Source organism: Podarcis melisellensis (genome assembly GCF_964234715.1).
Source record: "Podarcis melisellensis genome assembly, chromosome: 14".
Taxonomy (NCBI): Eukaryota; Metazoa; Chordata; class Lepidosauria; order Squamata; family Lacertidae; genus Podarcis; species Podarcis melisellensis.
The window spans coordinates 47,278,461-47,413,066 of NC_138546.1; the positions used below are offsets into that span (position 1 = coordinate 47,278,461).

The following is a 134,606-nucleotide window of genomic DNA, read 5'->3' on the forward strand; positions in this document are numbered from 1 at the left end:
AATGACCGAATCTCACCGAAGGCCCCCTGAGAATGGCTAGGCCTTCCTCTGCCCGTGAGATTGTTAACCCCAAGGACTGAATCTCATTCACTTCCATTGATGGGGTTCATATACTGCACCTCAACATTCATCAGACGCCTGGCTACTTTAAAATCTCACCATGCAGCTTCCCCTCATTGCACCATGAGTGTTTGTGTGTAGAGATATAGAGATATAAAGATAGAGTTTTCCCAGTAGTGATGTATGGAAGTGAGAGCAGCACCATAAAGAAGGCTGATCGCCGAAGAATTGATGCTTTTGAATTATGGTGTTGGAGGAGACTCTTGAGAGTCCCATGGACTGCAAAAAGATCAAACTGATCCATTCTGAAGGAAATCAGCCCTGAGTGCTCACTGGAAGGACAGATCCTGAAGCTGAGGCTCCAATACTTTGGCCACCTCATGAGAAGAGAAGACTCCCTGGAAGAGACCCTGATATTGGGAAAGATGGAGGGCACAAGGAGAAGGGGACGACAGAGGACGAGATGGTTGGACAGTGCTCTTGAAGCTACCAGCATGAGTTTGACCAAACTGCGAGAGGCAGTGGAAGACAGGAGTGCCTGGCATGCTCTGGTCCATGGGGTCATGAAGAGTCAGACACGACTAAATGATTAAACAACAACAACAACAACAAGAGGTATAGAGAAGCAAAGTGTGTGTCTTTTCCACAGCCACACACCATTTTACTGTTTCATTCATGCGTTGGACAAAGCAGACTCTTGCCCATAAAGGCTCCTTCTAGGACAATGACTCTGCTAACTTTCCAGGTGTCACAATGCATTTTGTTGGCTCTCCTTGAGAGAGACTTTAGGGGAAGAACCATCGTAGCTGCTCCATTGTTAGAGCACCTCCTTTGCAAGCAGAAGCTCCAAGTTCAATCTACAACAACATCCGCAGGTAGGGCTGGGAGAGTTACCTTCCCTGAAACTCCATAGCAACTGCTGCCCATAGTAGTTGACAGTCTTGAGCCAGGTAGACTAAGGGTCTCACTCAGCTTCCTATTATCCTATGTGATACTGCTGTGCTTTTGGAACACGCAACGTTATCTTCTTTTTAAGTGACGTATCTTTAATTCCCACTGATACTAGAGAGTATGAGAAGGAGGCCGTGCAGTATTTGAATCATAGAGCAAAGTCAGTGCCATAGAGGTAGAAATCCAGCTGTTCTTCCTCAGACCTTGCCACTTGAGACCAGCTCAGAGTCCTCTGTGGCAGCTCGCTTGCTTCGTGGCAGGGCCAGGGACTCAAGGCCCCAGGTGTGGGTCTCCCAAAGCAGGTGCATAACAACGCTGAGCCCTGGACCAGCTGGCAGCCCCCCTCCTTCTTTCTCTTCCTGCAATGTTGCCAGAGGCAAAACAAGGAGGCCATGGCCTAAGGGGAGCATCTAAACCAGGGGTCAGCAAACTTTTTCAGCAGGGGTCTGTCCACTGTCCCTCAGACCTTGTGGGAGGCCAGACTATATTTTGAAGAAGAAAGAAAGGAACAAATTCCTATGCTCCACAAACAAACCAGAGATGCATTTTAAATAAAGGGACACATTCTACTCATGTAAAAACACGCTGGTTCCCAGACCATCCGTGGGCTGGATTTAGAAGGCGATTGGGCTGGATCCAGCCCCTGGGCCTTAGTTTGCCAACCCATGGTCTATCCCATGGGCATGTGGTGCTGGCTTGGACACACTCTGCCCTCATGGTCATCGTGTAAAGAGCTGCTGGGAAGAGGGAGTCCTTTAACACCTTCACCTGGGAAAGATGGTACAGGAAGTCTGCTGTTAAAATGGCAGAATGACACGCAGCACCCCACTCTTGGAGACAGAATACTAGGTGATGGGAAAGGCTGAAACTCAGGGACAGAGCATCTACTTTGCGCTCAGATGATCCCCAGTTCAGTCCCTAACAACATAGCCTGGAAAAGATTCCCATTGCCAGTCAGTGCAGACAATATGGAGTGACATGGTCTGTCTTGGCATAAGGCCTTTCTGTGTCCCTGAAGCCGGGGCCACATCCAGCCAGCCGCAGGATGGAGCAGGCACAGTCAAACCAGCAGGCTTTGCTGGCACACGCACAGTTTCTGGAGTCTGCCTCGCCTGCTTTGTGGGGTGCAGCAAGGCTGTGTGGAGCCTGCCAAAAGTTCCTTGCACAGCTGCTGGCTGGAGGAAGTTCCCTCAGCCCCACTGGGCTCTGCAGCTGTGGAGCCGCCCCTCCCCCCCCCCCCCGTTGAAGGGGAAGGTTCCTCTTTGCTTGTGGCTGCAGGAAGCTGGTTCCAAGGTGCTTTTTCTGGGCTCCTCTCGGCTCCCCCCTTCAAGAAGAGCCTTGGGTGCTGATTGTGTAGCTGCCAAGTTCCAGCTGTCTGCTAAAGCAGGCTGGTGCTTTTAAGGAGCCTTGTGACCCAAAGATTCTTCTGCCTGCATTGCTACAGGGAGAGCAAACAGGTGCAGAATCTGGTGCCGAATCCTTTGGCAAGGAAGCAGGCGGAGACTCCCAGGCAATGGAGGGGGTGGAAGCTAAGTCAACACTTTGCCAAAAACTGATGGAGGAGGAGGAGGAGGAGGAGGAGGAGGAGGAGGAGGAGGAGAGAAGAAGAAGAAGAAGAAGAAGAAGAAGAAGAAGAAGAAGAAGAAGAAGAAGAAGAAGAAGAAGAAGAAGAAGAAGAAGAAGAAGAAGAAGAAGAAGAAGAAGAAAGGGGAGGGGAGAGTGCAAAAAAGTTGCCTTCAGAAGAACTCCTGCAATCTCCTCATCCCAGATTTGGTTCTTTACAGCTTTAAATCGGGAGCAGCCTCCACAACAAGGCACAACCTGCTGCTTGTTGAGATGAAGGGCAACCTTGCACATCACTCACTAGACTGCTCTGAGACTTTTTGGAGCTTGAGGTGGAAAACCCAAAGGATGCCCCCCTCTTCCTTCAAACTAACATTGGGGCGCTCTCCACCGAGATTTCTCAGGAGAACTTCCAAGCAGATCGTCCCATTCCACCCCCTCCCCATGGCTGAGATGCTATGGCTCTACCCCCGCCCCCCGGATCTCATGGCAGGGGGCACCTCTGTTTCCATGTGTTGGTGTTTGCCAAAGAGAAGACTCACATTGGGGAATGTGTGTTGCCTTTCCTACCATGGGGTTGTGTCCACTGCTACTCCTGCTCAGAGGAGCCCCATATAAACGAGTGAACTCAAGTTAGTCATGTTCATTAACTTCAATCAGTCTATCCTTAGCAGGACTTTTGCCACATTCCAGAGCAAGGCCAATATTTCACACAGGGCATTCAAAGTCAACATTTGCTGTCATGTCACTGTATATACAAATCCTGCCTCAAATGCCACCTCCTCCATCAAGCCCCCACTCCTTTGCCTTTTACGTGTCACCCCAAACTGAACAGGAAAGCCAATAAGCAAGTCCAACCGCATTCGTTCATGTTCCCTCCATCCCTCACTCTGTACCTCTCACATTTCTCCCCACCAGATTTCTGTTGTTAAGATCTCTCGAGTGACTGGTTTTTGGTACCCTTAAGGGAGGTATTGCATAAGACACAACAGGCAAATCTGATTGGCTTGGGGGAAGGCACAACACATCAGAAGAGCCTCTCAACGTGCTTGTGTGGTTCATTTCTATTATTATTATTTCACAACCTTCTGCATCGCCTGCTTGCAATAAAACATCAAAGTGGTTCAGAATGTCTGCCTCTCCTTCTCCCATTATGGGACCCAAGGCAGCATGCAGGTGCTTCACAGGAGGTCTTCCATCCAGGTAGCTGCTCATCTTCAGAAAGGAGGTGGCCCCCTGTTCCTTCAGAACCTCTCTTGGGATATGGGTTGTGTCTTCCAGGCTAGTTTTCTCCCCAAGGCCCTAAAACAGGAGCAGGGGGTGGGATTTGGTCAGTTGGGTGAGCAAAACCATTCTCTCCCCTGCCCCTACTTGTCCAAGTTTGAGAGGTGAGCAGGGCTGCTCAATGGCCAATCACTGGTGACCTGTTTTTGCCCCCAGGGTTTGATTTCCAACTGTGAAGGCAAATGTGCACCCACATGGCACCACATGGCACCAGCCCATCACTGGGTCTTGTGCTGAGCCAGGAGTAGGTGCTCCACAAGCTCTGGTGACCAGCTGGTGGTCAGGTGGTAGAGCAGGCGAGTGTGATTTGAGAAAAATGGTCTGGTGGCCCTAATGAAGCTCCCCCACCCCTCACCTTAGGAGCCAACTCCAGGGGGCCATGGGTGCTTGGGCACCCACAAAGTCATTGAGAAAATCTGGCAGGTGGCAGTAGGGCTGCCTCCAAGAGAGAAGCAGTTCAGCTCCGCCCTCCACAGCCAGCCAGTGAGGCTCCCTTTTGGTGGGGGGCTTGCATGGGAAGGTAGGGTCTCTGCCTCCAAGTCCACACCCCTCCCCATGGGAAAGGGTGCCTTGCTGGCTGCGGAGAGGAAGAGGGAGAGGAGCTGCAGTTGGCCACCGCAACACGGATGTGCAATGTCACATGCACACGCCTGAACGTAGCACCTGTGACGTCAAACACACTACGTGCAGCCGTGTGCATGTGATGTTGCATGTCCGCATTGTGGCGGTGGGCACCCACAATCCTGAGGGCGAGATGGCACCGCTGCCCTTCATTCTACAATCTCTTTGGCCTTCCTTTCCTGCCTCCTCCGCCCAGAGAAGTTTCTATGCTGAATATCTGGGGAAGGGGAGGGAGATGGAAGCAGGGAGGGGGCAGAGAGTCAAGGTGGGTTGCATGTGCCCTCTGTTGGAATTCAAGCCTAGGTTCCTTTCAGCAGGCGATGGGGTGAAGCGGTCGCACCAAAGGCTTCATAGGGAGGAAGGGAGATGGGTGATGATTTGGGAGGCAGTTCCTGGCACAAGGCAGTTAAATCCTAGAACCCATTTACTGCTGCTGCTGTGAAATTGTTTTCTTTATAAAAAGAATGTCAACACATAATTAGTCTAAACAGAAAGAAATATTGTGCTCCCCTGCAAAAATAAAGAAAGTGTGGTGAGGGGAAGCTTGGGCATGGATAATAATGACTACGGGCAGTTTGTAAAATCAAATAAGCTCAGTGGAAGTGTTTGTGTGTCCTTCAAAGTTTTCTCATTCTTGGTGTGGGCTAGCAGGAAAGTGGACCTTGGCTGCAAGAGCTTTCTTCCCCTTGGCGGTGCTGGGGAAGTGGGCTGGATTACAGGAGTGACAGCTTCGTGTCTTTTGATGCGAGGCATTCGGTACCAAGCAAGCTCGGGACTGTATATACCTCCAACCTTTTAGGATGTCAGCAAAGATCTATATTCATGTGCCAGAAGACTAAATGGTCCTGGAGGGGAAAGGCCAATCGGCCTACAATTCAAAATGTCCCCCCACTTCTCTAAAACAAACTGAAAAGAATGCCAAGGAGACGTTTTCAAAGCAGGGAAGTGTGCTAATTGTTTTAAATCCCCTGGCTTAAAACAAAGGTTTAAAGAGAGAGAGAGAGAGAGAGAGAGAGAGAGAGAGAGAGAGAGAGAGAGAGAGAGAGAGAAGGAGCTAACATTTATGCAGCTGTGTTTATATAATTGCCTGAAGATTTTAAGGTGCCTTATGGAATTTATTTCCACCCTTCTTGTGGTTTCGGGACAACCCTTGGAATGGAAGGCTTGTTTTATGCAGGAGTTGGCAATATTGATGGTTTAGAGGAAGAAAAGCAAAACGGTTTTCAAAACAGCGTGGCCTCTCCAGTGCTTCTGTGGATGCTGATATTTACTCGCCAGATGAAATATGTCATGTCTCTTGATAGCATTGACTCTGTGGGGCTGAAGATCAGTGATAGAACCCACACTTTAAAGGCATACAGAAGCTCCCAGGTGAAACTCTCAGGGTCTCTGGTGGGGCCCAAGACTGCCAGATGGACCAGTGCTCTGGCTCTGTAGAGGGCAGTCTATAGTGAGGCCACAGATTGGTGGGACGTCCTATTTCACCAAGCACAGCCATCTCTTTGAAGGGCTGTCTCTCCCAGACCTAAAAGTAAAGAACCCAAAGAAGCAGGGCCAGCCCCAGACCTTGGGGGGCCCCAGGGGTGTGCGTGTCGTGGTCCAGTGCAAGCACAACCCAATGTGGAAGATTCTAGCTTTCTGATAATATCAGATTTCTAGTTTTGAGAAAGGCAAAGTGCTAGTCCACATGGCTGCACTACTGCGCTTAAATATGTGGGCCACACCAGCAAAATCTCTGAAGCCAAAAGGGCTGCAAGGCGGAGATATGATTTCTGGATGTCAGAGGCGGAAGGCGGCTTCTGAATGCCTTCTCCTAGTCCCTCTCATGTCTTGCACCAAAGTAAAATACAGTCACACCTTGGTTCTTGAATGGAATCCGATCCAGAAGTCTGTTTCCGAAAATGTTCAAAAACCAAGGTGCGACCTCTGATCGGCTGCAGGAGCTTCCTGCACTCAACTGGAAGCTGTGGAAGCCCTGTTGGACATTCAGCTTCCAAAAAAAGTTCGCAAACCGGAACACTTACTTCTGGGTTTGCGGTGTTTGGGAGCCAAAACGTTTGAGTCGCAAGGCGTTTGAGAACCAAGGTATGCAGAACACAAGTGATCTTATGAAGGACATGAGTGTTGCAGGTTGCAGAGTGCAGGTTCTTTGGGCCTGGAGTACACACCTCCAGTATTTGGCCAGGGCTCTTTGCTGTCATCATTAGACAGCAAGGGAGACAATGCCCAGAGCTTGTTGGCACCTGGTGGGGAGTTTGCTTTCCCTGTCCCAAGCGGCCCGTCATGTGCAGCCACTGGCAGCTGCTCTGTCTGTCAGCAAGGCGAAATGGAGGCTTCTTCCTACACTGCAGGGACCGTGTGGGCAGGCTCAAGGAGACAACGCCTCCCTTCCCCTGGAACACAGCCCAGGCTGGCTGGTAATGGCTGAACGAGGGGATGCCATGGGCAGAGCCAAGAAAGCCCTTCTGTCAAAAGGGCTCTTGTGGCAGAGCCCACCACCAGCCTGGCTATCCATGGCGTGCAGGGGTGCAATTCAGATGCATGTTGGACAACACAGTGGAGAGCACAAGTAGTTGTCAAGGTTAGTGCTGCTCTGAAGGTGCCCTACACTTTGTTTAACATTGTCCATCAATTAATGTGAACATCAGTCCATCAGAAAATTAAAGGATTCGTAGAAGGATAAGACTTTTTTTTAAAAAAATTAATATCTAAATTATATATAAATTTATTAGAGTGGGAAACCAATAGACATTGGACATAACATGGAAATTTCAGAATGGGAAAAGCAATGGGATGAAACTATGAACTTTTCGGCTTGTTATTTGATAAAGGAAAACATGCAGAAGATGCTCTATAGGTGGTACTTTATGCCCCGTAAACTTGTCAAAATGTATAAGAGAGGGTCCAAATTGTGCCGGAAGTGTTCGGAGGTGGAGGGATCTTTTATATACATGTGGTGGTTCTGTAAATATGCCAAAGATTATTGGGAGATGGTCTATAATGAGTTAAAAAAATATTTTCAAGTTTATACCCCCCCCCCCAAAAAACCTGAAGCCTTCTTATTGGCTATAAGTGGTGATGAGATACCAAAGAAGATACACAACTTTTTTTCTTTATACAACAGCAGCAGTTATACAACAGAAAGCAACCTTTCCCGCCCCGACCTGGCCCCAGTGATCCATGCGACGGTCATCTCCAGGCTTGACTACTGTAATTCGCTCTACGCTGCCCTTGAAGCTGTCCCAGAAACTCCAGCGGGTGCAGAATGCTGCAGCGAGGCTCCTCACGGGGTCTCTGCCATGGGAGCAGATTCACCCAGTGCTCCCGGTGGAGTACAGGGTCAGATTTAAGGTGCTGGTTTTGACTTTTAAAGCCCTTCACGGCCTAGGACCCTCCTACCTACGGGACCGCCTCTCCCGGTATGCCCCACGGAGAGCCTCAAGGTCCATAAATAGCAACACCCTAGTGGTCCCGGGCCCTAAGGAAGTTAGATTGGCTTCAACCAGAGCCAGGGCCTTTTCAGCACTGGCCCCGGCCTGGTGGAACGCTCTGCCTCATGAGACCAGGGACCTGCAGGATCTGATTTCTTTCCGCAGGGCCTGTAAGACAGAGTTGTTCCGCCTGGCCTTTGGCTTGGAGCCAATTTGATTCCCTCCCTCCCTCCCTTTCTTTCTTTTTTCCTTTCCTTCTCTTCCTGCGATGAGGCTACATTTTAATATTTTAATGTTTCAATATTTTAATGTTGTATTTTTAATTTTGTTTTTAAGTTGTAATCATTTAACTTGTTTTTATTATTGCTTGTAAGCCGCTCTGAGCCTGGCACTTGGCTGGGGAGGGCGGGGTATAAATAAAAATTATTATTATTATTATTATTATTATTATTATTATTATTATTATTAAAATAGTGTATGGTAGAAACTGGAAAGAAAGAGGGATCCTACCCCCGCTCCTGCCCCCCCCCCCCGCTGATCCCTGGTGCTCCTGACAGAAGGGCTGCTGATCAGGTGGCCTTGTATGGGCTTGTCCCCTTGCAAAAGGGGCCTCCAGTCGCCTGCCTTCTGCCTCCGAGACCCCTGGCTTAACACTTCCCATTTTCACCATCACTCTCCTGCCTGAGCTGGTCCTTTAGAACCTGGCATATATGGAAAGTAAGAATAACACCCTACCAAGTGTCCCTTGTCAAAATCAAAGCAGTCCACACCTGATGTTGCTTGCAGTGATTACAGATGTGTGATCTCAGCAGATGCAAATTATTTTAAGAAACAATATGAGCGTGTGAGCAAACAGAAAGGAAATGCAGAAGAGGCAAGGGGGGAGGGGGGGGAGAGAAAGGGCTTCATGTCTCCAGAACCAAAGGGGCCACATCAGAAAGGGGAGAAATTCTAGATGAGAGGACTCTGACACTGGAGGAAGCCGTAATCATTGGGCGGGGGCACTTTCTTCACTCGTGGTGTGAACCCAACTCTGCAAGGGGTGCTGGAAACGTACGTGGCAGCAAGTTAAATGCTGGATCAATGGCACATGTTGAAAGTCAGGGAGGGATGCCACTTCACCTATTTGAAAGTGCAGTTGTTTCTGAAAAAGGAAGCAAATAATAATAATAAATTTTTATTTATACCCCAACCTCCCCAGCCAGAGCTGGGCTCAGAGTGGCTAACACCAATAAAATTACAATAAAAGATGGGGGGGCAGGGAAACCAGTTTATTAAAATACAGGTTAAAATACAATTTAAAATGCAGCCTCATTTTAAAAGTAGCCCAAAAGTCAAAACCATAAGGAGAGGGAAACATAAGGGTCAGACTGAGTCCAAACCAAAGGCCAGGCGGAACAGCTCCGTTTTGCAAGCCCTGCGGAAAGATGTTGAGTCCCGCAGGGCCCTAGTCTCCTGTGATAGAGCGTTCCACCAAGTTGGGGCCAGTACTGAAAAGGCCCTGGCCTTAGTGGAGACCAACCTAACCACCTTGCGACTTGGGACCTCCAAAGTGTTGTTATTTGTGGACCTCAAGATCCTCCGTGGGGCATACCAGGAGAGGCGGTCCCGTAGGTACGAGGGTCCTAGGCCATGAATGTGTGTTCTGTTTTCATGCTGCAGCTAACAACAAAAATAGGGGGGGGGGTAAGGAACATTCAGAAACATTTTAAGGAACTGCTCCGGGGGCTCTGAGAAGAGGGAATGAAGGCAATCTGGAGTGTAAGCTGGGAGGCAGCAGTCACCACAGTGGATTCTGCTGTGCACTGAAAGCCCGCGGAAACTGTAGAAAAGAGGGCACTGATTTGCATAACATTTGCATATGGCAAATTTGCAAAAATTGCATTTATACCTATACAATGCACCTTACCATAGTGGGGAAGACACCAGGAGACCTATGTGCCACCTGCTCATCCTGCCACCCAGATGGGCAGCTTCAAGCGTTCTCCTCCTCTGCGCCCTCTGAAACCCAGCGTGGACTGTGCAGCCTCTAAGTCAGTGTTTCCCAACCTTTTTTGGGCAAAGGCACACTTGTTTCATGAAAAAAATCTCGAGGCACACCACCATTAGAAAATGTTTAAAAAATTAATTGTGTGCCTATATTGACTATATATAAAGTAACTCTCTTTAATAGGCATCAAATAAACACAAAGAAAGTATTTTATAATTACTTTATTATGAAATAGGACGCACCTACTTTTTTGGGGGGGGAAATAAAGGAAACATTTTTTTCCTTTATTTCCCCCCCAAAACCAGGTCGGGGAACAGAGGGATGGCGGTGCTGCGCCTCCCCGCTGTCCCCCGAGCTTGTGGGGCTGGCCCATGTCTGCCTGGCGTGAGGGGCGCTCTGCTTCAGGGCGCCCCGCGCGTCGGGCGGCAGGCTACAGTCCGCAGCATGGGGAACCCTCTGTTTCAGGGCGCCCCACGCGCCCCCGGGTGCGCAAGGCTGGCCAACACCAGCGCGGAGCACGGGGCGTCCTCCAAAGGGCGCCCCGTGCTCCGCGCTGCCAGCTGCCGCCCGCAAGCCTTGCGCTCTCGGGGGGAGATCCCCCGGGTGCGCAAGGCTTGCCGACACCAGTGCGGAGCACGGGGCGTCCTCCAAAGGGCGCCCCGTGCTCCGTGCTGCCTGCTTCTGCCCGCAAGCCTTGCGCTCTGGGGGGAGATCCCCCGGGTGCGCAAGGCTTGCCGACACCAGCGCGGAGCACGGGGCGTCCTCCGAAGGGTGCCCCGTGCTCCGCGCTGCCAGCTGCTGCCCGCAAGCCTTGCGCTCCTGGGGGGAGATCCCCCGGGTGCGCAAGGCTGGCCAACACCAGCGCGGAGCACGGGGCGGCCTCCGAAGGGCGCCCCGTGCTGCCGGCTGCCGCCCGCAAGCCTTGCGCTCCCGCCGCCCGACTCGCCCGCCTCCCTCCCACGGCACACCAGGCAAAGTCTCGCGGCACACTAGTGTGCCGCGGAACACCGGTTGGGAAACACTGCTCTAAGTCAGGGTTTCCCAAACTTGGGTCTTCAGCTGTTCTGGACTACAATTCCCATAATCCCTGGCCACTTGTCCTGCTAGTTAGGGTTGATGGGAGTTGCAGTGCAAAAACAGCTGGAGTTTGAGAAACCCTGCTCTAAGTAGAGGACTATCCTCTGACAGCTTTTCAGAAGAGAGGACTGTCCTCTGTCAAGTAGAGCTCATGGCCACCCTGTTTCCTGCTCTCGAACATGACATGTGCTTAACCGCCCCCTCCAAGATTTCCCAAGTCCTGTCATGATTTGGGCTACTGGAATTTTCTGAGGAGTATTAGAGTGGTACCTCGGGTTAAGAACTTAAATCATTCTGGAGGTTCGTTCTTAACCTGAAACTGTTCTTAACCTGAGGTACCACTTTAGCTAATGGGGCCTCTGTTCTCATCCTGAAGCAAAGTTCTTAACCCGAGGTACTATTTCTGGGTTAGTGGAGTCTGTAACCTGAAGCGTCTGTAAACTGAGGTACCACTGTATTATTTTTCTTTTTTGAACCACCTCAGAAAGAGACATGGAACAGCCGCATCCCAGTCAGTGGTACTGAAAGGGGCTTTTGGGAAATGGGATTCATTCAAATCTACCCGCCTGAATTCCAATAAAATGAGTGTAAGGAATTCCCTGACCCCAGTGCTCCACTCCTACACTGCACTTTGAATTCCTCATAAGGCCTGGATCTAGAAAATGCAAGTTCAATCTGTCATGAGCAAGTGAATACTCACCACTGTGCAAATTAATTTGCGACCATTTGGCAGGATCTTTTCTAGGCCAATACAGATGTCTTGGGCTTGAGCTTTTCTTGCACTGAATATCTGGGATCCACAAGATACCCTTTTTTGTTTAATTTCTGCCTTGTCTATTTTTAATAAGAAGGTGAAAAGGGACTGCAGTGAAACAAAAGGCTTGTCCACACTTTCACTTGACCCATATGTTGATTGTCTTGTGTGTTGACTAATTCCTCTGGGTCTGAGAGCTTTTCTTGTTCCACCACTGTGCCTTGTGAAAATTCGATTTTACCTGGAGTATCAGAGTTTATCAAACACACAGAAAATCTGAAGAGAGATTTTGCTTTACCAAGCTTCAGCTCAGTGAGTAAGAATGCCACAGGCATGATAAATGAGCTGGCAATCAGGACATACCTTGGAATGATGATGGTGAAACAACAGGTTTAGTCCGGAGAGCAGAAAAATATGAGAGAGAAAGACTCCGGCTGTGATTTTGCCTTTGAAAATTCCTGCCCCTATTCAAATATTTGAATGGCTGTTACATACATGATGGAGCAAATGGGTTTTCTGTTGCTCCAGAGGGCAAGAGGACCCAAACCAGTGGGTTCAAATGACAAGAAAAAGGATTTAGACTCATGGAAGAACTTACTGAAGGGATGAGCTGTTACACTGTGGAGAAGACTGGCTTGGAAGTGGTTAACTCTCCTTCATTGGAGGTTTTTAAGCAGATGCTGGACGGCCCACCTATCAGGGAGGTGGCAGCAGTGGATTTCTCCCATCAGCACGGGGTTGGGCCAGAGGACCTTGGAGGCCCCTTCCAAGTGTCCAACTGTCCACCCATTATCTCAACACCTCTTTATTTAACCCTACAGTGAGTCTGTGATAGAGATTAGGCTGAGCACTGCCATCACTGTGTCTTAAGAAAGAGGAAGCCTCCTAGTTCTTCATTCAGATGGAGAACAAAGCTGCATTGGTCTTCTGGAGGTCAAAGAGGCTCATGGAGCAGGACCATTCTGCCTTCCACAGGTGTACCATCATTGTGAACCCTCAAAGGGCACATGAAATGGACACACACAGAGAGAAGCATAAAGCTCTCCATACTTTCAGCAAATTTTCGGTCTTCTTATGGTCTTTGGCCATGGAGCCACAGCGGTAGTCCATGTGTCCTAACTGAATCTATTTTCTTCCCCATTCCTGCCTACATACCTCTCTACATCCCATGAGGGTACCACGTTGCTGTAGCCATGCCAGTCTGAGAGTGTTGAGTACCTGCGTGGAAGACTTCCTGGAAACCCCTTTCACATTTCCATGTTGATTCTTCTTTACACCTCATAAAAAGGTAAAGAGACCCCTGACCATTAGGTCCAGTTGTGGCCGACTCTGGGGTTGCGGCGCTCATCTGGCTTTATTGGCCGAGGGAGCCGGTGTCCAGCTTCTGGGTCATGTGGCCAGCATGACTAAGCCGCTTCTGGCAAACCAGAGCAGCGCACGGAAACGCCGTTTACCTTCCTGCCGGAGCAGTACCTATTTATCTACTTGCACTTTGACGTGCTTTCAAACTGCTAGGTTGGCAGGAGCTGGGACTGAACAACGGGAACTCACCCCGTCGCAGGGATTCGAACCGCCAATATTCTGATCAGCAAGTCCTAGGTTCTGTGGTTTGACCCACAGCGCCTAATAGCCACCACCATGGAAGGCTTTGAAAGGCAATGAGATCTGTAAGTGGAGAAAAAGGTGGCTGTGAGTGGCTACTGGCCGCAATAGCCATGAACCACCTCCATAGTCAGAGGTGGTGTGCTTCTGATTACAGGTTGCAGGGAATAACTGCAAATGAAATTTTAAGAAGCATTATTATCTGTCGGGAGCATTTAAGGATAGGGTTAAAAGGTAAAGGTAAAGGTACCCCTGCCCGTAAGGGCCAGTCTTGACAGACTCTGGGGTTGTGCGCCCATCTCACTTAAGAGGCCAGGGGCCAGCGCTGTCCGGAGACACTTCCGGGTCACGTGGCCAGCGTGACAAAACTGCATCTGGCGAGCCAGAGCCGCACACGGAAACGCCGTTTACCTTCCCGCTGGTAAGCGGTCCCTATTTATCTACTTGCACCCGGAGGTGCTTTCGAACTGCTAGGTTGGCAGGCGCTGGGACCGGGCAGCGGGAGCGCACCCCGCCGCAGGGATTCGAACCGCCGACCTTTCGATCGGCAAGTCCTAGGCACTGAGGCTTTAACCCACAGCGCCACCTGCGTCCCAAGGATAGGGTTAAGTCAGTGCTATTTTTCTAGGGGGGAAAAAGGTGCTGGAACACCTCCCATGCTCTCTTAGAATGGCAATGTTGCCCAACTGAGAGATGCTGGAACTGAGTTCCTGTGAGTTCTCCCTGAAAAAAGCCCTGGTTAGGGTTTTTATAGAGGCTGAGATAAGAGGTCAAGTGTGAGCATGTCTCTCCCCTCCAAAAATACTCTTAGCCCCTTCCCTTGGTGTACAGCACCATTTCCTTAACAGCTTGTGCAGACACATCAGAGCTGGCCCCACATCCCTGAGCTTGCTCCATCATCTCTTCCCCAATATTTTATGTATTGCTACTGGTGCGGGCTGCAAACCCCAGAAGTATGAAACCTGGAGGAAGGGGAGGAAGACTCAAAGAACTGCAAGCAGGACACTGATGTGCCAGATACTGATGAAGTGTTGACATCAATATCTCCGGTAGCTTGTATGCAAAAGGTGCGGTTAACTGACAATCCAGATTTCCTTGGCCCAAAACGTAAAGACTAGCCAGTTGGCAAAGGCAGACCCTATCAAGTCCTGCCAAACCTCATTTCTGGAGCCTGAGCTCTTTATTGTACTCCCAGGTGCCAAACGCAGAATGGGGTGGAATACACAGAATGCAAGTTGTATTGTGGCAGTGGTGAGGAATTACTATAAATCAAGAAACACAGGTATGTTTAATGGGGAGGGGGTGGATAAGGGGAAGAGGAGGAAGACTCACCAGCTGTTTGGTTACTCATCCCTCTTGTTATTTAACTCTGTCTCTACCCAAAGGAATACTTGCAGTTGTCCCGTCAACAATCTCTAAACAAAGCAGCAAGCCCAGCTCCCAAACGAGGAATCCAGCTGCTGAGATGTTTCGTTTCCCAATGAATATTTTCTAATCCCGACACCTGTAAGCCATTTTGCTGGGATTTACAATTGAACAAGAAGGATGAGGGTCCAGAGGGCTGCGTTCTCGGTGTTTTGATTGTAAATGATGGAAGAAGAAAAAACTTTGTTATCGGATGTTGTAGTTATTTGAAGTTTGGTGCCCTCTAACCCAAGAGGGGCGAGGAATCATTTATCACTTCACAGTAAAAGCTGCAGCGGGGGGGGGGGGTGTGTGTGTGTCGAGGGGGCGGTTATAGAAGGGACTGCCGAAGCCTCTGATGCCAGCAATCTCCTCCTGTCACTTCTCCTGTTTTCTAGAATAAACAAGCTCCGGATTAACAAATGAGAAAGGAAACCCGTTCAGGGCTACACATAACCAGGGACGGTTCTGTGTGAAAACTCTGTATTCCCAGGCCAGCTTTATACTGAACAGACAGAGCTGGCAGTGCTAACACACAGCAAGGAAGGGGGTCTGTCCCAGAGAGAGGAGGGGGCAGCAGGATGCCATTTTTACGTGAAGACCCCACCCCTAGCAGCCTCAGGTTACAAAGATATGAAAGTAAAGCATATAATATCACACAGAGAAACAAGATCACAATCTGTACTTTAAAAATAAACAAACAGAAGGACCCGTATTTCAAGTCTTCCACAAATGTACAAAACCAAGCACTTTTTAAAAAAAGACTCCCCTGGGCTACTTCCACACAAGGGTCTCTTTGCTGCTAGTGAGAGCTTAAAAGGACTCCTGACAGTTAAGTCCAGTCATGAACAACTCTGGGGTTGTGGCGCTCATCTTGCTTTACTGGCCGAGAGAGCAGGCATTTGTCCGCTCCGCAGATAGTTTTTCCAGGGCATGTGGCCAGCATGACTAAGCCACTTCTGGTACAACGGAACACCGACACCAGAGCAGTGCACGGAAATGCCGTTTACCTTCCTGCCAGAGCAGTACCTATTTATCTATTTGCACTGGTGTGCTTTTGAACTGCTAGGTTGGCAGGAGCTGGGACCGAGCAACGGGAGCTCACCCCGTTGCGGGGATTTGAACCGCTGACCTTTTGATCAGCAAGCCCAAAGGCTCAGTGGTTTAGACCACAGCGCCATCCACATTCTTCCATAACCAGCTTTTCTACAACCAGTGGAATTTTTCACACAGCACATAATATAGCTCTAATATAACACGGCCAATGCTCTTTTCTGTGGCCAGGCTCCTTCTTTAATAGTTACTCACAAATAAGTCATATTCTGCAAAGCTCCTTTCCCATATTAATTAAAAGCAAGTTGTGCAGGTTTTTGTTCTTCCTGTTTGGTGTGACTAGTGATTAATGAAGAATTGTCACTTAATTTTCTGTTATTTTGTCAGCTTCTGTTCCTTGTGTGTTAAACGATAATTTTACACACAGACCTCCCTGGGGGAAAAGAAGCTAACTAAACAATTCTTCAGTCACGTTGAGCAGAAAGCAATGAAATGGACTGAATCTGCAAACAGGAAGCCTCTGATTTGGACCCAGAATTCCTTAAAAGCCTCAATAAGAATTTGCATGACTGCAGTGGAAAGGCTGGTACTTCAGTTGTGTTTAAAAATCACCAGAAATCAGGTCTAGAAAAAAGCAAACAAGGTCCACAGAGAAGAAATTGGAATGCCACGATCTGACAGCAACATTGTGTGGAGTCCCTTAATTAATTTCCACCCTGTCTTTTGATCCAAAACGATCTTGAAGGTGGCTTACCTAAAGTGCAATACAAAGAAACAACTGCTCAAAACCATCCAGCTAAAACGCTCCAAACCCAGTAATCCCAGGCTAGTTGATTCTCCCAAATTGGGGCAGCAATACATATTTGGAAATGGGAATGTTTTTGCCAATCTCCCAGCAACCAGACAGGCTTAGCTTCTTTTGACTAGGGCAGCATTGCTTTGCCTTATGTGAGGGCAATGAGATCTCTGCTGACAGGGGCAGAATAGTTTTAATAGTCTTATTAAAATGGCAGTTGCATCACTTTCATCACCTTTCTGTCTGGGATGCCTCTTCTAAGATTTTAACTGGCCAGACTACTGTGCTCTTTCTTACTGATCAGATAGGAGCCTTCCTAGAGAAGTTGGGCACGTTGATTTTGCAGCTGCAATGTTCAGTTACTTCACCCGGTTAAAATGTTGTCTCCTCCTCCTCCTCCTCCTCCTCCTCCTCCTCCTCCTCCTCCTTCAAAGAGATTAGTTTATTTATTTGCAGTTTAGTGCAGAGTCAATGCAGTAATCAAGCAATTAATCCTCTCACAATCATTTTCAAAGAACGTTTTGATCAGGCGGTTGCCTTACTGCTTTCTAAGGGGAGAAATTTTAAGCATGTAGTTAACTCTCCTATCAAAACCAGGATCAGGAATTCATCCATAGATCATGAAAGGGTTTAGTTTAGGATGGATTCTGATGAGCTGAAGAGATAGGTTAATATGAGTTACTTGCTTCTCTTTGATATTTCTGAAGTGCCTGATTTTGCTAGAGAGACTGTGCAAATGAAGAACAAAACCAAGCCTCTGCCAACAGCTTACAATCTTCCTGTTCATTTTGACAGTAAGTTGCCCTGGGAGCTTTTGGGGCAGCAATACATTTCCAGTGCAACCCTATACATCTCTACTCAACATGGGACGTAATTCTGAGTGGGCATGTGCAAGATTGCAATGTTCTACTTTCATGAGGGACATGGAGCTGAGCCGTCTTCTAGGGATCAAATGGTTAAAGCCCCTGCTGTGCTTTGGACACCAAAATAGGGACCCCTCAGGCCACTTTGACGTTGAGGGCCCAGGATCCTGCCTTGAATGGTGCCAAACTCAACACTCTGTGGGCATCAGGCAAACAGCCATGTTCATACCAAAACCTTCCCCTCAGTGGTGCCTAATGAGGGATTGATATCTGGTGTCTCTTTTAACAACTTCTGGTGGGTTTCTTTTGAACTCTGCCTCCACTTTTCAGGGCAGGCATGTACAGGAGGCTGTGAATTGCCCCCTCCCCCCAGTTACCCCTTCACAACATTTGCACCTTGTTAAGACAGCAAATGGCCTTGACTGTAATCCAGAGACGGTTTTTCTTCCCACACTGGCAGCTATCAGATGGTTATGGAAGAAGGTGTGAGGCCTCCATCCATCTCCACCGTGTGAAAATGAGTGACTTGTCTCTTGAGGATTCCATTTTGACACAGGAACACAGGCGACACAGATGCCTGGGAGGCGTCAAACATGGGTGGAAAATATGTGGCTGCTGGTGCCTCTGACCAAATTGGGAACAACAAACCACTTTTGACAGGCTGGTGGGGGAGGAGGACAAGGTGATCTTCTGGAGCAGAAGTCTTCAACTTCTTCAGGCCTGTGTCTCACCTTTAACCCATGCACTTGGGGGACCAATTCTTGACTTTTTTTAAAACCCTAGATGTCTGTATAGTGATAGCACTGTTGCTGAACTCACCTTAGATCAAGCCATGACCTGTTGGTGCATCCCAAACCTCCCACTGAAAGCAAATGTCATAGATGGTTAAGCCTTTGAAGTGGAAGATCAGGGTTTGGGGGGTGAACTTGGAACAGGCCCTGACAGGAGGGAGGACTAGGCCCTCTTGTAAACCAAGGACCCCACTTTGGCCTTCTGAGGATACCTTTTGCTAAACGTCTCCTGGGACTGACTCCATCTGCAGCAGGGTCTCTGGAACTTACCTCTCAGGCGCCTTGCCACCCCATGGCCAGAGACTTGTTCACCCTGCGACCCCTTTGCAAAAGCAGCACAAGTGGCCCAGACTCACTGCCCAGGAGAAGGGGGAGCGGAATCTGTCCTGACCCAAAGAAAAAAAGATCGACCACACATCCCCCACCCCGCTCAGCCCCAAGCCTTGGCAATCAGCAATAATTTCATAGGAATACACCAAAAGACTTGCCGCATTCCTCTGTGTCTCTCACACTTCACTATTCACGAAAGGTCACGGTGCAGCTTCATTGCCAAGAATGTCTTTATCACATTTGCTGCTAAAATGTTTTTAAAGCAGTTTTTTAAATGGTTCAGTTCTTTAGGCTTTAATGCTCAGATTTTGGCCCCAGAAACTTATTTGTGCTTTCCAGGTAAGGAGTCTAGGACTATCTGCCTTTTGCTTCGTACAGTGACAGTTCCTTAAGTTGCTCACAAGCAAACGGTGTGTTAAAAAATGTTAAGGGGGGGGGGCCTTAGCAGAGGCCTGATGAGCTTCTCTTCAACATGTCAAGCCCACCATCTTCCAGCATCAGTCATGTGTAACCTGGTGCCCTCCAGAGGTTTTGGACTACCATTCCCCCTAGCCCCAGCCAGCAAAGTCATATGCTCTGGGAATGATGGGCATTGTAGTCCAACTGAAGCAACAGGAGGGCACCAGGCTGAAAAAGGCACTTTGGCTCAGCCTTGGCCTTTTCTTTCTCTCCTTCCTGGAGCCCATTTCTGTTATGTACTGAAGTTCTCACCCTGGACCAGCAGGGGGATACTGTAGATAGTTATGCAAATGAAGGATCGAAAGTGATGTTCAGTGATTGGATAGTTTTAGAAAGTTGTTACAGTAACGTGGTACTGGAGCTCTTTATAAGCAGGCTGACTGAGCCCTTCAGTTCAGTTCTGTCCTGGCCAGTGAATAAACAAGAGCTATTTGAAGAATCTCTGTGTCGTCTGATATGTTCACCCACAACTTAACAATTTCCACCAGGGACTTTTCAGACAGGGTTTCCTCCTCCTGCCCCTGTGGCTTGTGGGAGGATTTCCCCATCCAAACTGGCTGTGAGCATTTCCCCTTGAAAAGGCTTGTTCTTTCATTGCTCAGAATTCTAATGAGCAATCCATGACCTCTTAGTATCTCAGCCAATCAGGAAAGAGGGAAGGAGTCGGCCTCTGAATGATCTGCCTGCCACAACAGGCTGCCTTATTCTGAGCCAGCCCATTGGTCCATTCAGCTCAGCCCCCACCAGACAGGCCAGCGATCAGGGGTGATGGGAGTTGTAGTCCAACAACATCTGGAGGCTCACAGGCCCTCTGCCCATCTCTGGTCTACTTTGACTGGATTGAGACAGGTGTCTTTCAAGTGTCCTTCGAGCTCTGTTACCTGAGATTGTTTTAAATGGAGATTTGGGGAATGTTTTCTAGGTGCTGGCAGAAGCACCCCCCCAGGCTCTCCTACAGAGCAAAGGCCTGCGGAGCTGCCACTTAGAGGAAGCCGTTGCTGCTGGGTCCACATGAGTGCATTAATGCAAACGTTGGCTAATTTCCCTGTGCTTGCACCTGTGGCCCTTCACCCGCGCATGAGTATTTACAGGGCTATGTCTCAAAGTGCGTCTTTGTTATGTACTGAGTTGAATAGGATTCAGAATGCAGCAGTCTGATTGGTCCTAGAACAATAGGATCCAAAATGCAGCAGTCTGATTGGTCCTAGAACAATGCAGCAGTATGATTGGTCTGCAGGAGCCACCCAATCCAGCTCCAGATGGAAGTGAATCCACAACCTGATTTTCCTACAGGAGAATTCCGGAATTAGCCAATCACGTGCAGCCCATGGTGTAAATAATGTATATAAAGCAGATGCTTTGGGAAAACTTCCATTCCTCCTCACCACTATGAGCTGAATAAAGAGCATGAAATCCACTCTCGACTCTGAGTATATTTCAGTCTTCATGTAAGAGGGCACAAACTGGCTTTTGGGCAACAGGGTGCAGAGGTCTGTCCTGTCCTGGGCTTCTCTCTCTTTTTAAAATGAATATAATTTTCCTCACCACGAACTCCTCCAAGTCCAAGACAGCAACAGAGGAAAGGAGAAAGAGCTAATCTGGTGCAGCTGGGGATTTTGCCCCCTGACAGTCTTTAAAAAATATTATTGCACTCTTTCACTCCCCTCACATCTGCACAGCATCTCCTTGGCTTCACCCACCTCCAGCCCTCCTCCCCCTCACAGCCGACAGCTGCTGCTAACAGGGGGCGGCGTGCCCTGGAGTCAGCAACAGCCTGCACCAACACACTGCACGGCACCCCCTCCCCAAGATCACACCCACTTCTTCCATCTCACGGTCATCCTGGGAGGCTGCTCCCTCTCTCTCCCTGCACAGACTCCGCTGAGCTGTGCAGAAGGACTGGAAATCACCCATCTCCAACTTGCTTCCCAATTTGCGCCCAAAATGTCTGAAGTGAAAAGGGAGAAGCGGGCGGCTTCCAGGTGGGCAGGTTTTTTGCAGTGTCCACATGACAACATGGGTATCAAAAGGCCAACCTCTTTCCTCACCTCCTATGCAATCTGGAATTTCCCCTTCTGAGGAAAATCACATTTACAAAAACCAAAATTCTTGCCAACCCTGGCAGCATGTCCCCTTAATAAAATTAGCTCATCACGGCAGAGCCTTCTTCCTGCAAGAGACAACCCCCTGCTCCGGAAGAGCTGCTGCCTGTTGGCCTTCTAGGTGGACAATAATCTGACCAAATATACAGCAGCATGAAATGTCCATTGAGTCTTCTTTCCTCACTCATTTTTCATCACCTTCCCATGTCTGGGGACTCGCCTAAGATATTTGCTTACCTTAAGGAGCTGCAGCACTTAGGACTAACACAGCCTTTGTGAACCTGCTGCCCTCCAGAAGTCATTGGACTACAACTCCCATCAGCCCCGCCATGATACAGCCTTGCTGTCTCAGGTTGATGGGAGTTGTAGTCCAATGTCTTCTGGAGGGCAGCAGGTTGGCGAAGACTTAGCCAAGAGGTGTGCTCTGGTTTCCTGTGGAGGATGATGAGATGTTTCTATCACTGCTGGTGCCTCTAAAATTACCATCCTGTCTTGTGCAGCCTGCCTTGTCCTCTTTGCTCCTCTTGCTGTCTGGAGGCCAAGGGAAGCACCATCCCTTTTGCCCTGTCCACCTTGACTTGGGCGTTGCCTCTTTGTAAAAATCCATTCGCCCCTCTCCTCCAATTTGCCGCAGGCTGCCCTGGCAGCGATTTCCCCACCTGCTGTAGGCCCATGTGCAGCCCGTGGCTCTCATCACCTGCATTTATGTGACCAAGAAACATCTGGAAAGCATCCGGAGTGCAAGAGGGGCAGAGTTGGTCCCCCATCCAGGCCCGGAATCCGATTTCACAACCGTCTGATGAGAGTGACGTGCAAGGAAACAGGCTCCACGTCCCCTTCACAATCAAGGGAAGGCTTGACGTTCGTAAAACACAATAGACTGTGTTGTCACTTGACTTGTCCTTGCCCCGGGGCTGTCCATGATGGGAGCTCACCAGAAAGGCGAGGAGGAGGAGGCATCATGAAACCCACCTCAGGGCAGGGGGGGTGGAAACAACCAGACCAAAATGACGGCCATCCTTTCCTCCATAAGTAGAAGAGGAGTTTGGATTTTATATCCCGCTTTATCACTACCCAAAGGAGTCTCAAAGCAGCTAACAATCTCCTTTTCCCTTCCACCCCCACAACAAACACTCTGTGAGGTGAGTGGGGCTGAGAGACTTCAGAGAAGTGTGACTAGTCCAAGGTCACCCAGCAGCTGCATGTGGAGGAGCGGGGACGCGAACCCGGTTCACCAGATTACGAGTCCACCGCTCTTAACCACTACACCACACTGGTTTCTCTCTTCCCAGTCCTCATGCTGGGTGGTGCAGGACAGGTGCTTCCTCTTAATGCTTTGCCTAATGGTACTGTTGGCCCTAGATAAAATCTTCAACCCAGTTTATTCTTTTCTTTTTTGGCATCCTTGATCATCTGCTTGCCTTTCTTTGGTTAACATGTGCATTGCAAATCAGAGCATGGCAGCTTGACACTTTCATTTGAACCCATAATGCTCTTGGCACAGTGTTGCTGTAGGACTTGCCAATCAGAAGGTCAGTGGTTCAAATCCCCGTGACGGGATGAGCTCCCGTTGCTCGGTCCCAGCTCCTGCCAACCTAGCAGTTCGAAAGCACATCAAAGTGCAAGTAGATAAACAGTGTTTCCGTGCGCTGCTCTGGTTCTCCAGAAGTGGCTTAGTCATGCTGGCCACATGACCCGGAAGCTGTCTGTGGACAAGCGCCGGCTCCTCTGCCTATAGAGCAAGATGAGCGCTGCAACCCCAGAGTCGTCCACGACTGGACCTAATGGTCAGGGGTACCTTTACCTTTATTTTATTTTATTTTTTTAAATAATTTTTATTCATTTTTGAAACACATAATAAAAAACAAACACAACACACAACAAAAACATACAAAACATTAAACATATATAATTTCATAACCTAAATTTCATACACCTTCTTTCCTCCGACTTCCCCATACCTCCCTTTCGCTGCATCCTTATTCTGCAATTCTTTAGCAACCCTTTAGTCAATTTGCCTATTAGTTCCCTTTCATTAAATTTCCTTAAACTTATTAGTTACAGCTGTAATTCTCTACTTCTTACCCCTTGACATCTTAACACTCCTCAATTTTACAACAGTTTTTAAGATATATTTTGAATTTCTTCCAGTCCTCTTCCACTGTCTCTTTCCCCTGGTCTCGGATTCTGCCAGTCATCTCTGCCAGTCCCATGAAGTCTGTCACCTTTGTCTGCCATTCTTCCAGAGTAGGTAGTTCTTGCATCTTCCAATACTTTGCCAGAAGAATTCTTGCTGCTGTAGTAGCATACATAAAAAATGTCCTATCCTTCTTTGGCACCAATTGGCCAACCATGCCCAGGAGAAAAGCCTCAGGTTTCTTAGGAAAAGTCCACTTAAGGACCTTCTTAATTTCATTATAGATCATTTCCCAAAAGGCTTTAATCTTTGGGCAGGTCCACCAAAGGTGATAAAAGGTACCTTCAGTCTCATTACATTTCCAGCATTTATTATTGGGCAAATGGTAAATTTTTGCAAGTTTGACTGGGGTCATGAGGGGTACCTTTACCTTTAAGCAGAGGGATGTTGCATGGGAATTAAAATGGCAGCTTCCACACCCAGATGCTTGACATGGGGAGTAGGGCAGGTGTCAACTCAGCGGGGTCCCTGTTGTGGCCCTGCCAGCCATTCAAAGGTGCTGTGTGCCAAAGTTGGGCCTGGATGGCAGCCCATTGAGGGACTTTCAGGAACCATTTACTTTTGCCATCACTCTATGGCAGCAGAAACTGCTGGCAGGACCTGGCTGGAGAGTCATCAGTTGTATGGGCTGGTTCCACAGCAACACTTCTTATCTGTCGGCAGCGGATGTCCAGCAACAGCATCTCTGACTGATTTTTCTTCTGTATCTTCTTGGATGTCTAGTGGGCAGGCAAGGCTGGGCATCCCAAAAAGTGACTGGCAGAATGCACCCTCAGCCAAAAAGACAGAGGTAATTGTCAGGAAAAGACCCTGATGTTGGGAAAGATGGAGGGCACAAGGAGAAGGGGACGACAGAGGACAAGATGGTTGGACAGTGTTCTCGAAGCTACTAAAATGAGTTTGATCAAGCTGCAGGAGACAGTGGAAGACAGGAGTGCCTGGTGTGCTTTGGTCAAGGGGGTCACGAAGAGTTGGACACGACTAAACAACTAAACAACAAATTGTCAGGAGGAGAGTAGTGGGCACTGAATCTGCATCAGAGCTCCGAACTGGGAGCACGGCAAGAGGACGGGCTGGAGCCACACACATGGCACAAGCTTCCTGCCTCTTTATGAGGGCGCTTTGGAAATGCGAGAGGCCTTCCTGTTTCCAAAAGACAGAGTTGCGACGCAAAGGCTTGCAGGCCCCGCAGCTCAGTTGCAGCAGTGTTCACACCATTTTATCAGCCAAGCATGGCTGAGGGAGCAGGTGGCGCCATTTCCTCCCGCAATCTGCTTCTCTGCTTTCCCATTCAGGGACATACTGGGATCCCTTTATATCTTTCCTTTCCCTCTCCTACTTCTGTGGCTGTTTCAAAGCAGCCCCCCCCCCCCATGAGGAGACCCACTGAAGGCTGATAGCCAGAAGTTATTTGTCGCATGCTGGGCGTTGTTACAGCACTGCCATGAGGCAGCCACAACCGCGAATTATGCAGATTCGAGGAGGATATCGGACTATCATTGGAGATTAACTAGGACAGCCTTCCCCAACATGGCGCCCTCCAGATGTTCTGGGTTACAACTCCCATCAGTGACACCCGGCACAGCCATATGATGTTGGGGCTGATGGGGGGCACCTGGTTGGTGAAGGCTGATATACAAGGGGAAACTGGTACAGGCCCCTGGAAGGCACTACCATGTTGGGCAAATGCTAGTTAAAAAAGCAGTATGAATGAACAAGGGGGCTTGTTCGCTGTTGCCGCTGTTGCCGCTGCTGCTGCTGCTGCTACAGTACACCCATAGCAGGGCTAGCAGTTTCCAGGGGTGGGGAAGATTTTGGTAGAACATTAGGAAAAATTTATTGATAGTAAGCACTGTTCAGCAACCAATGGCACCAATTCCTGAAGCCCTTCCTCTCTGACTGCCTGAATTAAAAAAAAAAACTAGGCTTGATTCACTCGCTAGCCAAAAGAGCCCCCAGCAGTGTTTAAAACTGAAATATATGCAGCATTTTCAAAATGTGGGAGATATAGGTTTCTAGACTTTTAAATATCCCAGTATTAACCGCTCACAATGTGCTCCCCCACCTTTACCCTTCTCCTAGTAAATAGCCCACAAATTTAAGTAAGTTTAAATGCTTTACTTACAGTAATCAGAGGTCTCACTCATGTATTGCCCAATGCTACGGCAAAAACAACACAGGTAAAAACTTATTCAGTACAAAATATAAAAGTATCTTCAAGCATGGAGTCTGGGCATGGAGTTGATCTGGACATGCACCTGGTCGGTTACATGGTTCAAAAAGGAGGGAGGGAGGGAGGGAGAGAGAGAGAGAGAGAGAGAGAGAGAGAGAGAGAGAGAGAGAGAGAGAGAGAGAGAGAGAGAGAGGAACAGGAAACAAGCCTTACTTCCTCCCTACATTTGCCCTGTGGAGCAGCTTGGCAGGTTCCTCTCAGGGCCTGCCTACCCATGAGGCAAGGTGAGACAACTGCCTCAGGCAGCAGGATCCACAGGCGCAGCAGATCCTGATGTAGATATTCGCCCCCCTTCCTGATGTAGGTTTTCATTCACCCCCTCTTCTGTAGTGGGGACAGAGCACAATTTTGTGGTTCACCTCAGGTGCTAAAATGCCAAGAGCCAGCCCTGTTTCCACTCAAATCTACATGTCCGCATGTGCAGTTCGGGGATCCCATATGGGCCACCCCCCCATATGCACCAGCATTTCTTCCCCAGCATCACCTCTTCCTTCCCCACAACATCAGCATCTCTTGGGGGGAGCATTTGGTGACGTGCCTTTTGATTCATTCCTTTTTGGGGAATTATGCTGAAATAACTCATGGGAGGATGTTTGGATATTCCATTGTTTTTCAATATGGCGCCCTGCCCATATCTGCGTGGAGGTTTTTCAGCAGGATCTTAACACTTCCGAACAGATGTATTTTTAGGGGGAGGGAGCGCTGACTTGGAGAAAAATAATAATAATATGGAGAGGGCTGACTGTTTTTATTGCAGCTGTCAAACGTGTCAACATGGAGATTGAAGAAGATAATCTTTGCGACCCCAGAACACTCAGAGGCAAGAATGTTACCCATCAGCCTTTAGTGAATTCTGTATTATCTGCTCAAAGCAAAATGTATGTTTTTATGAATTGGGCCGCAGGGATGTGGAGTGGGAAGAGATTAGGGCCAGGGGGGGCTAGGAATATGGGGACTGGGGTGAACGGGGTAGCATGCTGCCTGGAGCCCACCTCTCCCCCTTTATTTCTTGCTGGCATCCATTTGTCTCAAGAGACAATGAAGTGTGCCTCCAGGAATGAAGTCAATCTGCTGCATTAGCAGCACTGAAGTAACCTCCCCGGGGCGCAAACCTGGGCAGTGTGTATGGAGGTCCTGGGCAAGAACCTCCTTGGCCTCACCGATGTGGCCCAAAGGAAAGCAGAGCAATGTGTTTGGCACCAGATTGACTGTAGGAGTTGCCAGAAGTAGGTGTATTAGGGAATCCACTTGGATTTATGTACGGTTTGCTCCTTAGACTTTTCTTCTCCTGAAGATATCTTACATGGCAGCAGAGGTTTCAGATCAGAGTTTTCCTTCTCTTTGATGGGCTACCTTGCCAGGTGGATGTGTCCCATCTGCCCCTCACCTCCCTCTACACGCAGCAGTTCTCAACCTGTGGGTCCCCAGATGTTGTTGGACTACAAATCCCATCATCCCTGAGCTAGCTAGGGGTGATGGGAGTTGTAGTTCAACAACATCTGGGGACCCACAGGTTGAGAAAGGCTGCTCTACAGCACATGCAGAAACCTTCTTCTTGACCACTGAACCCACTCTTGGTCTCATTCGCTCAATCCATCAGAGCCCATCTTCACATGCAGAGGAGGTCCCTAACGCACCAAGGGTTTGAGACCCATCAGCCGCTGTTGCCTGCTGACAGCTTCCAGGAGCCACGGGTGAGAACTGAGTGCAGGGGGGGGGACACCAAAGGTGAACAAGCTACCCCAGAAGGAGCATAACGTGTCCCCCTTTCATTATTCAGGTAGGTAGCTGTGTTGGTCTGACACAGTCGAAATAAATAAAAATTTTGTCCAGTAGCATCTTAGAGACCAACTAAGTAAGTTCTGAGTATAAGCTTTTGTGTGCATGCACAGTTATTGTCTCCTGAGTGGTATCTGAAGAAGTGTGCATGCCCAGAACATACTTACCATAGTTGGTCTCCAAGGTGCTACTGGACAATTGTTTTATATATTTCCCCTTTCATTGGTTAACAATAATAGCCAGTCATAGCTTACTGGAGAACACAAGCATGAAACAGATACAGTACTGCCAAGAAAACTTCTTTGGGAAGAAACAATCAAGTTTCTTGTAGCACCTTAAAGGCTGAGAAATGAATTCTAGCAGAAGCAACTGATGATGATGATATCACCAACTACGTGAGATACTTAAACTTGATAAAAGAAATGGCTTTGCAACGGAACCCTCCAGACTGGAAAAAGAACAGATCAACTCCAAAGGGAAAACTCTCTCTAAAATGTACCAACTCCTCCTTGATTGGGAAGTCAAGGAGGAGGAGGTAAAATCAGTAATGGTTAAATGGGCTCAAGACTTTGGTTACAACATTGCCATGGATGCCTGGGAAAAACTATGGAAGGTAGATATGAAGTTCACCGCATGTTATGCTTTGAAAGAAAATTTTATGCAGATACAATTCTGCTGGTACCTAATGCCATTAAAACTATCTAAAACGTATTAAAAATACCTCTAGTAAATGTTGGAGATATGGGGTAGCAGAATGTTCAGTGCTACATATGTGGTGGAACTGTAAGAAAACAAAGGAATTTTGGGAGGTAATCTATAACAAGCTTTCAAAGATGTTTAAGATTTCCTTTGTAAAAAAACCTGGAAGCTTTCCTCCTGGGGATACTAGGTACAGACATACCTAAAAAACCGAGTGAAATATTCTTGTACATTACAGTAGCTGCAAGAATATTAATCGCTACAAATTGGAAAGGGGAAAAAATCCCAACTAAACTGAAGTGGCAAAGTAAATTATTGGAATACGCCGAGTTGGCCAAAATGACAGGGAAACTGAGAGGTCATAGTGAAAAAACATTTATTAAAGAATGGGACATGTACAAAAAAGACCTTAAGGAACATTGTAATAATATGATGTCCATGGCAGGCCTTGAATGACTTCTGTGATATCGTGGATGTTTATAGGAGAATAAGTCATTAATGAAAATTAATTAAGGAAATGGATAGTGCGTTAGATGAAATAAGTGGTAGATGCATGATGGGGTGACGGGAAGTTGTTATAAATGCAAGAAGAATTTGCTGTGATTTGATGTATCATTTACTACTGTTTTTTCTTTCGGGATGAATTTCTGTTCACTGTTTCTTTTAATTTCAATAAAGCTTTAAGAAAAATAAAAAAACAAACAACTGATGCATGCAGTGTTATCCTGAGATGCTGTTTATGTGTGGTTTGGGAGAGGGGAATACAAATAGTCAGCGCAGGAGGACATGAAATTCTGAAAATTGCAGATGGTGATAGTCTTTGGCTCCACAATTGTGGGGCCACCACCGAAAAGGCCCCATTGCAGGCAGACACAACTGCAGAAGGACTGGAATCCCAAGCAGGCTCACTAGGGTGAAATGTCCTTGCCGTACTCCAAACTGATGCACTGAGGCAGCCTTCCCCAACCTGGTGCCCTTCAAGTGTGTTGGATTACAGCTCCTGTCTGTCCTAGCTGGCACTGCTGCTAGGAGTGGCAGTTACAGTCACAGGAACACAGGAAGCTGCCTTCTGTGGAGTCAGATCATTGATCCAATTAGCTCAGTATATTGTCTACACTGACTGGCAGCAGCACTCCAGGGCAGGGCTGCCAGCTTGAATAAAATATTGAGGGGGGGAGAGGTAAGCCCCACCCTGCATAATCAATCACATGACACGGTGCACACAGACCATTTGAATGGCAATGCCCCTCAACTTTGGGGGGGCCTGGCCCCCTCAAATATTTTATGTGGGGAAACGAAGCTCCCTCGACCCCTAGGAGTTGGCTGCTATGGTCCAGGAGACTCTCTCAACTATATATGGAGATGCCAGGGAATGAGACTGGAGTCTTCTCCATGAAAAACAGGTGCTCTGCTACCACAGAGCTATGGCCCTTCCGCTGAAGGAGGCCGTTTTGCGTTGTGGGCTGTCAGATGTTCACACACCAACGCAACATTCAAAGTAAACAAACCATGCTGCTCTCCTTGGCAGACCAAATTCCTGCACAACCCTAGATGCTGATTCTAGACCAGATCCAGCCTATGTTGGACATGCTTTCTACTATATTATTATTATGTTTTATCATCAATGTTTTGTAATGTGTTTCTAATGTTGTACACCACCCTGAGGTCTTTTGATAAAGGGTGGTATGTAAATTGAAGCAGAGACATGACCTTGCCAACAAAGGTCCATATAGTAAAAGCTATGGTTTTCCCAGTAGTGATGTATGGAAGTGAAAGCTGAACCCTAAAGAAGGCTGATCACCGAAGAATTAATGCTTTTGAATTATGGTGCTGGAGGAGACTCTGGAGAGTCCCATGGACTGCAAGAAGATCAAACCTCTCCATTCTGAAGGAAATCAGCCCTGAGTGCTCACTGGAAGGACTGATCGTGAAGCTGAGGCTCCAATACTTTGGCCACCTCATGAGATGAGAAGACTCCCTGGAAAAGACCCTAATGTTGGGAAAGATGGAGGGCACAAGGAGAAGGGGATGACAGAAGACGAGATGGTTGGATAGTGTTCTCGAAGCTACCAGCATGAGTTTGACCAAACTGCGGGAGGCAGTGGGAGACAGAAGTGCCTTGCGTGCTCTGGTCCAGGGGGGTCATGAAGAGTCGGACACGACTAAACGACTAAACAACAACAAATAAATTGAAGCAGCAACAACAATGCTGCTTTCTGTTTAGGATGCCACAAGTGTCCTAGCTAAGGAAGTCCCTCTGTTGACATCTGCAGGGAGTGTTTAGAGGGAAAAGCAGGTTGCATGCGTGCACACACAAGAATAGCCTTCCAGTCACAAATCACAGATTTTACCATTGTAACTGAATTAATAACAGCAAACTCTGAAGGTCCTGAAGAGGGAATTTGGGAGGGGGGACGGCTCTAACAATATTTACTCCTCCTCCCAAGTAAAGTAAGGCTGCTTGGGTTGCAGCCCTTCTGCCTTCCTCCTCAGCCCCCCAGCGAGTTTCTTCCTCCACGCAGGCGAGGCACTTCCCTGCTTGACCCCTAGAGGGCTTTGTGGGATGCGTTCCTCGAGGTCTCCAGCCATGGTTGGGCTGAGTATTGACGATGGCCAGGAGTGAGCTTCGCCTGCGTCTTTGCAAAATTGAGAGCACAGAGGCTCTTCCAGGCAACCTGCTTAACCATCCTGATTATCCCCCTCCAAAAAAAAAAAAAAGTTCCACGGAGTTATATGACATTGGCTGACTTTTCAGTAAGACCACTTTTATTTTCTTTTTTAAATACAATTAATAAAAACTTTAACATGAAGAATCCATGGAATAAAGTTTGGTCTAGTGTTGTTTGTAGATCAATATATTTACCCAGCAATTTAAAAACACGTCCTATTTTGTGTTGATCGATTATAATAATATAATAATTTATTATTTGTACCCAGCCACTCTGGGCGGCTTCCGTAGAAACAAAAATTACACTAAAATATCACACATTAAAAACTTCCCTGAACAGGGCTGCCTTAAGATGTTTTCGGAATGTCAGGTACTGTAGTTGTTTATCGCTTTGACATCTGATGGGTGGGCGTTCCACAGGGCGGGCGCCACTACCGAGAAGGCCCTCTGCCAATTAATCATAGAATTGTAAAGTTCGAAGTCATCTGGTTCATGTAGGAATCTTAACTAGATCATACATGACAAATGGACATCCAACATCTGCTTAACACCCCCCAAGGAAGGAGAGCCCACCAACTCTTGTGGGAGTCTGTTCCACTGTCAAACAGCTCTTGCTCTCAGAACGTTATTTTTTTATGTTCTGCTTTCTTGTAATTTCAAGCCATTGGTTTGACTCCTATCCTCCAGAGCAGGAGAAAACAAGCTTGCTCCATCCTTTAGCTATTTGAATATGGCCAGCCTAACGGTCAGGAGTCCCTTTACCTTTTTATCCTATCTCCTCTCAGTTGCCTCTATACTTTTTCTTTTTGAGTTATGATTTGAACTCAACTCTAGAGGCCAGCTATTTCCCTCTTACTGGCAAATTTCCCTCCTACTGGGGTCCATAGGAAGGGAAAGAGAGTAATGTTACCAGGAAATTAGAGGGGGGGCAGGTGAGAGACAAAATTCAAAAGGAGAAAAACAGAGAAAAAGCTGCCCCTCCTAGGAATGCAAGCAAGTCCATTTAGTCCAGTGGCCAGCAAGATGCCCCAAACAAGAAACCAACAAGCTGGATAATGATGATGATAATAATAAATTATTTTTATTTATATCCCACCCTTCCCAGTTCAAAAACCGGGCTCAGGGCAGCTAGCAACAAATTTAAAACACTTTAAAACACTTAATTATAAAAGCAGCATAAAATACAGTATAAAAACATGAGTAACAATAACATTCAAAAATCAGATAGATAATCCCCAGGGCTAGCTGGCTGAATTGGTCCTACTTGGGCCAACGAGGAGGCCAGGGGAGAATTCTGCAAGAGTAATCTGCAACTGGTATCCAGAGGTAAACTGCCTTCAAAAGTGGAAGCAAAACAGAGCCGCTGTGGCTGGGAGCTGATCGCTCTTCCTGCATGAATTTATCTCATCGTCTTCTAAAGCCGTTCAAGCTGGCAGCTGCCACTGCCTCCTCTAGGAGCAAGTCCCACTTTTTAACAGCCCAGCTTAGAGTGTGGCAAGGCCTGAGTTTGACTCCCACTCAAGCCACGAAACTTACCTTGGGCCAGTTGCTATCCCTTCACCCAGCCTACCTCACAGGGGTATTGTGAGGATAAAATGGGTGATGAAGTATCAGTGCAAAATAGAATTCATAAAATGCTAGTGTTACATGGTGACCGTGGGCAATGGCAGTTCCATGGGGGAAGAGAAGAAGGGCACACACATTTACCTGAAGAGTAAGTCCCATTGATTGTAATGGGGCTTTGGCCTAGGTAACATCCGCAGGATTGTGCTGTTAGGGTTAGGGCTTTTTTATTTTTATTTCTAAAGATGCTTTGTGCAAACCATCCTTGTTGTGACAGATGTCTGCATTGCGTTTGTACACACTTGTGAACTGCACTTGTTTGCCCAGCACCTATCCATGTTCCAGCCGCGGTTTTGCTGGGATTAACCTGCCTGCCATGTGTGGCTCCAACACCAGCCTCCCATGTGAGGCTCTGAGAGCCTGGCGTGTTGGCCGTCTTAGTTGTTTCTAAATCTCTGACGGGGGAAGGACAAGCGAGCAAGCGAGAGTCAGCACACTCCCAACCGTTTGGCCAAAGGTGACCTGAATCCTGGCCTCCTCCCAGTGAGGCTTGGAGCCTGGATCCTACCACACCTTGGCTCTCTCGCCTTCTCTGTTTCCTCCTTAAGGGTTTTCCTGTTGAAAGTTGATTTACCTATATAAATCAAATGGCAATATTTACTGCAAAATACATGACTGGGAGGGAAAAAGAATATTATTTCCTAGAGGTGCTTTCTAATCGCTCTTCATCTTGGGAAGAAACACATTAACATGGTGATATGCCTCTTTCTTCTATTGCACAATTTAATTTCTTTTTTTAAAAAAAATATACATCCTGCCAAGGGGTGAGGGGAATTCTCCTCCAACACCTGCTCTTCAGCGTTACTCTCTCACGTTGACACTAAGCTCCAGGGCGGGGATTTGCACCACCACTCAAATGCTTAATTAGTTGTCTATGAACTTTTGCCTTAATTAGTTGTCATCACAAAGTTCAGGCTTCTCAGACCTTGCACTGCAACATGAACCAGGGATTCAAGTTTGTGAGTTTACAGGTAACCAGAGTCAACATTTTGGACTGTATCCAACGAAGGGCTGAAAGTGCTTGTGCTCCTGCAATGTACAGTGGCGTAGCGTGGGGGGTGCAGGGTGGGCTGGCCACACCGGGCGCAAACATCTGGGGGTTAGGGTTAGGGGGCGCAAATCTACGGGTTAGGGGGCGCAAATCCACGGGTTAGGGGGTGCAAATTACTTGCCTTGCCCCGGGTGCTGACAACCCACACCACGCCACTGGCAATGTAGGCAACCCAATTTTTCAGATTCCCAACAACCCTGCTTCAAGCTTTCTGCAAATATTCTGTGCTGTACTAGATTGTCTCCCAAATCTCAGGGTCAGATTTTGGGAGGGTCCATGGAGCAAGAGAACCAGTGAAAATTGGATGCTGTGACTTGTGCAAGAGTAAAATCTTTCCACTAGTGCAGTTGTTCTTGGTCAAAGCTTTAAAGCAACACAACATTTACAAACTGTTCAGAGTCCCACCAAAATTATAAAAATAATAATGGTGGCTTTTCTGAGCACCTGCCTATCCAAAGCAGCTGACAATCAAGAACTACGATAGATGGAAAGACCTACTACAGTCATACCTCTTGTTACGTTCGGTTCAGGTTACGTCTTTTCAGGTTGTGCCCCGTGGCGACCTGCAAGTACCAGAAAGGGTTACTTCTGGGTTTCGCTGCTCGCACATGCGCAAACGCACAAAATGACATCACACGCATGCACAGAAGTGGCGAATCGCGACCCGCGCGTGTGCAGATGCGGGTTGCTTCCCTTTCAGGTTGCGAACGGGACTCCGGAATGGATCCCGTTCGCAACCAGAGGTACCACTGTAATGCAAAAAAAGTGCAAAACTTTAAACTACAGAAAACAGGAACACCGACTGCACCTTAAAAAAAAAAGCCAGAAACACAACAGCAAATCCATAATTCTCCCACCAGCAAACTAATAGACATCCTACCTAGAAGATCAATAGAAAAAGAGAGGGGTCTTCTACAGGGCCTTCCAAAAAGCCAGCAGTGTAAAAATTTGATGCCAGTCCAGTGGAAAGGAATTCCATACATGGGGGGGCCATCATAGAGATTTTTTGCAATGCCGTCATAAAGGAGGACAGATTACAGATTGGAAACTGGGAATGACAAAGAGGTGGGGGAGGGGGGCTATGGCTAGCTAGGGAGTTCATGGCAGAGGTTATAGCTGGACTGGAGACTCCTTGGTTCATGGAGCAGCCCAAGAACCCCTCTGGAATGTTTGAGAACAAACCAGTCCTGATGCGGAGACGCATGTGATGTCAAGACCTTGTGTGGTCCTTCAGCCGAGTTCAGACACACAGCTCTGTTATCATGGGGAAGGCGAAGCGGCCCCCTGGAGGGGTGTATTTTGGGTGCCATTGAAGGTTGCAGAGAGGGAGAGGGAGCTGGACCACTCTGAGCGACAAAGAGCGCGATCTGGCGGGATGGTCTGCTGCACATCCTCCTGGTGGAAATGAGGCTTGTGCAGGAGAACCTCCCTGTGGCTTATGTCCAACATGAAGCTGTGAAGGCTGGGCAGATGCATTTCACTGTTCCATCTCAGGCATCAAAATGTTTTAGGCCAGCCCTGCCCACCTGGTCTGTGCCCGTTTTGCCGAGGGACACGGCGCAGTGTGCTGTGTGGGGCTGTTTCCGTCCGGTGTGAATGTTATTCCTGCTGGACTCAGCTTGAATCCCCACGCCACTCTTTTAACTTCTCGCTCTCCCATGCAAGGTAGTCAAGAAGATTTATGGCACTGCCTTCCATGAGAGATATTTTTTTCCTTAAAAGAGGCATTTCCCTGCAATGCACATCTATTCATCTTCTAGCTATAACTGGCCGCCTCTTGATAACCATTGCTTAACCCATGAGGGGAGTCTCCAGGGATGGATTTGTGTCTGTCGAATTAGACCAAATGTTTCAATAAAGCTCATGTAGACTTTATGCGTGCAACATGCTATAAAATAAAACCCAAGAAGACCCGTCCAAAGAGGAGGACATCAGAAGAGCCCAGCAACCTCCCCCTCCTTCTCACAATGGCCACCCGATGCCCCCAGGAAGCCAACAAGCAGCAGGGCATCCAGGAGGCTTCTCCTGCTGTTGCCCCCCAGAAAATAGTATTCAGGGGTACACAGCCTCTGGACATGGAGGTTCCATGTAGCCATCATGGCTAATAGGCTTTGATAGACCCATCTGTTGTGGATTTATCACTCCTCCACAACATAAGATTCACGCCAGTTAACAGCAGTCGGGGGGGGGGGAGGTGGTAAGGGATAAGGGCAGGGAGTAAATGTGACCTGGGACATAATATAGCTGATGATCGCTTTGTTTTGCATCAGTTCAATACTTAAAGGAAGACCATTTATTCTGGACTGAGTAGGAAGACAATCTGCTTTGATCCAGAGTGGTGAACGTGTGGCTCTCCAGATGTTTCTGAGCTCCACCTCTCTTCATCCCACATCGCTGGCCTTCCTGGCTGGGGCTGATGAGAGTTTGAATCCAATGACACCTACAGCGCACTGGGTTTGCCAGCCCTAATTTGAATGGCTTGATCTCAACCGATTCAAACTTTATTTGATAGGGCAAGGGTGGATCTTAATTGGCTAGGATGAGCATTGAGGATGTACTTCTGCTTGGATCCATCCTCTTCGTCATTTGATGACCAGGGCAGCTTGCTTAAGAGAAACAGGATCAGGCCCAAGCAGCCCAGTATCACCATTCAGACAGAGGTCAGTCAGCTGCCTGGTGGAAAAGCAAGAGCCTTTCTGACTACTGCTGTTGCTGACCCCAGCAACTGAAACTTAGAGGTAGACTGCGGCTGAGCATAGCAGCTCCATTCAGCCTCCCCTTCTGTCACAGAGTGACAGCTTTTGCTAATTAATCTGTAAGTCATTTTACAATTTCAGCATCTCCAAAAAGGTGCTGCCTTGACACTTCCGTAATGCGCAAATGTACTTAACGGGGAGGAAATGATTCACCCGCTGAAATGTTTAACCAGGCTTAATAAAAATGGGAGGTCCCGTGTTATCAAACACAAGCTTAAAAAAGAAGGAGGGGATTCTGGCATCTCTTGTGACACTCGCCCCGCCCCCGATGTGGCCTTCCAGGACAGCCTTCCCCAACTTGGCGCCCTTCAGATGTTGTTGGTCTACAACTCCCAAGTTCCCTGGCCATGGACCCTGCTGCCTTCTGCAAGGAATGAGTCTGACAGTCTCCACATTGCATCTATCCACCCCTGTTCTAGAGAGCAGCAAGCAACCTCTGCCCTCTCCACCTCCCCCCCCCCAAAACAACACTTTAAAATCCTGTGTTGTTTTGAAGTCGGGGTGGGGTGCGCACGCCCTTCCTGTTGACGGGTGCTTCTGCCTCAGGAACACGGCCTGCTCTCCAAGAAACTCTCCCATGGCCAGCCAAGGCCGCCAGAGGGGCGTCCGCCTGTCCGATGGGAGGGATCCAGCAGCCGAGCCCTTGCACAATGTGCTGCTGCCAAGTGAGATCACACACAGGCCATTAGCACATCAAATGCCGCAGGGCTGGCAGGGGAGCCTGGGAAAGGCTGGCCCGGAGCGGCATGGGTCCCCCGTCCTGGGTCGGGATCGGCTTACAGTTTTCGCTGGGCGATTGGACAGAGTCAAAGCTCTGCAAGTTTGCAGTCAAGCCTTTGAAGCGGATAATGTTTGGATAACGTTTCCTTTGGCCATTTATCTATGTTGCCGTCGCTGAGCAGGAACTGCAAGCCATGTCTAAGCCAGACAGCCTTTCAAAGGTATCGAGGTGCTCCAAGGAAATATCTCCAAGCCTGGGCTCAACCTGGATCCAATCCTGCATGCACTGTGCTGCACTGAGGGGAGAGGAATGGTCTTCTCGGCTTCTCTTTGGTGACCAGCGCTTGCTGGACTAAGGGGGCTTGTCACAACTCAAACATGGTGGCCTGGCAAGAATCCAGGGCCGGCTCTACCATTCTACCAAGGAGACAGTTGCTTCAGGCTGCAGGTGCTGGGGCTGGCCCTGAGGGCAGAGGAGGTGTGCTGCAGGAGGAGGGTGGAATCTGGATTCCGCTGCCACTCCCGTTGTATGTGGTGGAACAAGGGGGCTCCATTTTGTCCTTGGCCTCAAGCAGCAAAATACTGGTGGGTGCAGCCCTGCAAGAAACAGGGCAGTGTGGTGGATTCCCCCTCTGCTACTTCCATATTTGATCATTTGTTCTTGGGCTGGTGGGGGGTGTGGCACATACGTCCTAGTGAAAGTGCAGTAAAAAGGTAAAGGGACCCCTGACCATTAGGTCCAGTCGTGACAGACTCTGGGGTTGCGGCGCTCATCTCGCTTTATTGGCCGAGGGAGCCGGCGTACAGCTTCCGGGTCATGTGGCCAGCATGACTAAACCACTTCTGGCGAACCAGAGCAGTACACGGCAACACCGTTTACCTTCCCGCCGGAGCGGTACCTATTTATCTACTTGCACTTTGACGTGCTTTCAAACTGCTAGGTTGGCAGGAGCTGGGACTGAGCAACGGGAGCTCACCTTGTCGTGGGGATTCGAACCGCCAACCTTCTGATCGGCAAGTCCTAGGCTCTGGGGTTTGTACTCCTTAGCCTAGTGGGAGATGCTTCCTTCTGAGCAGGGGTGCTCTGAGCAGGTTTAGGCTCTGGACCTCATGGTCCTCTTCCAATGGCTTGCTTCCAAATGTGGCATATCAGCCCTGCTGCGCTTGGGGACCCTCCTGCTCCTGAATGGGGCCCTGGACCTCTTCTCCAAAGAGCAGTCCTGAAAGTGGAACCACTCATGGGGTAGCTGTGCTGATGACCTCTAGAATCTAGGTCCTCTAAGATTCTAGTGTGAGGGAGATCTGTGTCTACCAGATCTTGCTGGATTCCCAACACCCACCCTCTCTGACTGCTGGGGCTGCTGGCAGTTGGAGTCCAGCAACAACATGCAGGGGGAGGGGAGGGGAGGTCCCCCACTTTGCTTTCAAGCCACTGTCAAGTCAGCGAACCAAAAGGTGCCTTTGCCTGCCACAAAGGACCAAGAGGCAGCTGGGACAACACTATTGATGGAGGGGGCATAGGCCTGCCAGACCCAGAGAGGCCTCTTCTACACCTTGGGCTGATTTCATGCAGGTGACAAAGGGGGAGGGGGAGAGAGACAAAGGCCTCCCCCACTGCATCTGGTCCCCAGCAGATTACCCATGGGGAAATGCGTCCTCCCGGGTGCAGGGCTGGATTAGGTTCAATGAGGCCCTTAGGTCCTGAAGGTAATGAGGACCCTTATATGTCCAGCTGTCCTTTGTCAACAACAAATTGTCACTGTTTTTTGGTGTTGAATATATGCTATAAGGTAATTTATGGACCTAATAGGTATCTAAAGCCATTTGATAATAAATAATAGTAATAGTAAATTTTATTTATACCTCGCTCTCCCCGGCCAGAGCTGGGCTCAGGGCAGCTAACACCAATAAAATCACAGTTAAAACATAATAGGGGGGAAGGGGGGGGAGGAAAAGAAAAGGAAAATTTAAAATACAGGTTAAAATGCAATTTAAAATACAGCCTCATTTTAAAGTAGCTGATAACAAAATATGTATTTTATCAAAGTAATTGTTGGACTGAAATACAATTAAGATGAAATATATTAATGGTGATTTTTTGGGGGGAGGGGAGGGCAAGCGAGTGGGGTCCTAAGCTATTAATTGTTTAGCTTATACGTAAATCCGGCACTGCCCAGCGCTCCCTTGCCACTTCAGCCTGCTCCTTCCAACCTCAGATGCCAGGGATGGGGGGAAAGTGATGCCATCTGCAGGCACAGCAGGTTTTCCGCTGCCAAGCGGTGCCCCTCTCCCCAACACAGCAACAATAAGACAAAAGCAGCACTGGGAGTGGAGGGGGGCACAGACCCTTTAATTCTCAACCCAAGCAAGCCTGCCAGACACCCTTTTCCTTGAAAGCCCACAAGGTGCTCCCAGGGATGCTGGCAGTAGCAGGGACAGCTGCTTTCGGTGCTGACACTGCACAGCAAGGGTGGCGTCAAGGCGCCCACGGACAAGAACCTCCCTGGACCTCTTCCTCCCCATGGCCCCCTGCTCTGCTAGTTTGTCCATCTGTGCCTCCCTCACTCAGCCAACAGTGGGGTAGGAGGAGAAGCCAGAGAAGCAGCTGCCCTGGCCTCACCTGCTTGCCCAGTTGGATTTCTGCCTGGCAAGCGATCAGCTGGCAGCCATGAGGGAGTGTGTGCGGCAGGGAGGAAGGAGGCCCATAGAGAGGGTCTTGTTCCGAACAAAACCAGGAGCTGTCACTCCCTTGTCGAGGAAAGTTCTCCCCATTGTGGAGGGTCCTGCGGTGTCTCTCTTTGTTACTGACCGGCACAAGATTTTTGTATTAAGAGATATACAGTGGTACCTCGGGTTAAGTACTTAATTCGTTCCGGAGGTCTGTTCATAACCTGAAATTGTTCGTAACCTGAAGCACCACTTTAGCTAATGGGGCCTCCTACTGCCACCGCACCTCCGGAGCACGATTTCTTTTCTCATCCTGAAGCAAAGTTCTTAACCTGAAGCACTATTTCTGGCTTAGCGGAGTCTGTAACCTGAAGCGTCCGTAACCCGAGGTACCACTGTACTATAAAATGTTATGTAGGGAGATATTTCTAAGATATAAGGTAAGGAATAGGAATAGAGTTATAAGCACATGTTTTGAAATGCAAAGCTATGCAAACACTGTTATTGAAAACAAACACTATAAGAACTTGGTAATAGTCAGCATTTCCTATTATAAGCAATATTAGTTTATTTGAACCATGTCTCATAGCTGGCCAATCTATCAAGTCTGTGATAAAACCAGCCAGAGATCAGAGTGTCTCTTGGGCGGCAGCTGAAAGCCCAGAGTTGGAGGAGGTCTCCTGAGGTATTGAGAGCCCACAGCTCAGAACCCAGGAAGGCCAACAGGAACCCGGGTGGCGTTGTGAGACGCCTTTAACAAGCAAAAGGTAATTGGCAATTTGAAATAAAGGACCCTCTTGCTCCTAACTGGTGGGGTTGGGCAGGAGGAGGGATGGCAGGTCCAGAGGATCCAGACCTGTCTGCTGGGCCCCTCTCTGTCGCCACTTCTCCTTCCAAGAGGGAGAGGCTGTCCTCTCTGCCACCAGCGCTGCTCTTGTTTTGAAACAGGCTGGCCAGTGACCAGCTATGATAAAATGTGGGTGGGATGGGGTTTAAAAACACACACAGCACATCTTGAACGCTCTCTCATGGGTGTTTGGCTCTCTCAGCTGCCTTCCTAGGTGGGACGCCAACAAATGGCCAGGGCTTTGTGTTCAAAGTGTCCGCTTTGGGAAGACTAATCACGCCTCAGGCTTCGCAACGTGCCTTTCAAACGCTCCAGGGGCCTTGGCTGCCCTCTCACCCCCCATATGAGAAGAGCAATCCCTGTAGACTGGTGTCCAACTCCCCCCCCAAAAAACCCCACCCCATCACCCCCTTTTATTTCAGCCAATCAAAGAAAAACTTCAGCCACAACACCACCACCCTCCGTCAACTTGGTGGCCTCCCAATCAACAGAGGAGGGCAGGTAAGACCAGAATGCTTTTCAGTCATAAGAACATGAGCCTTTCAGTCGGATTAGCCCCAAGGGGACCCATCTAGTCCAAAGTCCCGTTCCTGCAATGCCCTACCAGATGCCTGTCATTATAGGAAGTCTGCAAGCAGGACCGCTCTCCTCACTCCTGATACCTAGAAGCTGATGTGCAGAGGCCCACTGCCATGGATTCTGGAGTTAGCACATACAGCGATCGTAATTAGCCTTCTCCTCCCTGAATGTGCCCAAGAGATACAAGACATGGACAGCAGCCCAGTAAGTTGCGGAGATGAAATTCCACAGTCAGAGGCAGAACGAAGGTGGTGTGTCGAGGAGAGTGGGCAGGATTGTTTGTGTCAGGTGCTTCACTTTATGAAGCCCTTCCTAGCAATGGAAATGGGGGAGAATTGCATTCTCCCAACTACAAATAAGGGGTAGGAATAGGCAAGAGCCACATAAGGGGACTGCACCCTCGAGGGGAGACTCAAATAAACACTCCCCACCACTTTTTTTTCTTTTGCTTTGCTGTTTCTCCGGGAAAACCCGAAATTTACTGCTAAATCAGAGCAGATGGCTGTTCGGGGTTTTTTCCAGAGATTGCTGTTTGTTCTGATTCAGTGGTAAATAGCGGGGTTTTTGCTGGGAAAAACAAAACAAAAAAGCTGTTAGACATGGATCTGGAAATGTGGAGCAAAGATGGATGAGCCCTATGCCACATCTGTGACATTGTGGCCTTAGAAGCTGATCGGCCGGCTGTCGGCTTGGAAAACCAAGCCCAGGACTTGAAGTCCATGGCCACTTTTCTGGGAAGCAGCTGCCAGTTGATTTTAAGGAGTCCTTCCGGCAAGCACGCTTAGAATCTGTGGCTCAAAAGAGCTGGCGGGTGTCTCTTCTGCAAGCGATCTGGGTGTTAACTTCATCGTATCTGTGTGACTCATCTAGAGAGGAAATAAAAATCATCACTTCTTAAAACTTTATCCAGGACTCCCTCCAAGAAGCAAGAGTTTGCCTGAGCACCCTGCAGAGGCCGATGATTTCAGACTTTCGCTGATAGCTAAACTTTATGGCCACAGTGGGTGAGGATGAACTTTGCCTCTGACCTGGATCCACAATTCAGAGTTTTCTTTTTAAAAAGAAAGAAATGCAGCTGAAATAATATTCAAGGGGGGGGGGAATCAGACTTGCTTCTCCCACTCTCTATTCATTTTGCAAAGGAAAATAAAGCTACTGGGGCGAAGGCCTTGCCTCTGTGCAGAGCAGAGTCCCACCAATGAGAGGGGATGGCCGAGTTTCACCTCGGAAGCCCTTTAAGGGAAACTTAATAGTAAAGACTTCAATAACCTGTTTTCATTTGTCGGCTCTAATCATACACAGGATTAAAACTGATAACAGGAAACTTCGAAGACTGTAGGGGGTTGCCCTTGAGCAGCGCATGATGTATCTGGCAAATGAAAAGACAAATTTCACTGACTCATGTGCGTTGAGGATGGTGGGAAAAATGGCAACATCAGTTGTTACCTGAATTTATTTGAAATAACACACAAACAATAGACAAGACACATATAATACAGAGGAGTACAGAGTATAAATGCTTATTGCTAGCACGACTTTCTTCCAAAGGCATGTAACAGAAAAAGAAATGGAAATTATCCCTTCACAATGAATATTGGAGATAATAAGAAAACTAATTTCTTAAAGCATATTTCTTTCAAGAAAGAAAACAAAACTCTGACATAACCCTACAATAGGAGTATATGACATTCATGTTGCACAGCTCTGGTATAGCTTGCAATTGCATCTCCACGTTCGGAAAAGAACAGCTTGAATTATGCATCTAGCAAAAAATATATATCTATATTTGGAGACAAACAAGGATGGCATAAATATCAAACATGGGGGGCAAGATGCAGAGAGTGCTGGGCTGGAAGGGAGGGGAGAGGGGAGCTGGAGAGAGCCTGAAGGGGGTGGCAGAGAGGGAGACAGAGAGCCCCACCATTCCAGGGGGAAGTTCTCCTGGGCAAGCCCATCTGACACGAGTGTGCATTGCGCAAGAGCACATTTGTGCAACTCATACTTGTGCCACTGGAGCTTGTGCAGGGGAACTTTCTGGCAGAGGGTGCTCCATGTGATGTAGTGGGAAGAGGAGCCTTATGCATTAAATCAATCAGGTTCTAGGCAGCTTTGGGCCAGCCAATGAAGTACTTTGCTTGATCTGGATCCTTGTGTGGAGCAAGAGGCTGCCTTGGTCTGCTTTTCCGCCAAGCTCTCACCCCTTCTCACGACAACTTTCCAATGGCTAGGTTCCTTATTAACTAACTCTCAACCCTTCAGCTTAGGAGGGATGAACCTTTTCAGTGTCCAGAGTTTCTGTCTGAGTTTTTGACACAGAGTGATTCATTTTGGGAGATCCATTTTTTGTAAAGATGCTGTAGCAAACATGGACAGCTGAGTACACACAGCTGTCTTTCAAAAGTCCAGAAAAAAACCTCAGTCGACCAGTCAAAAATGCATCTTCTGCACTGGTGTTTCAACCGCCTCTGAATACCACCCTTGGGGACGTTCTGTGCTTTGGCCCAATTCCTGGTAAATTGTGTCCAAAAACTGCTGATATTTCTGTCTCATGATTGGCCACTATATTTCACATTTGTTCTATGTCTCATCCAGGCATGATTTTGTCAGATGTGGGATGTTCCCACGGGGATAACATGCAAACGAATGTCTTTGAATTTGTTTTCTCCTTTATAAAGAACACGAGGCCTCCATCTTTCATCTGGAACAAAGGACTCCTGCCTTTGAAATCACCCCTGGCTGAATGAGGGTGTAAATCAGGAGACACCATTCCATGGGCTTTAGGTCTTTCCCTGGTGCCCATGAAGTCTCTGAATTCCCCACTTTCTGGAAAGGGTGGTTAACTTCTTCTCCATTGAAAAGTACATAGAGGTGAAGGAGGAAGATGGAAGAGTGACACTCTTTCTCACTTCTTGTTTCAGCTCTATGTGCTTTTCAAGGTTCACATTAACTCAGCTAGACCAGAAGGGGTGACAATCACATCACTCACTGAAAAATCCAGATGTGCCCAGAGTTCTAAATAGTTTTGCATCCGCTAGTGTAAATTAGAGCTACGTGTTTAAACCACACAATGAACCGGGATCCACCTTGATGTATCAGTAGAGTGCTGGGTTTGAATTAGAGAAAACTGCATCCAAATCTCCATTACACCATAGAGCTTACTGAGTGACCTTGGGCAACTCACTGTTTCTCACCCTAACCTACCTCACAGGGTTATTGTGAGGTTCACACAGAGAGGGGAAACAAAATAAAATAATTCCTTTCAGTAGCACTTTGGAGACCAACTAAGTTTGTTATTGGTATGAGCTTTCGTGTGCATGCACACTTCTTCAGATATGCTGAAACAGAAGTCACCAGACCCTTATATATTGTGAGAGAGTGGGGAGGGGTATTACTCAGAAGGGTGGTGGGAATGGGTGATTGGCTGATAGGTGTGGTAAACCTGTTGACGACTGTTAACGACTGCAATTGGTCTTACAGGAAAAAGCAAAGGGTGAGATGGCTAAAAATAGCTTTATCATGTATAATGAGTTACAAATCCAATGTCTCTATTCAGACCAGGTCTCTCCATGGTTTTAAGTTTGGTGATAAGTTGCAGTTCAGCAACAGAGAGGGGAGTGAGTTAATGAGTGGAGCCAACATTGCTGTCTGCCTCTTGGTTTAGCCCTTGTTCTGCAGTTGGCAGCCAGAAGCACAAACAGATGAACTGAGTGGAACCATTAGAAAAAGTGGTAAAGTGATGATGTTGTGGGCCTCTGTATGTGGATCCGGCCTCCTTGAGGGAAACCACGCTGTTGCAGCGCCCACACCCTTGGCTGGTGCCATTGATGCTCACCTGGCAGCATCACCCAGCAGTCCCCTTCTGCATGCATTTATATCCTTATGCAACAGGAGCAATGATGGTTTTGGGGAATAAAAAACAAGTAGATTTCTCATTCAAGTAGCACTGAGAGGCTGTGGCTGCAAAGGTGGTGACAATCAAAACAGGGGCAGACTTCAGTCATCTTTCGTAATAGGGCACCCTGTGGGAGGCCAAAATTTGGCACTCCCAAATGGATCTTCTCAATTTTGTGCCCCCTTGGCCCTAAATCTATTGCTTCTCAAAGGCCGGCCACAAACTGCTGAATACCATTATGGAAGGAGCAGCAGCAGAGCATGTCCTTCCTTCACAAGAGGAAGGCTGGCAAGTGTACTTGGAATTAGTATGGTTAAGAGTAGCCATGACAAAACTAGGGATTGCCTTCTCCTTACTCAGCTTTTCTTTTGGGCAAGTTGGTCTTTAATAATAATAATAAAAAATAAAAAATAAAAAAATTGTAATTTCTCAAGTCAGACCACTGTTCTGCAGAACCACAGCCAAAGGATCATTTTTATTTTTATTTTTTGCAAGGCTTCAGTCAAGAGTGAAAGTCACAGAAAGCCCAGGTCACTTGCCACTGTTCCACCTTCCTATGTGAAATGAGGACCTGCCTGCAAAGAAGCCAGAAAAAGGCAGACAAACTGCAGAGGGAGGTTCCTCCTTGCTCCAGGGGCCAAATCAGCAACAGCCATTTTGGATGCAATGGGGCTCCTTTCCCCACACATTAACATATCATATGGTGTGATGTGACCATGTTTGTCTCCCAGCTGCTGCCACTGATTTGGGGGTGCCAAGCAAAGCATGATGAAGAGGGGCAAAAATGATGCAGAACATGGCTGGCAGCAGCCCCTTGTCATTAAAGCCATTCAGCGCTGCTCTGAATGGAGGGAGTTGCGAGGTTGCAGTTAACCTGCCAATTTGAACATCAAAAGCTCAAATTCTGCTCAGGATTTGGAACTGCCCCCCAGGGATGCAATGGGCTCATTCCCATTTGCCCACAGCTCCATTTGTGCAGATTGTGCCATGGGGTTCCAGGCATGCTCTTCCTCCTCACGTTCGCTGCCCGTCATCAGCTGCAACACTGATGGTAGAAACCCAGCTTGCAGCTGAAGAGGGTCAAGTTCCAGGAATCTGCTCCCTCATAACTCCACCTGGGAGCAGGTGGCTGAAGTGGCCCCTTTCCTCTCACCCAGCTCCTGCCTTTCTGTCTAGAAGAGCATGTGTCAACCCAACCAGCCTTTTTTTTGGGGGGGGGGAAGGTGGTGGTTATACTGCAAGTCCGCATTACGTCAAATCCAAAAGGGAAATGAAGACACACCTGCAGCTACAGAGAGAATCCAAAACTCCATCATCGTTTTCTCTGTTGGAGCACTGTGTTTTTGCAAGTTTCCCTGAAATGAGGAGGAATACAAACTCACTTCAGGAGAAAAGGATTATGCTTTCAAGAACGTACATTACAATCGCCAGTTAAGTTGCCCACCTCCAGCCTTGAGGCTTATATTTCTGGTAAGTGGCTGCTTGCTGAGTTTTGGGTCCCCCAATGAATCCAGTTGCAGCGCCAACGTCATACAAGAATGGAGCAAATCAAGGACATGATAGTTGGGAAGGTCAGTTTAAAAAAGGTTTTCTTTTCAGGAACACGATAGCGTGTGTTTACTTGCAATTTGTATAATGGGAACATTTCTGAATGTTTTCTAACTGTACTATATTAAACGAGTGGTTTGTGGCCAACAGTGGGGTGAAAACCCATCCAGCTTAATGGCAAGCCTGGTTGCAATGCTATTTAAAAAAGAAATCTGTGTCGTTGTTTTTTTAAAAATTCCTGAGTGCTAGTCCCCATAAAAGGAATACAGAGGGTCACTTGATGTACTGCAGTGATCAGCACATTGTCTTCTTATGAGTTCTTCTGAGGAACCTTTATCGTCACAGTCTTCACTTCGGAATATTCTCGCAGTCCACACTCTCCCCTAGAAAACAAATTAAATGCGCAAGATTTGTGACTAAACACTATTCCTCTCTACAAGTACCACACAGAGATGCTTATCAGAGTCTGGGTGATGCACCAACAAACAGGGATGGCCAGCCCTCCCACACGATAAGGTAAGGAGGCAGATCCTGGGTGTCACTAAAGGAGGGAGAGTAAAAGACAAGAGATTTGACCTGAGAAATCCCTGTGTGTGATCCCCGTTGAAATGAACGGGAGAGGCAAGTGTAGAGCATCATAAGCCTCCATTCACTTCAGTGGTGCTTGTAGAGGAGAATATCCCTCTGCTCAACAAAGGCAATGCAGACCCAGTGCCCTCCATCCCCTGCTCTCCCCCACCCCTATTCCCCTCTAGGGGTACTGGCAGTGGTTTCCTCGGAGGAAGAATATAGGCAGTTCATTAAGCTTTTGCTTGGGGAGAAAAAGAACTGCCTCCACCACTGCTACAACCCTATTTCCACGGGACTATAATAAAGTGGTTCAAGGTCAAACACTGAACATAACAATCTCCCTGCCCCCCATATACTTTTGCCAAATTGAGGGCCATTTTGGTTGAGCTCTATCAGGCATTAAAATGCCCAGGGTCAGGTGCTGAAAGGTCAATGTGGATCCAGACTAAGGGCTTGTTTGCATGACTGCTTCCTGCACATCCACTCCCACAGCATCACCTGGAGAGCCACCATTTTCCCCTTTCTGATGGAGGCACCCCTAGGACAGGAATGAGCCCCAAAGCCCACATTGGAAGTGTTGCTTACATCTCTCTCCCATTGCCAGACATTTTGAATCCTCCAAAAGGACTCTGGGCATTTAAGGCGTTGTAACAATTTATCCTGTCAGAGGAAGAAAGAAAACACCTTGATGACAAAGTCTCCATGTTATCCCTCACCCCAGAAACAGACACCCCATTTCCCAGAGCAGGCACCCCCTGCCCCCAGCCCTCCTCCCTCCTCCTCACCAGACAGTTCCTGCTTGCATTGCGGAGGAAACGGTCAAGGCCTTGTTGATGTCATTGGTGAAGACGGCAGCAACCAGTCCAAAGTCTGAATTGTTGGCTCTTTCAATAACTTCATCCATGGTTTTAAACCGCAGGATTTCTTGAACAGGCCCAAAGATCTGCAACAGAAATGGAGTGGGCATTTGGGGTAAATTAAAATGGCAGGCAGTCATTGTGGACGGGAGTCAAGTATGGATCTTGTTCAGATACGTTCAGAAATGTTTGGCTCTTGTTCAGAAAAATTTGGATCTTGTTTAGAAATGGCACCACACCACCACCCACTGAGATGCCTTCCTGGGAATCCAGCAAAGAGAATGGTAAGCTGGCACAGCTGGGTCAAGCAAACAAAGGGTGCTTCTGAGCTGTTGGGTCTCTTGACCAGTGCTCATCCTGGCTGACCGCTGGTGCCCTGCCAGGGGGAAACTTCAGTAGCCCCTGTGAATAGGGTTTTATCCTGGCAAAATCCTACAAGGTCTTTGACCTGTGGGGGAAAGAGGATGAGAGGAACCAATACCTCTTCCTTGGCAATGCGCATATCATCCGTTACATTGGAGAAGACAGTGGGTTCAATGAAGAATCCCTTCCTTCCCATTCCTTTGCCTCCACATTCCAGCCTTGCGCCTTCAGCAATGCCACTCTGAATCAGTTCCAGGATCTTATTGTATTGTTTCTTATCAATCTTTAAAAAGAAAAAGAAGGAGAAGGAAGGAAAGAGAAGATGAGCATAAGCAGGGCCCTGCAGAAACTGGGAGCACCCAATACAAGACCATCTTTTCCAGCGTCCTTTTTTCAACAAGATGCGCCTGGAATCACAGGATCATTGGCTGTGGACATAGATTGATCTGCAAAGCACAAACCGTCTTTATCAATTCCTCCTCTTCATTTCTTTGCCGTGACTGCCTGGCACCTGGAGATCTGCTCTCTTGGAAAACTACACACTAAAGTTTACATGCATTGCATAGCTGTTATAGTGTTTTTGCCTGATCTCTTCCTCCCTCCCTCTAGTTTCTAGAGTAGTTTAACAATCAATCCCTCTTCACAAGGAACTCTGGGAATTGTAGCTCTTCAATGGGAACAAGGGCCTCTTAAGAACTCTCAGCACCCTTAACAAATGACAGCTTCCAGAATTCTTTGGGTGAAGCCATGAGTGTTTAAAGTGGGATCGTAGCCCTTTAAATGTATGGTGCTAATGTGGCCAGTGGTTTTCTAGGACTTGGAATGCACCGTAGAAATGCATTTAGTATCTGGGCCCTGGATACCTCCCCTTTACCTGTGGTCCTTGTTCTGTGGTGGGGTCAAAAGGACTCCCCACCACCCTCCTCTTGGCACGCTCAACGCTCCTTCGAACAAACTCCTCGTAGATGGGCTCCTCCACGTAGATCCGGGAGCCGGCGGTGCAGCACTGGCCTTGGTTGAAAAAGACCCCTTGATGTGCCTGCTCCACTGCGTAATCCACTGCGAAAGCAAAAGAGCCACATGCTGAGGGACCGTTCCCCACATCTGTGGCTCCTGAGCCCACGTCACACACATCACTCCAAATAATGCTGCTCAACTTCAAAGCAACAGAACAAAACTCCATTGCTGGGGTGGTGGGCAGACGTTTGAAAAGATCAAAACATCCACACACATGTTATTTGTGTATGCTGCCGTTACTGCAGATGATTCATTCTGTTTTACGTAGGGATTCCTGTAAGAGCAGGGCAGAGATCAAAAAGGTTCTGAGGGCCGTAAGAAAGAACCCACGGCGCTCTGCAGGAGGTCCTGGATGTTAGTTACGACAACAACGGATTAATTAATATTTTGGCCTGCGTAATTCAGACTGTGTCAGATCATAAAACCGCTGGCAGACAACTCAGAACTCAGCCTGTTGTTGAAATGAAAACCCAGTAACTGAGAACCGGCAGCTTTTATCCAAATATCATAAGAATGTAAAGACAGTCTGCTGGATCATTCCAGAGGTCCATCTTTTCCAGCATCCTCTTCTCACAGTGGCCAAACTGATGCCTAGAGGAAGGACCTGTGAGCACAACAGCAGCACTCTCCCCATTTCTGATTCCCAGCATCTAGCACTTAGAAGCATTACTGCCCCTGACTGGGGAGGTAGAGCACAGATAAACACTGGGCGGGGGGAGTATTATTTTTGTTTGTTACTATCTGATCTAATTTTGTATTTTAATATTGTAAACTACCGTGTGATCCAAGGATTTAATCTAATAAAGTTAATAACCCAGCCAGATGGGCGGGGTAAAGGTAAAGGTAAAGGGACCCCTGACCATTAGGTCCAGTCGTTGCCAACTCTGGGGTTGCGGCGCTCATCTCGCTTTATTGGCCGAGGGAGCCGGCGTGCAGCTTCCGGGTCATGTGGCCAGCATGACTAAGCCGCTTCTGGCAAACCAGAGCAGCGCACAGGAACGCCGTTTACCTTCCCGCTGGAGCGGTACCTATTTACGTACTTGCACTTTGACGTGCTTTCGAACTGCTAGGTGGGCAGGAGCAGGGACCGAGCAACAGAAGCTCACCCTGTTGCGGGGATTCAAACCGCCAACCTTCTGATAGGCAAGTCCTAGGCTCTGTGGTTTAACCCACAGCACCACCCGTGTCCTTGATGGGCGGGGTATAAATAATAAAACTACTACTATTATTCTTATTCTTATTCTTATTATTAAAAATAAAGTTAATAAACAAACAAAATAGCCATCATAGCTAGTTGCTATTGATAGCCATCTTCTCCCCAAATTCTAATCCGCCCTTAAAGCCATCCGGGTTGATGGCTATCCTTCTCTCTTGTAGGAATGAGTTCCACAGTTTAACTATGCGCTGTGTGAAGAACTGTTTATCTGTCCTGGATTTCCCAGTATTCAGCTTAGTTGGATGTCCTCAAGTGCCGTCATTATGAGAGAGGGAGAAAATCTTTCCTCTGGACTCTTTATTTGTGCCGCTGCAGTGCTTGAGATCTGAACCCCCTCCATGCAGACTGAAGGTGTGGATATGTGAATAAATCATATTTCTTAAAGCTATGGCAGTCTTCTATTTTCCAAAGGAGCATAGATCTTGGGTGAATGCCTGGAACCCCCTGCAGTCTCACTACCACTCAGCAAAGAGTGGCGATGGTGCCCAACTTTTACAACAATATATACACTTTTTGGGGGGGGGGTGTTCCCTGATATAATGCATTTTTTAAAGTAGTATACACTTTCCCTGACATATACATTTCTGTACATCTTAATTGGTTGGAGGACTGCATCACAAAACTCAGAGAAGTGTTGATTTTGAAGGACATCAGTGTTTTGGTTTGTGAGCTGTTTCAGAAAGTGAGAGTTATTTACATTACATTATTTTACATTATTTGCATCAAAATGTGAACCTTACAAAATCCCTCCCTCGTCCTTACTTACAGTCGGCATCTGCAAAGATAATATTGGGGCTCTTCCCCCCAAGTTCCAGCGTCACCCTCTTTAAGTTACTCCTCCCAGCCGCTTCTTGGATCAACTTGCCAACCTGAGAAGATGAAGGAGAAAAGGCTTGAGAGACGGGCTCAGAGCAACAGGCATCTCAAGGCACTAGTGGATGGAATGTCAGGGGCTGGCTGGAGACTGAGGAGAGGCGGGGAGCTCCAACCAGACAGTGGTGTAGCGTGGGGGGTGCAGGGGGGGCCGGCCACACCGGGCGCAACATCTGGGGGTTAGGGTTAGGTTAGGGTTAGGGGGCGCAAATCCACGGGTTAGGGGGCGCAAATAACTTGCCTTGCCCCGGGTGCTGACAACCCACGCTACGCCACTGCAGCCAGAGAACCCCCCAGGGAAGCCTCAGAACAGGAAGGCTCCAGGCCAGGGGGATGCTGGTGGGACACAGAAGAGAGGAGGGGGGAAATGGCTGAATCCTGGACAAGCAACAGTTCTGAGTGAGAGAGACGAAGAAGAGTGAAATATACTCAGAGTCGAGAGTGGATTTCATGCTCTTTATTCCGCTCATAGTGGTGAGGAGGAATAGAAGTTCCCCCAGAATGTCTGCTTTATATACATTATTTACACAAAGGGCCCCATGTGATTGGCTAATTCCGGGATTCACCTGTAGACCAATCAGGTTGCGGATTCACTTCCACCTGGAGCTGGATTGGGTGGCTCCTGTGGACCAATCAGACTGCTGCATTCTGGACCCTATTGTTCTAGGACAAATCAGACTGCTGCATTCTGAATCCAATTGTTCTAGGACCAATCAGACTGCTGCCTTGTGGATCCTATTCAACTCAGTACATAACAAAGAGGAAGAAAACACTGCAGACATAGGACAGACAGTTGGAGGTGGGGGCTGAGACTGCAACAGATTCATAGGAGCTTGGTGGTCCTACTGTATTGAGCTTCCCTCTTATCTCCAAGGTCTCGGAGACTTTTGCATGTGGCAGAACAATGGGCCCAGAGGTTTGAAGGTGCCCCTCCCTGGTGGACTGCAGGGAAAACAGCCAGATGGAGAGGAGGCTTAGGGGGAAGTGGGAGGCCCAGATTGCCAGTTCTGGCTACTGCTTCACCGGGGCCAGTCTCACCTTAGGTTTTTCTGTTTGTATTCTGTTTCCTTGAATAAAGAATCACCTTTACTGCTAGTCTCTGAGTCTCTGGGCTGACCTGCAGCTGAACCAGCCCTGACACGAGATGCAGGTGAAGATGCATAATTATGCTGACATAAGAAACAAAACATTTTGATTCCCAGAAGCAATGGGCAGATAAGAGTGGAGGCAGACATATCAACAACGGGTCTAAGGAGGGACTGAAGTCATCTTGGTCTCTTTGCTCCATACAAGTCCACAAAGATTCCCTGCCTGCCCACACAGTCTAGACACCGGTTAGTCTTTTGACTGTGCAGTCCATGCGGGGAGATGGGCGTACTGCAAGCAGTCAGAACCAGTGCTCTGTGGTCTCCAATTTTTACTCAAATGTAGGACTGTGGCTTATCCACACTTACCTTTTGCCCCACTCTTTCCAGGAATGAAAGTGCTTAAAACTGTGCTTAAAACTCTAGGTAGGAGCATTTTGTTTTGATTTGCCCATGAGTTTTCCCCACAAAAACCTGCTCTTTAGTGCTCAATCAGAGCAAATGTCAATTTGAGTTTCCGGCAGTGGGTTTTCATGAGGAAAACTCCAGAGCAAAAGAAAAGGGTGCTCAGACATTGAGCTGTTAAGTGTGGGCCATGCCTAGAAAAAAGCAGGGGAAAGTTAAGAGTGGATAAACCCTGAGACATTTTGACTCTGAGGCAGACATTTTGTATGGCAGCCAGCTGCCACACAATAATGGCAGGCAGCAAAAAGCCTCAGCAAAACTAAGCAGAGCTTGCAAGAGCCCTGTGCACCTATGCAACTTCTGCTGCATTGCACTGGAGCCTTTCTGCCTGTTATCCGCTCAGACATCCTTAATCATACACAAACCTGAGGTAACCCCAACAACCTTGGCTGTAGGCTCAGCTGGGCATATAATGGAAGTCAAGAGTGCCAGCTTGGCCCTGCGACCATGGGTGCCTGGGGCCGTGGTGGCCCTAGTGCCAAATTTTGTGGGTGCCCGGCCCCTTCATGGGGAATTTTGTGGGTGCTTGGGCACTCAAGGCCCCAGGGAGCCAGCACCTATGATGGAGGTTAATATTGTTAACAACACACACAGAAGTGGGTGGTAGCATGACAGAGCATTAATGAGCCTTTTCTAAGGGATCAGGTGGCATCTGCCAGCATATCAAAAAAGGCATTCCACTACAAGCCAATGCTCATGGATAGATGACGGACAATGCTCGTGGATAGATGACAGACCTGCTTTGTTGCTGCCCACACCCTTGAACATGTTCAGATTTTTGCCAAAAGCACACGTGCAAAATCAACAAGAGTGGACAACAGAGCTGAACATATGAAGTGCCTGCTGGGTCAAGCCATTGGCCAATCTAGTCCAGCATCCTGTTCTCACAGTGGCCAACCAGTTGCCTACAGTCAGGCCATGAGCAGGACTTGAACACAGCAGCCCTCTCCCCTCCTGTGATATGAAATGGTCATGCTTACCAACAATTGTTTCTTCTTTCCCATCATCACTTGACAATGGGAAATGTGGTAAAAATGACAGCATAAGATTGGAGCAAATGCAAAGCAGAGGCAATCTAGCCAAACAGTGCAGCTGGGAGGACAGAGAACTGACTCCATTCAGATGCTTTTGGCCTGAGACATCCTGATGGTTGGATGCAACATATCCCAAGAACACCAAATCATTGTGGGATATTTACAATGCAGTCAAACCAACAATGCATGTTTGCTGACGCTCACAGAGTTTTCCAGTAAGTTTGCTAGAGAGAGCTGTATGAGAGACACTCCCACTATGCCCAGCCAGAAGTAGGGCAAAGCCATATATAATCTCCTTACCAGGCTGGGCAATTCGTCTTTGCTTTCTGCTCTTTTGCCTCTCTTTACTTTTACTCTTTATCTCATCACCAAGTTATAAATGTGAAGAACAATCTTCCATGTCTGACCTCCAATGACCAGACTCCATCTTAAGCTAGACTTCAGCATGCCTATGTAACAGAATTACCATTTTAAGCCTGCCTGAACCAAGCTGCTGTATCTGTTACTCCTCAACAAGTATTCTGAGTGAGCAAATGCTTTTTACCTTTTACAAGACTGTTTATGTGATTGTTGTTTTAAGGGAGAGAAAAGGATAATCAATCCAGTCTGCCTTAAAGCATACTGGTTACCTAAACTAAAAGGCTAAAACTGGCCAATCTAAGCTTCCCTTTTAAGTTGCAAAAAGATGCACTCTGCTAAAACGTGAGGAAGGAAGGATAACATCTAATAAATACATCCTCTCCAAGCATCTATACACATCCCTACAATCATCACAGTGGCAAACACCAAGCAATAAATCAAAGAACTAGCAATCTATTGCCCCTTCAGTCTGCAACCTCATCCTGCCAACTGTTTCTATTTTTATTTATAAAATACCTCAGTTTCTTTCCCAGCCTTTCAAAACCACTAAACGCTCAAAGTGACACACAACAAAATCTAAACACTGTGTATCTGAAGAAGTGTGCATGCACACGAAAGCTCATACCAAGAACTAACTTAGTTGGTCTTTAAGGTGCTACTGGAAAGAATTTTTTTTGTTTTGACTATGGCAGACCAACACGGCTACCTATCTGTAACAACAAAATCTAAAACAGTCACATTTTCAGATCACAGCTAAAAACTCAATGAATGAAAAGCCGTGCAGCAAAACAATCCAGAGATGCTGCAAAGCCAACAAGAGGAAGCCCCAAACACCTTCGCAAAGCGGGAGATTTCCACCTGTCCAGGAAGGGAGTTAGATGAATAGGGAGGCCACTTTGTTTTCCCAGGGAAGGAGCTCCTCAGAGCGGCTGCCACAGTAAATTGAGGGTGGGGATCTGATATCACCTGAATTATGGGACTACGTAACAGAGCTAGCTCAGTAAAGTGCACAGATCAAAGCCTCTCTAGATATAAGCTTAATGAGCGTTGCAGTTCATCTGGGAGAATATGTGCTCTAACTCCAATGCTACTCCTCTCCTCTCTTGAATGACTACTCACTAATTATTTGATTATTCCGTATTTTTACCCTGGGCAGGGGTGAGGGAAACTTTGCAGAGAGAAAAGGCAGTTCTTTCCAGTTTTCAGTTTGGAAAGGGTTGTAAAGGGAGGTGTGTGTTGGCTTTTATGTCTTCTGCACTGCTCATTTGCTTTCTCCTTCCCATCTCTTGGCTCCCGCAATGAACTCCCCACAGACAGCCGGTGCAGCCCAGGAAGCGAATGCCAGGGGAAAGGTTTCTCCCCCATAGACAGTGGAGCCAAGACGTTTCATCAACAGGAATGTTGGCACCAGCATCTTCCACTCCTCAATCCCCACTTGGAATAGGTTGTGAGACTGGCTGGAGGGGAGGATTATTCTCTGCATAACCCGGGAGGGACCAGAACTCTGTGTGCCACAAGGACCTGCATCAATATAATCTCTGTTGGTGGCAAGGAAAAAATAGGTATACATACATTTATAGGTATAGGGACATGATTTAAAATTCGGCTGGCATGCATGCCTTTGGTATGGGAAGGTGAAAATCTATAAGAGTTTTATGAATCACATTCTTAGGAAGAATCTGTATAGAGTTTGGGAGAATCATAAAAATCTGTGGGAAAGAAAAACACCTTTATGGCTATCTCCCATCGGAGCAATTACAATTAAGAAAGTTAATGTGGATATACAGTGGTACCTCGGGTTAAGTACTTAATTCGTTCTGGAGATCCGTTCTTAACCTGAAACTGTTCTTAACCTGAGGTACCATTTTAGCTAATGGGGCCTCCCACTGCCGCTGTGCCGCTGCCGCACAATTTCTATTCTTATCCTGAAGCAAAGTTCTTAACCCAAGGTACTATTTCTGGGTTAGCGGAGTCTGTAACCTGAAGCGTCTGAAACCTGAGGTACCACTGTACAATGGGCGACTGTAACTGTAGACAATGGGAGACTGTTCCCTGTAACTGCTGGAATTTACATTGGGGAACCCAAACTGAAATCAATGGAAAACCTAAGGAACCAAGTTATTGCTTGCTTGCAATATCACCAGTTACACAATATGTTTAAATTAGATAGAAAGAATGGATTTTTGGACCAAAGTTCACAATTTGAAATGGAACTCTTGCAAAATAAGGATAAACCTTTGTCTAAAATGTATAATCTTCTATTAGAATGGGAAACAAAAGACAAGCTTGTTAAAACTTCAATAACACACTGGGCAAATGATATAGGACACAATATAGATCTCAACCTCTGGGACAAACTCTGGAAAAGTGACCTGAAATTTACAGCATGCTATTCATTGAAAGAGAACTACTTGAAAATGATTCATAGATGGTATTTAACTCTGAGTAGGTTGGCTAAGATTTATAAGACAGAATCAGATAAGTGTTGGAAGTGTAAAGAAGTAGAGGGAACGTTCTTCCACATGTGGTGGACATGTAAAAAGGTAAAAGGGTATTGGGAAATGATTTATAATGAATTGAAAAAAAATGTTCAAAATTACGTCCCTCCCCCAAAAACATACCGTAGTTCTTTTTGCTGGGGATAACCCAGAGTGAAATTCCCAGATGTCAGAAAAGGTTATTTACGTATGCAACAACTGTGGCCTATGTTTTGTTAGCCCCAAAATGGAAAGTGAGCGAGGTCACAACTAAAGAAGATTGGCAACTTAAGTCGAAAGCATATGCACAACTTGCAGATTTAACATATAGAATAAGAGAGCAAGAAGAACATACATTTAAAGAAGATTGGAAAACGCTTATTGAATATCTGGAAAATAACTGTACAGCTGAAAACACTGACAACATTAAGATAAATTCAACAGAGTAAATAATTTTTGATGGATGTAAAAGTGTAGAATTTATTTGAATGGTTATAGTAATATATGCAAGGATGTATGATATGTAAAATCAACCATAGAAAGAGAGGAAGGGAAGCCACTGGATATTTTAGAGTTTGTAAAATGTTTATTTGAAATTGTAAAACAGAAAATGTAATAAAAATTATTACAAAAAAGGAGGAAAATAGATATAAAAAGAGACTTCCTGGATGCTGGGATACAAGTTTGGGGCAAGTACTCTTTGGCAAAAGAACCCCATTAGAGATTTTAAAATCACAAATTATGCTGCAAAGTGAAGCGTGGAAATATAGGCTATTCGACATTTAAAATATGCCCTTGTGAATTCCAAAACTTCTCTTTTCTCTTAGCATAGAAAAGACCACACATTTGGTAAGTTAAAAATTGTTTACTTACAAACTCTCCAAAGGTCAGATTCATGTGCTTTTCCATACATCAATTAGTAAAATGTGGGTTAGCTACAGTGGTGAAAGTTCCTAAATTATTGGTTTAGGAACTCAGGCTTGTTAGAGCCACGTGGTCTGAGCTTGGTGCAACCAGCTCAGACCTCTTTACACACTGAGCTTCTCAGGTAGACGCATAGCTGTCAAGTGTCCCTTATTTGAAGGGACAGTCCCTTATTCCAGTGCCATGTCCCGCTGCTGTCCCTTACTGATGGATGTCCCTTAAATGTCCCTTAAATGATGTCCCTTAAATTTCAAAGGAAGCAGCTCCTCTCCCTCCCTCCCTGCCGGCCAGGGAGGAGGGAGGCTCCAACTGTGTTGCTTGGCTGTGCTGCTCACCCAATAAGAAGTCTAAGAATGACTGGGGGTGGAGCTTGCATGGCTTGTGTGTGGCTAGTTAATGCAAGCTGAGGGGTTTTTTGAATGCTGGACGCCATTTTGTTGCACGTGCTGCTGCAAACTTTGCAGTGCAAAGCCAGGTCAGGGAGCCATCTTAAGTTGAGGCTGCATAGGCCTTGTGGTGCATGTGATTCAGATTCTATTCATTTGAACCTCTGGTTACAAAGTTGGTTGGACAGTGTTCTCGAAGTGACCCAGCATGAGTTTGACCAGACTGCAGGAGGACAGGAAGACGAATGCCTGGAACAGGTGAGGCTGCAGGTCCCTTATTTTGGCTGCTGGTCCCTTATTTTCAAATCTGTAAGTTGACAGTCATGGTAGACGAGGTTTACCTTTCTCTCAAGGTGTTGGGGAGTGACCTAGTTAAGCCAAGCAGGACAGCATACTCTATAGTATTAACCCCTTAATGCATTAATTAGACTTAAAATATTGGACAAATTTGGCTTAAAATAGATATATAACCTTCAGTCCTCTATAAAAATGTGATTTTTTTAAAGCTCTGCTTGGGTCACTCACAAGGGGCAAATGTCTTGCTTTTTTTGGTGGGGGGGTAAGGAAGGGAAGTCAAAGGGGATTTTGTGTTTATGTTTTTATTTCACTTGTATATGTAAAATAGAAAATGCAAAAATAAAATTTAAAAAATGTCTTGCTTTTTTCTTTTGTCTTTTTACTAAATAATAATCCAGTTAATTTAAAGTACATTGAAAGGGTCAAATAGCTCAGATTTGTTCTCTGTGATTATTCATGTTCTGCTCTTCACTGGATGTTAATTTGTTTTAATTTGCTTTCTGGTGTGTGTGTTTTATTTTAAGCAGTCTGTTTTGGAGTTGCTTAAGGGGTTGTTTTGTGGCTGAAAGGAAGGTTAAATATCAAAACAAACATAAACTGCAAACAAGGATCTTGCAGGTATGAGAATATTCTCAGGTTTCTCTGTCAAAGCCAAACTCCCCATGCAAAGTACACACACACACACACACACACACACACACACAAACACACCGATTCTGCAGAAGTGGGGTTGTTTGCTGCAGTGGCATAGCGTGGGTTGTCAGCACCCGGGGCAAGGCAAGTAATTTGCGCCCCCTAACCCGTGGATTTTAGTAGGGGCAGAGAGCTGCGAGTGCGAGCGCCCCCCCCAGATGTTGCGCCCGGTGCGGCCGGCCTCCCCTGCACCCCCCACGCTACGCCACTGGTTTGCTGCACAAACCTAGCACCTGGCTACAGATTGGCATGGAGAAGAGTAAGCTGTGCTTGTCAGTCCTTGGCACACCCTAGAAGAACCTCCTTGGCCCAGATGAGCCAAGCCAGCAGCACACAGAGATGCACGGGTCTGGCAGGTCCTCTCAGCTCAGTCCATCTCATAGCTGCATTTCAGGGCAGGGTCAGATGTTGGTCATCTTTGATAGCATGGAGCCCTGAGTGAAGCCAAAATTTGGCATCCCCAAATGGATCTTCTCAGTGATGGATCTTCTCAATTTTGTGTCCCCTTGGCTCCATGTTCTATGTGGGGTGCACCACCCTAAAACCAGCACTGTTTCAGGGATCAGCTTTCAGGACCCCCCCAAGCTACCAGGGCTTTCAAATGGCACAGAAGGCCTGTGTGAAGAAGACCTTGCATTGCTTTATGACTGGGTCACATTCACTCCATTTTCGATTTGTGTGTCGTCTTCCCACGTTGCTGGTGACCCAAAACATTTCAGTGCCCAGAGTGACAAGTCCAAATGGCACCTCTTGCCTTCACCAGGAAAGTCCTCCGTAAATCCCAGTGGTGCTGGTACAGCAGGGCCGGCCTATCCATGAGGCAGACTGAGGCAGCCGCCTCAGAGGGCAGAATCTAAGGGGCACCTCTGTGGGCACCCCACCATCGCTGCCACCAGAGAAGCAAGGAGAAGCATCTGGAGTGACTTCTGGCTTCCGGTGAGATCTTGCCAGAACCTGGAAGCTGCATCATCCCAGTAAGGGGTGGCAAGGAGGGGTGACGCACAGTGCGCGCACATAGCAGTACCCTCCCACTTCACTTCAGGTGGCGAAACAGGACAGGCCACCTTGTTGTGTAGAATTCCTGGTGGACTCTTTGCCCTATGGCTCCATTTGGCCTGTTTCCTCTTAATGCAGAGGTAGCCAGCCTTGGTGCCATCTGGATTTTGTTGGATCACAGCTCCCATTGCCCCTGACCATTGGCCATGCTGGCTGCTGGGGCTGCTGGGAGTTGTAGTCCAGCAACATGCCAAGGGCACCTGGGGGAAAGCTGTTCTAAGCTATGAGCAGTGATACCAATGACCATTTTAATCTGAAATGTAGCATTTATTCAGCACAGAACAGAGGTGGGGAACATTTGTGGGCTCTGTGCCACTTCTGCTTTCAACAGGGCCAGTCCAATTTGCCCTGCCCCTCCACAAGTTTTGGAATCTGAGTGTTCTTCTGAGAACTTTTGAGAGAAACCAAAGAATTTCAGTAAAAATGAGCAAAATGTCTCGCAGGGTTGATCTGGAAGGTCCTTGCAGGCCTTTAGTGCAAAATCCTTTTGGATGAGAAGGGAGAGCTGACAAAACAGGGTCTGGATCCTGCAGCATCTCACTTGGGGGGGGGTCACCTGCTGAGCAAGACAGGATCAGTGGTAATACAGCTGTTAGCTGCAAACATTTGCTTGGCATGACTCAATCCTGGACTCTCCTGTAGTTTGCTTTGATGGCCTCGCCCGGTATCTTGTTGACTAATGATGAGCTCATGCTTTGTTAAACTCACAGCATAAAGAAAACACCCGAGTTGCAAGCAAATCAGGCAAGATGCTTCCTTGGGCTTTTGACTGAAGTTGTTCAACCTAAAGATCTTTGAGCCCAAAGCGCTCCCTCTCTCCCTCTCCCCCACTGATCTCCCTCTCTCATTAAACTAGGGATCTAACTTGTTTGCTTGGGTGTGTTTGTTGTATCAACCAAATCTTCATCTTTCCTCTCACTCATACAGACTTCAGTATGTTGGAACAAACATCAGATGTTTCATTATCTTCAGTTTCTGCCTGAGAGACTCTATCTGGAGACAACAATGTGGTCAGCTTGGAACAGAAGTAACCACTATGGCTGATTTTACCTGGAATGCAGCACAAAGCAAATCTGCAGCCCACTTCACACCCAAGGAAAAAGGCTTGTGAGCTTCCCTAAACATCATCCAGCGACTGACCGCTGTCTCAGGCTATTCATGCTTTGCCCCAGGCCCCTTTCAGTGTATAAGAATTGTCTAGGTGGAGGAGATCAAGGTTAGTCTAATCCAGCAGAGTCTAATCCTGATGTACGCACAAACAAGGCGTGGGAAGGAGGCCCATCCACTGGTTTTGCTCCTGGTGTCAGGTATAATCTGAGGAGCACTGCCTTGGCACATGGAAGTTCTGCTTAGCTACCGTGACTTACAGCAGCCTTTACTGCCAAATGTTTGGACTGCAACTCCCATCAGCCACAGCTATTGATAGACCAATGCTCTTCCATTAAAGTCTCCGATTTGTTTCTACAGCCATCTAGGCTAGAACAGGACCAACGCTGAAGGAGCAAAGAGAAGGAAGGAAGGATCCAGAGTTGAAAGCAATGTGATGCTGAGATGCCGGTAAAAGACTCTGCTGCTCCACATATTCCCCAGAGGACTTTGAGGCATCTGGCTATTGGGACTGGCATAGAGCCCCGCCCAGACATTTCTAAAGTTGTTCCCAGACCTGAGATTCCATTTGGTTTGTTGCCTGAGGGCTCACTGACATTACATTGCCTGTATTCTGCTTTCTCTTCATCCTTGATAACTGGATGCTCATTTAACAAGGGGCAGAGAGGTAGGAAGGCAAGTGAAGCCATACAGGGGATGAAAACACTCAAGCAGCTCCAGGAATACCACTCGCTGTTCACTTCCCAAGGCCAACGCGATAGCACCCCAAAGCTAAGTGTTTGCTCGGAAGTAGGGGAAAGAGATTTTTGGAGATGCTGATGAAGCAGTAAAGATCTCCAAGGACATGCTCTGTGGGGAGCTGGCTTCAGGCACCAGGCCCATTGGCAGGCCAACTCTGCTTTACAAAGATGTCTGCAAACATGTCATGAAGGATGGCAACATTGATCGTGCCATGTGCCATGCAGATAACCGCAGCACTTGGAGATAATCATTCTGATTGTGTATCCACAGCAGTGACCAAAGGAGGAATGACCTCTGGGAGGAGCACAGAAAGAAAAATGCCGTGGTGCATCTGCACAGGCACAACCGGAGGCCTTCATTTGCCCCAGCTGCAAAAAAACATGTCTCTCCCACATCGGTCTCTACAGCCACAGCAGGCCATACTAGCCATTTGGGCTAGTAGCCACTGAGAGCGTTATGCTCCATGGATTGGTCCAATTCCCTTTTAGAAAAAGTCCAAGTTGGTAGCCATTGTACACCTTGCAAGAGTGAATGTCATCATTTAACTCTGAGATGTGCAGAGAAGTCCCTCCTTTAGACTGTCCCGAATCTTCCACCATTCAGCTTCATGGAATGATCCCATTTCGTTCTTGCACTATGGAGAGAAGGAGAAAAACGTCCCTCTTTCTTCACACCCGTTTCTTCTACTTCTGAGGGCTCTGTGACTGATCTGAGGCCCAGCGGGGGGAAAAGCATGGAGTGTGGAGCACACATTTTGCTTTCCTTTCTCCCAAGGGCAGCATTTGGGCCTCAGCCTTGGTGCTTACAGAAACCCAGCGTTTTTGCAGAGCTGTCCCTAATGAGCCATGGCAGCATGAAACACAAGCGATGGGGGATTGTGCAGAGAAGCGATCCATGACGGGCGGGTTCGTGTAAGAAGTTGCCTGCCTGCAGGCTGGGGGGGACCGTCGCCCCACTGCATCCCCACCTGGGAGAGGTGAGCCGTGAATGGGAAAAGAGGCAGGGTGCTGGGATGGGGAGAGCACATCAAAGGCTCCACAAAGATCTGACATATGGTCCATCTCCCACCACCACCAAACAGTCATTATTCAGAAGTTGGAGGATGACCAAAAAAAGTTAACTGGCAATGGCCATGTTGTTTTACAAGCAGCAGGGCTGCAAACTCTTCTTCCTAAATGCATGTGATTGATCAGCAAAGTCTGAGATCCTTCAGGCACTTGTCTGGGAGTGAGCTGGCCTGCGTTTACCAGAAACTTCGTCCAAGTAACAGGTATAGAATTGGGTTGCACAGATTAAAGACTTCCATGGGCCTCAAGTCCCCACTTTTCTTTATGTTTCTCCCTGCAAACTCCAGTACTCAGATGGGCCCCTGCTCCTAATCCCTCCATCTTAGGTGGTGAAGCTAGCGTTCACTAAGGACGGGGCCTTCCTTGTTGTGGCACCTCCTCTATGAAACAGCTTGCAGAGCAAGTTCCTTCACAGTTTCAGGCAGTTGGCAAAGACCTGACTTTTCAAAAGGGTCTTCAGTTGTGTACTTTTTGCTATTTTTGTGTTGCTTGAATTTGTCAAAGAGGCTGGATTAGCTGCTTGTCCTGTCAATTTTAATGTATTTTTTATATCTTTTAAAAGTCAGTAGTGCATACATTTGTGTTACTCTGTTTTTATTGCTGATTGTTAGCTGTGTTCAGTCTCCTTGGAGAAACAGTAAGGAGGTTTAAAAAGAAAAAAGTAGATTTTTTAAAAAACAATTATATATACAAGAATCCCATCAGAGCACGTGGGTCTCTGTCCAACAGGTTGATCGCAATCTACCAATCTATCGTGGGGCGTCCTTGGTTGATCCTGGTCGTTTGCATGATCCTGATCACCCCCCGAAAAAAAGCTCAGCAACTTTGGTCAATCCAATCCACTGTCAGTTTTTTATAGTGGGAGTAGATTGCAGTCTCTTAGGTATTGGACATGCCTGGCTTAGACGTCAAAAAAGATGACAGGCTTGCTGCCCCCCACTCAGTGACCCTGACCTCCAGCTCTAGCCCCAACTATCATCCTGCTCTGAGGACTTGTTGTTAAACAGTGGTACACAAATACTGGAAACAAATAAATCTGTGTGCATTCATGAAAAGAACTAGTGACTGGCAATTGGTAGCCCAAGCTGCAAACCCTGTGGTTCTAAACTAAGGTCTTCAGTGGCAGAGTGCTGTTTGCCCCCACCAGGCGTTTGGGGGCTGAGATGTCTTCCCCAGCGTGGATGAAAGCCAAGCCAGAAAAGATTTCAGAAGTTTGAGGCAAGCCTTACCAGGAAGCTTGTTTATGGGCCTGAATCTGGCAAACTTCGCCAGCCTTTCTGTTGCCTGTTAATAAGACATCTTTTAACTTTCCTAAACTATCACTCTCTGCTCCCAGTTCCTGGAGGTGGTGGCATATAAATTTTGAAAGCAGGAGTAAACCCAGTCTTCAGGTTGTGCAAGAGATATTCAACGGATACAAGCAGGAGAAAACAAACCATTTCCACCTTTATGTTAACAAAGCTAGGCAGCCTTCATTAGTTCTGAGAAGCCCAATGCTCTGCAGAACAGCTGATCTTACAAGACTGGTTTGAAAGTGTTACTACATCGACTTGCTGTTACAAGAATTCCACAGAACAGGAAATAAAAAACAATATGGAACAGTTTACACTCGCGTTACATTAAAATGTTCCAGCTGTTCCCACTTTAGGTTCTTAGAGAATTGCTTTTTTTCATCTCTGTAACGCTTTTCACTTCCTATTAGTAAGGCTCTTAAAGGCAGGTATTGAGTTAGGACAAAATCCACAGCATTTTGAGTTTAAACGCCTATTAGAAATGAAAGCCCGCTGGAATGACGCTAAAAATTTATTTTGGCTACAAGAGACAATTCTGAAACCAAATCCATCTGTATTTTTCGTCCCACAATCAGGAGTGCATCCTGCATGAGAGTCTCTTTAACTGAAATGTAGGCCACATACAGCTACAAAATCTGTCAATGGAACCTGACTCTGTCTTTACCAGACTCTCCAGAATGCTCCAATATTGGTGTCAACAGGTAGTAGCCATCTGAGGGAACCTTTGCAGGGTCTATAGTGAAGGGGCACAATCCAGGGACAAGCTTATCTTCATTCTTTTTATTTTAATTTTACTTTTGTATGCTGCCTTTCCAAGGAGCACTCTTTCGAGGTGGCCGATGTATTAAAGTTCAAAACACCACAGCAACACTAAACAAAGGGAACACCTGAAATCCTCTCTAGGAAAGCACATGGCCTGCAGCCACATTTATCTGTCTCTTCAAACCAAACAAGAGTTCCATTAAAAACCACAGCAACCAAGAGAAGCTCCACCTCTGTAAAGACCCTCTTGGGCAAAGGACTCTTCTTCAGGGCCTTTGGGAAAAGTGGAGCGTGCCAGACCTCCAGAGGCTGCTGGGTAAGGACTTCTGCAAAGCCCCACTGAAATGGGCAGGCCTGTGGCACATCTCCCAGGCAGTTCAGTGAGGACTTCCTGGAGGTGATGCTCTGCCCTGGCCTTAACTGGGAAAGCGAATCTCCACCGCAGGCACCAGAATGCCTTGTTGGGTGAAGCCTCTAGAGCACCCACTTACCTCGGTGGATCCAGTGAAGGCAATCTTATCTATCCCCACGTGAGAAGCAATTGCTGCGCCGGTGGTGGGTCCAAATCCTGGCACGATATTGACCACTCCGGGTGGAAACCCAGCCTGTTGCAACAACAAGAGAGAGAAGGGGGAGGAGCAAGCTGTTTAGGATGAATGGACCACACAGAAGCCAAGCTGGGCAGCTCCCTGGATGCACCCTCTGACTCAGTGTTATTTATCTAGAAAAAGAGGTGCCAGAATTCACCATGAACACCTCCCTTGCTCTCTTACAACTGAGTTCCAGAACTGAGTTCCGGCAAGGCCTGGCTCAAAAAAAGCCTGGCTCTGACCCCGCTGCTCCGCTCACCTCCTTGATGAGGGCTCCCATGTGGAGCGCGGTCAGCGGCGTTTGCTCTGCCGGCTTGATGACGATGGTGTTGCCGCAGCAGAGAGCAGGTGCAATCTTCCACGCAAACATCAGCAGGGGGAAATTCCACTGAAGGAAAGAATGCAGCCATTATTACTAAGGCAGCCACATGGCCCAAGAAATCCTAGCTGCTCGAGTCCTCTGGAGGGCAAAAGGGTTGCCAAAGGCGGTTTTAGCTTATCAATCTACCAGTGATATTTATTTACTTATTTAGTCCATTTTAAAGAACAAGGTGGAGAACATTAGAGCAACATCAACCTGCTCCAGTGTTTGCTTTCCTCTTCCCTCCCTGGTCCTTTTTTCCTTTAGTATCATGTCTGTTAGATTGTGCTTAGAAAAACTATAAGTGCTCTGTAGGTGAGCTGTACTCATGCAGTGTTAATGTGTCGTTCCACTCCTGCAGCCTGGAATGCCTCTGGTTTGACCAGAATACAAAAGCATCATTGTCATAATCATTGTTTAAAAAATGAAAAGCAATCTTCCTAAAACTGGGCTTGCCCAACTGATGTCTTTGGATACTTTACATCTACTGTAACTATTGTGTGCTCCACATACAACATCCCACAATTAAATGTACACAGAAAAATCAAAAATCAAAGCCAAACTTCCTAAGTGAGTCTTTGCAGGTGTAGACCACGTTCCTCTAGCCTAGTACTGTGTTTCCAAAGTGGCCAACTGTGCAAGGCATGAGGGCCATAAACCCTAGGCCCACCCCACTGCCTGTGAACCGGGGCTCCCTTTAGCACTCATGACTAACAGCCACTGATCTCCTTCTCGCTCATGGCTCATGGCTCTGTGGCAAGGGGTCCATCATCACTCTTGTGACAGCAAATTCCATCTGTTGGTTCTTCTGCTCTTTTCAAACAGGCACTAAAATACACGAGGCTCTGATATTCGTCAGAACTACTACTGGGGATATTTTGGCTAACTATTTGAATGATAACTTATTTAAACACCAATGGTAGGGGGTGTCACTAGGACCCCTATTGCTGTGCAGTCCTGTACAAACATAGATTAGAAGGCTTAGCTGTGCTGATTTTAATCAGAGCTGGCACTGGGCTTCAGGACTCTGGGTTGACCTTGGCAGTTTCCGAGCAACTTGCAAACGTTTGTTTTAAAATGCTCATTAAGTCTGCGGGGTTTTGTAGCAGCAGATTACAGTTTGAATGCTTCTACAGGGACTCTCTGGTTTTAACAGTGAGAAGCCATTCCAAAGCAAGAGACGCAGTTACTAAAGGGGAGCTGGTACACTGTTGTACCCCTTTAATGGGGGACATGATGGACTTCTTGTAGGGATGCAGACCTTGGCCTGAGTAGCACCATCTCTTCAGCCAGCCCTTTGAACTCTCTGGGGCCCTGAAGCTGGTGGATATAGCAGAGATGCTCTCTGCAACATGAAGCTATACTGGATTATGCACTTTCCAGTTACAGGGAACCAGGCAGAGGCCCTTCTCGGTAGTGGCACCCGCCCTGTGGAACGCCCTCCCACCAGATGTCAAAGAGAAAAATAACTACCAAACTTTTAGAAGACATCTGAAGGCAGCCCTGTTTAGGGAAGCTTTTAATATTTAATAGGTTATTGTATTTTAGTGTTCTGTTGGAAGCCGCCCAGAGTGGCTGAAGAAACCCAGCCAGATGGGAGGGGTATAAATAAATTATTACTATTACTATTATTACTATTACTATTATTATTTCCCCACCACCCCAATCATGCAATAGATGTGATGGAAGTCTGTGGCCTTTGCGTTTCCTCTTTTCCTGCTCTGAGTCTGAAGCTTTGAATCCAATTTTCCACGGGAGACCAGCTACATCAGGAGCAGGCACATCAACCGGGGCATCAGATACAAAACTGCCCAGGGGGGAAGCTGTTCTTTCTGTCACACAATGGAAGCTACTCTGTGTTAGGGACATATGCACCTTTGCGCCTGCCCTTCCAGACCAACAATAAATCTGACAGACTAGGCGGTGGAGGTCTGGTTGGAAAGACACGCTTGCCCTACCCCTGCCTAGCAAAATGGCTGGACTGAGCCGGCTCTAGCAGTGGAAGGCTAATCCAGATGGGGGAGAAGATGTTATAGCCACCTCCTGCTGGAAGGGGGACACCAGGGGTCCTCTCTGGTGGGGGGCACACCTCAATAGCCCCTTTTGCCCAATGGAAGGGACCAGTTCTAGGGAAGTATATTCTATTGTGGAGTTTTCTGCCCTGCTTAGGGCAAGAAGGAAAAAGATAAAGAACCTGAAAAGGATCCCAGTTATGCTGCAGTTTGGAACAGGAGAGATAAAAAGATCCTGCTGGATTGAAAGGGGGCGGGGCTCCACTTCCTCCCCATTGTGCAAACATCTCAATTGGCTGACAGCCGCCTGATGCTAATGCCGTGTTTTGCTTTGCTCTCTCCAGTCCTGGGAATTCTGTGACTGGAGGCCTCACCTCCCTAATAATGCAGCTCAAAAACTCTATTAGGATGTGCAAATAAGCACTGGTAGGGCGGCTGTTAAAGATATGTCAACAATGTGCGCTCAGTTCCGCCTGCCTCCCCCCTCCCCCCATTGCCCGGTCTCCCATAATGAAAAACACGCCTTGCTGAAGCCTGGGGCTTATGGGCCTTTTCAAGGGAGCTCATTCCAGTGAAAATAAATATGAGGTGCGAGCACAGATACTCACAGGGATGATCTGTCCACACACACCGATGGGCTCATGTCTTGTAAAGGTGAAATAATCTCCGTCTGAAAGAGAGGAGCCTGGTTACTCTCAAAAGCACTTGGGCCAGGCAAGCCACACAAAAAGAAAATAAAATCCAAGGGGGAAGAGGTTGAGACAGCTTTGATGGGTGGGACTATATATTTTTTAAAGCTACCAAAGCATTGCTGGAGAACATTCAGCCTGGGAACTTTGGAAGCACCAATTCATTTGCTGTGTACTAAATGAATGGATCACAGAATCATAGAATTATGGGGTTGAGAGGGATCCAAGGGTCATTAGTCCACCTTCTGCAATGCAGGATTTACAGCTAAGGCATCTGTGAGAGATGGCCATTCAACTTCTGTTCAGAAACTTCCAAAGAAGGAGAGTCCAGCATCTTCCCAGGTAGCCTGTCCCGCTGTTGAGCAATGCTTACTGTCATTAAGTTCTTCCTTCAGCAGTGCTGCTTGGACCCCACAGTGTGGGTGCCATGAACCTTGAGGTGCCCTGCATGTGCATGTTCCAATGCCACATCGGCAACTGAGCTGGGGCCTGCAGCACAGACACACCCCAGAAGCATGTCCATGGCCACAGCAGAAGCCCAGTTGCTGCCGTGGTGCCAGAGCGCCAGAGGTTAAGGCAGCAAAGTGCAGGGGCAGCATGCGAGGGGGGGCAGAGGCAGGGCACCCACAGCAAAAGTTTTGTGAGTGCCCAGGCCCCCAGGGTCCCCTGGAGGTGGCACCAGTGTTCCTAATGTTTAGTCAGAGCCCCCTTTCTTGTAATTTGAATCCGTTGGTCCTACCCTCTGGAACAGGAGAAAACAGGCTTGCTCTGCCTGGGCTCGCAGAATATCTTCCTTTTGGGTGCTTATCATTCTGCATCAACTCCCTAGCTAAAAGGTCCACGTTCATCTGCCACCAAGTTCAAGTGTTGCAGAAGAGGCTCTGGGGAGCTTCTTCCAGGATTCACAGTCAGATTGCAGTGTATGCCAGGGTGATGCTGCTTGCTTTCCTTGTTGCCTCACCTGAACTTAGAGTGCCCCACAGAACAGACCCTATTGCCTCTCCCCTCTGCGTGGTGATGCATTTCAGCAGTGGTGAGAGGACATAAGGAGAGACTGGGACTGCCCTACCATTAGACGCTGTGAGACAGCTGCCTCAGGTGGCAGATGCTGATGGGTGTGTGTGGAGCAGACAGAGCTGTGGCTGGCACAACACCTGTCCTGCACCCTCTAAGCTAGCCTTCCCTACTTCCCTATGGTGCAGTGCAGGATACAATCCCATCTCAGTACTGAGATGCACTCCAACAGCCAGTCCAGCTGGCAGCTTCTCTACACTGATTTTTTTTTGGGGGGGGGGAAACCTCCCCAGAGCCAGAGCCCTGCCAGATCAGACGAAGGATCCATCTAGTTTTCTTTTGCCCACAGTGACTAATCAAACACTTCCACAGACAGGGCTTGAAGGCAATAGCTTGCCATAGGTAGACTTCCTCTGAATATGGAGGTTCCAGGTAGCCCTTGTGACTAATAGCTATGGGTAGCCTTATCCTCTTCCATGAATTTATCTAATTCCCTTTAACTCCTACAAGGGAACACACTGGGCAGGCTCAAGTGGATCAAAAACTGGGTCTCCCACCTCTTTACATTTTTGGCAAATGCTAACTATAATGTGAGTGGGCCCTGATCCTCATTGGTCTCCCCTGCTTCACCAACCACAGCTCCCAATGTGTACAGAGAACTCGAACATGAATTTAGCTCCAGTTTGGGCTCAGTTCCCACTGCTAAATGAAAGCTCTTTGTGGCCGGGTGCCCACAACTGATTCACTAACTTTGCAACAGCTGACAGCGGAAGCAGTTTTGTGTTAGCAAATTAGCCATAACAGCTTCCTTTCATCATATAATATATAAAACTTATGAAAGTTTAATAAGCTGTTTAATCTCACTCTGAATCCGCATGCACATATCAGGACAGCTGCCAGATTCAGCAGCATTTGCACTCTGGATAGGCAGATTCTAGAGGGACTGAAGGAAGACAAGCAGGAAAAGGGGGAATTTGGTGTCCAGGTCTGGGTCCTTGAGCCAAAGGGCACCCTCTTCCTTACTCTTAACCTGCAAAGGCTGGAGGGTGGGTGTGCTGAAACGTGGCAAACAACAATGTACAATACATATATATGCACACTTAACAACATTTTGAGAAACCCACTTCCCTCCAGTCTCCCTGAAAAGCAAAACTGGGTCAGGGATTTTCCAGGGAACCCCAAAAGAGCAGCAGGGTATAGGATCACCAGGGCTAAGTCCATCAGAAGAACCTTCTGGATCAGTGCCAAAGGGGCTGGGCAGGCACGGTGGACTCCATTTGTCTTCCGCCCCTCAGCCCACCCCCAGCAAAGGGCACGAGTGTGCACCCACCCACACAAACACACACACGAGCGGTATGGAGACGCTCCGCTGCTGTTGTGACCAGAAGCGGGAAACACATACAGAGATGCAACAGGCAACCTCCTTCTCAGTGAGCAAGTCTCTTGTCCCCATTGGGAAAAGTGAGTGATCCAATCAGACCCAATGCAACATCATCTCCACCAGCAAAGACTAGTTGGAGGGAGAGCAAGGCGCAAACAATGAATTTCATGGAGAGCTATAGCGGGCAGCCTCCTCCTCTCTCTGTTTGGGCACACAGGAGCCTTTGATTCTTTCTTTCCTTGCTGTCTTGTAGTTCCACACTAGTACCTCTCACGGCAGCATTTAGGGGTTCCTGGAGTTCCCCACCGGCTTTGGATTTGTCACTCGCCCAGTACGCCAGGAGTCCGCAGCTAAGGCTGGCAAGGGACACATCAAGATTTACTGGGGCTGGTTGCATTTTGGGGAGGCATCTGTGCAAACATCTGGTCATAATAAAGGGATGAATCCAGAAAGCATCCTGGTTTCTAAACATAGTTTTCAACTTGACTTTGATTAGAAACAAGCCCCTTCTCTAGCTCGCTGAATTTCTTCACCCTGTTCCGTTTGCTCCACAAAGCGGGGTGGGAAGAGTGGGAGAAAGACAGACCAGCACAGAGCTCCAGACTGACCAGCTGGGGATTTGCTTTTGCTCCGTGTGATGTTTCCAAGGCCCTGGAAGGAGACTAATAAAGATAGGCCCGTTATCAGTGAAGTGGGAGCAAGGAGGAGCCCGATAAGAAGCAGTAGGGACAGGAAAGAGGAGAAGGAGAGAGAGGAAAAGATTGGCTAATTAGTAAAAGGCACAGACGATGAGACAGAAAGAAAACATTCTAGCTAGACAGAGGGGGCTGGCTTTTTGTGCGTGCAATAAACCCCCGCTTGTGCAACCTGGAAGTCCTAATTCTGCAGAAACCAGGGAGATCCCTTTTAACATATCTGCTCAGATCACACATCATTATCAGGTTTTGAGCAGTGGGCACACAGAACCTATTCTGCTCAGATAATCTCATCTGGGAACTGGGCAAGCTGAAGTCTCTTCCTGGAACAGCACAAAGGCCTCCCAAATTACAAGAAACAATGATTTGGGGATTATTTTCACTTCCTTTCCTGTTCCTGAGACAACAGGAAAGATGGTCGATGTGTCAGCCAGCCACCTTCTTATTTTGCAATGTTGAGAACTGAACCCCCCCCTCCTGAAAAAAAAAGGAAACTTGGATTTTTTAAAGAAGTCAACAGAAGGGCCAGTCCTGCGAAAAAGAAAACATTCTGAAAAGGGGGGGGTCTCAGGAGCTCCTTTCGAAATGTGACTTTAAAAACAACAGGCTGAATCCAGCTCAAAAAATACATCTCTGTTGTGAGATCCCCAGTGAAATGCCTTGCATTAGACCCTGTCTGGTCTTAGCCCATGGCTGTCTCCTTCATCCTTCTCCATCCTGGCGTGTTCTGCAGCCTGCAGCATGGCAGTGCTGTCTAGGGCTGATGGGAGTTGGAGTCCAAGAACACTGAGAGGTCACCAACCTGTGGCCTTCCACATGAAGCATGGCGGTTCTGCTGCCACTGAGGCAAGGCCCATCTCCCAACACTCCTAGGGGTCCCAAGGGTACTGCTTGCAGGTGAGTGGTTCCCAGCATTAGTTAATCATGACTCTTCCACTGTATTATCAACATTGCAGATGACCTTCCACACTACCAGGAAGAGAGTATTCTGGGTTTCCTGCCCCCCAAATGCCCACATGGCTGTTTGCCATCCACATAAGTGGGTGCGATGCAGCTGGTATGGGTGTTGTTCATAGTGCAGTACACACTCACTATAAACCTTGTGGTGGGTGCAGTGCCATAGCTATAGGGGTGGGGCAGCCAGGGTTTTTGCCCCGGTGAAGACTCCAGAAGGGCGCCATTGAGGCTCCCAGTCTGTATGTGTTTGTGCACAAATGCACCTAGCGGGGGATACCAAACTGGGTCTTTGACCCAGTTGGTGAAATAAAACCTAGTTTCGCCCCTGGGTGGGTGCCATTTTATAATCTCATCTGTTTTTTTAAAAAATGATCTTTTAATTAGTGCTAGAACATTTTTCTGGCTTTGCCCCAAACCCCCATGACAGAAAGAGTTAGTGCTATAGGACTTTAAGGGCAGAGGAACCAGAGACCAAATTGCAAACATGCGCTGGATTATGGAGAAAGCTAGAGAGTTCCAGAAAGACATCTACTTCTGCTTCATTGACTATGCAAAAGCCTTTGACTGTGTCGACCACAGCAAACTATGGCAAGTTCTTAAAGAAATAGGAGTGCCTGATCACCTCATCTGTCTCCTGAGAAATCTCTATGTGGGACAAGAAGCTACAGTTAGAACTGGATATGGAACAACTGACTGGTTCAAAATTGGGAAAGGAGTACGGCAAGGCTGTATTTTGTCTCCCTGCTTATTTAACTTATATGCAGAATTCATCATGCGAAAGGCTGGGCTGGATGAATCCCAAGCCGGAATTAAGATTGCCGGAAGAAATATCAACAACCTCGGATATGCAGATGACACAACCTTGATGGCAGAAAGTTAGGAGGAATTAAAGAACCTTTTAATGAGGGTGAAAGAGGAGAGCGCAAAATATGGTCTGAAGCTCAACATCAAAAAAAGAAGATCATGGCCACTGGTCCCATCACCTCCTGGCAAATAGAAGGGGAAGAAATGGAGGCACTGAGAGATTTTACTTTCTTGGGCTCCATGATCACTGCAGATGGTGACAGCAGCCACAAAATTAAAAGACGCCTGCTTCTTGGGAGAAAAGCAGTGACAAACCTAGACAGCATCTTAAAAAACAGAGACATCACCTTGCCAACAAAGGTCCGTATAGTTAAAGCTCTGGTTTTCCCAGTAGGGATGTATGGAAGTGAGAGCTGGACCATAAAGAAGGCTGATCGCTGAAGAATTGCTGCATTTGAATTATGGTGCTGGAGGAGACTCTTGAGAGTCCCATGGACTGCCAGAAGATCAAACCTATCCATTCTGAAGGAAATCAGCCCTGAATGCTCACTGGAAGGACAGATCCTGAAGTTGAGGCCCCAGTACTTTGGCTACCTCATAAGAAGAGAAGACTCCCTGGAAAAGACCCTGATGTTGGGAAAGATGGAGGGCACAAGGAGAAGGGGACGACAGAGGATGAGATGGTTGGACGGTGTTCTCAAAGCTACCAGCATGAGTTTGACCAAACTGCGGGAGGCAGTGGAAGACAGGAGTGCCTGGCGTGCTCTGGTCCATGGGGTCAGGAAGAGTCGGACATGACTAAACAACTAAACAACAACAATCTTTCATTTTGTTTTGTTTTTAAGTAAATTTTTTGAGATAATTGAAAATATTGATTTTTTAAAAAATGGAGTCATCAGATTGTGCCCACCCCGACAAAGGCTATATTTGATGTGTGCTGAGCTGTTCCCCCCACCCTTTTAAAAAGACAGGATAGGAGAATGGTGCAAAAGGCATCTGTCAGACTTTCTGCGATCTGGGGGCTCTTCCAGAGAACCTCTTTAGTGAGCATCCACCCTGATTTGTTTTCACAAAACCTTCAGGGAGATCCTGCGAGGTCAGCATTAGTTCTTAATTTGTTTGCAAGAAGGTTGCACAATATTGCATTGAGCAATTGGGACCCCCTGCCTTCCTGGGCATTTCCTCCACTTTATTTACCACAAAGAGTTCTGATTTGGGCTGGTTGCACAAGAAGGCCCAACCCACTTTTATTGTGCAACCTAAATTTGCTAGTATACAACTGACTCCTGAGGGGGAAACAGAGCCGCCACGGAGGAAATGTAGAATGTAAAAAGAGCGAGTGAACGAGGCTTGGCAGTGCCACCTGAAATGCCCAGCATGGTGGAAGCACCCTAGCAAATGAGCCAAAAAACCAGTCCATATTGGGCAGAGCCATTTGCCTGTGGCTTTTGTCGCCCTGCAGTGGCCTCTGTTGGTTCGTTTTCCTTTCAGGCAGCCTGTCAACATTTCCACCCCATTTCCATGGTGGTTCCACCAGGTTTGGCTCAAGTCCACACATCGTGGCCTCTTAGCGTCCCTGCTCTGCCTGGGCGCCTGAGGATGAGAGGCCAAAACTGTGAGGGGAAACCCAGTTTCTAAATCAGGACCTGGGAAGGCACTAATTAATTTGATCAGACACAAACGGCCAGGTCTTCCCTCCTCACCGAAGAGTTTTCTTTTGCGCACAGGCTTCCCAAACCCCAAACTGCGACTGGACTCTGAAAGAGCTGCCCTTTTTCAACACCTTCCTGTATTCAGCATTTGCAATCACGGCGGAATTTTACAGACCTGTTTATTAGAACCTCCTTTTGGCAAATGTTTTACACAGAGGATGGAGATTAAAGTCGGAATGTGGAGAGTCACATCCCAGAGTTTCCCGCCCGCCCAACGCCTGCTATAAAACCAGCGTTTGTGATACCAGAATAACGAAGTTTGACAAAAATGGCCCACTTTGCCTAAACATTGATCTTTCCGGAGCTGGGGGCCTCCTGTCCTCGGAAACTGAGCAGGCAACGTTGAAAGTTTTACTGTTTCCATATAAACCTCGGAAAGCCCCAGCAGTGAAAATGATCCGACTTTAACATGTTGTAGAAAAGCATCAATAACATTTGTGGTTCTCATTTGGATTCTCCTTGGCATTTTTAGAGTGGGCTTTCACATGTGCTCAGTGAAATATAGTTGCAGCCGGGAGGGATTAACAGGGATGCTAAGTAAGCCACAGAATGGTCCTAACGAAAGGGATCAGCATTGCAACAGAGGGTCCCTATGCAGGGCGAGTGCGCCTTACTCCCTGGAAGCCCCTTTCAGCAGAACAGCATCAGAGCACCAAAAGCTACCTCTTAGTGAGGAAGACCATAAGTTCATCAAGCTCCCTCTTGTGCACAGAGCAGCTCTCTGAGGTTTCTGACAGGCCTATCTGGAAGGGGGGGGCAAGGCGAATAATGTGCTCTCCCACTGTCCTCCCCCCAAAAGCAAAGCATTCAAGCCAAGGTATCAGCTCCAGAACACATTAATGCTTGGCATGTGCAAACAATGGGAGAATAAGACCTAATATAAGGTCCCATGGATCAGAACACCCCTTTCTTCTCAAGTCCAGGATTTCACTTTCAAAAATTGCAAGGCTTCTGTTGAAGCATGAGACTCTTAATCTCAGGGTTGAGAGGCAACAGATTCCTGCATTATAAGGAACTGGACCCTCGTGGTCCCTTCCAACTCTACAATTTTATGATTCTCTGAATTTCTGACCCCAGGCAAAGTGCCCCACAAACTAGCCAACCCATGGAGGGTGAGTGGGCTTTTGGGAAGCAGTAAATCCCAGGTCCAACAAAGGTCCGTATAGCTAAAGCCATGGTTTTCCCAGTAGTGATGTATGGAAGTGAGAGTTGGACCATAAAGAAGGCTGATCGCCGAAGAATTGATGCTTTTGAATTATGGTGCTGGAGGAGACTCTTGAGAGTCCCATGGACTGCAAGGAGATCAAATGTATCCATTCTGAAGGAAATCAGCCCTGAGTGCTCACTGGAAGGACAGATCCTGAAGCTGAGGCTCCAATAATTTGGCCACCTCATGAGAAGAGAAGACTCCCTGGAAAAGACCCTGATGTTGGGAAAGATGGAGGGCACAAGGAGAAGGGGACGACAGAGGACCAGATGGTGGGACAGTGTTCTTGAAGCTACAGACGTGAGTCTGACCAAACTGCGGGAGGCAGTAGAAGACAGGAGTGCCTGGCGTGCTCTGGTCCAGGGGGTCACAAAGAGTCGGCCACGACTAAACGACTAAACAACAACAAATCCCAGGATCTGTCTGTTTAGATAAATACTCCCTGTTGCTCCCTCGTAGCTGATAGGGAGCAGTGAATGAGGGTGGCTACCTTTTTTCATGGGTCCTGCTCCTACACCTTCAGTCTGACTGAAAGAGAAATAGAGCAGATGAACCTTGTCCCAGCATGGAGATTCAGTTGGTGTTGGAATAGGATGAGCATCGTCCCTCTGCACAGTCACTTGTCACAAGGATGGGAGCCCTCATGTGGCCTGTTTCCCATCCTCCACCAGCCAGCAGGCAGCCAACAATACACAGTGTGGCAGCCCCAATCCATGTGGCAGCAAGTGCTTCCGAAAAGGGCACACATTTGTCAGGCAGGCGATACCTTGGGGAGACCATCTCATTGAAACCTAGCTGAAGCTACGCCCTCAGATGACAGAAGATGGTGCCAGGAGAAGGTCAGCAATAACTCACATGACTTCTGTGAACTTAACTCTTTATTCAAAGCAACAAGACAGCCCAGGAGGCCAGGCCTAGTGAGCACTGCAACTTTTCCTGGTAGAACCTGCCCCTATGAGGCAGTTGCGAGGACTGAAGATCTCTGCCTTCCCACCGCTCTCTAAATCTCCTCCACCCCAGGTTCCTTCTCAAACAAACTGAAGCTGTATCGCCTTGCCTGTCTTTCCTCTGCCCTCTTCATACCTTCTCAGGTTCTGGGGAACTGGGGGAAGAGGAGTTGGTTGCAGCAGGAGGGGGAGACGCCCTGGGTTTCTCAACAGCCTGCCTGATCTCTGCCTTTTGGCCTCTCTCCTCTTCTGCTTCCACTTCTGCTTCTGCACTTCTTTCTGCCGCAGCCTCTCCCTGCTCATTAAAGCCTGTTGCCTCTTCAGCTTCCGGCACCTCTCCCCCCCCCCCCAGTCTTCTCCCTCTGACCACTCCCCGGGCTCTGAGCCTTCTTCCGTTGGGGGTTCCCCAGCTGGTGCCTCCCACCATTCCTCTGCATCCAGCCGGCCCATCACAGTGGATGACTTGGAAGCGCAATTACTCAGACACTCTGCACATGCTCAGTGAGAATTTACTCTTATTTCATGCATTCCAAAGCTATGGCTCTGTGTGCAAATGTGGGAAGGGGTGTTAATAATCCCCTGAAGATTTTGGGGTCAGTTTGGGGGTGTCCAATTACACCCAGTACAACCATCTGGACATTGGCTTCTTCTGCACAGAGTTCCTCCTGGGTGGGTGCCGGGTTTATCTCTGCCTGCAGTGACTTTGTGCTCCTATTCCAGGCTAAGCCGTCTGCCTCCTAAAGTCTCTCCCCCTCCCGGGACAAACTTTCCCACCCACCAAGCCCCTTTTAAATCAACTAAATTAGCTGCTAGAGGAACGAAGAAAAGCCTTGTGTCATGTTTCACGCTGGCCTTTGTTGTCTTCACCTTTGTGTGCAATATTAGACTATTACTCAGCGCTGCCGCCGAGGGGAGGAAAGGCCATCTCTGCCTTTGGTGAGACAACAGAAACCCAAGAGAGCTGTAAAGTCATCCTCCCTCCTTGTCAAAAAAAGAATCACCACCATGAAACAAATTTTCCTTGGTGCAGTGCATGGAGGAAAGCAGCTGCGGTGGGCACTGAACAGGCCAAATTCTGTCAATAGCACAGAAACTCTGGAATAGGGTCCAAATGCTCTCCCGCTGGAGGGGCAGGAGCATAAGTCAGCTCCCAAGCCTCCATGGCGAAGCTTGAGCCAGCAGTGGAAGAAGGGAGGGCATAGAGACTCTACACTTGAAAGCTCCCCACACAGACTGGTTCAGATGCCTGTTGTTACTGGGGGTTCAGGGCAGCTGCATTCTCCAAGAGATGGCAAGCAAGGCGCCCTTTGCAGTTGCTTTCACCCCCACTGACCCCACTGGAAGAAAATGGAGGGGCCTGAGAGCACCAGACATTCAGAGACCCACAGTCACGTGGCAGGGGTTCTTTTGCACATTTTCGGACACAGTCTCCCTAGCAAGCAGCAATTGATGTTCAGGTTCTCTGGCTGAGTGGCAAAGCCTCCACAATGCATCTGAGCAGAGCTGCTAAAAAGAGGTGTGGGAGCCAAAGGCCATGGAATGAAAAGTGGGGGCAGGATGGGCAGTTGTTCTCTGCTCTCCCCCCCCCCAACTGTGTGTGTGGTGCAGTGGCGGACTTTGGGCTTCCAAATTTCAGTGGCACCTGGTGCAACACTAAAATTTGGCACCTGCCTTCCTCTCGCACTCTGCTCTGCATCGTTGTTGCAGTGCCCTTTGCAGCGCCAGCACCCAGTGCAGCTGAACCAGTCGCTCTACCTTCAAACGCCTCTGGAACTGGTTAGTGTCAGAATTGGACTGGGAGGGGAGGGTTCAGCCCCCTCCCTTTGGCCATGGAGAAGCTCAGTGGGTGACCTTGGACCGGTCACTGCATCTCAGCCTGACCAACCTTACAGGGTTGTTGTGGGGGAATAAATGAAGAGAGGAAGAACTGCGCACACCACTTAGATCTCCTTAGAGAAGATAAAGATGGGATGTAAATGCAATAAACAAATATTACATTCTGAGTCACACTCTTTCCCCAAACATGGAGCCATCTGGTCCACGGTCCATTTCACTCCGCATCCTGCTTCCTGCCACACCAGCCCAAATGCCCCCAGGAGGCCCAGGAGGAGAGCCTGGAGGGGGAGGCGGCAACATCCCTCTCTCAGTGGCAGATGTCACACACACGGCCTGTGAACATGAAACATCTCTCTATAGCTGCCATCCTGGCTAAGAGCTACAGAGATGCCCTCGGTCTACTCGTGACACAAATAAAACCCCAGGAGAGCCATGTCCTCGTAGGTAGGAGCTGTTGCTTCAAAGGACTTGACTTACCCACAGGAATGGTTGCTCCATGGATTTTGTCTGCCCAGCCGGCATAATAGCGCAAAGTCTTGATGACGCCTTGAAGGTCAACATAGAAAGCCTGCAGGAAGGGCTTCCCACTGTTCAGTGACTCCATGGTCTGGAGGACAAAGAAGACAAAAGAAAAGGCATGTAGAGCCAGCGATCACAACCATTTCCTATTCAGAGACAGGACAGTAGAAAAAGGCTATTATAATTTGCAACTGGTGAGTTTTCGCCTCTCTGCCTCTGAGCCAAAGGACTGGATTTTGACCCTTAAGGCCTGAGGAAGTTGGCTGGGCATACACCAGGGACTGCCTCTTTAACAGCGGTCTTTTCAGAGTGCATTCCTGACTGTACCTCTCATGTGCCTAGTCCATATGCCAAGGGAAGTCACAGGGCCCCTTTGGACAGCTGCTCCTGTCTCCGTATCTGCAGAAGCTCATCAAAGTGCCATTGTGAGCTAGGGCTGGTCCAGCTGTACAAAGGAGCTGGAGTGGTAAGATTTTTCAGGGTGTGGATGAACAGTACATAATCTGAGAGGTACACTCCCAAATCGCTCCTGGCATCTCAGCTGCTGCTTCAGCAACTTCCGAGCCACCGTGGGGTATCCTGGTGATCAAACTGGAGTGGGCAAAGAAGCCTGGAAGAAATGGGCGTAGCTGGATGGTAGTTGCCAAAGTTCAGTGCTATAATTGGGGGCACAGGATGTATCCCAGAAAGAGGCCCGTTCCCTACAGCACAGAAAGAGGGCATCTTAGGAGGAAGTTCTCCTGTACAAGTTGCACTGACATGATTGGGAGATATGCAATGCTCTTGCGTAGCTCCTGTTCATCTGCAGGTGGCAAGCTACAGGGAAACTTCCCAGAAGACCATGTGTGCTCCATAGATCCACCTTTCTCCACCATTCAAGTTGACAATACCCAGTACCCTTGAGTTGTCTGCCTCCCTTTTGCCTCTGGGCTCAAGTCAGCCAGATAAACCTGAAGTTCCTATGGACAGGGGCCAAGCTGGAAAATGAAAGCCTTGGGCTTTGCTACATTAATGAGAGCAGCTGGGAGAGAGCTTGCCAGAACCCTCTCCTAATAAGAAACATATTGAAACCGAAGGGTCAGCTTGTCCTTCTGAAACAGTGGTATCATGGTAAGTTTTGAAGAACAGGAGTACAGCATGATAACCCCCAACTAGAGCCCAAAACTCAGGCAGCAGCCTTAATCTATTTGTTGACATGCACCAAAGAGCAGCAGGAAGGAGCATCCTGCCCTGTTTTTCAGGATCAGTGTGGCTGCAACCCCAGGCATCATTTCCTGGGAGAAGCTCCATTGAACTCAGTGGTGCCTGCATCTAACTGCACAGATTCAGTTTGGAAAACACATCAAGCTTTAACCAAATATCTTCAGATGAAATGCAAACTTTAGCTTTTCGTTAAAAATGCAAAACTTTGTGCAGAGAAGACATGTGTCATTTAAACTGCTTGTGTGAAGTGGGAACCGTCTTAAAGGAAAAGAAAGATGTATCCAGCTTCCGCTTGATTATTTTCTTCGTCCTCTGACTTTCCTCTGATCTGTCACAAACAAACGTGAAAGCCTCCTTATCACCTCATGCATCTACCAGAGCATGGAAGGGTCCGCCAATTACCCTAGCACTTTGGCAGGTGATACCATCACACCTGCTCTGAAAAAGCCACACTCCTCTGTGCTCCTCGCTTTGCTTTGCCACTGCACTGTTCCCTGGAACAAGTCTCCAAGGAATCTTGCCGTGGCTGCCAAGACCCCTGCTGAGCGATGTGATATCTACGGCGTCCAGCCCGTCATCAAATAAGCCTGCTCTTCTCTAGGAAGGCTCCGAGCCCCAATGAAACAAGCCACGGGCCCTTCTTTAAGGGATATTCCCATTTTAAAAAGAAGACCTTAAAGATCCTCTTAAGGAACCCCATAAAATTTCCACCCAGATCGCTTAAATCACTTTTAAGAGGCACCATTATCTCCCCACGATAGTTCCAAGCTGGGGGAAATGTATCCGTGAAAGCAGGTATAACACACAAATGGATGTGAGCCATAAATCCCATTGATATACGGAAGGGCAATAGCCATATTTTCCCCCCTGCCTCCCATCCTGCAATTGAAGTCAGTGGCATAGTAGGCGGTGGGCTCCGCTCAATAAAGAATTTGGCTCGGGAACCGCAAATCCAGCGACAGGCAGGGAGCTGACTTGATTTGCTGGGCCCCTCCCCTTCTCCCCGTGGCGATTTTACAGCATACACTGGTGGTAAGATGATTTAAGTGTTGACAAAGCTGGAATTAAGATGTTTGCCGGCTTAGTTCAAAGCACTTGACATGTGGAAAATAACATTAAGAGTGCCACCATGTCGGGGCCGACCACATGTGCTCCTCCGCATCGTGCCTGAACTGTGCAGCTCAGCGTTCTCGCTGTGGCGTGCGGGGGGGGGGGGCGGTTTGCTTTGCACAGGCTCAGAAATTATTATTCTAGCAGGGGACTGGCAACCTCCAGCCTTCAGGCTGCGAGCAACCCACTGAGCACCCAAAGGCATCTCTCACAAAAGCCCCAGTGAAGGGGGTTGGAGAGCAGGGGTTTACATGCACAGAGAGTGCGTTTGGACCCCAGAGCCGGAAGGTTTGAAGGATCCACAGCCCAAACAGACACAGACACAGTCACAGTTGCTCCTGGCACAAGCCTCTGACACAACCTTCTCCCCAAAGAGCTAGAGTGGGAGAAGCTATACAGTCGCAAGGGGGTTTGCCCACCTGTTTCTGCAGTGCTGCCCTTGGAGACTGTATAGAAGCCTCTCCCGATGCAGAATTCAGCAGCCTGCATTCAGCAAGGGGATGCTTTGCTGAGAGACCTTCTTCTCGGGACTCCTGCCCAGTGGCAGATGCCATCTAAGAGCTGTGTCATGGGGGTTTGTTTGACATGGGAGGCTTCGAGAACTGACCCTTGCCATAAACATACATGGACCTCAATTGCCCAGATGTGGAGCAAGGGCTTTCTCATTAGGGCTTTCTGGGAAGAGAAAAGCCAGAGGGCCTTCTGGGTAGTGATGCCCACCCTGTGGAATGCCCTCCCATCAGATGTCAAGAAGGTGAGCAATTGTCTATATTTTAGGAAGGCAGTCCTGTATAGGGAAGCTTTTTAAGGTTTAATGTTTTACTATGTTTTTATATATGCTAGAAGCTACCCAGAGTGGCTGTGGCAACCCAGACAGATGGGTAGGGTACAAATATGTTGTTGTTGTTCAACCTTCAGATATTTTGGACTCCAACTCCCATCAGCTTCAGCCAGTCTGACCATATGATGCTGGGGCTGATGGGAGTTGGAGTCCAGCAACATCTGGAGGGTCCCAGGTTGACCATGGCTGAACTACCAAATCAACAAAAATCATTCTTTTTTTTAATTGGGTGGCAGCTCTAATAAAACGTTTTTAAAAGCACATCAAACAAACTTATTTGCATGTCATATTCTGATGCCCAAAGCATTTTTAACAGTACTCTCAGCGGAAAGAAAAAACAGCGCCCCGCTCCCACCAGTCCCATTGCAAAACTTACAGCCAGTAAGGTTCTGTCTCTTTCCACCAGGTCAGCCAGCTTGTCTAAAAGACGCCCCCTTTCTGAGGCATCGAGCCTCCTCCACACAGAGCCCAGAGAGAAGGCCAGGCGAGCTGCCCTCACGGCTTTGTCTGTGTCAGGCTGTCAAAGGGGGGGGGGCAGAGAGAAACCTTAGTGAGTACAAAGTACAAACACGGCACCAGAAGCAATCCTTGTTGGGAAGAAAAGATGTCGGTGGATTGATGGACTGACTGATAGGTGTCTTTGAAAAATACACAAAAGACATTTAGGATTTGTTCCCACCCATTTCACTAGTGCAGTTTATTAAATTCCTTACACACTTTTTCTCTCTCAAAAAGACTCAAGGCGTCTTTCAGTGGATGAAAATATGCACAGGTGAAAAGAAGGCATGATCTGGCGTTAAAGCAGAAAGCTGTAGTCTGAAGCGCTTGGAATGGACCAGCGTTAAGATGAGGCTGACTTCCGACGAGAGAAGAATGGCAGATGAAATTAATGGACTATGCAGAATTGGACAAAATGACAGGAAGGATTCGAAACCTATGGGACCAGAGATTTACAGAAGATTGGAAGAAGTATATGAATTATTTGAGAGCAACTGTAACCAACAAATTACGCTGGTAGGACTACAAGAAGTTTTGTAAGGAGAAATATACAAAGTGTTACAAAGTAGAAAAAGATAGAGATATTGGTTATGAGTTTGAAATGTAATAGGGAAGATAAGAAATGCATACTGAGAGATTAGACTGGAAAATTTTCAGACAGGACTGATGGAAGTCAAAAAAATGAATAAGATGTAAAAGTATGTTTAATTACTGTTGAAAATGATATCTTAAAAAACTAATAAAAATTATATTAAAAAAAAGAGATGAAGCTAACTTAGACAACCATGAACTGGAACCAGGTAACCTGGGTTGCTGCCCAAGGAGGGCCGCAAGGCCGTCTGGCTGAAGAGGGCAGATAGATGCTTCTCATGACACACTTTGGGCAGCGAGGGCAAGCCTCAGAGTGCCCCTTCCTCAGGAACAGAAGACCCTCCCAGGGGACTGTGGCTGCAGTTCCATTCCAGAGGCCAGAGAGGTTGGGGCACTGAGGTTTGGAGGTAGCCTAAGAGCCCTTCTCCATTTGCACACAGCCTGCCATTTCCCAGGTAATCGGGAGAGGGCGACCCTGATTGTGCCAGGTGGGGGTGGAGGTGCTTTGAGAAGTTACCAGATCAATGTCTCCGCTTCTTCATCACACAGGAAACTTCTTAATCCCTTGCCCATCTCCAATGGCTGGCAGTGGCTCAGATGGGCAGAGAGGGCCCTTGGGTGGGCAAAGTGCCCACTTGCCAGCTGAACTGTTGTCACATGGAGGGTGAGAAGGAATCTGTTTCTCTGCCTGAGCCAAGGGATAGGGCAGGCCAGGTGTCATGAGAAGCAGACAAATTCCGAGGATACATTACCTTCTCAGCCTCTTGCACCTCACAGATCTGCTCTCCTGTTGCAGGGTTGGACACAGGGAATACTTTCCCACTCTCTGAGTTTTGCCATTCGTTGTTGATAAAAATCTGAATGAGAAAAAAATGGATATTAAATAAAGACAAAGGTAACTTTTTAAGGCTATATGTGCTTCTTCATTTGCTTTCATCAAAGAGGGTGGGAGGCTCGCTGACATCCTTGCCCTCAGCCTTTGCCAAGGTGGTACCTGCTGGAAGTTTCGGGTTGACCAGTGTTGTAGTCCTGAACATCTGGAGGGCATCAGGTTAGCAAAGGATGCTCTTGCTGATTTAAGGATGATCTCTAGGGCAGGGCATTCTTGGTGGTGGCCCTAAATATGCAAGGTGCTCCTGAGGTACATGTGCTCAGCTACTTTGCTTCTTCTTTTCCATGGCCAAGTACTAAGTCTGGTATTCAGAAATGAGCTTCCAGGCCACAGAGGGGTTTTGTTGTTTTTTTAAACTTGCAGCTACTAATATGGTGGTACTGTTCTCATCTGTGCTGTTAAGGCGTCTTGGCACATCTTATTTTGGGGAGCGGCTCTTGTTTGTAATGAAGAGTGTGTGTGTGTGTGTGTGTGTGTGTGTGTTGCCACACACGCCATGGGCAGGATCTGCTGCAGCAAGTTTGGCCAGCTCACCAGCTCCTGCAAATTAACATGAAAGCCTGGATCCATCTGTCACTCCAAATCAACAGTCCTTTTGCAAGAGAGATAGGATTTAAAGCCTTAAGTGGATTGCCTGAAATTGAAATTGGGATTCTCGGAGCACAAAGAGAAACTGCAAAACCCCAAATTGTTAAAATCGCACAACTATCCAGAATGAAGGCAAATCCGCCCAGAGCTCAGCCATCCAAATACCCCATCTCAAAACATAAACCTTTTTGTCATGGGAATCACCCAGATAATGTGAAATCATCTCCAACTTTACTCTTCTTCAAGGAAACAAACCGTTGATTGAGATGAAAACACATTGTGTGGAATTAACGGTAGCCTTGATCCAAGATGCAGGGCTGGCTCAAAATATTTCGGTGCCGAAGGCGGAAAATCCAAATGGCACATACTCCCCTCCCCCTTGCGAACATGAAGACATCTATCTATTCTATCTATATCTATCTATCATCTATCTATCTATATCTATCTATCATCTATCTATCTATCTATCTATCTATCTATCTATCTATCTATCATCTATCTATCTATCATCTATCTATCATCTATCTCTATCTATCTATCATCTATCTATCTATCTATCTATCTATCTATCTATCTATCTCTATCTATCTATCTATCTATCTATCTATCTATCTATCATCTATCTATCTATCAATCATCTATCATCTATCTATCTATCATCTATCTATCATCTATCTATCATCTATCCATCTGGACATTTTCTGGTGCACCCCTTCTCAAAACCCATCTCTAGCTGCCATTCAGTCCATTGAGTCTGTGCAAGTTTCCCCTCTCTGCTTCTCCATTTGCTACACCACCACCACTCAAAACTCCTTGACGCCTTTTGAGTAGGGGACAGAATACCTTCCTCACGGGATTCCAGGCACCCAAAGTTCTTTACAGTATACAAGACACATCACAAAGAAGACCAGGTAGTTCAACTCTTAAAACAGATGCCTGACTTCACAGGTTATCACAAAAACAAGATCCAACCTTCAGAGATGGGAGCAACTGAGACATTCAACAGACAACAACAGCACAACACTTGGCAGCCTTCCCCAAGCTGGTGCCCTCCAGATGTTGGACTACAACCATTTCCAGCCACACAGCACCAAGGCTGATGGGGACACAGCTATGTTGGCTAGGGTTGATGGGTGTTGTAGTCCAATGGCACCTGGAAGGCAGCAGCTTGGCACAGGCTGACTCTTCCCGCCTCTTCCCACACAAGACCCATTGAAAGGGGGAGGAGCCACACTATCCTGCTTCTGGTGAGCCCAGCTGCCCGCAATGGAGGCTAGTCCTGGGAGTCCAGACCTGAGTATGGACCAGCACTGGCAAGTTGAAGACCACACAACATCCAACATTAATGGTGAGCTTCGCCCCTGAGGGTACAATTTTTCTTGCAGAACCAGCCAGTGCTCCCTGTGCCCTGATCTGGCTTTGGATTCTGGCGTGAGACCGGGGGCAGTATCCCTAGGATCCCCTGTCACTGCAGTCCCAATTTGGATTTTCTCTGCGCACACCTGTGTTTGGAAACAGCGGGACGTCCTGTTTGCTCCAATAGGAGCTACCCCAACCCATATAAATTGCAGGTGCCAGGAGAGGGCTTTGAGTTGCAATTGTGCACTCAGAAGTATGCCACATGATTAACCTTAAGGTATGTCACGGGTGACGCTGTGGGTTAAGCCACAGAGCCTAGAACTTGCCGATCAGAAAGTTGTGGTTCGAATCCCTGCGACAGGGTGAGCTCCCATTGCTCGGTCCCTGCTCCTGCCAAACTAGCAGTTTGAATGCACATCAAAGTGCAAGTAGATAAATAGGTACCACTCTGGCGGGAAGGTAAACGGCCTTTCCGTGTGCTGCTCTGGTTCGCCAGAAGCAGCTTAGTCATGCTGGCCACATGACCCAGAAGCTGTAACCCCAGAGTCAGCCACTACTGGACCTAATGGTCAGGGGTCCCTTTACCTTTACCTATGTCCAGCCATTGTTCTGCCCCCTGCTGCCATCTCTGGCTGAGGGAAGGACCTATGGAGCCATGAAATAACATTACCACCCAAGGAATCTCACCAATAGGCCAGAGTGAGTCAGGTGATATTCCTTAACTAGGGTTGCCATATTTCAAGTGAAAATCCGGACACACACGATGGGTGAATCCCATATATACCTGGGAAATTATGGACGTATGGCAGCCCTTCCTTAACCCCTTGCAGATCTGAGCAATGAAGAGATGTCAGCCTTCAGCACCACCACGGTCCAGACCTCAGCAAAGTTTGCTGCCTGAGGCAAAGAAGGCAGATGGGACACAAAGATGGGACACATGACCTCATTCCATGTGCAGGATCCAACTGGACCGCCCACTGAATCTGACTCCCACACAAGGAATTAGGCAACATTTCCCCACCCAGGTCTGTGAGGGCAGCATGCTAGCTGAGGAGATTCGGGGGGGGGGTGAGGGGGGTGATGGAAGGTGGCTGAAGCTAACCCTGGCCACTTCCCGCCTGAAGCAGATACTTCCCTCTGCCTAATGGAAGGGCTGATCCTGACAAGCTGCTGTTGCAAGTAATCAATCCAATATCCTGTGTCAAAGAGTTCCACAGACAGCCTTTGGAGAATGCTGTTGAAAGGTCACTTTTTGAGTGACCCTGCATCCACTCCAATAGTTTTATTCTATACATGACCAGTTGTGGTTGACAAGGTGTCCAGCCAGCCTTCCAATAAGAGCAAGGCGTCAGCCTGGCACAGAGCAGAGAGAGAAGGAGAGGCTTGAGGGATTGCTACTGTTAATGGTTAACGTTCATTTCTTCCTGTTCCACTTTCTATAAACAAAGGACGGTCAAGGCAAGCTCATTACTGTAAACCGAGCGCCTCTAAATTGGCAGTAAAATTGGAGTATTTACTCTCCTGCCCATATAAAGTACCTCGTCCAAACTCTTGGAAGGGTTTCAAATCTTGAAATCCAGCAGCTGGCGGCTTTACAAGCGCAACCTTATGTTTAAATAACTCACGTTTTGAAAGTTTTAGGCGTTTGGTGTCAGGTAGTGCCATTCCTCCATCGGCTTCCCTCCCCACCAAGACCGAGGTTCTTAGACAATAAATTTGAGCTTGCTGGGGCTTTTAAAGAACTTGTCCGGTTCCAGTGGTTGTTGATTAAATGTTTAGAGCCCGTACATTTGATCTGACTTTCATTACGGCCAGTTCGTAAAAACGCCACAGGCCTGGACAAGCGATGACACATTGCCCAAACAAGGAATCCCTGCAAAGCCTCAAATTGGGTTTTCGTTTCCCTCTTTTATTTCCTTCTTATTTATAGTGACCATTGTAGTGGGTAACTTTAAATCAAGGGGACTATTTGACAGCAAATGTTGCTATCAGTGGATTATATATAACTCATCCCAAGGACCAGATGAAAAAGGGATAACCCCAGGAATGGAAGGGCTCGCCTCCATGTAAATCATGCTACAAATTGAACAACACCAAGAGAGGGCATTGTTCAACTTCAATTGTGAACCCTATTCAACGTTTACTATTCCCCTGGAATCAATGTTAATTAAGGCTGACTGCGGCCATAAATCAGCCATTGGGTTTTACAACTTAATTCTGCTTTAAGTGTGTGTGTGTGTGTGTGTGTGTGTGTGTGTGTGTGTGTGTGTGTGTGTAAATATGTATGTGTGTGTGTGTGTGTGTGTAATCTCCCAAGAGTTGCTGAGGTCATTTGTTTTGGTTTGAACCCCAGAGTTACATTCCGTGGTTTGCTAAAAGGGGTGTCATGTGTTTGCTATGTGGCACTGTAAGCAGTTAAGTAATTTAGCTCATGGGGGCACGGTCCATGGAACTGAGCCAAATTGGAAGGGGGGCAGTAGGATGGAGAGAAACACTTGATATATTTTGCAAGTAACACGGAAAGCACATAAACATTTGCTGCTATCGCCTCACAGCTCAGAAACTAACTGCAGCCCAGAGCTGAACTCCCAATGTCCCTGCTCTCCCCTGGCATCTGAATTCCGGGATCTCACCCGGTTCTTGGGAGAGGGAGAGCCCCACCACCACCACCACCTCACCCTGTGAATGCTATTTTTACTGGTGTTTCATAGCTAGGACATTAAAATGCTAAAATGCTGAAATGCTGTAAGCCACTTCAGCCTTCAGAAAAATAGAGGGATAAATATCCAGAAAAGGCATGTGATTGGCCCAGTTCTTAAGACCAGTGGCGTAGCGTGGGGGGCGCGGGGGGGGGCAGCTGCACCGGGCGCAACATCTGGGGGTTAGGGTTAGGGGGCACAAATCCATGGGTTAGGCGGCGCAAATCCACAGGTTAGGGGGCACAAATTACTTGCCTTGCCCCGGGTGCTGACAACCCACACTACGCCACTGCTTAAGACTGGAGCCATGAAATGTGCCCCCCAAGGATGCTGGGGGCATGGCTCTGGCAGAGTGCACCCCCTGCAAGGCAGCCTTCCTCATATCCTGCCTCTGGGTTTCCCACTGGCATCTGGAAACAGGGTGCAGGGCTAAGGAAACCACCCTTGGTCCAATTCCATAGGGCTCTCCTTGTGGATCCTACCATGTCCTCTGTGGAGGAGGTGCTCTGGATCACTTTGCCCAGAGAGGGAAGAACTTCTCCTTCCTTCCTTCCTTCCTTCCTTCCTTCCTTCCTTCCTTCCTTCCTTCCTTCCTTCCTTCCTTCCCTCCCTTCCTCTGCAGGGCAAAGAGGCCTTGAGGCAGCGCAGACTATTTTTCTAGAAGGTGCTTGGAGGAAAGAGGCCTTCTTGCTACTCCTCCCCTTTCTAGACTCCTTTCAACAGGATTAGTAGCACTTCAAAAGCCCTTGCCCAGCGGCCACAGGCAGGGGAAAGAAAATGAGTCAGTGCATATCCATGGTGGGTAAAGGATGCTATCCTCCTGCCGGTCCAGTTTCCCCTCAAAAGGACTGTCAATCTCCTGCAAGGAATCAGAGGCCTCCTGCATGGTTTGACAGATGTGCAAACTGCATCAGAATGGGAAGAGGTGCTTCCATTCCAACCTGTCCTGTACACTTGTGGACCACAGCTCTGCTCTGCCTATTCCATCTTCTGGTCTTTGTTTCCCCCTGCTAGCCCAATTCTAGGACATCATCAGCCAGGGCTTCAGTCAATGGTGCTGGCTTCTCACACCCCAAATCCAAAGAAAAGGGGCCTCAGAGCCTCAGGCTGACAGAGGCAACCTCTACTTAGGAGCAGGCACAGAACCCCAGGATATCACACAGATCCATCTACCCTGCAAGGGGCCAGAGCCCCACTGGTGGCTCCTACCTTTAAATTGTGTGGCAACAACACTGTTTATAACATCTCATGTAGTGGGTTGTCATAGAGGCACCTACAGCCTTCAGGATCCTGGCCTGGGAATTGGGAAACTGCCAGCAGACTGTCTCCAGTTGCTGCTGGGAGGAAGAGTCAGCCAATTCTCTCCAGATATCCTTCCCTCCCAAACCATGGAGTGTCGTTGGAACAGCCTGCCTTATGAAAGAGAAACCACAGGGTGATCTAAAGCAACCAGCCAGCCTCCACTGTTCCAAAATAATAAGGAAATGGGAGACAGCTAAGCAGAGTATAAGATACTCTACCACCCATGACAACATCTAAATCGCCCCTTGCCTCATGTTATGAAACTAAATGGAATAATGGCCCTGTGGACACATCCTGGTCAGTGTGGAACACAAAACTGAGAATGAATGTGTCTCATCCGTTTCTTAGCGACAAGTAAAATGAAGTTCATTCAGGTTTATGGAAAAAGAAATTTCCCAGTGCTCAGGGGATTTACTTCAGATAGAAAACATAAATCCCACACCGGGCTTTCTTTTCTTTGCAGCTAAGAAATTATTGTATAAAACCTACCCACCCATCCCAGTTTCAAATTTGACATTTTCCTGCTCTATTCTGTATAGAACTGAAGTGGTGTGGGGGGTTTGAATACAAATTCCTTCTAACATCCACCCAGTTTGGACAGGACAATGTTGAAAACTCATGAACAGTAATACATCCACCGAGTCTCTTTTTTCTACCATCTCCTTTTAAACTCTGCAATTAAAAGCAACCAAATCACAATCACCACTGGCCAGCGAATCAACATGGATGGCATGCAGTGTAACCTTTCATTTCCTCTCTTGAAATATGTCCTGGAACGACGTGCGAGTGAATAATTTTCATTCCTCCTTCAATATTGATTCGTGATGATGTCATCAGGCATCTGCGGCGACCTCCCTGGAGCACCAGCAAGAACCTCAGCCAGTGGACAGAAATTAAGCCTGAGCCCTCGGGTCCTCCAAGGTGGAATTATTTTCCCATGGATTTAATAAACCATGTTCTTGTAGTTCTGCAATTCCATAATGTTTTTTTCCTCTCCCCCATACAGGAAGAGGATTTTAACATCCACATAATAACAGCTTCCCATAGGAGAGAAGCATGTTTTTGGATGAACTGGAATTTCCTAGCTCTCTTGATTTAGTAGCTGGTTATAGTTTCAATTCCATCAAAGTGATCCCTTTTTCATATGAGGCTCGCTCCTCCAAGAGGGTTTTTTTTGGGGGGAGGGGGAAGGCATCGGATGCCAAAGAAGCTTAAGGGAGGAATCTCAGCTGTTTGGCCCCAAGCGACCATCTCGTGGCTGCAGGAGCTGAGTGCATAATGACACTTTTTGGGGATAATTTTGGAGGCATGCAAAAAATCCAGCAGCCCCCGTTTCCCTTGGTAAATATTTCATAACACTGAAGATACCTGGCACCTGTGCCTCCGGAAATTTCATATCCTTCATTTCCTCTCTGTTTGGAAACTTTTCAAAAGCTCCAGCGCTGAGCCTGGCAAAGGAAAATCCTCTCCAACCCAAGGTGTGGTGCGTGATGTGTCTTGATTTCTCAGGGCTCATCAAGCACATGGCTGTCCTGATCCGACTCAAGCCCAAACCTTCCCGCCAGGGAATGACGATGCATTCCTGGGATCAGCTACCCACCAGCAGCTGGCTGAAGAATCCTTCCCAATGAACATTTCGCTTTGGAGGAATTTGGCTTTAGGGACTCATCACCAGCGGAACTTTGTCCTTCTGCAAAGGCCATCACAGATTCTGGCAAAGGCGGAAGACAGTCACCCGGACCCTGTCTGTCTCTGCCACCCACACTCTGTCCCCAAAGTGCCTGGCTGCTGCAGGTTTCCAAATATGAGGTACGGGGAATAGAGACCCAGAGCTTATTGGCAGGGCACAGATTTGGCACAAAGGAAGGTCTCAGGTCAGCCAGAGGAAGAGAAACCTGGGGGGGGGGGGGACCTGAAAGGCTGCCAGTCCCATCTGGGAGAGGAGACGGTAGAAGAAGATTGGAAAAAAATTAAGATTTATTTGCAAAAACATTGCAAACTGTATGAATGTTAAGCAGGATGCTTGATCATAAACAATTTGGCACCATTAAAATTGATGAAGTGAAGTAGGAAGATAAGTTAAAATGTAAGAAAAAACAATTTTTCTTTTGGATAATTATTTGGCTAAATTCAATTGATAATCAGACAGTAAGGATGGAAGTAAGGTGATAATTTGCTGGATAAATTTTTTAATATGGAAGGTAGGGGCGGGAGATGCGAGGAGGTCACAAGAAGATGAGAAAATATGTTTATGCTATCTTATAACTTTGTTTGTTTGGCATATTGTAATTTAAAAATTTCAATAAATATTTATTAAAAAAAATATGAAATGCTGCCAGTCCCATAGAAGGGTGCAGAGGAGGCCCCAGAGAGCAGACCTGGAGCGAAGGGGCTTAAGAGACAGGAGGGGAGATCTTGGAGAAAGGTCTTGAGGACAGGGGGTTTCACTAGGTTCTGTGGTTCAACCTCTGATTAAAAAGGATCCCAGGAAGTAGGAGATGGGAATAGCCTCTGTGGCAAGAACCCGGGAAGCAGCTGCAATACTGGGCCAGGTGGGTGATAGGGATGAGCAACTATAAAGGCAGCTTTGGATGCTTTCTGTACCTGCTGCCTCCTAGACACACACACACACACACACACACACACACACACACACACACGTCTGCCTTGAGGTCCAGGAATGCTTACTCCTCCACCACTTTTTGCTGGGCTCAGTCTGCAACAGTCTCTCTCTCTCTCTCTCTCAATCTCTCTCTCTCAATATCTCTCTCTCTCTCTCTCTCTCTCTCTCTCTCTCTCTCTCTCTCTCTCTCTCTCTCTCTCACACACACACACACACACACACACACAGAGAGAGAGAGAGAGAGAGAGAGAGAGAGAGAGAGAGAGAGTAGACACTTCTACATAGACACATGAAGCTACCTTGGATGATTTTTTAAAATCCCATTTTTATTCTATCCTTCTTCATCTTCACAACAAACCTGTGAGGCAGGTGGGGTGTGTATATGTGAGGTGAAGTGAAGGTCTCACACTCATGGCTACAGAGGAATATGAGTATCCTAGTGGCCGTCGTCCCCCCGCCGCCCATCACTTAGCTGCGCTGACCCAGGTGAGACCCCTGATCTCTCTCTGCTGCTTTAGAGTCTGGGGGTGGATCCTGAAACCTTCTGCATTCAAAGTAGGTGCTCTGTCCCTGAGCCAAGGCCTCTCTTTGGTAAAAGGAGACAAGCACACAGCTGCACATTTTTGCTCATGGACACAACTATCATGTCGGGACCATTAGTCTGCCTAGGCCAGTATTAGATGCTCAGACTGAAACAGCAGCTTGGCAGGGACTTGGGCAGACAGGTATTTCCTGCCACCTGCTGCCAATTCCTTTGGAGATGCTAGAGATTTGACCCGGGACCTACGTAATCCATGCCAAGTCTGGGCTCTGCTGCTAAGTCCTGCAGTGACCAAGTCGGAAGTTAAGGAACCAGAGCAGACTCCAAGATGCTGGAGATCAGAGGACAGCTGGACCAGAGGTTGGCAGAGGAGCCCACTGAAGCACAACCCACAGCGCCAGGGTCTATAGGACCAGAGCCAGAACCCTCACAGGCACCTGCCTTTGGCACCTCCCATGCTATCTCATGAGTCCAATGGCATAGGGACCACGCTAGGACAGAGTTTCTCCAGGTCAGTGTACTGGCCCTTCCAGAGGTTCTTGTTCTCCAGAAAGGGGGGAGAACCTAGGAGGGAGAGTTTCAAAAGGCCTCAGGTCACTTCCAGCCCTCCTTAGAGCAAGCAGCTCCCTATGAGCTCTCCATGGTGCTGCTTTCCTCCTCTCTCCCCCTCCACTACCACTTGGGCTCTGCAGGACAAGAGCAGGGGAGATCCATAAGAGAGGTGCCATACATAAGAAGGCCCTGGCTCTCAGTGCCTCATCTGAGAAGACAAAGTTGACAATACATGGCAGGATTAGTTTAGAGAAGATGATATATAAGGAAAGGCTTGATAGAGATTTATAAAATTATGAATGGAATAGGAGGTGTGGAGAGAGAACCCTTTCTCCCTCTTCTATAATTCAGGAACTCTGGGACACTCAGTGACATTCCTCAGCAACAGATTCAGAACAAACAAAAGAGAGCCCTTCTTTGCACAATATGTAGCTAAATTACAGAATTCACTATAACACTGTTTTATTTGTTTTACAAATGGTATATTTTATTGTTGTGATGTACCTTAGACCCCACAGTATAGTGGAGGCAAGAAATCCAACAAACAAACAAGCAAATAAAATGCCATTAAAACAGATCAGTAGAGCTTGGGGTCTGGTTCAGAAGGATGGTGTCTTTTTGTCTTCTTAATAAAACATAAAAGGTAGGTGCTGAATCTTTCTGCAGGAACTGCTCTTCTACACTTGGTAGAATGTGCCCCTTTTGCAGTAGCACTGAGATTGTCTGTGTATCTCTGTTATTTTTAGGTGAAGACCTTCCTGTTAATCATCAGCTTTGGAAAATGCTGTCCTTGGGAAGACATTTGTAGTTAAACACAATCTCTCAATATTTATTCCTGAAAAAAGCAAAAAGAGAGGGGGGAGGGCCTCCTTCTGTTTAACTTGGAAGCCCCTCTTCTAAGCACATATGAGAAACGGCTGGAATGTCAGCTTCATCCTCAGTGGCCCCTTCTGGCCTGAGCGCTCTCCGTGGCATGATAAATCACTGGCCAAATCCTTTACCTTTGCCTGTTTGATCTCAGCTCAGCAAGACCCGGTTTTGATGTGAAGAACACTCCAGATCTCTTAGGTCAGAGACAAATAGCAGAGCCTGTGACCTGCAAAGAGTGGCTGTTCGATTAGGCCCAAGTGAACCATCAGGAGGCAGCTTTGGGATGAGGGTTCACTCCGGCAAGCCTCCCGCCAGCCTCCTTAATGTCCCCCAATTCTCCTGTTAGAGCATTTCAAAGCCAGCTCTGCGGAGAGCCTGCGCAGGACATGTCTCTTTGTGTCTGGTGGCTCTGAAACAAAGTTTTAAAAACTCCATGGGAAGAGCTCAGGAAGGATTAGCTAGTCTAAATGACTTCTGGCATTTCAGTGCAAGCAGCAGAATACATATCAACACTGATTGTGGTGCCTATAATGGAGTATTTCTAATGTTAAGTTTGCACATGTGGTTCCAATTAGCCTCCCCCCACCAGCACTACCACCGTCAAGATGCGCACACAGCACACTCTCTCTCTCTCGCTCTCTTTTGGTTGGCAAAAGCATCTTTCTGATGTTCACAAATTCATCTGCTCAGAAGGATGTTGGTGATTATTATTACAGTCTATAATTAGAGATGGGCCAAAGCAGCAAAGAGCAGGAGGGGCTCCAACTGAGGATCATCTGTGGTAGACCTTTTCTTATAATTTAGCGCAAGCATTCAACAACTTCAGTGAAATGGGAGAACATGAACAGGGAGTTCAGAAAAAGGACAGTTTTGGATCCATCAGGATTAGGTTACATCATATTAAAGAACATTTACTCGCTGCCTTTTGCCACCTATGACATCTTTGGTGAAAGGCATTAAGCAAACTTTGGGTAATGGCAGCAGAACCTGGAAAAGCCACATCCCCCCCCCAAAAAACCCCTTATGGAGTCAAATGGAAGATCCTTCCCACTGTCTTGCCTGCCAAAGAAACAAAAGGGAGTTTGGACCCTTTCTCCTACACAAAACCAATAAAGAAACATTTAAACGTTATGTTCCCAGTCCAGCTGGATCAGACCAAAGGTCCACAGAACCCTTCTTCCTACCAAGAGCTACCCAGATGCCTCCAGGAAACTCGCCACCAGGACAGGAAGACAGCACCCAGCACCTGGTATTAAGTGATAGGTGTCTTCTGGAGCATTCCTTGTCATCTGTCATGACTAACAGCCCTTGGATAATCCTCTCCTCTTTTATGAATACCTCTAAACCTTATTTAAATGCTTCTAAGCCAATGTATGGAAGTGAGAGCTGGACCATAAAGAAGGCTGGTGGCCGAAGAATTGATGCTTTTGAATTCTGGTGCTGGAGGAGACTCTTGAGAGTCCCATGGATTGCAAGAAGATCAAACCTCTCCATTCTGAAGGAAATCAGCCCTGAGTGCTCACTGGAAGGACAGATCGTGAAGCTGAGGCTCCAATACTTTGGCCACCTCATGAGAAGAGAAGACTCCCTGGAAAAGACCCTGATGTTTGGAAAGATGGAGGGCACAAGGAGAAGGGGACGACAGAGGACGAGATGGTTGGATAGTGTTCTCAAGGCTACCAACATGAGTTTGACCAGACTGCGGGAGGCAGTGGAAGATAGGAGTGCCTGGCGTGCTCTAGTCCATGGGGTCACTAAGAGTTGGACATGACTAGATGACTAAACAACAACAAGCCAATGGCCATCTTCCCTTGCACCTGTGGCAGTGAATTCAGTAAGGCAGCTCATGGTTGTGCAAAGAAGCGATTCATATTGCTGGCGCCCTTTTCTTTAGGCTCCGTTAGCTGGCAGGGCATTGATGTCCTACACAGTTGTTTCCTGGTGGTAATCTGCTGGACACAGATGCCCTCCACACCCCCTACTGTGCAACTGCAGTTATGATTCCTCCCTTTGGCAGTACAAGAATTGGAGGTTGCTAAGCCAAGAGCATAGAATCCAGGGCACCTTTCTGACTCTTCATGGCTACATTAAGGGTGGGGGGTCAAGCGCCTCCCCTGTTTTTGCAGGCATAACAAACTTTGCTGCACAGCTCCCCATCTGCACTATACATTTAAAGCAACATCATGCCACTTTTGAGAGCCATGGCTTCCCTCAAAGCACCCCAGGGATTGTAGTTAGTTAAGGGCCCCGGAAATTATTAGAGGACCCCAAGGTAAGGTGCTGGCCTCACCTTTGCCCAGTCTCCATCAGGCAACTAAGGCTGGGGGCATTCTCTTCCCAGACCCCTGTGGGGCAGTGTGCGAAGGCACCTCTCCTTGGGGGCAGCTCAGATTAGGGGTAGTTGTAGCTGCTGCCTGGAGGATTCCCAAGGAAAGGGGAGACGAGAGGAGGCTGAGGGAACCCTCCACAAGGGAGGGTGTCTGGAAAGGGGTGAGGGGCTGCTGGCTCTGCAGGCAAGGGGTGACATAACTGGGCTCCTGAGCCTCATAGGGGTTCCACAGAAAGAATGTAGTTGGTTAAAGGAGCTGTGGACTCAGAAAGGTTGAAAACCTCTGTTCTAATCTATTGTGAAATTTTTTTGGGGGGGAATAGTAATGACTTGTTCCCCAGTAAAGGCCAGTGTGAACAACAAATTTCTATTTGCCACTAAATTCAAAGGGGGGGACAGTGCTCAAGGTGTAAGTTTAATTCTTTGCCAAGTGCCTAATATTAAAATGTAGGGGAACTTCCCCCCTCCAGCAATTTCTGTATTTAAAAAAACCCAAATGCACAAAAACAGAAAGGGTTTTGAAATCCCACCAATGAAATTAAGGCTGGGCTGATATTCAGTCCCCAGATTCCTGAAAATATGCTGTCCCTGTGAGAACAGGGCCTGATTTTCGGTGACTTTCTTGCCTCCCCCTTGTCTTGGCTGAAATCACCAGAGTCACCACCAACATCCTCATGGCTCTGCCTGAGGTGAGATAACGTAGAGCTGGAAAAGATGCAGAAAGAGACCACCAAAATGGTCAAAGGGATGAAACGCCCTACAAAGGGAAGGTGCAACATTTGGAGTGTTTCAGTTGGGGGGGGGACTGTTCTACAACTGTGCAAAGTGCTAATGCAAACATGATCTACTCAAAAGGGTTGAAAATCCAGTCTGAGTGGGTGCGAGTCTCTCTCGACTGGTAATGAATTGGCAAAGCAAGTTGTACATAAACACTAGAGGAGGAAACGTTCCTCTCTGTAACGATGAGTGAGCCACTCCCAATCTCTATTGAGCCCTCATCTGATAGTGTCAAATCTGCAACTGAAGCTTCACAGCATGGCCCTGTCATAACTTGGCAGCCATCACTGGCAATGTTTTGGTGAAGCATACTGCAACTATTTACTAATAGGTGGCCAAACATCAGACCGCAAGAGTTTATTCCTTTCATTCACCCCAAAGGCAACATGAAAAGCGATACTGAGGCACTTTTTGAACCACAACAAAGATGATACTTTGCTTCATTTTGTAGGAAAACAGGAAGCTGCCTTAGACTGGGATGGATCTAGCCCTGTGGTCTCTACAGCAGGAGTGGGCAACCTCAGGCCTGTGGGCCAAACTTGGACACATACGCTACACACAGCCCAAAACATTTGCCCACAAAGGAACGGACTGGAAAGGGTTGCCCTTCTGCCTGCTGTACAGCCTGGGCTGAAATCACTTGGCTCTGATCCTGTCTCTGTGGCTGGTCCAGAACAAAGTGGGAGAGAGAGCCAGCAGCTGTATTTGGAAATGGGTCCTTCATGCCTTAGCCTATTGAGCTGCATCAGAGTTCAAGAGCTGTATAGGAAAAGGCTCCCCAACACCCCAAAACACCACTCATGAAGCTTGTTTGCTGCCCAAACTGAAAAGCCCCTTTCTTAAAACATGTGGCAGCCTTTCCTTGGAGCTGATGAAAAAGCACTTGACGCATGCCCAGAGTGCCTTTACTGTCCCTTGCCGCTTTAGATGTCCAGCCGCTGAGCCCCAGAGGATCAAGTCCCGCTTCCAATTAAGCTGTGCACCTGGACCCTGCTGTGTTTCCTGAGAGTAGCAGGCTATATCGGCCTCTGGAGCTCCAGCCAGAGGGGAAAGGCTCACACTTCCCCGCCCTGAGAAAGAATGCAGCAGACATCCAGATGGGGGCGGGATGAGCCGAGGGGGCTCAAACGCCTGCCTTTGCTCTCTGCTTCCCCTCCACAGCTGCCTCCCCTGTCCAAGAGGCTGGGCCCAGGATCTTGCCATGGCTGGCCTCTGCCGCCAGGAGCGTCCTCCCCGGGGGTAGCAGCTGCACAGCAGGGTGGCCCCCAGCAGAAACAACCTTTTGGCTTCTCTCTCTCTGAGATGGTTTTGTTCCCTTCCATGAGGCAGCCTCTCCAAGAGCTTGCAATTGTCTGGGGTGCCTCAAAAAGTCCTGGACCCCCCCAACTGGAAAAGCTGAGCTGTGCTCTTTGGTAGCAACCGGGAGCTTGGAAACATGGAACCAAAAGGCCACACAAAGGCTTCAAATCAGCAGGAGGGTTTGGAAGGCCCAGGAAGTGGAGCCAGGCCACTGCCACAAGTTTCTCGGCATCAGGCCACTGAAAAAGCACCCTTCCCCTCCCCCCGCCCACACTGGTACTCCGCCAGACCTCTTCCTCCTTTTCCCTGGCCTCCTCTCTTCATTATCAAATTTTAGGTTGTGAGCTTAATGGGGCAGGCAGGGAACTGTTCTCTTGACCACCATGTGTCCCCAGTCATGATCCACACCCAAGTCTTCTGCTTGGCAGAAGTGGGTTGTCCTTACACTGTGATTAGGTGGCCCTCGAGACTTGTGCTTTATTGCAGTGCATGCATCGCGCACCATGTTCTTGACACAGCAATACTGCACAGTTGGTGGATTTACCCTGCTTTATTAGTTGCACTGCAATGCTTCCCCAATGCCTACGCACTACTGCTCATGTTGTAAAGACCTCCTTTTGAGCCACTGGCTCAGCCCTGGCAGGGGACATAGGGAAGCTCTGGACAGCAGCATCTTCAAAGCATGGGGCCTGTGAGCTGGTTTATGATGCCCCCTACAGGCCAGGGCCTTCCTGGCAAAAAAGCTTCAGAAAAGGGCAACCCACGCGATCAAGGGAAAGGAGCAACACCCCCCCCCCCATGAAGAAAGGTTGCGTCACTTGGGACTTTTTCATTTAGAGAAAAGGTGAGTGAGAGGCAACATGATAGAAGTTTATAAACTTCTGCATGGGATGGAGAAAGAGGATAGAGAAATGTTTTTCTCCTTCTCTCATAACACTAGGATTTGGGGACATTCCATGGAGCTGAATGTCGGAAGATTCAGGACAGTTAAAAGACAGGACTTCTTTCCACATAATGTAAAGGTAAAGGGACCCCTGGCCATTAGGTCCAGTCGTGGCCGACTCTGGGGTTGCGGCGCTCATCTCACTTTATCGGCCAAGGGAGCCGGCTTACAGCTTCCAGGTCATGTGGCCAGTATGACTAAGCCGCTTCTGGCGGACCAGAGCAGCGCACGGAAACACTGTTTACCTTCCCGCCGGAGTGGTACCTATTTATCTACTTGCCCTTTGATGTGCTTTGATGTGCTTTCGAACTGCTAGGTTGACGGGAGCTCACCCCGCATCAAGGATTTGAACCGCCGACCTTCTGATCGGCAAGCCCTAGGCTCTGTGGTTTAACCCACAGCGCCACCTGCGTCCCATTCTTTCCACATACTGCATGGTTAAACTATGGAACTTGCTTCCGGAGGGACAGTGATGCCGGCAAGTGGGATGGCTTTAAAAACACATCGGACCCTATCATGGTGGTTAATGTTTACTAGTCATGATGGCTCTGCTCTGCCTCCATGGTCACAGGCAGTAATGCTTCCGAATGCCAGTTGCTGGAACCCACAGGAGGTCAGTGCTGTTATGCTCAGATCCTGCTTGTGGGCTTCCCAGAATGGCAGGCATGCATTATTATTTTCTTCAGACGGGGCGACCAAAACTGTGCCTGCTATTCAAAATGCAGCAGCACCAGAGATTTACTTTTTAAAGAAGGCATTATGAGACAATGCTGTTTTATTCTCAGTTCCTTTCCTAATTGTTCCCCATATGATCACCTCTTCCATGATTAGAATTTCAACCTTCATTGCAAAGAGAAAAGAAAAGAAATGTGCCCACAAACGAATGAGGGGAGCTTGAAAGCATGGAAAAGAGTGATCTGGATTGTTTCACACCAGAAAAAAACAGAAAGAGAGAGGGGGAAGAGGGAGAGAAAGGAAGAGGGAGAGAGTTCTCCTGAAAGGCAGTGGATGGATACAATTCCATGGCATCCCATTACGCCTGGCAATAAACTATGTAGGGAGGACAGGAATGGCTGGGGGAGGAATTCCGCCATTTCTCTCCACCAGGAATGTCTGCATCAAGAACTCCCTGCAAAGCAAATAGGTCTCTGGCTGTCAAATCTGAACCCTTTCCTGGACGGCTATAGGTTTCCAGATCTGCCCTGGTGGCATCTGAAATGTGGAGACCTTAGAGAAGCCACCACAAGGGACAGGTAATTGTGGAAGGGAACACCTCCCTCTGAAGGCAATTTTTTTATTTAGAGCATCCTTCCCCAACCTGGGGCCCTCCAGAGATTTTGGACTCCCAACAGCCAGTTATTCAAAACATCTGGAGAGCACCAACAGGATGGAGAAAGCTGGTGTACAGAATATCTCAAGGAACAACTGGTCATGGGAGAAGAGATTGCTAAAGTCAAGGTTTTCCCCACTCCAAAAAACGAAACAAAAAAAGTCAGTAGCAGCTGCAGAGATACAATTCTGTCCCCAGAATTGGATCAAGGCACTGGTGTGGTAGCAGCAAAGTCTGTATGTTAACCCTTCCTCTCTTCCTGTTTCATTTTCCTAATAAAAATATTTGTCCCCCTGCTGCTACTCTTTGCACCACAAGACAAAATACGCAGGTTCCCCCCAAGGCCAAGGAAGGCTGAAGCAAAGCAGAGAGCAAGGGGTAGCAGAGGGCAAGAACTTGTTCCTGTGTCCTTACCTGGTGAAAAATTAAAGAACCGATAAACACCATCATTTGAAAATACAGTGGAAACTCAGTTTTCAAGCATCTCAGAAGCCAAACATTTCAGAAGCCGAACACCGAAAACCCAAAAGCGAATGCTTCCATTTTCGAACATGCCTCAGAAGTCGAATGGCTTCTGAGGTGTGTTTCTCAATTTTCACCATTGAAATTGCCAACATCCCTTTGCGCCTCGGTTGTCAAACTTTTCGGAAGTAAAACGGTCTTCCAAAACGATTATGTTTGACAACCGAGGTTCCACTGTATTGTGGAATTGTACCAAAAAAAGAGTAACAAACAAGATACAAAGTTAAAAACCGACCAGCAGGAACAATATCCCACAATGCTACCCTGGAAAAGGCCTGGCCTATGATCCTGGGAGGGACACGGGTGGCGCTGTGGGTTAAACCACAGAGCCTAGAGCTTGCCGATCAGAAAGTCGGTGGTTCGAATCCCCGCAACGGGGTGAGCTCCCATTGCTTGGTCCCTGCTCCTGCCAACTTAGCAGTTCGAAAGCACGTCAAAGTGCAAGTAGATAAATAGGTACAGCTCCGGCGGGAAGGTAAACGCCATTTCCGTGCGCTGCTCTGGTTCGCCAGAAGCAGCTTAGTCATACTGGCCACATGACCCGGAAGCTGTACGCCGGCTCCCTCAGCCAATAAAGCAAGATGAGCGCCGCAACCCCAGAGTCGGCCACGACTGGATCTAATGGTCAGGGGTTTCCCTTTACCTTTTTATGATCCTGGGAAGAAGGGAGGTATAGAAAGGCAATAAATAAATAAAAACTGTTGAAAAACCCCAAATAGCTGGTGCCACCCTTGTTCCCAGGGGAAGGGGGCTTTCCTCACCCTTGCAGCTGCCTCCCTTCAAGAAAAGTCCCCTCTGCTGTAGGACTACTGGTAGGACACTGAGGAGCCACAGCTCTCCAGTTGCTTCAGGTGAGGAACAGGGTTCAAGGTGCAGTACAGGCCTGAAAGGCTGAAGATGGATTTGGGGGATCGGGGCCTCTGGGAAGGGAACTTGGCGGTGGCCCTGGAAACCCTCTTTCAACCCCCAGGCCTCACAACCCCTGGAGAGGCCCTGCCTCCAATGATTGCATACAAATGGAAGGAAGGGAGAAGAGATTCCTTGCAAGGTCTAGGCGCATGGAAGTCATTAATATCCTGAGGAAACTATAAATGTAAGCACATGCCTGATATTTATTGCTCATGAGAAAAATAAGCTTAGTAGTAATTCCACGCGCCTCCCCCCCCCCCCATGTTAATTTGCTGGAAATAAAGGCAATTAAAAGGCATCCTGTGTGATGCAAAACATTCTTGTCAAAGGCTGGTGATTCAAGCAGCTATCACAGGCGTGTATTTGTGTGTGTGAGTTAACTGCCAACATGTTAGAATGTCAGCCTTCTTGCAGCGGGGCTGGCAGAGCACAATGCGCTTGACTTACTGCACCCTGGGGTGCCGTGCGAGGATGCAAGAGGGTGGGTTTAATTTAAAAAGGAAGTACATTTGAAACTCCCTGCAAGGAGTTCGGAAATTGGAGTCCATAGAATCAGCAGGAAAGCGGGAGGGAACGGAGGCGTCTCTCCCCACTCCCCACCTCCAGGGCCCTTTCAGGGGGTATTTCTGAAGCCAAATATAGGACAGAAACGGTGGGGTTGTGTAGGGAGATGCAGGAATCGCAAATGGGCTCTTTGAACAAAAGCTGATACCCCCAACCGCACTCAGAGAGAGAAAGAGGAAGAGAGGAAGCGATTGCGGTGGTGAGCCAGAACTAACACAGCTTAAAGGATGCTTTAGGCAGAGGGTAGGGCTGGGCTTTTTAAAACAAAAACAACGTAAAACACACTTCATACTAACTTTAAAAGCCACCTTGAATGGCCAAAGACATTCAGCTGCAAAGTGTACTGTCAAGAGCAGCCCTACAGTATTCTGGCATCGCTCAGAGCATCGTTTGTGTGGGGACTCACCCTCAGCAGTGGTTTTGCACACCGAGGGCATTTCTGGGTTTTGGAGATGGGGCTCAGGCCCCTGCTGGCAAATTCAGGTGGTACAACTAGAGTGAGTTTGGAGTTCTGCCACAACAGATCTGCTTCCAAAACAACAACCACACACCCTCCATAGACTACTTGCGGTAATGGAAGTGATGGGGAAATGCACTGGGAAGTGTGTGGGATAACAACTGTTTGATGCAGCACTGTACAACCATCTCACAAACAAACCAGAACAAATGCCAACCTTTGTGAAAACAAACCAGGGCGGATGCTCTGACTCCCATCAGGCCCCGTCAGCAGAGAGGAGGGGAACTGGTATAAATGGACTTTTTTGGAAGAGCACCAGAAGAACCAATGCTGGATCAGATCAAAGGTTCATCCACTCCACCACCCAACAGCAAGAAGCCTCCAGGAAGTCCACAGGCAGGGCATAAAGGCAAATAGCTCTCCTTCCATGGCTCTCTCCTGCCAGTAACACAGACACCGTATTTCGTAGCATGTGGCCTCTGATAGTGCCGTCTCCTGACAAGCAGCCGCTGATGGCCTTCTCCTCTTCTTCTGTGAATTTGCCTAAGTTCACAGTGAGATCCATCAATGAATGATACCTTGTCTTGTGTGAAGAACTTCTTTCTCCATGAATCTACTCCCCATCTGTGGCACTGGGGGACTATGAATTGTGGGGGATAAAAATCCCTCTCTACCCATTCTTTCCTCATTCTGTGAGCCTCTACCACCCCCACCCCCATGGGATGCAACCCTCATTCACTCAGCCGCCCTTAAGAGCACCCAGGCTTTGTCTTCAGGTAGGACTGCCTCAGCCCAGCATTACAAGAAGCAGAGGCAGAAGCCACAGGTTCATGTAAGAATTGTCTTGCTGGTCATGTTGGTGCCCCATCTAGCCCAGCGTCCTGTTCTCACAGTGGCCAGTCAATGGCCATACAAAGCCCACCAGGATCAGAGCACCATCACAACAACTCCTTCCTGTAGTTTCCAGCAAGTAACATTCAGAAGCATTATGGTCTCCAGCAGTGAAAGTAGAACATAGTTCTGGGTCCAAAACATCTGAAGGGACACCATAGTGGAGAAGGCTGACCTGTCACTTCTGAACGCCTGTCCCGTGCCTGTTTTCTTGGAAGGAAGTCCCATTGTGTTCAATGGGGCTTACTTCCAGGTAAATGTAGGATTGCAGCCTAGGAGTAATTGCATCTCAGGGGTACCTTGAGCTTGGGCAAAGCCATCAACACCTTGACATTGCAACTTAGCACACACACACTTTGACAGGGGAGGGGAGAAGGCGACACCCCAAACTCCCATCTCCCCCCTCCCCTCAGACTTTCTGCCTACACTGCAGACCACACCAGCCCACTTGACCACTGGTTTGTGCTTACAATCCTGCCAGCTCCCCCCAAAGTGTTTATATGGAGTTTATACAGCTGGAAGCAAGACAGAAAGGAGGAGATGGTGGCTGGTGCATCTCCCTTCCTGCACAGAGGCCGACGGGTGTATCAACAGCCTTGTCTTCCATTCATAACACCACTTTGTCTTCCTACTGAGCTGTTTATCTGAGGGTTTAACCACAGAGCTCTCCCAGGCCCAACAAGCAGGGGGACACAACTCTAAACAGAGGCAAAAAAGGATGCAGTCACCACACCTCTCGCGTCTTGCTTCTCCATCCCAGGGACTTAGCCAATTGGCAGGACAATGTGATGGTTCTTTATGTCACTTTTCAGAATACATGTGCTAAGTCTCCTGAGAGATAAGCCACTTCTAAAAGGCTGCCTAAAGCTGGGCCTGCAAAATCTGTGTCAAACAGAATTTGTTTCCTGCAAAAATAAAAATATTTTTTAAAAATTCTATTCATTTTAATTTTAAATTCCTCCAAAGCACATGGTTGTCATTTTACATGGTTTGAGAGGATCATAAGAACATCAGAGAAGCCTGGCTGGTGCTGGGTGTCACTGAAGGTCCATCTAGTTCAGGGCCCTTACTTCCCCCAGGGGGCCAACCAGATACCTCCAGAAAGTCCAGAAGCAGGGTGTGAGAATGTCACTTCTCTCAATGTCATTCTCCCAAAACCCATATTCAGTGTTAGACTGCCTTTGAATATGGAGCTTGCACAGAACAATCCTGGATAGTCACCACTTAGATGAATCCTCCATGAATGTCTCAATATTTAAGAGACAGCTTGCTCTTTAGGATGATTAAAATGAGGCTGGCTTCTATCCAAAAGTGGAGTTCAAAGTAAGCGAAGGGAATCTCCTGGGACAGGTAGGTAGGCTTCTTTCCTCCTCAGTCATCTTCATGGTCCAGTAGGAATGAACCACCCAGCCTTGGGGAAAACCCCAAATCAGTCCCAGGAATACTTTGGAAGTCCTGGTTCATGCACAACTACAAGGAATCGCAGAGTTGTGCCCCTTCAGCAGCACTGCAAAAGACCTCAAGGTGCAGAAGAGATCACTGCTGCCTCAAGCAACTGGCTCTTTTGCAAGGTCAGGCCTGAGTATGGTGCATCCCCAATTCCCCACAACCTTACACAGAGGTGCCAACTTGAATAAAATCTGGGGAGGGCAGGTAAGCCCTGCCTCACATAATTGATCACGAGGCGCAGCGTGCACACACCATTTGGAGGGCAATGGTCATCAAGTGGGGGGGGGGAAGCCCCCTCAAATATTTTATGGGTGGGTAAAGGGACCTTGACCCCTAATTGGTTCCCATGATCCTACACCTGAATCTCTTTCTGCTGGTATCATAAGCTTCAAGGCATTACTTGGAAGTAACTCATTCTTTCTTATTTCTTTGAATGTGAGCACACACACACATCCTAGTATCCTAACCTTAAGCACACCTGCATGGAAGCGAGATCCTTGGGATTTGCTTCTAAGGAAATGTGTCCAGTTACAAGCCCCCAGGTGAAGCAAGTAAGAATATTGACAAGGAGCACAATGTGGTGCAGAGTTGCCTCCCCGCCCCCCCAGCTAACACCAGGGAGTCCAAGAGGATTCTCCCAACATCCCTTAGCTGCCCCTTAAGGAACAGAGCAGGGGTCAGCAAACTTTTTCTGCAGGGGGCTGGTCCACTGTCCCTCAGACCTTGTGGGGGGCCGGACTATATTGGGGGGGGGTATGCAAGACCACCATGAGCCCTGGTGGCTGTTACCTGTGTCTTGCGAGCATCAGGGGCTGGTGGTGGAGGGACAATGAGCAGCGCGCAGAAGGGCTCCAGAGAGGGGCTGCTTAAAATGGCGGCTGCTTGAGCATTGCTGCTGTTGGCACCAACAACGCCCAGCCCCCTTCCTCCTCTAGGCAGGGCAAGGAGAAGCCAGGAGGAGGGAGGGAGGAGGCACTGGCACCACTGTGTAAGGGAGAGGGAAAGAACACGCTTGCTGGCGATCCACGCAGCGATTTCCGGGACTGTCCGCAGGCCGGATCCAGAAGGCAATTGGGCCTGATCCGGCCCACGGACCTTAGTTTGTTGACCCATGGAATGGAGTGATGCACACAAGCCCCTCTGGAGTAGGCAATCAACCCGCTCACTGTCAACATCTCTGCATTACTTGGATTGAGCTTCTGTTAAACTGCCCTTGTCCAGGTAAATTTCATTTTCCATTATGGTATTTCCCCTAAAGGATAACGGTTCAAGCTACACACAAGAGGAAGAATGTGCAGCTGTGACACACAAGCAAGCAGCCTTTGCAATACACCCTGGTGCTTCCGAGCCTCAGCATCAGCCAGCAATTCTCCCAACAAACTGGTCCACCTCCTGATGTTTGAAAGATTTATGAGTCACTCAGTGAATATTGCTGTCTTTCACTGCACAATTTAACATGCTGGATTTATTTAATGCAGACCTCTCAGCAATGTAAACAGCTTGTAGATCTAGCAAAATATTTCCTGAACCTTTCCCTACACCCCGCACCCCATCTCAGACTCCGCAGGGTGGCTTCAGATGTTACAAGGAAACACACAAAGGCAAGCTGCCTCCACATTCAGTTCCTGAGCATCTGGAGGCGACTTCGTGCATCTCCTCTGATGGCCAGATGCACCAGCCTTCCCTGTATTTTTAACAGATGAAAGAAGGAGTTGCCTCTTCATCACACACAATGCAGAATTAGCACATGAAGCAGCGAAGGTTGCTAGTACAGGTGGCTGCTGCACAGATGGAGAAGCTGTGGCCCTCCAGATGTGACTGGACTCCAACTCCCATCCCATCAGCCAGGCCAATGACCAGGGACTGTAGTCCAGCAACATCTGGAGGGCCATTGACAGCTGTTGTTGGACTACAACTCCCATCCTCCCTGACCACTGTTCCTTCTAGCTTGGGATGATGGAAGTTGTAGTCCAGGTACAGCTCGACACCCACATTTGAGAAACATTGAGGAGCTCTGTTCCTGGTGGAGGCTGGTCCAGCGTGGCTAGTGGGAAACAGCCCTACAAATTTTAGTCTGTCCTTGGCCAGTCCCCACCTGACTGGAATTGCTTCTTTGCCAGTCACCCTCAGAAGTCAAGAGCTTCTTCAACACACTCAGCCACCATCTGTTTCTAACCTTCAACTCTTATTTTCTGATTCCAATTAGGCTCTGTTTTTAAAGAAGTCTTATGTCTGGACGCAGGTGGCGCTGTGGGTTAAACCACAGAGCCTAGGACTTGCTGATCGGAAGGTCAGCAGTTCGAATCCCCGCGATGGGGTGAGCTCCCGTTGCTCGGTCCCTGCTCCTGCCAACTTAGCAGTTCAAAAGCACATCAGTGCAAGTAGATAAATATGTAACCCTCTGGTGGGAAGGTAAACGGCATTTCCGTACGCTGCTCTGGCTCGCCAGAAGTGACTTAGTCATGCTGGCCACATGACCCAGAAGCTGTACACCGGCTCCCTTGGCCAATAAAGCAAGATGAGCGCCGCAACCCCAGAGTAGGTCACGACTGGACCTAATGGTCAGGGGTCCCTTTCCCTTTACCTATGTCTGGTAGGGTGTAGAAGTCTTACTACTCTGGGAGAAGGAGTGTCTCTGGTGAAGGACACATCATGCTCCTTCTGTGGTTGTTGGTCCTCCTTTGGCCTCACCCTGCACTCAGCACTCATCTGAGCATGCTTGCAATAGTTTAATGTGTTTAAGGGCTTCCATTGAGCAACATCACCCCATTCAGTGATGGGGTCAGTCTATAATGCATCTGGGTGCCCCAGAAGCAAAACAAACAAACAACCAGCCCCCTCCCACTAATGAACCCAGAATGCTTTCCGCCAACACCTTTCTCCCGGGCAACCCCCCCTGAAATGACAGAGGTGCGCGGGGGCACAGCACCACTCTTGCGCAACTCTCATTCATTTCCAGGATTGCGCGCAGGAGAACTTCCCAGTGGATTGTGCGCCCCAGCGGGACAGGTCTCCTAAACGAGGCTCGAAATTTCACGCCTCAAGTGTCCCCCCCTCGTCCCGCCTCTGCATGCAAGTCACAGACACAACTGCGGCGGCCTTTCCACCGAGACTCAGGATCGCAAGAGCCGCGCAGCATCCACAAAGTGGAACGGTTGCGCCGAATTCCAGGCAAGAGAAGGAAATCCCGCTGGGCGCTCAAGGAACAGCCCAGAAGAAAAGGGAGGCGGAGCAGCCGGAGAGAATGGGCGCTGCTATAACTTTTGAGATGCTCGAGGTTACAAGTGATTCCCCCCCCCTTCCCCTTCCCCTTCTGGAGGCGATTTGTTCCCTTTTGTTTACAGGAGTTGTCACTTGAGAGAGACATAAAAGTGACCCCACCGGCTGAGAGAATCCAGCGCAGGGCCGTCATTTTCTATCTCCTTGTTTTTCTTTGCAATAAGTGGGAAAGTGGATCCTGGATAAAAGTCTGGCCAGAGCCACGACACCCAATTAAAGGCTTCAATTAGCAATAAATCACTTGCCTGGCCTGCCGAGAGAGAGGGCGGCAGTGGGGGAGAGAGACCGGAGAAAAACGGAGCGAGAAAAACAGAGACGGGTGTACGAAACTAAGATCCCCCCCTCTCTCACACACACACACCATATTTTCATTTGCAAAGGCAACCTTTTATTTCCATTTCTCGATGCACTGTAATTTTTATAGAAATATGGGATAAAAACCAACAAGGACTTACTACTGATATACACCATCATTGTGCATGGATTTTTGCAGAGTAACACAGTTCCACGCAGGTAAAGTATTTTTACGAGTGCCACAGCCACTCAATACTTCAGATCAACATGAATTTTGGGACGTGTGAGGGAGGTTCCTGTCCCATCCTTGTGACTCCTTAATCCCAGCCCGTCGTCACCCCCGCTTCTACTTGGGGCGCAAGTTTCTGGTCCTCAAGAATCTGCTCTGGTCTCTCCCGCGTTCGATGCATACCGAGGCGACGGTGTGACTCAAAAAATTTTTGGGACTAACTGTATGCTACTGAAACAATACAGATTCTTTTTTTTCATATTTCTACATATCCATATTTAATCTAAATCACTTTTCTTTCTCTTTTTATAAATAATATCAAGACTGTGGTAGGATCCAGCCCAAGTTAAGCGCTATTAGTTCTCACTGATTTCAGCTGGAAAGAACTAAGCAAGATGATGAGATATCAGAATAGATGTAAAGATGCTTAGCTATAGATTGTTACAGCTAAATTCATACAGTATTTTTTTTTACTCAGAAGTAAGTTCCATTGAGCTCAATGGGGCTTACCCCGTACTAGGAAGTGTATGTAGGATTGCAGCCTCTGCGCATAAAACAACGAGTATTGTGATTACGAACCAGCTACGCTTCTGCACATTCCTTTGATTTCAACGGGAAGAGTCAGCGACGGGCTTCATTATCTCCCACTGAAATCAATGAGGCTTGAAAGTGCTTAATTTGACTGGATCGCACCCCCAGTAATCCTAGCACTATAGACAAATAATCCTTTACATTGTTAAGAGCAGTTAAGTGCCAGGTAAGTGAACCGGCACAAGGCATTCGAGACTCACATTTATTTTATTTTTATTATTTTTATTTGAAAATAGGTGGTTTATTCGAATGATCAGCAAGTCCTTATGTGGCTATTGTATTTCGGATTTAAGAAAAAACAGGGAGCAGCAGCAAATTCATGATGAAATTTGGGGATAGAACACATTCGTGATGAAACATTCTGGGAACAGAATGAATCTTTAACAAACATTTATCATGTATGTTTGCATCAATGAGGTTTCTTGTTAATCGGCATTGCGTGACCTTCAGGACAATATTGGCTTTAAATAGAAGTGCCGCCTTTTTACAAGCCTGAAGCGTCTAATGTCCCTTTCAAAGGATGAAGAATGTCCGCGCTTGGGACCTGATCCATGCCCAAATTCTCCTGTAATGACTGCTCACTGAGTTGCACGCTCTCGCGCAATTCCCCTTTAACCTCAGTGGGGCTTGTGCAAATGGTCTTGCATCCCACGGGATCATGTCCAGTGTGCTTAATAATACAAACAGGCATTCACAACCAGAAGACGGACCAAAGGCATCACACTTCCTGTCGAAATTGCGTTTTGGAATAACTGTCTTCTGAACACACATACGCTAAAAACCGTGCAGATCTGTATCAACTGTAAATATAGGAAAGCTCTGCACACCTTAGCCCGCAGAATAAGCCATCAACCCTGGGCACTTGGTGATGTGGATAAGCAAATAATTTTCTTGCCAAGTTGCCTGTATTCGAGATGGTTATTTGTCTAGGAAGGAAATCAGCAAACGGTTCCCTCCTTCCAAAGTTACAACAACTTGGCTCGGTGACATCTGCGGCAGGAATTGTTAAGGAAGAGTCCCAGGAGCGAAAGACACCAGTTTTTAGAACAGCAAAACAGAACATGATTCTCATCATCTTTCAATAGGCTAAAACAAGATTTGTACAATCGCGCCCTCCAACAATCTTCAGGAGCTCAAGTCTGTGCGGATAAACCCTTTTCCCAGAAAGAAAGAAAAACTGATCCAAAGAGTTAAAATGATGCCAGGCAAACGGGAAAGGGCAAGATATTTTTTCTTATCCTATGGACTTTATTCACATATAGCCACCCATCTACTGGCATCCAGCACCTGAAAACGCACCTCTTTCTGGCTTTTGTGTTTGTGTGTTTTTGAAGAGAAGTCCGAGGGAAGCGGTTTGGGGTCAGCTCAGAAAAAGAGAAGCCCGTGCTCCTCTGGCAGGGAAGAGCAGACAGGTGACTTACCTTGGTGTACTTGATCTCCAGGTTGGGGGTGGGAGACGGGAGCAAATGCAGAGAAGCCATCAGAGCCGCCGGGTCCGCCTTCAGCCCACCTGGCATCTCAATTTTGCTGGAGGTCATCGTCTCGGGAGCCTTCTCCTCCTTCCCCGACGGGGCGACTGTCTCCCTAAGTCTGTGGCTTGAAATAGGTATGGAGAGAGGGGAGTGTGGGTGTTTATGTGTGTATTTTCTCCCCTCTTCCCCCAACCCAGCGCTGGAGATTTGGAGGCTGCTGCCGTCTTCGGTATATAAGCAGGTGTCAAGGCAACCTCTCCTTATTGGACGGGAGGGCAGGGCCAAGGAGGCAGGACGACCTCCAAGGAGGATGGGAGCATCCAGAGCCTCTCCACCCCAAGCCCTGCAGAGGCGTCGAGGAGAGGCAACAGGTCCTCCCTGGCTGGCCGTCAAGTCCAGCCACCCGCTCCCCCCTTGAGCTTCATCCCATCAACTGGGCACCAGCAGGAACTGATAACTCCCTTTGCTCACCAGGGAAAAAGGCTTTGCCTGAATCCTTCTTCCCCCTTTTGCTGATAAGCAGAGGCGGGAGAAGAGGGTCCAAGGCGAGGTTGGCGGGGCGGGGGGAAGAGAAGCAATTACGGAGGGTTTCCCTGGGATAATTAAAGAGGAATTAGCACCTTGGTCTTAGATGCAGCCCAGCGGAAATCCGACGAGGGGGCTTTCTGGGCAGAGGCTCCAGGAGGGAAGAAGGGGACTCGCTCCTCCAGCAGCCCAGAAGGAATTTGGGAATCTAATTAGAAACTCGCTGCCAAGGGAGGGAGGAAAAGGAGCCATAAACATGTCAGACCCAGAAACGCGCTCCGCCCCCCTCTCTCTTGGGGGCGCAGGCACGGAGCCTCAGCCCAGGTGGGAGCGATGCGAGGGTCTGGGGAAGCCAGGGTGCCCCCAAGCCACTTCAGCCATGGATGGCAGAGGGGCGGGTTAGAGAAGCAGCCAGGCAGCATCCACACTATTCATTTAAAGCGCTCTGATACCACAATGAACAGTCAAGGATCGTGAGAACTGTAGCTTGCTAAGGGTGCTGAGAGTTGTTGAGAGACCCCTCTTCCCCTCACAGTAGGCGTGCCAACTTGAATAAAATATTGGGGGCCCCAGGTAAGCCCCACCCCACATAATTGATCAGTTGGCGTGGCGCACACCCACACCATTTGAATGGCAATGCCCATAAACTTTGGGGGGCCTGCCCCCTCAAATATTTTATTTGGGGCGCCGAAATGACCTTGGCTCCTATGCCTCCCAGAGGGGACTGGGCTGAGGCATGACTGACAACACCTGCTTTGAAGACCAGTTCAGGGATTGCAGAAGAAGATCCAAAGAGGGGCAGAACGCCCCCCCCCAAAAAACCCCCACCCTTTGTTGTTGAGGGGCTGTTTTATTCCAAGTTTGGCAGATCGGTTTTTTTTGTTCTTGTTTTAATTGGAAACTTATTTCAGTTTCAAAAGTGATAAACGTCACGGAGAACGTGGGGGGGGGGACCCCAATCTTCGCATTCAATCTGACTTCTGATCGCCAGGCAGGAGAAAGCGAGGAGTCGGAGGGACTCATCCTGACACATCCGCGCGCGCGCCCTTGGAAGGAAGAGGGTTTGAAGTTCTTCTGCAGGAGTCTCGCTTGTAGAGCTCATTGGCCGATACCCGGCGCAGATCATAGACTGGTAGAATTGTAGAATTGGAAGGGGTCGCAGGGGTCATCTAACGCAACCCCTGTCCTTAAGCCCCGCGTTCCCTTGTGACTCTAAGCCTTGGCCCAAGTGAGCCACCCGAAGACCACCACCACCTTTTCATTGCTGGGTGACTTTCACAAAGGGACCAAAAGGCTCAAGGGCCCCCAGATCTCCACTCTATCGCACCTGGCACCATCCATATAAAACACTGGTGGGCACGGACGTGCCCGGGGGCGAGCAGGGGGCAGCTGGCCCCCTAAATCAAGTAAATCAATAAAAAAACTTAACTGAGGATGTGACCACCCCCAGCATAAAGCCTGACCCCGCAACATAAGCCCAGGCTTGTAGCCCACTTTAGGAGTCTTGCCTCCCTCCCCCCCCCCCAGAACCCTGGGAGCTGTGGTTTATGAAGGGTGCCTTGTTAAATCTTCAACGAACTACAGTTCCCAGGGCTCTTTGAGAGGGGAGCCAAGACCCTAAAGAGGCGCGAGAGGGCTTTCAATGGATGGCGTGGCTGTGAGAAACTCTCCACTAAGAAGAGAAGTCAGGAGTCCAGTTAGCCACAAAAGACAGGGGTCGTCAGTTCTGCTCCCATCATCCAGTGGATCCGTGCAGTGGCGTAGCGTGGGGGGTGCAGGGGGGGCCGGCTGCACCGGGCGCAACATCTGGGGGTTAGGGTTAGGGGGCGCAAATCCACGGGTTAGGGGGCACAAATTACTTGCCTTGCCCCGGGTGCTGACAACCCACGCTACGCCACTGGATCCGTGCAAGGCCCTGGTCGGGCAGCGAGGGAGGATTGAGTCAGGCATGGCCAAACTTGGCCCACCAGATGTTTCGGGACTACAGTTCCCATCATCCCTGACCATTGGGCCTGTTAGCTAGGGATGATGGGAGTTGTAGTCCCAAAACATCTGGCGGCCGAGTTTGGCCATGCCTGCAGGCCTTCCTCTGAGTAGGCCTGGCAAGGAATAGGCTTGCGAGGAAAACTCGCTTGGTATGAAACGCCGGAGAGACTTTCCCAGGGAGAAGCCCTTTCGCCTCCCCTGCTCGGGCGGCCAGGCGGGGCAGGGGCAAGCACAGCGCTTAGCATTTGGGCCACGATCCAGAGGGAAGCAGCACCCCCACCCCCGCCGGATCCTCCGGCCCAAGGGAAGAGTTTGTTGGTCGAGGGGAGAGAATTAGGCAGTGGCGTAGTGTGGGTTGTCAGCACGGGGCAAGGCAAGTAATTTGCGCCCCCTAACCCGTGGATTTGCGCCCCGTAACCCTAACCCCCAGATGTTGGGACGGGTGCGGCTGCCCCCCTGCCCCCCCACGCTACGCCACTGGAATTAGGACTTGAAATCGACCGGACTTGGAAGGGCGGCCCTCTCCATCCCGGCTTGGACAGCTCTGTCCGTTTCAGGCGCTGCTGGACCCCGGCCATGCGCATCACCCCGAGACCCCTGGCCATGCGCGTGACCTCTGTGGGTCCCCAAGGAAGCAAGCCCTGTTGCGATCCTCGAAGGCAGCCACGGGGACCCGAGGAGGGGGGGGGGCTCCGGATGCGGCCGATGCTTTAGATCTCTGTCTGCCCGCCTGTGTCTCTCTCTTTCTCAGTGTGTCCATAAATCCATTCTAGATGCAGATAAAGTTTCATGATCCGCGCAAGAGTCACCTGCTAAGCTTTCTTGAAACCAGTGACAGCCAGTGTGCGTGGGACCAGCCTCCCAACCTGATGTCCGGGGAGGGAGACCCGGAGCGGGCGGCCCCCACCACGCCTAGCACCTCCGACCACTGGGCCTGCTGGCTGAGCTCAGGGCGACCCCAGAAGCGCAGGGAAGGGAAGGCACCGCTCTGCTGGCAGGTTGCTGGCCAGGCAGGAGCCCCTGAAGCCACTCCTGCCGGGAGGGGCGCGGGGGGCGACCAGGGGGCACGCGGGCCACAGGGATTCCCGCCCGGCCCCTCTTTACTTGCGCTACTTTGACAGCCCCAACTCCGCCTGGACTCCCCGCTCCGCACCTGCCCAGAGCCCTGGTCTCGCCTGCAGCGTCTGATTTCATAGCTCCGGGGCTCGTGCAGAAAGCCCGCCTTGGCTGGGCGCAGCAGTGCACTCCCGCGGCTGCTTTTTGTGCAGCTTGGATGGCGGCAGGAGGGCAGCCCACCGCGACCCGCGTCCGTCAGGCTGGGCCTGGAGGGCGCCGCGCTGGGGTGATGCCCAGACCAAGATCACCTTCCCCATCGGAGGCAGCATCTCCCGTGTGTTTGCTTCCATCTGCTGGGCCAAGCGGGGAACTGCCACAGCCAGCACCGCTCCTTCTGCCCTGGCTCCCGGTGGAGTACAGGATCAGGTTTAAGGTGCTGGTTTTAACCTTTAAAGCCCTATACAGCCTAGGACCCTCGTACCTACGGACCGCCTCTCCTGGTATGCCCTACAGAGGACCCAGTGGCGTAGTGTGGGGGGTGCAGGGGGGGCTGGCCGCACCTGGGGGTTAGGGTTAGGAGGCGCAAATCCACGGGTTAGGGGGCGCAAATCCATGGGTTAGAAGGTGCAAATTACTTGCCTTGCCCCGGGTGCTGACAATCCATGCTCCGCCACTGTGAGGACCTTAAGGTAAAGGGACCCCTGACCGTTAGGTCCAGTCGTGACCGACTCTGGGGTTGCGGCGCTCATCTCGCTTTATTGGCCAAGGGAGCCGTCGTACAGCTTCCAGCTCATGTGGCCAGCATGTCTAAGCCGCTTCTGGCGAACCAGAGCAGCACACGGAAACGCCATTTACCTTCCCGCCGGAGCGGTACCTATTTATCTAGTTGCACTTTGTGCTTTCGAACTGCTAGGTTGGCAGGAGCAGGGAGCTCACCCCGTCGCAGGGATTCAAACCGCTGACCTTCTGATTGGCAAGTCCTAGGCTCTGTGGTTTAACCCACAGCGCCACCCACGTCCCTTTACAGAGGACCTTACAGTCTTCAAATAAAAACATCTTGGAGATCCCAGGCCACAGGGAGGTTAGGCTGGCCTCAACCAGAGCCAGGGCTTTTTCGGCCGTGGCCCCAGTCTGGTGGAACGCTCTGTCCCAAGAGACCAGGGCCCTGTGGGACTTGACATCTTTCCGCAGGGCCTGCAAGACAGAGCTGTTCTACCAGGCCTTTGGCCAAGGCACAGTCTGACCCCCTCCTTCTGTAATCCTCATAGCACTCTAGCCCAATGGTTGCCATTAATTTCATTCTGCATTGATTTTAGAATGAATTGATTTTAGAATGTATTTCAATTAATTGATTGTGATTTTATGTAAACTGTGTTATTTTTACTGTTGTTAGCTGCTCTGAGCCCGGCTTCGGCTGGGGAGGGCGGGATATAAATAAAAAAAATTATTATTATTATTATTATTATTATTATTATTCCACTGGGAATAGTAATAGCATCCTTTCTTTTTTAACATTTTGAAAGGAAAGTAATCAAGCTTAGGTTTTGTTTTGCTTTTAAACTTCCCCCAAAGAATCCAGGGACTACCCTGAAGTCTAACCCCCCACAGAGCTGCAATTCCCAGCCCTCTAAGCAAACTACAGTTCCCAGGCCACCCACCGCACCATGCTTCAAATTAATATTTCTGTGGTTGGCTTGCAAACTTAAGCAGTAGCACAGACATCTCCTTTTATTGCATTGTAGCCAAAGCACAAAGGTTGCAATATCTCAGAGCTGGACTAAAAAATCACTTTTCATTCTTTTAGGTCCCTCCGCAGAGATTTTGCAAGAAGTGATCCACGCCCTGTGCATGCTTACTCAGAAGTAAGGGCTGTAGCTCAGTGGCAGAGCATCTGCTTTGCCTGCAGAAGGTCACAGGTTCAATCCCAGCTGGGAGAGAGACCCCGTCTGAAACCTAAACAACTGCTGCCAGTCCGTGTTTGCAATACTGAACTAGATGGCTCAATGTTCTGACAGTTTCCCATATTCCTATGTCCTGTTTCCCTTAGTAACTCCTACTGAGTTCAGTGGGGCCTGCTCTTAAATCTGCCTGCTTCAGCATATAGCCCCAAAGAGAAGGAAGAAATCAGTGCAGAAAGTAAATGTGATTAGGCCAAAGAGTCTATGTTTGAACACGTTTTGGGGCATTTGTAAGCAACCTTTTGCGAACGGAAACATTCCTTCCAAGAATTCATGTTCTCTTGTTCCAAAGGGAGCTGCAGCTCCGGCGTTGTAAGAAGGACCAGCTGTCAGCAGCAGGAGCACATTAAATCTGCTCAATTAAACTTCATGAGCCTCCATGCTGTTAGGAGGGAGGCTGTTGAGGCCTTCCTTCACTCGAGACAGCACACACGCTCATAGGCAGCGGAGGACGAGGCTGCTCTGAACCCTGCAGAGATTGGCCTCAGCCGCGGGAAGAGGAGGTGACCTCAAATCCTGCCAGTTTCACCTTTTGCAGAGGAGGTGTGAGAATCGCTCTGCAGCGCAAATCTTGACAAATCAAATCACTGTTCGAACTTCTGAATCTTTGCAGGGCCTTCTCCAAGGAAACCCAAAGAGAAGGAACCAGACATGTCAGCAAGAGGCTCGAAAACTTTCTTAATCACCAGTCCAAGAAATACGTGGGGGGGGGTAATAGGTGCACCCTAGATTATTATTACTAAATCTATATCCCACCCTTCCTCCCAAAGGAGCCCAGGGTGGCAACCAATTGATAAAAACAATACAAATGCCATTAAAACAATCTAGAAATAATTCTAGCACAGATGCAGACTGGGAAAGATCTCAGCTTGAAAGGCTTGCTGGAAAAGGAAGGTATTGAGTAGTTACTGAAAAGAGACCAGCGTTGTCTAATATTCAAGGGGTGGTAATTCCAGAAGGCAGGTGCCACAGCACTAAAGGGCCAATTCCTAGATTGTGCAGAATGGACCTCCTGAGAAGAAGTTCTCTGCAGGACACGGTCATCAACTGCATATTTTAAGGGTGAGATAAACTTTCAGGTATCCTGGACCCAAGATGTATGGGCCTTTATACACCAAAACCAACACCTTGAACTTAGCCCAGTAGCTAATGTCAGCCTCCAGATTATCACAAGATTACACACTGCTCCACACCCACCCACACTCCTTTCGGTGCTTGAACAAACATGTTGATGCCGGCCTGGGGCCAATCTCTCTAGAAACTAGGGGGTTAAAATGTGTGCCAAAGGGAGACAGCTATCCCTCGGGGGGGGGGGCACATGCAACCTAGGCTTGAGTCCTACAGTGCCCCACATATGGGAGTGCCACTGAAAGGTTTTAAGAAACGTGAGTTGGTTCAAAAGACGGCAGGAAGGCTGTGAATGGGAGCCTGCAATGGTGATCACTTCTTGGCAGCATGGAAAGATCAGCTTTGGCTTTTGTTGTTGTTTAGTCGTTTAGTTGTGTCCGACTCTTCGTGACCCCATGGACCAGAGCATGCCAGGCACTCCTGTTTTCCACTGCCTCCTGCAGTTTGGTCAAACTTATGCTGGTAGCTTCGAGAACACTGTCCACCATCTCGTCCTCTGCCGTCCCCTTCTCCTTGTGCCCTCCATCTTTCCCAACATTAGGGTCTTTTCCAGGGAGTCTTCTCTTCTCATGAGGTGGCCAAAGTATTGGAGCCTCAGCTTCAGGATCTGTCCTTCCAGGGAGCACTCAGGGCTGATTTCCTTAAGAATGGATAGGTTTGATCTTCTTGCAGTCCATGGGACTCTCAAGAGTCTCCTCCAGCACCACAATTCAAAAGCATCAATTCTTTGGTGATCAGCCTTCTTTATTGTCCAGCTCTCACTTTGAGGGTGCCTTCTAAACCCCTAAATGGACTGGGAAGGGGCGTTGCATGGCAAGGCCCCAAGCACCACCCCATTTCTTAGATAATGAAACACACGGACACCAGTATTTTGGGTTCATGGGATAAATAAGGCCACAACTTTATTGATTGCAGATGTGAGCAGTATTTGCTTAGGCACTGGAACTGAACCGACTATAACTGACTCCTGCCCATCATGCAGGTAGTCTTTTAAAGGTCAACCACCAGTAGGGGGAGCCCTGTTGATGTACTGGCAATAGAAAAAAAAAGGTTTTATTCACACAATGCATATTTAACTTAGGAACTCACGGCCACAAGATGTAGAGATGAATGTAGGTTTAGATAGCTTCCTCTTTTTAAAATATTTATTTATTAAACCATTTTAACAAAACAAATTATCAATCAATATAACTGATTACATTTCCTGACCACCCCTTTTTGTTTCCTCCCATCCCTCCCTCTCCCACCCACGAAGGACTTCCCTCAGCTCCCCTCTCTGGTTTGTTTACACATTTTAATCTCTGCATATTGTAAAATTATACATATCATTGCCTTATCCATCATATACGTAGTCTAGATAGCTTCCAAAGGGGAGTTAGACAAAAAGAGAAGAGAGAGAGAAAAGGTCTGTCAGTGTCTGTTACATGTAATAACAATACAGAACCTCCAGGTTTAGATGCAGTTTACCTTTTTGAAGCAAGCAGTGGGGACCAAACCCAAGCCAGGGAATTGTCACCTTGGGAACTCCTGCTGCAAACAAAATGTTAAACTAATGGAGCTTCAGTCCGGTCCAGAAAGGCAGCCCTTACGATGTACTGATGGTTTTATGCGCTATTATATCTCAAGTGCTTTAGCCTTAGCTTTCTCTCATTAATTACTTGGCACTTTCATTAGTCATCACATTGGCAGCAAATGTTCTTCAACAGATACTTGTGTTTTAATTTTAGTGCAAGAATAAATCATGCCTTATAGCATCTTCCCCATCCAAGACTCACCACCTGGGTTAATTGAATCAATTCTTTAAATGCCTCCAAGCCTGATGATGATTTGAGAGGAGGTCACCATTTGAAAGCCCCTGCAAATTTATTGCCTTTTGGGCTGGCTGCAAAATGATCCTGCTGCTTTGTGCAGGGAGAAGTGTTCCCACCAAATGGTTCATCTGTCAAAATATTGCTTCTCCTCTTCTAGACCTTTTACAGGGAAGGACGGGGCCTGATAGCCGTTCCTGAATTGAGGATGGGACAACCCTTTGCACATGATGACACATGGCTGCCACCCCAAACAGCCTCCTCCCCCCACCTGGCATCCTATGAAAATATGAAGCTGCCTTGTTGACCCCTGAGTCCAGTCCTTTGGCTCATCCCTTGTCCTGGCTACTCTGACAAGCAAGGTGCCTGGGAAGAGACCATCACTCAGTCATGGTGGGAGACAGGCCTTGCATGCAGAAGACCACTGCTTTAAGGCAGGCAAGTGGCTGGAGTGAAAAATATTGGGCAAGATGGACAAAGCTCCCTGGCAGAGGACATGCTTTGCATTCCAGTGTCCCAAGGAACTCAGCCCATGGAATCTCCAGGTAGGGTTGGGAAAGAGCACAGAATTGCCGAGTTGGAGGGAAACCCAAGGGTCATTTCGTCCAACCTCCTGCAAAGCAAGAATCCCAGCATCCATGACAAATGGCCATCCAACCTCTGCTTGTCTGAGACCCCAGAGAACCACAGCCAGTCACTGGAGACAATCCTGATTGAGATGGTCTCTCAGTATAAAGCTGTCTTCTGCATTTCAGAGTCTAGGGGGCTTCTCTAGAGCAGGCCACCTTGTGTTCCTCAAAAGAGTTAGGACAAAGCTAGCGGCAGGTTGCGGAAATGAAAAATACTATAACAGTTTGAGAAAACAGCCATCAAAATGGCAAAGCCACCACAAAATACCAGCCTATACAGGGGTACCTCGGGTTACATATGCTTCAGGTTACATACGCTTCAGGTTACAGACTCTGCTAACCCAGAAATAGTGCTTCAGGTTAAGAACTTTGCTTCAGGATGAGAACAGAAATCGTGCTCCGGCGGCGCGGCAGCAGCAGGAGGCCCCATTAGCTAAAGTGGTGCTTCAGGTTAAGAACAGTTTCAGGTTAAGAACGGACCTCTGGAATGAATTAAGTACTTAACCCGAGGTACCACTGTACACGATGCAGTGAACTGGCCAAACTAGCCAAGGGCCAGCTTCTCCCCACTCCACCCAGTTGCAGCCTTATATTTCTGCAGATGTTCTGGAGACAAATCTTTGGCTGCCAAGAGGAACGAAGGAGGTTGGAGCCAACTGGCCTGAACCTGGAACAAGGTGAGGTGTGGGCTACCTGACCCCAAGCACCACATTTTGGGTGTCCATAAGTGGGATAAAGTGGGAGAGAAACAGAGGTGAGCCAGGAGGTACCATCCAGTGGGAAATTCTTCTGCACAAGCCACACTGAGATGAGCAGGGGCCATGCAAGAGGAGAGCAGGGGAGCTCACACTTGGGTCCCCATTCATCCTGCACAAGAAAGCTTCCTGCAAACATCTTAATTAGTTGGAAGAGGAAAGGTGACACTTGGAGGAATTGTGAAAAACACAAGAGGAGGCTTGCAACTGGATCAGACCAAAGGCAAATGTGTCAATTTCAGGTGTTCTCAGCTTCTCGTTTTTCCCATCTTAAATTCCATTAACCACATTTCCCCATCAGTTTGTGATTTCTCTTTAAAGTCCTCGTGAAAACTAATCAAAACTTAGTGGAAATTTCTTTTTTTGCGGAGCAATTTCCCCTCACGGAATGCATTTCCATATGCTGTTTTCACCAGGATTTGCAATTTTGTGCTCGTTTTCGCCTAGTAAATGCCCTTTTGTGAACATTACCCAGCTGGAGAATTTTGAATTTCAAAGGATGACTGTGTTCCAGTTCCAATATTGTTTTAGGAAGTGCAAATGAGGGGGCTCCGCTAGGGGCGCCGCGAAAGATAGCTGACAGTACCATCTCTCCAGTACCCACGAGGTAATTTAGAGGCTGAGATGGGAGTAATCAGCCTCCCAAATTCTTCCCGGTGGAAGGGAAGATGCAGTTTCATCCGCGGATGCCCAACAAATCACCCCCGAGTTCGTAAAGAAGGAGGGAGTGGGGGCACTGGATGGGAAGCCCTCAAGGGAGTTCGAATCTCCTGGATGCTGTCTTCATGATAGCTCCTAGTTCCATTTCTTAAGATAAAAAATTTGATTTCAGATCTTGGACATGCTTCAGGTGAAGAAAGGGTAATTAATTTGCTAATTAAGCCAGCCACTGAGGAGCCAAGAGTGATGGAGAGGAAGAAAGATAACATTAAAGAATAACATCTAAGCCGGTATGTTACTACGATAATACCTAACAACACCCCCCCAGAAGAACCGTCTACATTACTGATAGCAAGTGAGATTGGAAAATATAAACTGTGTGGAAATAATACTAACTAAAGCCTTTGTTCTTTAAAATATTTGGAAGAAGATCAAAGACTCTCCTGTGACGCACTATTTAATTGGGATCCGCCATTATGGGATAGACTGAGTTGCAGAGATAAATAGTCATAGGGGGAGGCGAGCTCTTAATTTGTTATTATATCTGTACTTCAAGTCCAATTTGGCAAACCTCTCCTGGAAAGACTGTTTGATGCAACCTGTCTGAGAAAATTAATGAGCAAACGCCTAGATTTTATTTCATCGAAACTGAGAGAAGATGGCGCCTGCCACCAGAGAAGGGCTTTTGGATTGATTCAGCATAAACATCAGCGTATGAGGACATACTGCAAATAATAGACTTACCAGCTGCAAAAAGAAAAAAAGAAAAAAGAGAGCCATACAAATTTCACACAGAAGTATATTATTGTTCACTCCAACTCGCCTGTAGAAATAACTCAGAGGATGTGAAAGAAAGAAGGAACTTTTGGAAACTCAAGGCAGTAGAAACATAAGATGATTGGAACCCCACTGAACTTGAAGCATGGGAAGCCCCAACAAAAATTTATAATTTGGCAAAATATTTGGACTTTATGATATGTATTTGTATAATTTGGAATATTTAATGTGATTTGATTGGATTGTTAAAATGGAAACCTTAATAAAATTATTATATATATATAAAAAGGAAGTGCGAATGAGGCAGGTTGGCCTTTAAATTCAAACTGGATTGACTCCCCCCAACCCTTTTGTGCAGAGGCCAAGCAGGCAGGCAGTTCTTCCAACCAGATGCTCCAAAGGGCAGCTGAGAAATGGAGGGTCAAGGCCCTCCCTCAAGCACACGGTCTTAGGTTGGCCCTGAGATGGGGATCCTGACGGCACAACATATCCGGTGCTGTGATGGTAAAATACTTTGCCCAAGGCGACTAAAATACAATGCAATAAAGTGAAACAGGAAGCCAGAGTAGAGCCCCCCAGTGGGGAGAATTCAGCTCATAGTCGAGGAAGAACCATAAGATGCTGGCCTACTGGGTCAGACCACTGGTCCATCTAACTCAGTACTGCTTACTCTAACTGGCAGCCGCCCCCCAGGGCTTCAGGCTGGGTTCTCTCCCAGCCCTACCTGAAGGTGCCAGGAACTGAACCTGGGTCCCTCTGTATTCAAGACAGATGCTTAATAATAATAATAATAATAATAATAATAATAATAATTTATTTATACCCCCCCCCCCAATCTGGCTGAGTTTCCCCAGCCACTCTGGGCGGCTCCCAATCAAGTGTTAAAAACAATACCGCGTTAAATATTAAAAACTTCCCTGAACAGGGCTGCCTTCAGGTGTCTTTTAAAGATAAGATAGCTGCGTATTTCCTTCACATCTGAAGGGAGGGCGTTCCACAGGGCGGGTGCCACTACCGAGAAGGCCCTCTGCATGGTCCCCTGTAACCTCACTTCTGGCAATGAGGGAACTGCCAGAAGGCCCTCGGCGCTGGACCTCAGTGTCCGAGCTGAACAATGGGGGTGGAGATGCTCCTTCAGGTATACTGGGCCGAGGCCGTTTAGGGCTTTAAAGGTCAGCACCAACACTTTGAATTGTGCTCGGAAACGTACTGGGAACCAATGCAGATCTCTCAGGACTGGTGTTATGTGGTCCCGGCGGCCACTCCCAATCACCAGTCTAGCTGCCGCATTCTGGATTAATTGCAGTTTCCGGGTCACCTTCAAAGGTAGCCCCACAAAGAGCACATTGCAGTAGTCCAAGCGGGAGATAACTAGAGCATGCACCACTCTGGTGAGACAGCTCTGTCTCTGAACTATCACCCCTTCCGACACACTGTTGCCAAAGGTCAGCTTCTCTTTTTCTAACTAGGCTCCCTCAGAACAGGTTTTGAGGGGAGGATTCAGACAGAGCTCATGAGGCAGGGAGTTCCAGAGGCCCAGTGTGATGATACGGAGCCCAAAAGAGCCACACACCCATACAGATCTTCCCCAATAGTGAAATGCCAAGCTTTCCACCCATGTGAAGTAATCTGGTCCCAGCGCTGCTTCTGAAAACCACTGTGCTCCCCCTGGGGTCCAATGGCATCCACCCCCCATTTCCAGCTCTTTCTCAGTGTACCTTCCCCTTCCCACCCACCCCTGCTTAAAATTTACTATCTGAGAAACGCATCAAGCCCTAAAATGGACTGACCTTTCTGCTAATGTACATCGTCTAATGAGCGGGTGCCATTAACCACCTCCATCTTGGGATATTGCACTTTCCCAGTTCCCATCCATCATCGCTAAATGCTCGATCTCGTCCGCCTGCTTAAATTTTTTATTTTTACCCTTTAAACTGAAGAAATAAGTCTTGTGTCTAATTAAGCAAACTTACATATTCAATTAATAGAGTCATTATGGCTTAATGAATATGGAGCCTGGGTTAAGGGGATGGAGATTTTTCTGCTGGCGATGAAAAGGGCTCTGGAATTAATCCGGGAGTAATCCTTCTTTTACACACACACACACACACACACACACACACACACACACACCCCTCTGGAAAGGAGGGAAGGGTTGAGGTCAGCAAACACCTGGACCCAAATCCTTGTCTGGAGATGCAAACAATAGCGGTCAGCGGGAGGGGTGGGCTCTGTCTGGCCTTGGCAAGGTTTAGACACCGGACAAGGCACTTGACAGGGCTGTCAGACAGCCCATCCCAGTGTCCCAGAAGACTGCAACACACAGTCAACATCAAGCAGAGGGCAAGGTCCAGAGTGGACTGGCCATTGAGCCCAGGAGCACAGGCAGAAACTGTCCTTGCATAGGGTCAAGGTTCTGAGACTCTACAGAAAGCCAAATAGCTCAAGTGTTATCGTTTGCCTTGGCGTGGCTGGTGGGAGATGTAGTCCAAATATACCTTAAAACAGTGGTTCTGAAAGGCTGTGGCATCCCAAATTGGTGTGGCAGGAGAGGGTGGCAAGTGTGACAGGAAGATTCAAAGACCATCAAAGAAGCATTTAAGCATTTCAGTGTCATTTACTGCACGGCACTGGACTCTTTGGATATACAACAATATACAACCAGAAACAGTACCCACACTTCTCTTCAACAGCACTGGCTATGCTATAGTTCTTCACGACATATTGTTGTGAGCGGGGATTTCCAACTCTGGAAAATATGGGAGATCGGAAAAGAGAAAGGCTTCTTTGTGCTGATGAGGCAATGAGAGTACGTTTGTCTCAAATTAGACTTAATCTAAACGAGATTACCTGGCAAGCTCACACCTCTCATTAAGTTCGCATACATACTTATGGTACATATGTTTATAATTACATTTTGGGAATGATTCATTTTTTTAAATGGTTCATGTTCTTTGTTTTATACTGTCTGGATGTCCCGTGATCATATTATAAAGTAGTTGTGTTCTATGTTATAAATCAAGCACGGCTAGGAGTTGTCTCTTTGTTTTCCATTGTATTTCTTATCAATAAAAATGTGGTGTGGTGCAAAGAATTTTTATTCGGAAAGTGTGGCTTAGAGAAAAAGCTGCCTTAAAAGCTGGCCGGAATTAGCAAAAGCTTTACCAGCTGTCGCAAACTGGGAAGGAAGGAACCGGCCAGACTGTCACCAAGAGAGGAAGTTCTAAGTCCCAGCGCCACCAAGTAGGCCGTCTGCTGGTGAAGCCCAGCAGTCTGGTCTCACATGTGGGCAGGATAGCCTCCAATGCTGGCTTGGCACATGTAGGGCAGGGTAGCCAACAAGGTGCCCTGCGGATGTTGCTCAGCTCCAGCTCTCACCAGCCTCAGCCAGCATGCTCACCAGCCAGGGATGGTGGGAGCTGGAGTCCAGCAACATCAAGAGAGCACCAAGTTGGCCAGTCCTAGCAGCAGGTTTTGTTACAGGGCCTGATGGGCCAGGATAGAGCCTGGTGCAAGGGGGAGCTCAGCTGATGGAATGTGCACACTGGCTGGTACTGCAGCCTAGATGGTACCACCAAACTCAGTTTTCCAGGCCTGGAGGAGAAACAGTAGCAGCGGGTTAAGAAGGAAGACCAGAGTCTCCAACGGGGGATGAACCCAAAGAGTAGGACGACATGAAATCTGAGGCAGCATGAAATGACGTTGCCAGCACTTGATGTCAAAGTCAGGTGGTGGACTTGGAGGCAAAGGAGGTCCTAGTCCTAGAGTCCCTCAGAGCCGAGCCTGGAATAATCTGGCATCTGAGAGCTGAGCAGGATAGGAACCCAGAGCCCACGGAGGAGCTCTGGGTTCAGGGCAAAAGTTGGCATTGCTTGAGCCTGGTTTTCAGGTCCTGGACACTGGTGATAGAAACAGAATCTGAATGGCCAGATGCTTGGGTCCTGCAGTCCTTAGAGAATATGGCTTAAATAGCACTCCCAGCACGCAAGGCCACAGGAAGATCCCCACGCCCTTTAACACACTGCACTGTGACCATAAATCACCTTTCCTTTATTTAAGTTAGCAGCCCTAAGAAGAAAAGCAGCAGTAAAAGGAAACAGGCCCAGCATAAAAGGGTAATTACGGTCTTAAAGGATTATGACTCTCTCACTCCTCCCTGTGTACCTTGCCTGCATCTCCCTTTGTGACACTGGGTGATTCCCAGGAGCTCATAAAATGTTACACAGAAGGGGAATCATTATTGCCTTGGATAGCCTTTTGGGTACTTGCCACGACCCCTCCCTCTAAGATTTTGCCTCCTGTAAAGGCCTCACCCAGAGACATTCCCTAATCCAAAAATAAGTCTGCTTATTACCCAGTAAATGCAAACTGCTGCCACCCACTCCTGCTGCCTTATCGTGAGAAACCTGGCCCAAAAGGCCCCTGAAGATTTTTCTGAAACAAAGTTGGTGTCAAAGCCCAATGCACACAGTAACCAAGGCGAGGGGTCCCAGGCATGAGGGCTGGCCGAACCAACTGAGTCCATGGTGACCTTCAGAGCCGCCTTGAGTGTCAGGTTGATGTCTGCATCTGCTGCCAATGTTGAAGGTTCCTTTATCAGTTGTGCAGACTCAGGCATGTTGTGACTCTGTAGCTGCAAGTGAGTGGATGGGAGGAGTTGATCATCCTCCAGGCTGAGAGCTTGCTCTGGTATCATTCTGGCCCCCTCTCAGGTGAGGGATGGGGAGGAGTATTAGATGGTCAGTGACCAGTGTGGCTGGGGCATGAGTCCATTGCTCCCTTCAGATATTAGCTACCATTAAAAAACAATTAGCCATCAAAAGGTGGCGGACGACATACTCACTCTCTATTAAAACATACTGATTGTTACAATAGGAACACCACAGCACAAGCCCTTTCCCTACAGTCAGTCAGTTCCCAAAAGCCTGTTGGAACAAGAAAGTCTTTGCCTGCCAGTGAAAAGACAACCACCAAAGTTCTCTAGGAAGGGAGTTCCTAGGCCTGGGAGCAGCCACCGAGAAGACCCTCTCCTGCTGTGTGTACCTCTGATACACCCTTATGTGTTTATCTACTGTAAATTGCCTTGAGATCTTTCAGACAGTCATCAGTTTACAATGAAATGAAACTATTAGGTAGAGTAAAGCAGCTGCTTCAGTAGCAGATGCCATGGGATGGGCAGTGGCAGTGAGGTGCTGGAGGGCAGGTGAGTAGAATATGGTGACCAGATTTTTTTCAATGAATCTGGGGATACTTTTTTGGGGGGGGGGGAAGCTGAGTAGCAACAGGGAGTCAATAGTGGGGATGGTGAGGCAAAAGACCCTGGGCCCAAGCACACATGCATATTGTATAAAGGTCCAAAGCCCTTCTTTCGCACCCTGTGAAACATAAATGCGCAGAGTTTTTAAAAAACAGGGCAACAGGTGCCCACCCGCAACCCGAGCCTCCCCTAATCAGTCAAAACAAAGGAGGCAGGAGATCTGTACCACCAGAAGCCCCCGGTTCCCTTTTGGCAGTGGCGGCAGCAGTCAGCAGCCCGGAGCCAGCCTGGTAGCGCAGTTGGCTCTGGCTGGCTTCAGGAGCTGCTCACAGTCATGGCGCCCACCATTTTTCCTTTCCGGAAGTCCCTATGTGATGTGTTGTGCACAATACACATCATATGGGGACTTCTGGAGAGGAAAAATGGCAGGTGCCATGGCAGCAAGCAGCTCCTGAAGCCAGGCAGGGCCAACTGAGCTACCAGGCTGGCTCTGGCTGCTGAGGCTGCCACTGCCACTTTTCCCGGGGACAGATTTGCAAATCTGGGGACTGTCCCCGGGAACCAGGGACGTCTGGTAACCCTAGAGTAGAAGTGTGCCCCTAAACTAGCTTGATGAGGTGGGGGATGCTGCTCTGTCACCAGGGTGGGAGTAACATTCAACTCTCCGCCAGTGAGGGGTGTGAGGAGGTCGAGGCAGCAAAATGTTGTCCTTTGCTCCAGGCAGCAAAATGCTGTTGTGGGCCATCCGAATGCAGCTGCCTTGTTGAAGAGAAGCAGATCTGGAGTGGAGACAGCACTGGAAGACCCCCTGCACATCACCGTTTTCTTGATGGAAGAAAGGAGGGATCTGAAATTTAAAAGGCTGGGCTGATGGAATGAACAAATGCACATAGGAAGCTGTCTTATACTGTACTGACTCAGACAATATGGTCCACCTCGCTTTCTATTTCCTACACTGACTGGCAGCAGCTCTCCAGCGTTTCAGGCAGGAGACCTTCTCAACCCCACCTGGAGATGCCAAGGATTGAACCTGGGACCTTCAGCATGTAAGTCGGACGCTCTGCCATTCAGCTACAGCACTTCCCCATGTAGATTATAGGTTTACATGGGGTGTTGTTCCACCACACCTTGCAGCCCTGAATAAGAGACTTGGAACAAAGGACAGCTAGATCACATTGCCTATTGAATACATGGTCAAGCATCCTGCATGTTGCTGCCTGGTGGGCAAGGGCACGCCTCACAGGACTTAGGCTGCACCTGAAGCCTCCAGGGGACTCTCACAAGCCCCAGCAGGTATGCCACAGCTAACTAAACAAAAACTGCTCTGGGTAAATGTTAATGCCTGAATTTCACGCCCTTTTTATAATCTCATATTGACTAACTGGGCAAGGGGCATGCTGTGGCAGCAGCAATGGCACATTTCCTGACAGGGATTAAATAACACTGTGTGAAAGAGAAAGGGTGTGTGTTTGTGTCCATGCACGTGCGCACACACACACACACTCACATGTTGGGGCTTGTGTTGAACATAGGGGCTGGCTCTACCATTAGGCAGAGTGAGGCAAAATCCTCTGGAGGAGGTCATAACAGCAGGCCCCTAACTCATAACAGCAGGCCCCTAACTCTTCCTTGTAGAATCCCCAACCATTCCTCTCTAGGCCACGTGACCTGCCCTGCACCCTTAAGGTAGCCTCTTGCCTCAGTCGTGTTAGAAGACGCTGCCCTTCACCAGCTCTGAAACAAGATTCAGCTCCTGCTCCAGTCAGCTTTTGTATGTAGGGTGTGGGTGTGAGTGTGGGTGTGGGTGGGTGTGGGTGTACACAAACTTCTCCTTTACTTCAGGCAGAAAAATGCATTGGTCTAGACTGGTGACTGGGAGCGGCCGCCAAGACCACATTGAAAGACCTACATTGGCTCCCAGTACGTTTACGAGCAGAATTCAAAGTGTTGGTGCTGACTTTTAAAGCCCTAAACGGCCTTGGCCCAGTATACCCGAAGGAGCGTCTCCACCCCCATCGTTCTACCCTGACACTGAGGTCCAGCTCTGAGGGCCTTCTGGTGGTTCCCTCACTGCGACAAGTGAGGTTACAGGGAACCAGGCAGAGGGCCTTCTCAGGGGTGGCGCCCGCCCCGTGGAACACCCTCCCATCAAATGTCAAGGAAATAAACAACTATCTGACTTTTAGAAGACATCTCAAGGCAGCCCTGTTTAGGGAAGTTTTTAATGACTGATGTTTTAATGTATTTTTAATATTTTGTTGGAAGCTGCCCAGAGTGGCTGGGGAAACTCAGCCAGATGGGCGGGATATAAATATATTATTATTATTATTATTATTATTATTATTATTATTATTATTATTATTATTATTCTACTACCATGCTCCTCACTCCCTCTGCAAACCCAGCAGACTGGAGCTTCTAGGCTACAGTGCCAACTTTCCAGAGCATCCCATCAGCTGCTCCCAACCAGTCAGTCCCAGCACACCAGGCCCTATGAAGCCCTGGGCCTCAGTGCTTGCTCCTCATACTGAGAAACCTGCCTCTGCTGAGAGACTTGCTGCCTATTCTTCTGATACTGGGAGAAGGATCAGAGCAAAGTGGTTGAGCCCATGTTTTGCCCACACAAGGTCACAGGCTCAGTTCCCACTGGCATCTCCAAATAGGGCTGGGAATGTCCCCTGTGTGACATCCCCACCACCACCACTGATCTTCCTATATCCTCCCCTTTGTTTAGCCAAGAAGGACTTAAGACTCTCACAGAAAGAAGCTTCAGTGTCAATTATCCATGGGGCTACAGTACCCAGTTTGCTGAATGTCTTGCAAAACATGCTCATTCTGGCACAGGTCAGCAGGGTCACACCAGGGCTCTGGCGCAACCCAGCTGACAAGCGCTAGAGCACTGGACTGGAAGGTGTACCCCTTTTGATGCCCCAATTTTTTGGGGGGGGTGTTGGAGGGTATGGGAGTGGTGCTGGAATAAATGAGATCTGAAAGAGCAGGGGAAGCGGGGCAAGAAGGAGGAGGAAGGCTGGAAACAGCTTCTGGTGTCTCTACTGCTTCTCCAACTCTGTGTTACAAAGATGTCTGCAAATGTGACACGAAGGGTGGCAACATCAACACTCCCCCCTCCCCTTGCAGACGACCACAGCGCCTGGAGACAGACAGTCAGGTTGTACATTCATAGCAGTGTCCAGAGGAGGAATGACCGCTGGAAGGAGTGCAGAGAGAAGAAACCCCAAGGTGCATCTGCAGCAGCACAATCAGACTCCTCCATCTGCCCCAGCTGCAACAAAACATGCCTCTCCTGTATCGGTTTCTACAGCCACAGCAGGCGCTGCAACCTTCCAACAGTTTTACTTCACTCCCAAAGCCTCACTCCTCCATTGTCTCCAGAGACAGACAGATGCCAACAACTGCTTCGCCCACCCTTCTGACCCATTTTGCAAAGCAGAAGTTGGTTTTCTGATGAAACTGGCTTATAGCTCCTTCAAGGTTTCTAAGAAAACCCCAAATCAGATTATGTGCAAGATTATGTGCAGATTATGTGACAAGTACTCTGATGGTGTTTCCTGCTTGGCAGGGGGTTGGACTCGATGGCCCTTGTGGTCTCTTCCAACTCTATGATTCTATGACATATACTTTTCCTGTTATGTCCTTGATGAACCTACTCCTGCAGTCTCTGCACAACGCCTTGACAAAGCCCTGTGTTGGTCCTGATGCAAGACCCTGATTAAATTCTGCCAGAAAGTAGCTGTGTCCAAGTGCTTTTCTTTCTTTCTTTTTGCCCTGGTTCTTTCCCTGGTGGCAAAGTGGGTGATAAGTCTCCGTGGAGAGGAAAGCGTGACTCCACGCGAGGTGAGGGCCATGCTGTGTGAGATGCTACAGGGGGCTGAAAGTGAGCCAGGGACCTGCTGCAAGGCACCCAGACGGAAGGAGTGGGCAAAGAGATCCAGAATGTGAATGGGCAGCAGAGGGGCCTTGGGACTGCAAACAGAGGCAGTCAGTAGCTGAAAGCAAGGGGGGAGACGACGCCTCCGCGAAGGGCAGGGGTGCCAACTTGAATAAAACATTGTGGGGGACCCAGGTAAGCCCCGACACACATAACTGATCACATGACACACTGCATGCACACCATTTGAATGCATCAACTTTGGGGGGCCCAGCCCCCTCAAATATTTTATTGCGGGGGCTGAAGTCCCCGCAGCCCCTAGGAGTTGGCTCTTAGGGAGAAGGGCAAGCTGGTTGGAGCTGAGGAGCTGCTTCTGCTAGATGTCTCAACCCCCTGGGAGCCTGTTGTGGAAGAAGGAATGCAGGAGGAAAGTGACTGAGCGGAGAGCAAACTGCAGGATGGAGGTGAAGAGCTGCTGCTTATCGACCTCTTCACTCCATGTGTGCCAGCGGTGTAGGAGGAGATGGAAGAGGTGGGCATGCATGAGCAAGAGGAACTAGTGCCTGCAGAATGCCAGAAGAAGGGGAGCAGCTGAAGGAATGGGAGGCATGCAGGAAGAGCAGCTGGTACCTGAGGAAGTGGCGGTGAAGAAAGTTGGAGATCCGTGGGCATGCATCAGGGTAGTGCCTGCTGAACTGGGTGAGATAAAACCCTCCCATGAGCTTGCCTTCTGGGTGCCCCAAGATGGCCTTGTGGGATGGGGACCAGTGCCTATACTGAGTGCAGCCCTTAAGCAGGCCCCAGCCGCCAGGGTCCTGTGAGTTTGGGGAGCAAGAGATGCTCTGTTACTTGCCTTTATTTGGGCCCACGAGGGGCGTGAGAGAGATTGGGAATAAGCAGAGAGGGGAATACGTGGCTGTCAGCTTGGGTGACTGGGCCAGCTCTTCCTGAAGAAGGGGCCCCCAGATCACGACTTGTGGCAGGACTTTGATTTTCAGTTTGGAGCAGGGGATGAAGTGATCCAGGGGCAGCAAGAGAAAAAAAAGATGAAGGGGACTCCCAGGGTACCAGTGGGAAATCAGATTTGATTGCGGAGTTTTGCCTTGAGGCCCTGGGTGCAACTACAGAGACCACTTGGGGGGTCCAAGTTTGGAGCCTCTGGTCCACCACCAGAGGGGAGAACAAAGAGAAATCGAAGGGCTCCACAAGGAATGAACCTGTGATCTGAGACCCAAAGTGGCTGTTGATCTACTTGAACTGAGACCCTTTAAAGTCTAAAAAAGCTTGAGACCATACTCCTTGAAGGGCAGTCTCCTCTTATGTGACTCTGCTGTTGCCCCTGCCCCCATGATGCGACACATGGCGGGGCTTTCTCTGTGGTGGCCCTGCCTGTGGAACTCCCTGCTTCAAGAGGCTAG

At 48.3% G+C, this 134,606-nt stretch overlaps 1 protein-coding gene across 1 annotated transcript; it reads right to left on the bottom strand.

Moving 5' to 3' along the window:
- Window positions 1–42,388: 42,388 nt before the first annotated feature.
- ALDH1A2 (aldehyde dehydrogenase 1 family member A2) lies at window positions 42,389–113,458 on the bottom strand. The gene is made up of 14 exons (XM_081887720.1): window positions 113,381–113,458; window positions 112,710–112,884; window positions 84,752–84,856; window positions 83,287–83,427; window positions 79,715–79,844; window positions 68,604–68,665; window positions 65,882–66,010; window positions 65,524–65,637; window positions 51,180–51,282; window positions 49,055–49,239; window positions 48,299–48,463; window positions 47,746–47,903; window positions 47,546–47,620; window positions 42,389–46,773 (listed from the first exon to the last, which is right to left on the bottom strand). Exons 2-14 carry the CDS (start codon window positions 112,824–112,826, stop codon window positions 46,701–46,703), a joined length of 1,557 nt encoding a protein of 518 aa, XP_081743846.1. The 5' UTR covers window positions 112,827–112,884; window positions 113,381–113,458; the 3' UTR covers window positions 42,389–46,700.
- Between the last annotated feature and the right edge of the window lie 21,148 nt (window positions 113,459–134,606).

Coding starts and splice junctions, on each gene's coding strand:
- ALDH1A2 (XM_081887720.1), bottom strand. CDS start 112,826: ATGACCTCCAGCAAAATTGAGATGCCAGGTGGGCTGAAGGCGGACCCG. Junction 79,845..83,286: donor GAGACAGAACCTTACTGGCT/GTAAGTTTTGCA, acceptor TTTGTCCTCCAG/ACCATGGAGTCACTGAACAG. Junction 48,464..49,054: donor CCACAGAACAAGGACCACAG/GTAAAGGGGAGG, acceptor TTCTTTTTAAAG/ATTGATAAGAAACAATACAA.